The 144,179-nt window shown below is 39.5% G+C and overlaps 8 protein-coding genes and 1 long non-coding RNA gene across 16 annotated transcripts; 3 read left to right on the forward strand and 6 right to left on the reverse strand.

The window, feature by feature from the left end:
- Positions 1–7,119: 7,119 nt before the first annotated feature.
- On the forward strand, positions 7,120–8,259 carry LOC122019091 (glutathione S-transferase T3-like). The gene has a single exon (XM_042576601.1). It carries the CDS (start codon positions 7,120–7,122, stop codon positions 8,257–8,259), a length of 1,140 nt encoding a protein of 379 aa, XP_042432535.1.
- Positions 8,260–13,856: 5,597 nt separating this feature from the next.
- On the forward strand, positions 13,857–32,038 carry LOC122021614 (serine/threonine-protein kinase VPS15-like). Its single transcript, XM_042579749.1, has 12 exons — positions 13,857–14,381; positions 14,462–14,536; positions 14,945–15,067; positions 15,261–15,306; positions 15,399–15,559; positions 23,907–23,986; positions 25,704–25,809; positions 26,050–26,226; positions 26,308–29,457; positions 30,601–30,848; positions 30,949–31,048; positions 31,733–32,038. The coding sequence occupies exons 1-12, from the start codon at positions 14,184–14,186 to the stop codon at positions 31,907–31,909; spliced, it is 4,641 nt and encodes a 1,546-aa protein (XP_042435683.1). The 5' UTR covers positions 13,857–14,183; the 3' UTR covers positions 31,910–32,038.
- A 4,835-nt stretch (positions 32,039–36,873) lies between these two features.
- Positions 36,874–39,072, reverse strand: LOC122020174 (probable CCR4-associated factor 1 homolog 7). 3 transcript variants are annotated; one of them, XM_042577968.1, is made up of 3 exons: positions 38,207–39,071; positions 38,040–38,088; positions 36,874–37,798 (listed from the first exon to the last, which is right to left on the reverse strand). In XM_042577968.1, exons 1-2 carry the CDS (start codon positions 39,037–39,039, stop codon positions 38,073–38,075), a joined length of 849 nt encoding a protein of 282 aa, XP_042433902.1. In that variant the 5' UTR covers positions 39,040–39,071; the 3' UTR covers positions 36,874–37,798; positions 38,040–38,072. The 3 variants fall into 3 exon arrangements, with proteins under 3 accessions (XP_042433902.1, XP_042433901.1, XP_042433900.1); XM_042577967.1 differs by having other exon boundaries at positions 36,874–38,088; XM_042577966.1 differs by having other exon boundaries at positions 36,874–39,072.
- Positions 39,073–45,241: 6,169 nt separating this feature from the next.
- On the forward strand, positions 45,242–52,886 carry LOC122021379 (protein STICHEL-like 3). The gene is made up of 5 exons (XM_042579504.1): positions 45,242–45,389; positions 45,641–47,806; positions 48,563–48,782; positions 49,014–49,538; positions 50,935–52,886. Exons 2-5 carry the CDS (start codon positions 45,872–45,874, stop codon positions 51,564–51,566), a joined length of 3,312 nt encoding a protein of 1,103 aa, XP_042435438.1. The 5' UTR covers positions 45,242–45,389; positions 45,641–45,871; the 3' UTR covers positions 51,567–52,886.
- LOC122021381 lies at positions 52,719–55,304 on the reverse strand. 2 transcript variants are annotated; one of them, XR_006122540.1, is made up of 3 exons: positions 54,758–55,302; positions 54,602–54,687; positions 52,719–54,266 (listed from the first exon to the last, which is right to left on the reverse strand). It is a non-coding gene; the product is annotated as an uncharacterized LOC122021381 (long non-coding RNA). The 2 variants fall into 2 exon arrangements; XR_006122539.1 differs by lacking the exon at positions 52,719–54,266 and having other exon boundaries at positions 54,448–54,687; positions 54,758–55,304.
- Positions 55,305–58,407: 3,103 nt separating this feature from the next.
- On the reverse strand, positions 58,408–62,092 carry LOC122021380 (nifU-like protein 2, chloroplastic). Of its 5 annotated transcripts, none has more exons than XR_006122536.1 (6): positions 61,866–62,092; positions 61,683–61,779; positions 60,721–61,031; positions 60,253–60,444; positions 59,830–59,978; positions 58,408–58,811 (listed from the first exon to the last, which is right to left on the reverse strand). XR_006122536.1 is itself a non-coding variant. In XM_042579505.1 (4 exons), exons 1-4 carry the CDS (start codon positions 61,971–61,973, stop codon positions 60,253–60,255), a joined length of 708 nt encoding a protein of 235 aa, XP_042435439.1. In that variant the 5' UTR covers positions 61,974–62,092; the 3' UTR covers positions 60,173–60,252. The 5 variants fall into 5 exon arrangements, 1 of the variants encoding a protein (XP_042435439.1); XR_006122535.1 differs by having other exon boundaries at positions 59,830–59,985; XR_006122538.1 differs by having other exon boundaries at positions 58,408–59,001; positions 59,830–59,985.
- A 2,376-nt stretch (positions 62,093–64,468) lies between these two features.
- LOC122019092 (early nodulin-20-like) lies at positions 64,469–65,071 on the reverse strand. Its single transcript, XM_042576602.1, has one exon. It carries the CDS (start codon positions 65,069–65,071, stop codon positions 64,469–64,471), a length of 603 nt encoding a protein of 200 aa, XP_042432536.1.
- A 2,194-nt stretch (positions 65,072–67,265) lies between these two features.
- Positions 67,266–71,754, reverse strand: LOC122020434 (ubiquitin-fold modifier 1). Its single transcript, XM_042578359.1, has 4 exons — positions 71,560–71,754; positions 71,350–71,447; positions 70,961–70,993; positions 67,266–67,551 (listed from the first exon to the last, which is right to left on the reverse strand). The coding sequence occupies exons 1-4, from the start codon at positions 71,637–71,639 to the stop codon at positions 67,481–67,483; spliced, it is 282 nt and encodes a 93-aa protein (XP_042434293.1). The 5' UTR covers positions 71,640–71,754; the 3' UTR covers positions 67,266–67,480.
- Positions 71,755–71,896: 142 nt separating this feature from the next.
- LOC122020433 lies at positions 71,897–73,306 on the reverse strand. The gene is made up of 3 exons (XM_042578358.1): positions 72,692–73,306; positions 72,422–72,607; positions 71,897–72,338 (listed from the first exon to the last, which is right to left on the reverse strand). The coding sequence occupies exons 1-3, from the start codon at positions 73,220–73,222 to the stop codon at positions 72,057–72,059; spliced, it is 999 nt and encodes a 332-aa protein (XP_042434292.1). The 5' UTR covers positions 73,223–73,306; the 3' UTR covers positions 71,897–72,056.
- Positions 73,307–144,179: the final 70,873 nt, after the last annotated feature.

A 144,179-nucleotide genomic window follows, 5' to 3' on the forward strand; every position in this document is an offset into this window, starting at 1 on the left:
TTATATAGCAAGGACAAATACACGTTAATTAAGTAAAAAGAAAAACATAAATTAAAAGAAGAGATACAACGAATTTACTTGGTTTGCAACTGGTGAGATTGCTAATTTAAGACAATAGAAGTTCAACTAGAAGATCTTCTTTATGAAGGTGAAGTAGTCTTTTACAGACGTTAAAGCATAACGAAATTAAAACAGAAATACGAAATGAAATACAAGTGTATTAGTCTAAACTTTGAGGACCTGAACTCTATTTATAGTCCACTAGTTGAAGTTTGCCATTGGTTGATGTGGTAGCTCCCGGGCTCCTGGACGTGGTCACCTAAATCCACTCCGCAACGGCTATTTGACAATGACTTATCGATTCCCAAGTACTTGGACCTAATCAGGGCATTTGGAGTTGACTGACGTTCGCTCCAATGCTGATCCTCACTATAATGGCTCGAACTCGCTAACTTGGTCGGGACTGCTCCAAGCGCCTAGACCTAGCCCAAGCGCTTGGACAATGTCAACTCAGTGTTGACTTTTCAACCTTTAGAACTGATTTATAGGGCTCCGCCAAAGTGACTTTTAGATCTGATTATCTCGGGTTGGACCCTAAAGTAAAGTTATAAATATTGAAATTATCTAACTTTTAATAAGTTGCACGACCTGTGTGTTCAATCTAATTGAAAGTTATGGTCATTTTACTTTTGACCAACAGTGTTGAAAATTCTAGAATTCAACATGGTCATGCCTAAAAGGCACAACCGGTCCATGAAAAACATGGGAAAGGCTTTGAAATTCATATGGCCATGCTTTTTAACATGGTCTGGCTGTGTTGGATGCTTTTGGCTCAATTTTAACATCATTTGGGGTCCAATTTCGTCCGTAGATGAGGCACGACCATGCCCAAAAGTCACAACCATGATGTGAAAGCCACTAGATGGAAGGTACGACTGTGCCTTTTGGCATGACTTGCCCTTGGAAACTTGTAGAAGGAAAGCATGGTCGTGTCCAATGACATAGCCTTGGTGTGGAACTTATTGTTGAGATGAAGGCATGACCATGCCTTTTGGGCATGACCTGCTCATGGAAGGCTACAATAGGAGACATAGTTATGCCTTTTGGCACGACCGAGCTATGGGATGTTTTCGAAATGAGGCATGACCATGCCGCTGGGGTACATCTTGCTCGTGGGAAGCTATGGAAATGAGACACGACTATGTCAAAAGACATAGCTTTGGTATTGGCCCTACTAGAGCGAGACACAACCATGCCTTTGGGCACATCGTGCAGTGTATGCTTCTATAAATACTATGGGGATGGCTCCTGGTTGACATGACCATGTCTCATGAGACACGGCCATGTCAACTAGAAGAACATGGTCGTGCCAAGGGGGTGTGACCATGTTTGCTATTTTTTCTCCAAGGTTGCTCCAATGTTCATTTTTGCATCATTATCGCTCCAAAATGCGTCCTGTCGATGAAAATAAGAATAAACCATATCTCCAAATAAAAGAGTAATTATGTTGATATAATGATGAAATAGGATGCAATAATATAAATTATGCTCAAGAAATAAAAGTAAATATCTGTCAAACAATGCATAAAAACATAATTTATGCACATCAATATGTCTAGTGGCTCTAGTATCGATCCACCATTATCGTGGATTTGAATTAACTAGATTTAGTTCAAAGACCATAATGTAGAGGTCGTCCATTTTTGGCCCCTCATTCAAGTTGGTCTTCTGCTTCTTCTTCGACTTTCTACACTCCGAAGATTTGTGATACTCGGTCATAGTTGAAGCACTTTTTAAAGAACTTCTAGCTTATGCCTCTTCTAGTCCCATCTTAGAAGACTTATGATTCTTCCGTTTTGAGTTTTGACCATGCTCGACTATGTTGACTTTTACAGTAGCCTCAGAGAACAACTTTCTCTCTAAACTCTTATTGTCTTTCTCAATTCGAAGTCCAACATGAGTTCTTTTACATTCATCTTCTTCCTCTTGTGCTTCAGATAGTTCTTGAAATCCTTTCAGTTGGGAGGTAGCTTCTCAATGATTGCTTCTATCTGGAAGATTTTACTCAAAATCATACCTTACGAGTGGATTCCGTGTAGGATCACCTGAAACTCATAGACTTGGTTGATTAATGTCTTAGAGTCAACCATCTTGTAGTCTAGAAATCGGTCCACGATGAAGTTCTTTGCCCCCATATCCTCCATCTTGTACTTCTTGTCCAAGACTCCCACAGCACCTTGACCGCTCTCTTTGAATTGTACACAACATATAGTGAGTCGACAAGATAGTTGAGGATGTAGTTTCAGTATAGGAATTCAGAATGAGTCCATGCTTCCATTACATTTATAGTTTGAACATCAGAGTTCTCAACATGCTTGGGAGGGTCATTATAAATTTACAAAATCTAAAGACTTATCTATTGAGAGGTTTGAGTGGATGATCTCAAGCTGCCAACGAGGCTGATTTTTATGAAGTGTTGCTGAGTCACGGCGGCCAACTCCGAGTGCCTAGCTGGTTGACTGCCCGAGTTGGGAAGAAGTTGTAGTATCACCCGAGTTAATTTCAAGTGCAACTGAATCAGGAATAAAGTGCTCCTGAGTGGAGAATGAGTCTCCCAAGTGGACGCCGAGTCGGGATGCAAGTCGCCCGATTGCTTGAAAACTAAGACATTGAGGCTCGCATTCAACGTAGTTTCCTTGAACATATTCGCCCCACTTCTCACTATACTTCGAGGTTCTCTAGAGTCGTCTGTTTCCCAGGATACAACGGTACACCGTGATACTGTAGACCATGATCGCCACCAAATACTGGTGGATCACGACAAACTAAGAAGGCAATGCACCTACTATAGGAGGTAAAGTGTTCTTTATATAGGAGTGCCTCCCCATTGGAGGTGTTAAATGACCGATTAAATCTGTATCCCCTTTGGATGGGTTAATCCGCTTGGGCAAATTTTATCTCAACCGGTCTAGCATTTGATGCTCATAGGTCGTGCTCACACATGAGTTAACTTGGTTCAATACAATTCAGACCCTAGATTTGTACCCCCTATGCACCCACACATGAAATAGAGCATCTCTCCATGCATTTGTTCACATCATACGCGCATGTACAATAATATAAATCAACCAGCTAACCTTTGAACTACCAATGCGAAACTAAAGCTCCATATACAATGAAATCCTCTCCCTCCACCTCTGGATTTCCATTCAAATTTTCAACATTAGATTCATCTTGTATTTTTTATATGTGTGTTAAGTGTGCACATTGTATAAGTTGAATGAAAGTTCAAGAGGTTAAGGATGACCAAGAGTTTGGCAGGAGGTTAAAGGCCCAAGAGGTCAAGGTTAACTAATCTAGGTAGAATGATTGAAATCCCAAATGTCAAGATCCACTAGGAGCTTTGCAAAACTCACATGATCAAGTGAATTATTGATTTTTACTGGTCTAGATGTTCAAAATTAGGTGAACTTGAAGGCAAGGTGAAGGATGATCTTAAGCAAATTTGGAGAGTTTAATGCATATGAGACATTAAAGATCTAACAAGATGGACTCATTGGTGAGAAACATCAATGAAGGCGAAGGCTTGAAGATGTATAAGTTGAAAAATTGTAAGTGACTATAATCTTGGTGGAGAGTCTACATACACTGATGTATTATCAAAAAATAAATGTTCAAGGTTATTGTCATCATTTCACCTTAATCTCAAGTTGAGTTAGGATCCTTGACCAAATTCAGCCAATTGAGGGCAATTTTAAGTTGACTTAAGTATTGAACTATAAGTATTCAACTTATGAACAAAAAGCTATGTTTTATCTTAAATTGACTGAAAGTAGGTATAATCGACTGAGAGTTGCCAAGCCAACTAGCTAGTAGATTTCTCAAGATAGGATGCTTTCTATTGGGAATGAGTAGACTAGATAGTTGTTCCTTATTGCCAAATCAAACTCAGTTTACTCTATAAGGACATCCGTAATACTTGTTTTTACTAGGTTTTTTCTTTTTAAAACCTATGTCAAAAACTTGGCCACCATTGTGGTTAGATTTTTATTTTTGTAAAAAAAACCTACGTTTAATTTATCGAACCTAGGATTTTGACTTTTGGTGGGCCCTAGTAAAATTAATTATTAATTTTTTAAGATAATTTAATTATGTTTTCAATTTTTTTACCTTGATTTTCAAACGTTCATTTGTTTTTCTTGCAAACGTTCGTTTTTTTTAACGTTCTTTTTTTTCAACGTTCATTGTTTTTTTAACGTTGATATTTTCAAACATTCTTTCTTTTTTTTTCAACATTCATTGTTTTTTGAACATTGATTACATTTTTTTTTCTAACGATCACCAATTTTAGATTATACATATCTATCCTCTCTTATAACATTTTCTCATTCTTCCTACACCTACTCTTATTTTTTATAATCCATTTCATCCTTTATTCTTTTGAAATGAATCCAAATTATAGTGGAGGTTTTAGAATTTTTTTTTCAATTCTGAAAATGCAACTTCGTAAATTTCATATAATCATTCTGATATTTAATATTCTCAATTTTTCACTTCCACACACTATCCTCAAAAATTTTAAATGTTCTTTACATTCCATAATTTTCTCTAAATTTTTAAAGTTCTTAAAACTTGTTGACTCCTTTAAGTAATGTCTCTCAACCTCCATTTTATATGCATCCTCTCGAATATTGGCAGTCTAGGGCAAGCCAATTCGTAATGTCACCCCCTTCTTATGGAATTTCTTCTCCATAATACTCATTCATGCTCTTAGATGAATCAAGAAGGGCTAGAATAGAAGTAGCAAGGACCGACAAAGAATCAGTAATACCATCTGAGGTTCCAGAGTTAAGCAATGAAGGGAGTTTGGGTGTGTGTAACATCAAATGTGCAAAGTGGTCAATGGACGAAGAGATACACCTTGCAAAGGCATGGATCAATATTAACACCGATCCAATCATCGATAATGATCAAAAGGAACAAACTTTCTGGAAATGAATCGCGGATTACTACAAAAGTATCAACCTGATGGATTTGTGGAGCGATGTCACGCTCCAGGTAGTCCCTGCCAAAAGAAATTTCGACAATATCTCCCCTGTACGGGTGACAATATGAAACTATACTACATGCCCTCAGGGCCACATATACCTCGGTCAACACGGTCGAAACAATATAAATATAAAATACAACAATTCACACAGTTATATAGGTCGAGTACAACCTCCGGTTGACTACAATTCACAACCACGCAATTTATTTGAAAACAGCCTACTCCACTACTACGACGGAAAACACATAACACAATAGAGAAATCAACGTAATAGAAAAATAAGTGTAGTAGACCAAAACTCGATAAAAATCCTCGAGTACAATCACAAGTATATAGATCAACAAGTAGATCATCACAAAAAACAAGGAACCAAGTCCGTAAGTAGAAAATCGTCACGACAAGTGGTGGGGGACTAGCGATTGGAACCTCCTGACAGCATCAATCTGAAATATATCAACGGGGGTGAGTACAACACTCAGCGGATACCAAGTTAACATGCATAACAAACTATAACTAATAGTAATAAATATGTGTACAGTCTCTTGAAATAATGCACAATGCAAAACTAAAAGAAAAAGGGAGAAGATGTACTCACCAGGACCCCTCATATCAGGATAATAAGGTTGTCAGACCGAAAATAATATGCCCCTGTATGCATGTCAATCATATGCATCCAACCAATATGCAGCAAATAAAGTGCAGCAAACACAAACAATAAATGCAATCATGCATATGATGCCAATGACATGTCCTGGTCACCCCTGACGTTAGTCAGCCATCTCACATATGTTGATGAGACCGAGTAGGTAGGGCTATGATAACTGTGCACTCTGCCATCACTGCTCCTGATGAGTGACCGAGCGGACATGATATTGTTGGAGTACACGTATCCTCCTACCCCAAATTATAAGTGGGGGAGCTCAATGCTCTCATCTCCCTGAGCCAGTCCAAAGGAGGGATCCCTGTCCTGTTACCACGCTGCAGTCACACTATCCATGAGCAGACCAGCGGAGCACTGACAGAACAACCTGCTGCAACACACCCTGCATGAATAAAAACCACTAACCCATGAGTGGTTGCGTGTGCAAATCCATGTAACTGACGATGAGCTCAATAATAATGGAGTTGTCAATCGCTAAGCATGCAATCATGCGAGATGGTGCATGACACTAAGCATGAAAATCCTGACCATATCTACCTCTATATAACATGTATCAAAAATAAATGGATTAAATACGAAGATCTAGGTACACATGTCAGATATGGTAAATGTCTAGTCCGGTGTATTGTAAGACATGGTATGTCACTACCTTTATGAGCATAAATAGTCATGACAATAAACAAGATGGTATAAAACATAAATGCAGAATAGATAAAAGCATGCAACAAGTATCATGTAGTGACATACCAAAGTAAAGATAACCATAGTTATTACTAAGAGAAACCACAACGCGACGTTAAACGTCGCGTTATAATTGTACTGTGCATTAATGCTGCATTGTGAGTGTCTGACATGGCGTTCAAACTCTTGAACACGTTCAATCTCTTGAACGCGTTCAAGTGTTCATGGGGTGGGCCCGCCCTGGCCCACCCCATGTGCAAACTTTTATTTTTACTTTTTTTTTTTATTTTTTTTAAAGCCAGATAACGTTTTTTTAGTTTTTAAATTTTTTTAAAACGTAACACTTTTTAAAATCTTTATTTTTACACAACGGTTCTTTTAAATAACAAATTTTGTAAATATAAAATTTTAAATTAAAAATTAAATAACGGCTAGTTATTTAACGGTTACTTTTTAACGGCTAGTTTGAAATTTCATCTATAAATAACCATCAATATGCACACATATTTTCATTCCAACTCACTACTCTTTCAATTCTACTCTCTAAATTCTCTTCCCATCTATTTTTTTCAAGTTCCTACCATCTTATTTTCTATCCGAAATGGATGAAAATAATAGGGTATTTTTTACAAATTTCTTGAATTCTACAAACAACTCGCAAGAATATTCATCTTCCCAAACTCCACAAATTCCACCAAATTATCTATACCCACATCCATTTCCCAATATGTCATTTCCTCCACAAAATCTTCAAAATTTCCAAGGTTTTGGAAATTCTATGAATCATCTGAATTATGCCCCTCGAGGTCCATATCAACCGCTTCCAGCCGAATATTGGCAAAACATGAGTCATCCGTATTTCACGCCGTCGGCTGTTCATGGATATGGTACCCCGCACACAACTGGTATGTCTTTCACTCCTTCGATGTCGAATGAACCTGCAACTCCGACTTTTGTCCCGGAGACTCAACTTTCTGATCGTGAATCCCCAATTGAGGTGGTTAATTTAGAAAAGACAGTTTCAAATGCTGAGGGTACAAGAAAGCGTTCAAGTTGGACAAAGGTTGAAGACGAGGTCTTAGCGAGAAGTTTTGTCACTATCAGTGATGATCCAATAATCGGTAATGATCAAAAGGCGGATGCTTTTTGGGGACGAGTTGCAAGCTACTACAATGAGAATCTTCCCCTAGGTTCAAACACCAGAAGTGCAAATGTTATACGGTCACATTGGCACAATACAATCCAAAAGAAGGTATATCGATTCAACGCAAATTACAATAGTATTTATAGTTCATATCAAAGTGGTCACAGTGATGAAGATATATTGAGGTTTGCGTACGAAAAATATCTATCCGAAAACAATGGTGTTGCATTCAATCTCGAACATGTGTGGAGAATTGTCAAAGACCATCCAATGTTTACTCCACAGTCCGCTGATCACGTTGTGGCGACAAAGAAGACGAGGACCTCAGAGTCAGGAGCAAGCAACACCTCCTCCAACCAAGATGTGAGTATAGACCTGGATTATGAAGATACTCGTCCAATGAGGCAGAAGGCAGCAAAAAGAAAGGGAAAAGACAAAGTAAAATCGACCATGGAGGATCTGACAGTAAACTACAACAATATTATCACAAAGTTCACTGAGTACACAAGCGTGAAGAAGTCCGAAGTCGATTTGAAACAAAAACAACTCGAAGTAGAGGAGATTAAGGCAAAAGCTGCATTGTCCAAATCTGAAGCTAAGAATCGTCGCTTGAAGTTGAAAGAGTATGAAATATTGAACAAAGATACCTCGCAGATGACAAAGGAGCAGCTTATCATACATGAATGCCTATGCAAGGATATTAGGTCGAGATGGAATATCTAAATTGTTTAAAATAAATTTTGTTTTCCCAACTTTATAATTTTAGCCGCTCAGTTGTAATTTCATTTTCCCAACTTTATAATTTTAGGTGTTCAGTTGTAATTTCATTTTCTCAACTTTATAATTTTAGGTGTTCAGTTGTAATTTCATTTTTCCAACTTTATAATTTCATTTTCCTAACATTGTAATTTCGTTTTCTCACAAACATCTATTTTATTTAATAAATATATTTAAAAATTTAATATTATTTTTGAAAAATAATAAAATTATATTTTTAAACGTAAAATTATTATTAAAAAAAATAATAATTTAAATATTTTAAAACATATTTATTTAATATGGAACAATGTTAAAATGAGTGAGTGGACGGTGTGACCCATGAATAATGAGTATCAACGTTAAAAGGGATGTGGGTGAAAGAAAGATGTTGTTATAACGAGTATGTGGCAGTGGACCCTATACTTTTTGGTGATGTGGTGGGTGTTATAACACTAGAGCATTGTGGATGCTCTAAAGGCTATAACCTACTACGCATATCAACATGATATATCAAAAGAGATAAGTCAAGGTACCTGCCTCCAATAAGATGCGTGCCAAAGGTAATCCCACGCAAGACGACTTGTCACAAATCAGAGTCATGTAACAACACATTTAATTTAGCTACTCCCACAATTATCAAATAGCTAAATCAAATTCTTATTCACCTGGAACCCTAATTTATTCATTAAATCTCGATTAACTAAATAAATCATATCTAACCCGAAGCTTAGATTAGATCCAACATTTTAACCCTAATTAAGTATAACTCCAAGTTCAATTAGGGTTAGTTTCCCTAACCTTAATTATCATATCCATCTAATATCAATTTCTTGATTGAATTAGGTTCAATCTAGCATTATAATTCCCTTAATTAATCCACACTCCCTTCATAGCTCGGATTAAAGCTTATCATGAAAACTCACCTTAGCAACCTCTTCCTTGATGTTCTCAGCCGAAGCAATATTGCCACAACAAATTCCAAAAGCCCTGAATCGGAAATCATCACATCCGCATCAAAGCATTCAATCCAAGGACTCAATCCAAATACTCACCCAAATTAGTAATCCAACATCCAATGTACCAAAAATCAGTGGCTACAGTTGGTGCTTACCTCTAATATGGCAGCAAGGCAGCAAAGCACTCCCTTGTGATCCGTGGAGAGGGAGTTCACTGTTACTCCATCATCTTCAAATCAACACCCTAAATCACAATCAGTTAATGAACCCACTTAACACCAACATCCACTAACGCCAACATTCACAATTAGCCAAAACATCACTGAAATGCACACTGATCCACAAACTCAGCTTACCTTAATTTGATGGCTCACAAGAAACAGCGGAAAGAATGAGATGTCAGTATTGGCTGCTCACGGCAAGAGGGTAGCGTCGGCTGTAAGGAGAGATCGGGTGACGGCCGACGACGATCAATTGCTAGCTCTGTAGATCCTCCAATCGCAATGAACCTAGACACGCGAAGGGGAACCGTCGGTGCTAGCCATATTGGGGTTGTGCGCAAGATCGGGGTTGGATCGATCGCAAGAGGAGATCGATGCTAGGGCACAACTCTTAGCCCTTGGTCGAGGGTGATGCATCTATGCCGACCTTCGACACGTTGCCAGCCACGATTAGCGCCGGCGATCGGTGTGGGTGATCAACGTCAACATTTGGGTTTTTCGGGTGAAGATCAGGGAAGATGAAGGCTCGGCGCCGACTCTAGGGCACACCCACAATCTTGGCTTGGCTGGACGAAAGGATGTGGCGACAACGTGGGGCAGAGGCAAGAGGACGAGGGAAGGTGATGCTAGAGCTTCGGGCTTTCCTTTGGTCGGGGGTTATGAACGCGAGGGAGGGGAGAAGAGGAGGCGTTAGCGGTGACGGTTTGGGGAAGAAGGCGGCGCCGGGTTTGCTTAGGGCGCGGTAAGGAAACAGAAGAAAAGAAAAGGAAATAAATAAAAAAAAAATAAACATTTCCTCGTTAAAATGGATAATCTAAATAGACTTCCCTTAGCCCCAATATTTATCTCGGTAATCTACATCATACGATTTTCGAAAAATTTTCAAAAAATTTCTAAAAATTTTGAAAAGTTCCGTTAAAGTTGTTCCTCTATTTAACCTTATTATTTAATTAATATTTATTGTCGTATTTTACAAACGGACTTGGGTGAAGGTAAAATCACATTTCTATAGGCTCCATCCAATGGTGAATGAATTTACAGCAATAACTTTTATACATATCATGAAAGCGAGTGGAGTGATGAGGATGTGCTCATGAAAGCATAAAAAATGTGACAAAAAAATCATTGCAACAAGTCCTTCAACTATGAATATGTTTGGCGAGTTCTCAGAGATTGTGAGAAATATGCTCCGTAGAGAGTTGCTCATCGTGCTAACAAACAATCCAAGATCTCATAATCAAGAGGGCACACATTCTCATCAATCCAGATGCTCCTATCGACGTAGATGATTGTGAAGTTCATACTCGTCCAATGAGACAAAAGGCAGCGAAAAGAAAGGGTAAATCCAAAACTAGAGATATTGATGACGTGAAATTTGATAATAAATGACAAAAATGAGAAGAATTACAAAGAGAACGAATTGAGATGCAAAAACATGAGATGATAATGAAGGAGTATGAAATCTTTATAAAGGATACTAGTGGAATGACAGAAGATCAGCTTAAGTTACATTCTAAATTTTATGAAAATATTAAAAAGAAATATAGTATGTAGTGGATGTTTTTAAGATTATCTTTATAAAATTTGTTAATTTTATTTCATCCCTGTAATTCATTTTTATCTATATTAATGTTATTTATATTGAAATGAGTTTCTTAAAACTTGGAGAAATAATTGACTTCTATAACTAAAGAGTCAGTTTAAAATAGTCGTTAACAAACTACAGATAGATAAAATTGATCGTTATTAAAGTAGTCATTATAAAACTAGTCGGTTTAAAAATATACGTTACAAATTAGTCGTTATAAAAATAACCAACAAACTAGCTGTTATAAAACTAACCATTACAAATACCTTTATATGTTCATGTATAGAACTTAGAATCTTTTATTCTACTAACATTGTCTTCTCAAACCATATTGATAGTATTCATTTATTTCAAATGTCTCACGATTCCAATTGCTCTAGGCGTTCTATTCTCCGTGATCAGTGGAGAAATTTTTTGGCAGATTCAGATGATGACATGAATCAAATGATGCTACTAAAACATGAAGAAAAAAAAGTTCTAGTAGCTCAAAGTTCTTTTGGCAAAACTCATAGAAGATATTTAAATTGAGATCGTGAAGTCAGACATGATCACCTCTTGAATGATTATTTCTCTGATCAACCAGTATATCCTAATGAAGTATTCCAACGATGATTTCAGATGCGAAGAGAGTTATTCCTTAGCATATTTAATGCCTTGCGACATCATTAAGAATATTTTAAATGGAGGGTTGATGCACCGGAAAGACATGGTTTGTCACCCCTTCGGAAATGCATGGCCGATATCTGTCAATTAGCGACATTTGTGATAAATACCTACATATAGGTGAAACAATTGCTCTAGATTGCTTGGTCAACTTTTGTCAGTGTGTGATTGAAGTATTTGGGCCATAATACTTAAGAAGACCTAATGTTTCTGACATCTAACGCTTGCTTGAAATGCATGAATAGAGACATGATTTCCCTAGTATGTTGGGTAGCCTTAACTGTATGCATTGGGAATAGAAAAATTGCCCCGTTGCTTGAAAAAACCAGTTTACTTGAGGTGATCATGGGGTCCCAACAATTGTGCTTAAAGCAGATGCAATCTATAGACTTATGGATATGACATATTTTTTTTGGAATCGCAGGGTCACGTAATGATATCAATGTGCTTAACGAATTACCTTTATTCAATGAAGTTCTACAAGGTAATTCACGAGAGATTAATTTTATAATAAATGACACACAATATACAAAGAGTACTATTTAACTGATGGGATTTACCCATAATGAGTTACTTTCGTTAAGAGCTTTTCGTGCTTCCAAGATTCTAAGAGAAAAATGTTCAAACAAATACAAGAAGCTACAAGAAAGGACGTTGAGCGAGCATTTGGAATGTTCCAATCTCGTTGGGCAATGATTAGAGGTCCAGGACGATTTTTGTATAAGAATAACTTGAAGGATATCATGTATACGTGTATTATATTGCACAATATGATTATTGAGGATGAGAGGGGATGCAGTAAGCAATTGGTCGAATGATGAAGAAGATTTTCCGACACAGATATTTCAAGGTCCTATCCAAGAGTTTGAAGAATATCTTCGAAGAAATTGTGAGCTACGTGATAATCAAGTACATCATCAGCTTCGAGTCGACTTTGTTGAGCATATTTCGATATGCTACGAGCACAATCAGTAAAAGATTATTTTTATAAATTAAATGTAATAAATTATTATTTAATATTGTATTTCTTATTTATAAATTTATAATATTATTTTTTAACAAATTAAGTGATATAAGAGTTATCCATTAATAAATAATTGAGGTATTTTAAAGATATGTAAATTATTGAGTGCGAGACTCATACAAAAATTATAGAGAGATTTTTTTTTTATAGTGGAGAGAAGAGTAAGATCTTTTACTTTTTGATGTGATAATAATGTGACATCTTGAAAATAGAAAAACCTCATTTTTGAGGATTTTCATTGAAGATGCCCTAAGTGCACGACATAGTTTGTGATGAATTTCATTAAGAAGGTTTCAGGCAAAAAGATTAGCAATTTCGACCGCAAGAGATTGAATTATAGCATCCCATTATCCGAGTTAAACCCATTTCGATAGCTCGAAGCTCGACATCAGACACAAATGCAACCCTTGTCTTATGGATGAATCCTTCAATCACATATCTGTCAACACTAATTCTGGTGCCCCCAAGTTCCTCGCTGCCAAATCCCTGACTAAAGACTGCATAAGCGCAATTGCAAATTCAGAAGTTGTACAAAACCATCGCTGAGTTCCAATGATTTCCAGCAAAGTTAACGAATCCAAGACCCTCTACTGTCTATAATAATCTTGTGGAACAAGAACATCCCACACATAAAATTGCTTGCGGCTTGACTAGGCAAACTAGGCACTCTTGTGACATTAACTCTCTATAAGTTTAAGTTCGCCAAAAGTTCTTCGTGGAAAGCTTTCCAAAGGATCGTATGAACCTATTTGAAAACATAACCTCTCTAAATTTTAATTATTTTTTATTAGTTAAAGATGATGTATACTATTATTATTATTTTGTGTTTTGCTTTTTTTTTTTTAATTCATTGGTGTTTGTTGGGATCTTCCAACCTTAAAAAAAAAATATTTTTCTAAAAGTAATTTTCGTAGGAAATAAAATAGTAAAAATCCGAGGGGTGATCCGATAATCCAATAAACTTTGTGCCGTGAAGAGAGATCGGAGTCGAATTTCCCCACAAACACACACGAACGATGTTCCATCCAACTACCCGTTATGCTTGCGTAATGCCACCCGATCCGCCTTCATATATATGAATAGATATAAAGCGAGAGCTTATTAAGTTAACTTGTTCCCGTTCCTTCGATTCATTATCCATCTAGAGAGAGAGAGAGAAGAGAGAGAGAGGAGCGCCGGAGCAACTGCGACGCCACCGACGACCCTTACGCCGACGTGGTGGATAGGAGAGGAGCACCGACTCCCTACAAATTGCACTCCGCGCGTTGATTGTAATTAAGAACCAAGGAGTCATGGGAGAACCCTAATACAACTCCATTCTCGCATTGTCTGCGATCCACGCCGCTCGATCTCGATCAGATAAGAACAACTAGGAGAAGGAGGGGAGAGGGGCGGAAGAGAGGATCCGAGCTACTTTTTCAGGGAACGGCGGAGCCATGGGGAATAAGATCGCAAGAACGACCCAGGTGTCCGCGTCGGAGTACTACCTCCACGACCTCCCTTCCAGTTATAATTTGGTGCTTGTGGAGCTCCTCGGACGCGGACGTTTCTTCAAATCCATACTCTGCAAGCATGACGAAGGCCTAGTCCTCGTCAAGGTTTATTTCAAGCGCGGCGAACCCCTCGACCTTAGGGTTACTTTCCCTCACTTTGGCTCCTTGATTTATCGAGCTTGTTGTTTAAAGCGAGCTACCTGATGTGACTGCTTTTGTAGGAGTATGAGAGGAGGTTGGCTCAGATTAGGGATATCTTCCAGTCCGTACAGCATCCCCATGTTTGGCCGTTCCAAGTGAGCATTGTTTTAATTGACCAACATGCTTTTGATGGTTAACAGCTGAATTTCTTGGAACTTATGTGCTAACTTTCTGGTATCTATCTCTGTAGCATAGTATAACGTCAGGCAGTTGAAAGTCTTGATTTTCAGTCACTTTTATTTTGGAACCTGACCTAGAACTCATTCATTATTTATTTATTTATTTATTGCATTTGTCTAACACCTGTATAAGGGGATTAATTCTTATATTGGTGAACAAATGAAGAAATTTTCATTTCTAGTGGAGAAAATAGTTGCTTGTGTAGTTAAGCCATTTAAATGATGGTCTGCATCTCATGCTTCTTTTTCTTTCTTTTTTTTCTTTATGTTTTGTTTTTGGTTCTGTTTAAGCATTGTTTCTAACCTCTCGTGGTTGGCATATAGTTCTGGCTGGAAACCGATAAGGCTGCCTATCTTTTGAGGCAATACTTCTTCAGCAACCTTCATGATCGGCTGAGCACCAGACCATTCCTCAGCCTTATTGAGAAAAAATGGTTGGCATTTCAGGTATTTCTTTCATTACTATGAAATGATTAATCATCTTTTAGCAATACAATTGTTTTGAAATAATGTTTCTCCTCCCACTTGAAAATCTGTAGATTTATGAAATTGTATCCACGTGTTTTAATCCATTTTTACCTTCAGTGTGTCCTGTTCCTTTCTAAATATTGGCCTGAACTTAGCTGATTTGCACGTGCAGTTACTTTGTGCAGTGGAGCAGAGCCACAATAAAGGAGTTTGCCATGGTGAGAACAATTTTCTTTGCAGGAAGGAAATGTTTTGCTCTTAAAACCCTATGTTGAAGATATTCACAATTGGGGTGTTTTGCTAACTCTAGGTGATATCAAGTGTGAGAATGTCCTAGTTACCTCTTGGAATTGGTTATATCTTGCTGACTTTGCATCTTTCAAGCCAACATATATACCAGATGACGATCCTTCTGATTTTTCATTCTTCTTTGACACTGGCGGGAGAAGACGATGTTATCTTGCACCTGAGGTGAGTTTGTGCTATGTTGTTCTCTTAGCATCTTCAACCTTTGTCTTCAAATTTGCATCAAATAGTATTAGAAGACTTGGATTTAAATTTAGAAAAGGAGCGATGTAATGGAGGTTTTAATTTAAGAAAAAAAAAGTGAGTAGTACTATTTTGATTATTGTTTTAAATGCTCAATTCACACCATCAAAGAAAAATGAGCACTTAATTACTTTCAATAGTAGCAGTAATTATATTAAGTTATAATTGTCTTTTACAGGATAGGTAGATAAAACTATGAATAAAATTGTAGCCGCACCCTATAAATGCTTAATTAATCAACCTCGCCTATGACTCTAGATATGGTTTTGGGGAATTGATAGTTGAAATTGTTTGTTCCTATTAGTAACAAAACTAGAAAGCTGATACTAAGATGTTAAAGACAATAGAAGTAGAGCTTATTAAATAGGATGAAGGAAGAAAAGTGTCTGGGAAAAACATCGATAATGCTTTAAACTTTGGATTTTGATGAAAAATAAGGTTGGAAAGTGATAAATAATCTCAAATCTTGAATAGTCAAGAAGCAAATCCAAGTAATAACCAGTAATGACACCATAAAGTACAAAACTACTACATACTGAAAATTCTTTAATGATTTCCACAGTTTTAGAAGGAAAAAAATGAATATATATGTTGTTTTTCTTATTTAAACTTACGTAAAGTATGCAACAGGGGTGTGAGTCCAAGTTTTTGACCCGACCATATACTAAAACTTTTACATATGATCAATAGGGATGTCAAGTGACGACTTAAAGTGCGAGAGTAAATATTCGACAATAATGTAGACATTTAAGTGTTGTCTATTTCGATTTTAAATACTTTTGCATGTAAGCAATAGAGGCGGTAGCTTTCTATTCGGTGTGTCATAGGTATTAGATGATAAGAAATTGCTAAATATAAAAATTTGTTACAAGTTTAATAAAGTTTCAAGCCTGGGAATGTTTGCATAACAAGCTAGAAATTGAGTATAAGATGAAGGAAATTTACATATTTCTAAAAATAGCAAAAGCAAATATAGAGATTAAGGTGATATTAAATAAAATCTATCATGATTTGAAATCTTATCTTTGTTTGGCAACATGGTTGAAACATGTCGTTCAGGTAGATTATCAAAGTTTGATACTAATCGATTTGGAGAATTTCTTGAATGCCATCCATGCCAATTGTGCATATGAATATTTTACCGTGTTAATATTCAACATGCTTTGACGCATGACAAGATGAATCCTTTGTCAATTTTTGGTCTCTTGTTTTTTTTTTAAAATTCTAATTCACTTTGTCTAATTTTTATAGTCCTATTTTTAAAACTAAAAGATTATAGGAGTATAATTCATACTAATTTATTTCAACAAGCATTGAGTAAGTAATTAAGTAAAATTTATTTTTAGTTCAGCTGTCTATTGGAGTACAATTAGAAACTACGATTTCTTAGTGTAGCTCCTCTGTTGACTTTCTTTTATGTATATGTGAGTTTAGACACAAATGATGATCTCCTAGTGACTCTTAGAAGCATAATATCGAAACTACAAATAAATAGAGAATTAGATACTGAGGCTATTAATGATAGTCAAATATTTTGAGAGGTATATGATTCTTTTAGTGATCTTTTTGAATGTCATATGGATACAAATTGGATGTTGGTAAATATAAAATAATTTATTATTAGTCATTATCAACACATACATATAGAACAGTATTTTAATTTTGTTCACTTATTTGTCTTACAACCCCCTAATCGAAAAAAGATTACAGTATAGATTTTCGCGCAAATGGCATCTTAAGTGGTTGCTAAAGGAATTTGCTGGTTTCTTCCTCATTTATAGGAAAGTATAAAATTGTCTCGCATCTCGATTAGAGAAATGATTTACATTTATTATAATATGTGCCTTCAGAAGGGTGCCTTGACGCCACGGTAAAGTTGTTGCTGTGTGACCTTGTGGTTATTGGTTCGAGTCGCGGAAACAATCTCTTGCAATGCAAGAGAAGGGTATGTATAATAGATCCAATGTGGTATGACCCTTTCCGGGACTCGACATTGGCAGAAGTTTCATGCTTCAACTGTCCTTTATAATATGTGCCTTCAATTAAGTGCTATAGCAAAAGAGAAGGAAAAAAACAAAGTCAATAATGTACACCTATATGATATTGCATTCGTTTAGTTTGTGATGATCTAATGATAAATTGGTGGAATATATTACTTGACAAAGCAAGAAATCCACCATAACCATTTCAATTCGTCATCCAACAAATTAAAAAGTTGCAACAGAGAGTAAATGCGTGTGAGTAAGATGATGATGAAGCTTTTGACTAAGGATTTCTATTGTTGGGATCTTGACTTTGACATTCTTAAACATCTCAACTCTAAAATTCCAACCACAACAAAGAAAAGAATGATGAATATGATGAGAGTGATGAACATGGAGGAGAGAAAGAGAAATCTTTTTAAATTATTCTATAGAAACTAGCTCATAAAGGAAAGAGTGATGAGAATAGTGAGAGTGATGAACATCATCGCCTTCTAACCCTACAATCCGATGAGAATTTTAAAATGTTGATAGTTAGTTTGATAACAGTGCAATTGCAGTTGTTGATTGATGCAATGGTAGTGGAGATGCACTGAGTGGTGTTAAAACTTATATTCCTTCGACTTCAATACCTGACCCTTGGATACGTGAGCAAGGTTACATATGCAACCTAGGATGATGATGATAGTGTCAAAGCTATTAAGAGTCGATATTAATGTCGATATAAGGGTGGCAGATGAAACTCAAGATATGTGGGAGAATTTACCTAAGATTGATTTTGATTAAGTTTCATTGTACTCTTAGCTTTTTTTATTATACTCTTATGCATCATACAATTATCCATCATACTAGAACTCAGTGACACGTGGGTATTATTATGTTGTGCTTAACAATTCTAATTCCAGTGTCCAAGTTTAACTCCAATAGTGAATCAAAACATGTTGATGGACATGTGAAGAAATCAATATGGATAATTATTTAATTTGGATGTTGGAAACTATGGAGTTGATCTTACAAGGATGATACAAGAAACGATCGTCCCATCCAATAACACTCTGTTTTGATATTAGCAACTAAATTCATTTTAATTAGTAGTGTTTTGCATTATTTTTTTTTTTTTAGGAAGAGAAATATATGTGTTTGTTTTTATCTAACAATAACAAGGTATCCAATGTTTGAAAACTTACATAAAGTCATTATAAAATCAAGTATAATAGGCAACAATTTTTTTTAAATAGAAAAATATAAACATATAGAGTGAACACTCATTCACCCAATAATTATGATATATATATAGGTATGTAGACAATGCGTTAATAAGCCAAAGCCACCATACCCTCACTACACAAGGAATTTGATTTTATGTGCATTCTTAAACCAAAATTTATTGACACTTCTGAATATTATCAAAATGCAAAACCCACATTAAATTTCATGAATAATTTGAAGTTGATTAGATCCAAATAATACCAAGCTTTAGGAATTCCAATAGTAACTTTAGCATATTGACGAATATATGTAAAACATAAAATAAGCAATTCCAGTAATTATCAAAATTTCAAACTTGTGACAATTTTAATTCACTATATGTCTAAACATACTGAAGCTGGGAACTAATCTCCATGATCATTATGGATGCAAGTTGTTGGATTTGAAATAGTAGTAGAATAGTCCGAGGAAGAAATTGAGTCATGACCTCTACAATCAAACTTTAAGCGTTTAAGAGTTGAAGTTTATTCGCTTTTATTATTTATACAATAATAACAAGAGTATAGGTTAAATTTATACCTTAACTTACTGGTTATTGTAGAAAAATTCAATAAGCACTAAACATTTTACGAGATAGTGCTCATATAGGTTGAGTTGAACATGTATCCTCATTTTGGATTTGGATTGAAGGGATCTCACAGTTCATATCAAAGTTGCATTCTATAAAAATATTATTCCAAGAGTGCTTAAACCAACTTTACTCAACTAAGTGGTTAGATAAGAATGCTTCTTCATCGTAACATTCAAAAGATGTTCAACATCTACCTATATCATTTGAAACTTGTCAACATCTATTGTTCTCAAATATTAATAAAATAATGTTTTATAATTAATATACACTTATATAATTAGTATACTTTTATATTTGAAAGGAAATAAAGAATATGGTAGGAAAAATGTATCATTCTGAAACTCTGACACTACTTGAAAATTTAAGTGGTCAAAATGGAGGCTACTTTTTTGTCATATGTTCCTCAGACTAAAAGAAAAAATGTTAAGAGATTGATGTGGCTAGCTAGGCTCTTATAGATTATTGAATTGTAAAAGATTATTAAATTATTTTATTTATGAAAGAGCATTGTTTTATTATACGTTAGAAATATAAGATGCAAACATAACACCCAATATCTAAATAAACCATTTTGGACTAATCATAGATTATATAATTTATTATATATAATTATTAACTCCTACACGACTAATTGTTGACTGCATATCTGTTAACTCCATAACTCTTAACACTTTCCCAATCATTTATGCCCACTTTATTTCACTAAGTAAAAAAGTCCACAAAAGTAAAAAAGAAAAGAGAAAAGAGAAAAGAGAAGATACTTGATTTGGATCATGAAGATGCAATGCTATTGCAATGTCTTTGAAACTGTAATCATGCAACACTTGGATTGAAATTGATAATCTTTATGGGAGTTTATCTTCAAAAGTCAAAATTGGTGAGAATCTGCAAAATGCTTGATATGGTTTTCTTTCTTTGCTCCTCTCATATTGATGATATTACATGCTTTGAAGTTTTTGAAAATCAAGTGAATTTGTGAAAAGTCAAAGGAAAGAGAGAGAGAGGATTCTAGTATATACTTATAGAGAACAAGATATTACTCCGAGAGATGAGAAGATGTCAAAGAGGTAATTGATAACATTTTTACATACACTCAGAAAAGTGAAAGGAAAATATTGAAAATGAAGGACCGGTCAATCTTTTAAATTTTTTAATCAATGGAATGAATGAAAAAAGTTATTGCATCCACAACGAGAAGAGTTTCAATGTAGACCCTGAGATAGGAGGATATGAGTTAGTGATATTCTTTTTTTTTTGGTGGACTTAAAGAGAAGTGAGATGTTAGAGGAACAAACAGTACCTAATCTCATCCTAAATCATACACATGATACCAAAAGATAAAAAAAAGGATGGAAAGTGTTGGTGAAATAAGAATTGAGCAGTGTGTCATTTGAGACAAAGAGGAATATTTGAGATAAGATGAACAATAAATGTTTCAGTTCTAAAAATGGTTTTTGATTGTTGACATCCTTCTTTTTTTTGGAATTGTACCTTTGTTTTTCACCATTACACCATTGTTTCATAAAGAAATTTAATACTCCTTGTTTTACTCAAATTGGGTTCGTGCCTATGGGCTTTAGACCTTTTTTATTATTACTTTTTTATTTTTCTCTTGGAGGTTTAGCGGAGTGTCCATGTGGTCATTAATCTGGTCATGACACTTTGAAGAAATGTATGTCCTGTGCTCTTTAGGTCTTTGCTTCTCCTTGGCCCTTTTGAAGCCTTAATCTTAAGATCTCAAGATGAAGAGTGGGAAACCTCAGTCCAAGCCACCCAGAAAGGTTGATACCAAGCTTTTGGGGAAGGGATTGAGATGAACCTGAACAAGTGACTAAAAAACCATGGAACTTGAAGGGCAACATGGATCCGAATAAGCTCAAGAGGCCTCTTGGTTCTTTTAGATCTTCATGGAAGAATTGAGGAACGCTTTCTATGTAAAATAATGATTTTAATAAGTCAGTTGCAGCGGTTAGCAAAGCTAGAGGAGATAAGTGGGTCAACATTTCAGAGGTTATGAAGGCTATGGTAGCCAAGCGAAAATCAGATTATATGAAGACCATGATTTTCCAAGTCAATATGGGAGGAAGTTATGTTGTTGTAGCAGTAGAAGTTGCTAATGATTGAAACAAGTCTAAATTTGAGGTGAATGATTATGAAGAGGAATGTGATAATTTTCGAGTGAGAAGAGCACAGAGGATGAGATATTGAAAGAGAAAAGGTTGCTGGCCTAAAGATAGTTGGACCATATACCTGTTATATCAAGAAACCAGGGTTCTAAATGGTGGCCGATGCGACCGCCTAGGCGGGAGGCGAGAGGCGGGAGGCAACGACATCGCCTTTTCACCGCCTCAGGCAAAAGCGGTGCTTTAGGCGGTAACTCACCTCTTTCTGCCATGGTTGCGCGTGGAACCACCGCCTCCATTGCCGCCGTTTCAGCACCGTGACATGTTTGGACGCATCACTTCGTCCCGACAACTAGTTTGGATGCGTTGTGCGAGCTCGGATGCATCGCTTGTGCCCGACGAAGGGCCTGGAAGTGTCGCCCGGTCCCAACAACACATTTGGACGTGTCATGCGAGCTCGTACACATCGCCCGAGCCCTACGACGGGTCGCTCGAGCTCGGCAACGGGCTCGGACGCAACGCCTGGGCTGCCGATGCCAGGCTTGGTGATGCGTCGGACTAGTCGCTTGGCCAAAACAGGGTACACGATTTAATTTAACTTAGGTTAATAATTTTAATTAACTCCTAGCTATGATTGAGATAATTTAAATAGATTTAATTGAAGCTTAATAAAATTATCTCATATATATATATATATTAAAAAAATTATTTATTTTTTTTATTTTAAATATTTATATTACATTTTTATGTTAAATTGATATATTTTATTAAAGTAAATATAAGAATAGTGGCTATTTATAATATTATCTATATAAAATAATTTTAAAAAATCAACTATCTAGGCACCACCTAGGCAGTGCCTAGGCGGCCGAGACGGTAGGCGGTCACTGACCGCCTCGCTATCACCGCCGCCTACTGCCATTTACAACATTGCAAGATACTTTGAGGCTTGAGTATTAGGCATTGTCCCAATATAGCCTTAAGCGTGACAGTTTACAGGTTTCAACAAAGTATGAAACAGAAGGGGAAGGTGGCCAAATGTACTAGACTGAATTGCCCTGCACTATAACAAGGTGCTGCACAGAATACCCTGTATTTTTCATATATTAATTTTAAATCTTTTGGTAATTGATATTATTCATGAAGACATACTTGAAAAACTGTATAAATATGCCTGCATAAGCAAATCAGAAAGAGAGGATGGTCTTAGGATGACCCTTTTGGTAATTGATATTAACCTCACAGTCTTTGAAGGAGAGAACCAACCCTTTGTCAATAGGTGCTCCTGTTGAGCATTGTAATATTCTATGTGCCATTAGTGCAATCATATGCGAGAGGCATATTGGAAGTTTCTACAAGGATGAAAGAGAAGTGAAAGGTGCAATGTACTAAACTAATTGTTGTGCACTATAACAAGGTGCTATGATGAATATCATGTGGTCCCATAAATTTGTGTAAAGTTTTTTATTGTTGATGGATATTGATGATGAAAGTATCCTTGAATAAATGGACAAATATCTTTTGCCTAAGAGCAAATGAGAAGCTCAAGATGACTATATTATACAATTTTCCATTGCACTCATAGGCTTTGGAGGAATCCCAACCACGTATGATGCAACAGCTTCATGGATAATTAAAGCATTATATATACCATCAGTCCATTCCTTTGTGGGAACTACCAATATTAATGCTGCAAAAGGTGATATTGTTCACTCCAAACGGCCCAGTATTGCCAGTTGCCAGTTGCCAGCCCCCACAGCTAGATACAGGCAGGTAAATCAAGTAACAAGCTAGCACCCCATGTGGGAGGGCATTTTCCATGGCTTCGTCGTGATTCGACCCTTGCCTCATGCTGCAAATCTGCCACATGGTTACCAACTCGGTTACGTGGGGGGGGGACTACCTATATTAATGAACCTACATAAGGACATTGTTTATCGCAAAGAGATTGATTGTTCTTAACTCTTGTTACTGGAATGAAAAGATTATAATATTCTTTTGGGAATGACACTTACATACATAAGCAGAAAAAGAAAGAACATATCAATTTAGCATCTATATTATTGCTCCAAATCTAGATGATGATACTTTTCAATTACTGAGTTTTCTGCAACTTATATGGATAGCCATATTCGCATTTGCCTTCTTCGAGACACCAAATTTCCTTAAATTTCATGATTAAATTCTCCCTAGAATCCATAAAAGTACTTGGTATGGTTTAATTTTTGGATTCATATTTATAATCTTTGACGCGTTTCTATTTAGATTTCTATAGTTGTGTTATTAGAGAAGGAAATCAATCTCTGCTGTTATTCTTCTTTCAGAGGTTTTATGATCATGGAGGTGAATCACCTGTTGCACCAGATGCACCATTAAAACCATCGATGGACATTTTCTCCATGGGGTATGTGTGTTTACAACTTAATATAGAATCTTTATTTCCTTCCAGTTAGTTTTATCATTTCAGCTGTGTTATCTAAATTAATTTCATTTGATGTTCTTTTATTAGACGTGAAAAAAAAAATCTATATTGAGATCTCAGGGGCTTCTTGGAGGGTATAAGAAACAACCTCTTGCAAAAAGCAGGGTAAGGTTGTGTACAATGGATCCTTCCCCGGGATCCCGCATGTCGGGAGCTTCATGCACCGAGCTGCCCTTTTATTAGACGTGAGAATGATATTAGCATAGCTAACTGATCTTGTGATACCAGAGTACTTATCAACTTTGAAGCGCTAATTTTGATTTGAAACTTAAAGTCATTTGTGGGATTACAGTGTTGTATTGAAGGTAGTATATTTGTTGATGCGGATTGCCTACAGTTTTGCCTATGTCGTCTCATTACAAATTTCATTTAGTTTCTAAAATGATGTGATTCGGATGTGCTGTCTTAAAAATATTGGCACTTTTTATCATTCTTTTGAATAATCCAGTTTTCAGGTTTCAGTTATATAATGGTCCTGACTGACATATTATATCATAGAGTTTGTGTTCAACATCATTTTGTCATACATATTAGATCCCACACACAATATATCAGTCATCATCCCTTTATCCTTTTACTATACAATACAAAATTTAGGCAACATTTTTATATATTCTCAAAATACAAAAATTATATTAATTAATAGTTTGAAGCTTTCAAATAAAAACATAATCAATTCTTAAAATCATCAAAATTTATCTAAAGACAGATGAAGCTTCATGACCATTATAAATGCAAGATCTCAGACTTGATGCCTCTGTAGTGAAAATTTGAAACTAAAGATCAATCTTCATCACCATCACAAAAGAAAATGCTTGAATTTTGTGCCTCCGCAATAGAATTATGATATAGACTATTTAATTATGCGCAATAATAATAAAATTGTTGATTTTAATTTTATAAATTACTAAATAATTGTTATAAAAGATTTAATAAGAATCAAACATTTCACGAGATAATTAAAATTTGAATTCAACATTCAATATCATAAATATAACTCAATAGTAAGCATCTATCATAATCCAATCCTAATTAAAATATTTTTAATTAATATATTTAATATTAAGAAAATACTGAAACCATATCGGCATAGTACAATATGATATCAAAACTGCATCATCCGATCATAAATTGAAACTCTGGCACGGTTTGAATTTTAAACCTTTGTTTAAACAGTTCATATTTCAAGGATCTATGTGCATCAAGTTCCTAGAGAAACGTAGTTCAATGCCTTTTTTTTCATACATCACTTATTCTCTGCTAATTATTAACCAGCAAAATAAGATGATGAGGAAATCAATAATTGTCTTGTTTTTGTCTTTCTTTATTTTTTTTTTAAAGTAATGTAACTATTCTAGATGAGTTCCTATAAATTGATAAGTATAGGATTGTGTATATGTTGAAGCCAAGTTCCCAATCCGATAGATGAGTTTGGTGTAAGTTTGATCGAGGATGCCTAGGTCAGAATGATTTGTGGGCATTAAATTAAATGTATTGCATGTTGATCTAGTTCAAAGTTCTAGTGTGTTTACCCCTACTGAGCTGTAATTTTTTTTTCTGGCTAAGTGGTTTAAATGGATAAACGATTTAAGTCAATCCTATAAATGGTTAATGAGATGTTACAGTCTTTTCCTTTCAGATGTGTTATTGCTGAACTTTTCTTGGAAGGACAACCATTGTTTGAGTTATCCCAGCTACTTGCATACCGGCGAGGGCAATATGACCCTAGTCAGTGCCTAGAAAAGGTATATCTTTGGACATCTATCCAATTTATGAAGATTTCGCCTTGTTTTATGTAATAACCTCAAGAACTATTTTCTTTTTCTGTTTTTTTTTTTGAGAAGGGAACTCGAGTTGATTTCTATCTTTGGCCTTTTGCTTGGAAGCATCCCTCATTATATTATCTATTTGTTGTAATATCTTGCTTATGGTTAAATAATTTAAGATTCGTTAACTAGAACTTATCTTATGTGTAACTATTGTAGATACAAGATGAAGGTGTCCGGAAAATGATTCTTCATATGATTCAGTTGGAGCCAAATGCAAGGCTATCCTGTCAAAGTTACTTGCAAAATTATGCATCTTCAATATTTCCAAGCTATTTCTCACCATCTCTTCACAAATTCTTCTCTTATTTGGTTCCTCTTGATTCGGATGCAAGGGTGAGAATGCCTCTGCTGATTATAGTTGCAAGATATTTTTAATCTCATCCTAGTAAAATGCGCCATTTGTTTCTTACATAGGTTGCAGCAATTGAAAGAGCATTCCATAAGATTCATGCACAAATGATGAGTGTCAGGTCATCAGAGGATGTGATTATTGACTCATCTGCCTCTCCCAAACTTATAGATGAAGAAGGGTTTCATATGGAAGGTGTGACTCAAAATATGCTTTTGGCTAGGGGGAATGCAAGAAGCAGTCTAGAGAAAAGTGAAATTGCAGGCCAGGTTCAGCTTGTTGGAGCTATCACTTCGCTCCTGAGGGATGTAGAACAAATAAATTGTTGTACACACACAGATGTAACACAGAGGAATGGTATAATCTTGCCTACTAATGATTCTGGTACTGACTACACTACATTTTCTAAGCAATCAAAGATCATGAAAGATCAGTTATCAAATGATTCCCAGGGACACAAGCAGAAAGATTTACTATTTCTAAGAAACATCTTGAAAGGCGATCTGGACTCTTTGATGGATGTTTATGATAGCCAGACAGATACATACTGTATCCCATCTTTTCCCAGCACAGGGGACAAAAACAGTTGTGATGGCATGGTCCTGATTGCATCGTTAGTATGTTCTTGCATAAGAAGTGTGAAGCAGCCACAGCTGAGAAGGGCTGGTCTCATCCTCCTGAAAACTGCTTCCTTGTACACTGATGATGAAGATCGTCTGCAACATGTCCTTCCATATGTTATTGCAATGCTTTCTGACCCAGCTGCTATTGTTCGCTGTGCTGCTCTTGAAACATTGTGCGACATTTTAACTCTTGTCCAAGATTTCCCTCCTAGTGATGCAATGATTTTTCCTGAGTATATTCTCCCAATGCTTTCCATGCTCCCTGATGATCCAGAGGAAAGTGTTAGGATTTGTTATGCTAGTAATATTTCTACAATTGCCTTGACTGCTTATAGATTTTTGGTTCGGGCTGAGAGCATAGCTGATGGAGGACCTCTTGACAAATCGACTCTAGGCCCCAAACAACAATCTCATGTTGCAGAGTCGCCAGGAAAACAACAGGGCCAAAAAGTTGATAGTCAGCTTATGCAATTAAGGAAATTGATAGCTGAAATTGTGCAAGAATTGGTGATGGGTCCTAAGCAAACCCCAAATGTCCGTCGAGCTCTCCTGCAGGATATTGGCCATCTATGTTACTTCTCTGGTAAGAAGCATAGTAATGATTTCTTATTGCCCATCCTTCCAGCATTTCTCAATGATCGGGATGAGCAGCTCCGAGCAGCTTTCTATAGACAGATAACTTTTGTTTGCTATTTTGTTGGTCAAGTGAGTGTGGAGGAATATCTTTTACCATACATTGAGCAAGCATTAAGTGATGAAATGGAGGCTGTAATTGTGAATGGTTTGGATTGTTTGTCTGTACTGTGCAAAAGTGGTTTTCTGCGAAAAAGGATGCTTCTTGGGTTGATTGAGAAAGCTTTCCCCCTGTTGTGTTATCCAATCAATTGGGTTAGAAGATCAGCTGTTACGTTCATTGCTGCTAGTAGCAAGAGTTTAGGACCAGTAGATTCGCACGTTTATCTTTCTCCAGTCTTACGACCTTTTTTAGACAGGGTCCCAGCTTCGTTATCTTCTGAAACATCTCTGCTTTCATGCCTGAAGCCTCCAGTCTCTAAAGTAGTATACCATCAAGTTCTGGAAAATGCAAGGAGCTCTGACATGTTGGAAAGACAAAGAAGGATATGGTATAGCTCATCAACATGTTCCAATCAGTGGGAAACCATTGAACACACTAGAAAGGTTTCTGGAGACATAAAATCCACCAAGATTTCTGCCAAAAGAAAATCAAATGCACAAAGTGGAAATTATGCAGCCAATATGACACTGGATGCATCTCTACCTGTTGTGGAGGATGTAGCTGTGAAAACAGGGATATCTTTCCGGACTTCTGGTTCAGTGGATACACGGGATTCTGTCTATTCTGAAAAAACTCAATTTTCTTCATTCACATCTCCACAGATCACGGCGGCTAATAATTCTCTTTGCGATGGACCTACTGATGGCATACCCTTGTATTATGTTAGTCGTGATAAACTTGCATCTGGTATTGGTCCTGAATCTTCATTTCAATGGAATCCAAAAGGGGTCGCCGCTTCATGCATGCCACGTTTGGAACCTCTCGACAAGCCATTTAGCTTATCTAATTCAGTTCCACCCAAACTTGTTTCAAGCACTTTTTTAAACATCAGCACCAACATCAAACAACTGCAAAAGCAAGCTGATGTTGAACCTAGGAACTCTGAGCAATCTGCATTTCTTACCAGTAAGTTTCAGGATATCACTGTTTATGACACTTTGAAGGGAAGCTCGTTGGATGATGCCTCACAATCTGAGTTTAGTGGATTGTCTACCTTTGCAAGAGCATCTTCAGTTCCTGATACAGGATGGAAACCACGTGGAGTTTTGGTTGCTCATCTTCAAGAGCACAGATCTTCTGTGAATGATGTAACTGTATCTAATGACCATACCTTTTTCATAAGTGCATCAGATGATTCGACTGTTAAGATATGGGATACTAGGAAGTTGGAAAAGGATATATCTTTCAGGTCTAGGTTAACATATTCTCTTGATGGTTGTCGAGCTTTATGTGCAACTATGCTTCGAGGAACTGCCCAAGTGGTTGTTGGTGCAAGTGATGGAATGATTCATTTATTTTCTGTAGATTACATAAGTAGAGGGTTCAGTAATGTAATTGAAAAGTATTCTGGTATTGCTGATATCCAGAACAGAAACATTGGTGAAGGCGCAATTCTTAGCGTGTTGAACTGCTCTAGTGCAGATAGTTGCATTAATCAGACTGTTTTATTCACCACCCAGCATTGTGGAGTTCATCTCTGGGATACGAGGGCAAATTCTGATGCCTGGACATTCAAATCTCTTCCAAATGAGGGATATGCCTCATCTCTTGTAATGGGTCAATGTGGAAACTGGTTTGTATCTGGTTCTTCTAGAGGTGTTCTGACACTCTGGGATCTTAGGTTCCTTCTGCCTGTGAATTCATGGCACTATCCCATGGTTTGCCCTGTTGAGAAGCTATGCTTACTAATTCCACCATTGAACTCAGTGGGTGCTGTGTCAAGGCCATTAGTTTATGTTGCTTCTGGAAGTAATGAAGTCTCCCTCTGGGATGCTGAGAATGGAAGCTGTCATCAGGTACTTAAGACCACTCACTTTTCCTCTACGGTGTATTAAAGTAAATAAGTAAATAAATGTTCCAGTTAGGCGATGTGAAACTATGATAAACATGCATATCAAACGAGGAAGAGAAAGACCAAAAAAGACTTGTTTAGCAACAATAAAAGAGGATAAAATTTATTTAAATATAGATGATGATATAATAGGAGATAGAGCTCAATGGCGTAAAAGGATTCATACAGCCGACCTCACCTAGTGGGAAAAGGCTTGGTTGTTATTGTTGTTGTTGTTGAAGTGATGCAATTTTATGTAAGGCTCTTGACTATAATGTATTCATTATACCATAAAGTTTATGTTACATAAAAGTTTGTGTAATTTACATGGCTTACAAAATGGTCATCATGTTTTGTTTACAAGCTATTTGTTGACTTTTTCCATCTGAAGCGCAGATTTATAACATTTGAATTTTTTTTTAATACTCGACTCAGATTATCCAGGTGTGCAACTATATTTATAAGCATTACTACATTGTATATGTATTTTCAGTAGTTTCTACTTTGTTTATGAGTCCTTGATGCACCCACCTACCTGTTTAGTGCGTGGGATATTAAGATATTGCTAGAGTATTTTTTAGACTGAGTTTACTTGAGTTGCACAAGGATTTTATCTCACCCCAAACATAATAAAATTAGTTTGTGCACCTTCTGTGGAGCCGGACCTCAGACATCCACACACCTCTTCTTTAAAGATGACAGTGAGATATGTATGATTAGTGTATGGAAGTCATGATCCTACCTTTTACTAGATGCCTAAACCATCCTATTGCCTGCACAAAATGTGCCACTCAGGTCAAACAAATTAGAGGGCTTCAGACTAAGTTGAATCTGGTCCATCTTGATAAAATGAAATAACTGTATATTTATGAGAATCTGGCAAGAGGAAAGGCTCTTCATATGAATTTTGGATGCCTTTTACATTTGGAAATACAAGATATTTTTCCAGATCTCATTCATATTCCTTGTGTAAAGATTAGCTCGTTGCTACTTGGCTTTTTCCCCCCCTGAAAATGGTACTTGTCCTTGTTTGTTGTCAAGTTGCAGTATGGTGATTTTCCTGAAGAGAATTGTTGCATTCATGAATAATATATCAAACAAACTGCAGGTGTTGAGAGTAGCAAGTGGTGAACAGGAAGGTGAAGCATCCCATTTTTCACGAGTATCAGGAAGGCCTTCTAACAAGCAAAGTCCAAAATTAGATGGGACAAGAAATATCAATAGCAAATACAGGATTGATGAGTTGAATGAACCTGCTCCTCGTCTTCAGGGTATTCGGTCATTGCTTCCATTGCCTGGGGGAGACCTGTTGACTGGAGGAACAGATTTGAAAATACGTTACTGGGATCATACAAGGTTCTCATTCAAATCCAATCTTTTTTTCTTGTTCTTATGTGAAATAGATTTTTTTTTTTTTTAAAAAAAAAGTGATTATTTTTGTTTTCATGATTTGCAGTCCTGAGCGTAGTTACTGTGTCTGCGGTCCATCAACAAAAGGTGTAGGAAATGATGGATACTATGATATTAGGTCTAGCTTTGGTGTGCAAATTGTTCAGGTAATTTTCAAGTTTATGTTATTTCTTTTTTGCTTCTTTCCTGGATATTTCATTAGTATTATTTGTACATCAAATGTACTTCTATATCATGCTCTCTGTTGTATTTAGATGCATAGTTAATTCTCATGAACGGTTCATTTAATTTTATTAAGTAAAAGTTTGAAATGCTTATCGTGTTGAAATTTGATTGTACCTAAATCTTTATTATTACTTTTGCTTCCCAGTGTGTTTATTTGGACAGACCATTTGTATGCATTTTGTCAATAAAAGTTGCTTTCAATCCTCGAAAATACAACTGAACAAGCAAGGCCATGATTGCAAAATTGCTTCCTTGTAATCTAATAGGAGAAGAATAACCATATCAAGGGGGGAAAATCTGGTTGGTACATGTGCCGATATGGTGAATTATTAAGATTGTCGATCATTGTGCTAGGGTATAAAGACATTAGTAGATGCTATGCTCGGTTATTAAATTTGTCTTATGCATTACCATGCATGAAGATAATGTCTAATGTGATTATGAAGTTTCTTAGATCTGAAAACTTAAATCTACAATAAGTGTCTTTTTTTCTTTGATGCAAAGGAACTGCCGGTGCTGATGCATGCTTTGCCTGACTGTTCAAGTAAATGAAACTACTTATTTGCTAAATCTTTTCTCAACATGCTTCCGAAAATGTCAAACAGGAGATAAACAAGCGGCCTGCTACGTCCAAGTTGACTCAGAAGATGCTCCTTTCCACGGCAGCAACCGATTCTGCTGGGTGTCACCGCGACTCGGTGCTTTCGTTAGCCTCAGTCAAGTTGAGCCAAAGGGTTTTGGTATCAAGTAGCAGAGATGGCACGATCAAGGTATGGAAATAGGAAAAAGGAAAAGAACCGACTTCTTTGTGAAGGTCACATTGTACATATTTTTGTCTTCAATAATATTTGGAAATTCAATTTGTACAGAGGGATGATTATTTAGAAAAAAAAAAATTGCAAGGTTTTCCACTTTCTTCCTTCCTATTTTTTAAGGGAAGCCGATGAACCTTAACTAGATTATATAAATTGATAGCTAATCATACTCGCTAATGAGATGCCACATTACCTAGTAATCCATTTTTGTTCATGAATAATCTCTTTCCAACCACGCCTGTAGCAGTATTTATTAAATTTTTTGGTGAAGTGCTCCAAACTTTCATCAATATAAGGTCAGTTGAACATATTTAATTAAAGATAAATGGTATGTTATTTAATTCAAAATTAAAAATAATTTTAATCTCAAACGCAATTTTTAAGATAAGTTTGATCAAAATTTTCATGTTTTATGATATGTCAATGACAATAGTAAGTGCATAGTAAATTCGCCGCAGGATAATTATTAAGGAATTAAATTTATTAAAATAGAGTTAGCATTAATAAATATTGGAATAAATATAGCTATTAATCTTTTTTTATTTGTAATATAGTTTTTAGCTCATACTTCATAACAGTTTGTGTATAAAATATGATTACAACAAGTTGGATTTGTTGCGTTGTCCGACTCTCATACTCAACTGAGTGTGCGAGGGTATTTGAAAGTGATTTGGATAATAACATTAGCGTTGTCCGACTCTCATACTCAACTGAGTGTGCGAGGGTATTTGAAAGTGATTTGGATAATAACATTACTCTATAATAAGATAGTATATGAACTAAAATAACATATTACATAGATAAACTTATAAAAATTGATATCTTCAATAACTATAAAAATAGTATTTAGATTATTTGAATTAAATAGTATTTAGATTATTTAAATAAAATATAATAAAAAATAAATAGAAAAGTGACAAATGATTACATCGAAAAATGACAAATTGAAAAGGATTTTAGAAAACCTCAATTTATTTATATCAATAATTTATATATTCAAATTGCATTGCATCCCTTTGAGTTTCTACCTTTATTTATTTTTAATTAACATCAAACATGTAACTTAGAGCATCCACACTAGTTTCCCTATCCAAAATACATAATTTAGTATAAAAAAATTATTTTATTAAATTTAGATATCTACTTTTCAAAACATCATATATCAACTTCCCTATTTCTTCTCTCTCCTCTATAATTTTTACATTAATTATCTTAAGGGTGATCGATTAAACTTCATCAAAAATTTTCATCAACGATAAGATAAATTAAAAAATACTTACAACAAATCACTCATCAACCCAGACTTCTTAGATAAGCATCCATCTAAACAAAAAAATTATGTAATCATGCTTCTGGTATATCGAGTGAAGTGATGTTACCGATCCGTGTTTAGCTTTCTCAATTGTAGATTAAATAGAGTAAGAATACACATCACTTTTAAAATATAACAAATAAGGAATGACTATTTAAACATAGATAAAGAAATAATTATTATTTTTATATATTAGGTAGAGGGCCTTCTTCCCTCCAAAAAAGGGAAAAAATAAAATTTTCTATTAATTAAGAATCACAATTTTAAGAGAATTAATAGTTCTAGCTCATTTTAATAGTTATTAGAAGCTGCACTGCACTGCGGTTGGAAGAGAAAAACTAGAACCAAGTTCCTTGTCGATTTAGTATCATTCAAAGATCAAAGTTGCAAAAAATTCCAATCAAAACCCGGTTCAACCATTGATTTGGTAAGGCCAGAAGAAATTTATATAAATTCAATCCAATTTTATCAACCTTAAAAATGATAAAATTACCTTTTCTATAAACAAACACCTAAACCTTTTAATTAATATTGTTATTAATTTTTAAGTTAACCTAGTCGTTAAAATACTTTATGTTCTTATTCTTCACCAACCGAATAGGGTGACCATGAAACGCCTACCTTAAAAGAAGCCATCCATGTCGGACACCATTAACCTCCTCAACTCCATCTCACCTCTCGCATGACCACTTCGTCTAAAAGTCACTAAGCCACTAAGCTGATCGATCCCCCAATGCTTCACATCCTCGTCCTAACCTCAAGCACACTGATGAACTCGCCCATATACAACTGTCCTCGGCGAACCATCCTTCTTTGTCAATGCTTACAATATAACCCCCACATAACAAGGGCATCAAGAAACTTGCCCCGAGTAGCAAGTATATCAAGAAACTTGTACATTAAACCCCTAAAATAGATTATCAGTGCCACAAGAGAATATTTCCGCGAAACAAATAGAACTAAGCAATCTACTACTGACATGTTATTTGTTCTTTGAACTATTCACTGAGGTTATATGACCTTCTAGAGACACTTTTCACTATGAATTGAGCAAAGAAAAGAGAGACTAAGCACATATTCCATCCAAAAGCACAAGATTCTATTCCGCTTTGGGTAGCCACACAAGAGATTGATCTATTTGGAATTAAAACATGTTCCCTTTTATAGGTTCATCTTGTTTTGTCAGCCTAGCACCTTTGGAAATTCAAGTTGAAGATATTGAATCCTTGTCTTAGTAGAGAACCATATTATCATCCATATGTCGAGCAATATGCATCCTACTTAGAATGATGTTTGTCGGACACACCTTTTAAGATATAGTTTCCTTTAACTACTGTGAAGGGAAAAAAATCAACTACATAAATCAGTGTGGGCAGGGTGGATTACCTTCTTGTGCCATTTTTGCTTGTAGAACATCATCTTCATCATCCTTTTTTTCACTTTCTGATCAATAAACTCTCCTATCGAATGCCCCACTGAATAAAAAATCTTCTCTTCTTTTGCTGCACAGCTTGGATGCTCTATAAACATGCTTCCAAGTTGGATCATGACATTATAGTAAGTAACATTCTACAGTTTAGCAAATAAAAATAGACATCATCAATCACTCTGAAAAACAAAGCCAGGCCCAATGATTCATTGCCACAGAAAAAACAGATTCTTACAGATAACGTATGACCAGTCTTTCACAGTGGAAATCATGGATTGATAAGCATTTTTTAAATAAAGAAAACACAGACAAAATGTTTGAATTGTAGTAAATACTACAATGAGCACCTCTATAAAACAAAGTAAGATGTCAGTAAATGTGCAAAGCAAATCAAGTAGATATCTACCAATTTGCGTCAACTCATTAAAAGATCAAACCATTGCTTCAGGCTTGGCCTGTGGAAGAAAGCAAACAAGTCCATAGCATGCATGTGAGAATAAACAAACAGATTTAAGAGTAACTTCAACATCAAACTCCTGCAGTTCTTACAGTAACATAAAAGAGTCCATTAAATTCATGTGGCTTACCTTTTGAAGAGCAACTTGAGTGAAAATGGCAGTGTTCCAAAAATCTCAGTGCCAGTAATATCAAACTTTGATCGTAAGTCAAAATAGGGGCTCATCTCCTTAAAACACATAGTCAATCCAGTAGGAAAGGCCTTCAAGCTCATCACACTTACCTGCTACTCTTGGCACACCACCAAATTTTTAATAGCTAAAATTATGCTGCCTTAATGTAAAGTTTGATAAAAACTAGAACTTCAGTCGATAGGATAAAAGAAAAGAACCAAATAACACAAACAGAAGGAGCCAGGTGGCCAGAGATGAAAGGGAGATACCTAACCAAAACTAAGAGTTTCATCATTAAAAGTTTTAGATTTTCTAAAACTTTATTTTGGTGGTTTTGGTGGATTGTCTTTTTTTGGAGATTAAGACTTTGAAGGAAGTCTCCAAATTAGTATCTTATTTAGGATTGTAGGGAAGCTTTGGTAGAAATATAATTTAATTTGATTCATTTTTTAATTTATAATTTTGCATATTTCTTAGTCGGTCCTTTTTAAGTATTGAATTCTTTCTTTACTTGAATATTTTTATTTTTTATTTTTTTTTCAATTTTTTCTGATTTGGAGTTTTCAAAGACACCCCAATCCCCTCATTCTAATCATCTTTGCATAATAAAATTATTCATTGTTTGTGTGAGGTTGTTCATTTCTCTATGTGAGATAATTTATCCCTCAAGTTGCATCAAGTGGTACCATTTTCTTTGTGTGAATTTCGATCTGTTTTCCTAGTACATTAATACCCTCTCTAACAATAAATGTAACTATAAATCCAACTTCCATCAAAATAGCATATAGACGTGTACAATATGTTAACTAATCAGTAAAAAGGTTCTGATAGTGTAAAGGATTCTCAACCTGACACCAATTCTGACATTGTCCTTTAGGGATCACATGATTCTTAACAAAGAATTGATTGGTGTAATCTTCTTTTTCTTTAATTCAACGACCACCGGTCTATCTCCTCACTTCTCCTTCACCATCTTTTCCCCCATCTGTTCTCATCTTTCTTATTTAGTCTCCAAATGCCTCTTTGTTCTTCACCTTCTCCACTTTTCTATTATTTCCAGCGGTTTGATCTGGCATTCCCTTCTTCCTCTTTGTTACATATTGCTCCAGTGGCATCTGTCTGGCCCGCCTTGATAATCTGTGTTCCTTGGTCCCTTCTCTTCTCCACAAGTTGTTGCAAAGCCTCTGTGGTTCTGCATCTTCTTACCTCTGATAGATAAAGAGAAACCCCAACAAAGAAGCCGAATCAAGTACCCTAGAATTTAGAGAACCACCGCAGATATGAGATCTAAGATCATTCTCTATCCACAATCTCACCCACAATAATATGAATCACATCATCTATCAATAATTGTGTTCCATGCAAAGGGCACCCTAGTAATTCAAATTGCCATAGGTTTCTTAGTAAAAGCCTATTGAAAGTAATCTAAAGAATTGAACTGAACAAGTTACTTGGCAATGTAGTTTCCTCCTCCTTGCCACTTCCTACACCTAAATGCCAAGTAGGCAAGTAGGCCTCAATTGTTTTCAATCATATCCAACATTAAATCACCAGAATGATTGATTGGTGTAATCTTCTTTTTCTTTAATTCAACGACCACCGGTCTATCTCCTCACTTCTCCTTCACCATCTTTTCCCCCATCTGTTCTCATCTTTCTTATTTAGTCTCCAAATGCCTCTTTGTTCTTCACCTTCTCCACTCTTCTATTATTTCCAGCGGTTTGATCTGGCATTCCCTTCTTCCTCTTTGTTACATATTGCTCCAGTGGCATCTGTCTGGCCCGCCTTGATAATCTGTGTTCCTTGGTCCCTTCTCTTCTCCACAAGTTGTTGCAAAGCCTCTGTGGTTCTGTATCTTCTTACCTCTCATAGATAAAGAGAAACCCCAACAAAGAAGCTGAATCAAGTACCCTAGAATTTAGAGAACCACCGCAGATATGAGATCTAAGATCATCCTCTATCCACAATCTCACCCACAATAATATGAATCACATCATCTATCAGTAATTGTGTTCCATGCAAAGGGCACCCTAGTAATTCAAATTGCCATAGGTTTCTTAGTAAAAGCCTATTGAAAGTAATCTAAAGAATTGAACTGAACAAGTTACTTGGCAATGTAGTTTCCTCCTCCTTGCCACTTCCTACACCTAAATGCCAAGTAGGCAAGTAGGCCTCAATTGTTTTCAATCATATCCAACATTAAATCACCAGAATGGACGCCTGGTGTCCAACTAACTTTTCTGTCTGTAAAATGGTTTGATATAAAGAAGAGTTGAATTGAAATTTAGATACAGATAGAAACAGCATGGTGTAATGGATTTAGACATAACAAGGGTTTAAAGACCAAGAAATAGAAGGTGATTGAACTAAGAAATAGGGGAAATAAAGAATGTTAGAGAAGCCAAATTTGTCAAAGTGCAAGTTGAACAAGACAAAAGATGCATACCTACCACCAAGCAACAGTTCTAATTTCAGAGGAGGTCCTGCTGCAGTGGAAGAGAAATACAAAGAATTAGAAGTATGACCCTGTTGCCGGTCCTCCAGAATCAACCAGTCATTCATGAATATCCTTTTGGAGACTCAATTGAAACAATTTAGGCAAATTCAAATTTGTACTGAAGCAAACATAGCACATGGCATTAAAGCTCATTGTGTTGATATTAAAAATCAAGGACCTAAATCACAATAGCTAATGTTATGTACCAAGGAGCTATGAAAATTGCTTACCAAAATCAAGCTTGGATAGTACAGGAAGAAGATCTAAGCATCACACCACCTAAAGAAAAACAAATAGTTTTTTTACTATTAATTTTTTTATTTTTATTTTTCATTCTTTTGCTCAATGAGCGGTTTGTCCATTCTCAGGACCCAGCCCATACAACACACCTGCATACCTCTCAGTAGAGCCACTAAAAAATGACTCCTTCAATTTCCTGAAAGCGCAAGAAGTTAGCAGGCTATCAGAACCGGCCTGGTGGCATATTCCAACTCTTTCTAATTCAAGCAATTCGGCAAGCTTATTTAGGCCCCCATGGAGGCTGTTGCAGAACTTCATGAGGTGTTTGACATCGTACACGGTTGGGAAGTAGATCCTGATCAAATTGAAGAAGCCCACTTGGGTGTCGGGGAGGTGCTGGCAAGTGAGCACCTTGAGAAGGTAACCGAAATCATAGCCGCTGTGGAATGTGACCCAATGAACGGAGTCATTAAGCACGATCCCGGACGACATGAGGAGCTCACCAAACCGCTGGGCGTCGATCCCTTCCTCGCTGTTCCTCTCGAAGTCGATGCCGCTCTGCCGGAGGAGTTCGATGGAGTCGGTAGAGAAGACGTCGCACTGCAAGTCGAACTCGCGGAAATTGAACTGCCAGACGCAGCCACGGCTGCTGCCGCAGGTCGGGAGGTTGCCGCGTTCGTCGGAGAAGGTGAGACCGAGCTGGATGAGCTTGAGCACGTCGACGTTGGCCTTGAGAGTGGCGTAGTTGAAGTCGGCACTGCTGCGGAAGGTGCCGAGGGGGCGGCAGACGATGCCGGGGAACTCGGTGTCCATGGCGACGTAGGGGAAGTCATCCACCACCTCGCGGATTAGGGCGAACTCTGCCTCGAGATTATCGGCCCACACCTCGCGGATCTGGACAGTCTCCGTCTTCGGAAGGATCGCCGACATCGCACCGGCGTCAATCGGAATGAAATCCCTAATCGGGGGATTGACCTCGAACCGAACCATATCGGGGGAGACCGGAGAAAAAACGTGGGCTGATTGGAGAGAGGCGGATCGAGAGGCCACTGATCCAATAACCCGAAAGGGCTCCGGAGAGAATGAGGCGCCGTGGCATGCTCTGATTGAAGAATCGAAAAGGCATATTCTTAGTTACCATGTTTTAACAATTAACTAATAGAACTTTAATATCACAATAAATTTATTATTAGTTTTTTCGATTTTTTTACCCAAATGAGCAGTAGGGTTTCTTTATTTACTTAAAAAAAACACCTTAGCTTTAAAATTATTTTATTTACTAAAAAAAAAGTACTTTAATTTTAAAACAATCAAAAACAACATGAAAAATAGTGTTATTCCTTCCTTTTCTAACCTTAGCTTTAAAATTATTTTTATTTACTAAAAAGATACTTTAATTTTAAAACTATCAAAAATAACATAAAAAATAGTATTATTCCTTCCTATTCTATCAACCTCCTAAAGTCTCCATCTCTCATCGTTTTTTAATGCATTCTCTCTCTATAAGATTAAAAAGAATATAATATATTTTCATATTAGGTTAATCATTGGATCTGATATTGGACCATATCAGGCCCAACGTAAATCTAATATTTTTCATATTAGGTCCAGCGTGGATTTGATATAGTCTAATATTCGACCAGTCTAGGTATGATATTTTCTATATCAAGCCTACACTAGACCTACTATTTTCTCATATCATATATATTGATATTGATATGGAAAATATCAGATCCACACTAGGTCTGATATTTTTCTATATCAGATCCATGCATTGAAAAATAGAGTGAGATTTAGGAGTGAGCGAGAGAGGTAGGAAGGGAATAAAATTATTATTTCTAATTATTTGAATAGGAGGTCTAAGTCTAAGAAAAAGAATCATATACATGTAATGATACTGAATTCAATTGAGAAAAAAAACATTATTAGTAATATTGATAGTTACCTTTGTTTTGAAGCCCATATTAATAGTTATATTTCAAGTAGTGGCAACAATTATGGTGAAAATTATATTTATAATTTTATTTGTACTGAAAATAAAAATAGTAATGAAAATGATCGATCTAGAATATTAGATGGGCCCAAAAGAATAATAAACAAATATATAGAAAAGTTTAACTTTTAGTTAAACTAAATTCAATCAAATAGGCTAGAATAAAAAATATATTTTTCCTTAGGGTATTTTTGTTTTAGTATTCTATTCTAAGTGTTTACTCTATAATTCTTATTCTTATTTATTAATTAGTTATCAACTTGAATTTTTAAATGTTTACTCTATATTCATATTTGTTAAATTAGTTGCCTAACTTGATTATTTTTTACATAATTTATCCAAATTTATGTACTATTTAATTTGTTTTGGATGTCTCTTAAATCACAATTTTAGAATAATTTATTTATACTTGTTTTTGCCCTCAACTCGTAGTTCAATCCAAGCTTACCACGATCCAATCGACATGGATCATAGTCTAGATGGATTGGCCATAACTCGTCTGGACCCATCTTTAAATGCGTTAATAAAATTTCAACTCAAACGGTTTAAATTATTTGATAAGATAAATTAACCCAACAATCACAATCCAAATTAACTATTATATAATTTAAATTTCATATTATCCAAATCACATATACAATTTTAGAAATACTCAAATCACCAATCCAATAACTATTTTTGCTTTATTTGCTCACTTTATCAATTGCTACAGTTGAATAAAATTCCATCACCATAAATAATAACTTTAGTCTATTGTTACACTATAAGAATCTATTAAAAAAAAATTGAAAAAATGATTAAAAATCTTTTATGATAAAAAAATTTCTATTCTTAATATGAGAGTAGATCTCTTGGTCCACAGAAAAGTGGATCAAGGATAGACCACTCTTAATTACGGTCGGATTGTAATTGTAATCCGGTCGTAATTAGTTGCGATCCATCTTTCGATTTATCGTTCTCACCATGTTATAATTTGAGTTGGAACGGGCGGTCGGAATGGGCGGCCAGAGGCTGCCCTTGCTCAGCGTATGAAAATCTTAACACTTGCACACTTCCGACGATCGGACCGGTGACCTCCGGGCCGCCTCTGGCTGCTCGTTCCAACTCAAACTATAACCTGATGGGGGCGATGAACCCAGGAAAGAATCACAACCAATTACGGTCAGATTGTGGCCAAGATCCGGCTGTAATTAGGAGTGGTCCATTCCCTGGTCCACTTTTTTATGGACTAGAAGATCTGGTCAATATGGTGTATCAAATTAATATTTGAATATATATATATATATATATATATATAATCAGGAGAACAAGATGAGCACATAGGATCTTATTCCATGTCATTCCGAGCTCTCAAGACCAATTAGTCGGTTTCAGTCAAAATCGATTGATGAACCTAGAGAGTTCGGAATGGCGTGGAATAAGATTTTATATGTTCGTTTAGTTCTCCTGATTATATCCATATTCTCAAAAATTATTTTTATATGTTATATTGAGAGTATTAATTTTTTGAATATGAATGTGTCTGGAAAATCTGATTAGTATTCAAAAATTTACTGCTTTCAATATAGTGTATCAAATTAGTATTTCAGAGCATTGATATAATCAAGAAAACTATACGAGCATTTAAGTTCTGATTCCATGTCATTTAAGCTCTCTAGGCCTATCAGCTGATTTCGACCAAAATCAATGAATGAACCTATATATCTCAGAATGATATGGAACAAGTTTTTGTGTGCTCGTCTAATTCTTATAATTATATCTATGCAAATATCAATTTGATAAAGCATACAACAACAACAATCAAGCCTTTCCCACTAGGTGAGGTCGGCTGTATGAATTCTTTTATGTCATTGAGCTCTATCTCCTATTATATCATCATCTATATTTAAATAAATTTTATCTTATTTTATTATTGCTAACCAAGTCTTTTTTGGTCTTCCTCTTTCTTGTTTGATATGAATATTTATTATAGTTTCACATCGTTTAACTGGAGCATTTATTGGCCATCTAAGTACATGTCCGTACCATCTTAAACGTGTCTCTCGGAGTTTTTTCTCAATAGATACAATTCCGACTTTCTCTCTAATACTCTCATTTCTTATTATGCTCTCATTTCTTATTTTATTCATCCTCGTATGTCTACACATCCACCTTAACATCCTCATCTCTGCAACTCTCATCTTCTGCTCATGTGCTCGAGTCATAGCCCAACTAGGGATGTAAACGAGCCGAACAGTATTAGGCTCGAGTTTGACTCGTTTAAGTTATATTCGGGCTCGAGCTCGGCTCGTTTTAGAATTATCAAACTCGTGAACAGTTCGAGCTTGGCTCGTTATTATCTTGATTATCAAAGTTAACGAGCTTAACTCGTTAAGCGAGCTCGAGCTCATTTTTGGGCTTGTTTAAAGCTCGTTTTTGGCTCGTTTTAGAACTCGTTTTTTGGCTCATTTTAAAGCTCATTTTAAGACTCGTTTTAGAGCTCATTTTTTTGGCTCGTTTTAGAGCTCATTTTTTGGCTCAGTTTAAGGCTCGTTTTAAGGCTCGTTTTTTTGGCTCGCGAGCCTATAAATGAACATGTTTGCGAGCTCACGAGCCGGATATCCTTAAGCTCGAGCTCGGCTCGATAAGATAAACGAACGAACTTGAACGAGCTTTTTACCGAATCGAGCTCTGAATAGCTCGCGAACTGTTTGGTTCATTTACATCCCTAAGCCCAACATTCAGCTCCATATAACATAGCAGGTCTAATTACGATTTTATAGAACTTACCTTTAAGTTTAAGAGGTACTTTACGGTCACATAAAACACTCGACGCTCTCCTCCATTTCACCCATCCTGCTTGTATTCTATGTTAGACATCTCTCTTAATCCCTCCATCATTTTGCAAAAATGATCCTAAATATTTAAAGCTAACTCGTCCCTTTCTATCTTAACAATTGTCTAATATTACTAAACTTAAATTCCATATATTATGTCTTTACTCTTTACTTCTAGTGTTTTCTTTCAAGATTCTAGTTTAGCATTTACTCCTTCACGTGTTTCATCTACCAAAATAATATCATCTCAAGAAACACTATAATTTTATATTAAATTATATGAAATCAAAAAGATAAGGACTTTCAAGTTCTCTTAAATTGCCCATAAGATTCTAATTTAATTCTTTAGCATCGGTCGTTACATTCTTATACATATCCTTAATTAGTTCAATATATGTTATGCTAACACCTCTCTTTTCTAAAATTCTCCATATAATTTCTCTTGAAACTCTATCATAGGCTTTTTCTAAGTCAATGAATACCATGTGTAGATCTTGTTTTTGCTCCCGATATTTTTCAATTAATTGTCTAAGAAGATGTATAGCTTCTATTATCGACCTTCCAAGCATGCACCCAAATTGATTTTCTATCATTGTGATCTCCTTCCTTAATCTTTTTTCTATTATTTTTTTCCCAAAGTTTCATAGTATGACTCATTAGTTTAATACCCCTATAGTTTGTACAATTTTGTACGTCTCCCTTGTTCTTATATAAGGGAATTAAAGTACTTATCCTCCATTGATCTGATATATTTTTTGTTTTCAATATCATGTTAAATAATTTTGTAAGCCATTCAATACCTTGTTTCCCTAAGCACTTTCATACCTCTATCGGAATATCATCTGGTCCAACAACTTTTCCATTGTGCATCTCATTTAAAGTTTGTTTTACTTCTGAAGTTTGAATTCTACGATAAAAATTAAAATTTCATGCTCATTTGACCTACTTAAATTACCTAAGTTAGTTTGTTACCTAAACTTTCATTAAAAAGTTAATGAAAATACCTTTTTCGTCGTTTTTTTATTTCTCCATCGTTTACTAATACCCTATTACATTCATCTTTAATACATTTTATTTGACTAAGATCTCTTGTTTTCCTTTCTCTCACTTTAGCTATTTTATAAATGTCTATTTTCCCTTCTTTTGTATCCAATTTTTGATATAACCGTTCAAAATTTTTATTTTTTGCTTCACTCACTATTTTCTTAGCTTCTTTCTTGACTATTGTATATTTTTTTTAAGTTTTCCTCATTTTTATAAATATATAATTCCTTATAAGCTATTCGTTTTTCCTTCACTTTCTTTTGTACTTTTTCATTCTACCACCAAGATTTTTTAGTTAGTGGTGCATGTCCCTTTGACTCACCGAGTACACTCTTAGCTATTATTTTCAACTTTGATGTCATCTTATCCCATGTTGTATTAGAGTTATCGTATATTTCACCTAATGCTTGTACTTGTACTTTCTTCTTAAATATATTTCGCTTTCCATCCTTTAACTTCCACCACTTAATTCTAGGAATTGTATATATTTTCTTTCTATTGATACTATGTTTGAGACGTATATCCAACACTACTATCTTATGTTGGGTAGTTAAGCTTTCTCTAGGGATGACTTTGCAATCTTTACAAATCTTTCTATCCTTCTTCCTAACCATAAAAAAGTCAATTTATGATTTATTATTTCCACTTTTGAATGTGACTAAGTGTTCTTCTTTTTTTCTTTAATTAAGAACAATAAATTTTTAATCATAATTTTTTTAATTATATTTTTTTAAAAAAGGTTTTTAATTTTTTACTATGATGTAGTAATCGATTAAACTTTCATTGTCATCTAATTTTACCGAATTTATTGGTACATTATAGTGAGTAAGCAAATGTGAACGAGTGGACGGGGCAAAATCAGTGTCAAATAGTTGATTTAGATATTTTCAAAGTTCACTACTTTATTTGGATAGTATGAAACTTATTATACTACATGGTTAAGTAAATATAAAATTATTTTATATATAAATTTTTAATTGATTTTTTTTGTATATATTATAGTTATTATGGGGTAATAAGGGTATTTTTTAGATGAAAAATATAGTGGGTACTATTTTGAAAATATGTTAACGTCACCAATGCGGGCAGTTGGGAACCCAACCACGGAAATGGTAGAGCACCTCGATGACATGCTTTGGAATGCGAAAGCGCCACCGCCCAGAGCGACAAAGCAGTGCCGGCCACGGGCGAAGGCCACCGCCTTTGCCATCTCTCTATATCCCTGGTCTCACATGTCGGAATCCGTTGGCGCGGGCTTCATGTGATGCTTCGGCCGGGCGGAAGCCAAACGGTTGAGATCCATTCCGCTTTTTAGTCGAGGCATTCAATTCCTTCATGTGCTCCAGCTTCATTCGTCTCTTTTCCTCACCCTTTTCTGTCTCGATCTTTGCGAGCTCCAACTTGGGTGCTTCAGGTGTTTATTTCTTCCCGCGAACCGGCGGTGGCGGTCAAGGAAGAGTGGGGGCTGATATTTCCGGTTGCTTCCGGTATGTGCTCGGACTCGATGTTTGTTCTTATGGTGTGTTGGTAGGGATGTGAATGGCTCTACGTGAGTCTTCATACCAACAGTCCATTTGCTGTATGATGAAAGAGGGGGAAAAATGCAGGTTGAATTTGTTCCCATTATGGTCGAACATGTGCAAAAATTCCTTTGTTAAGAAAAAACCTCATTTTTTGTTTTCTATATAAATTTAAATTTACTAGATTTTTGAATTTTGTGGCATTTGTGATTAACTAGGAAATGTGAGATGGAGTCCTTCTTTCCTGGCGATCTCTGGATGATTGGTGTTGGATGCCCACTTTCTCTTTGCATGGCGGTTGATGAAACCTTGGTCTTAAAACATTACCCATCATAGTTAGCATTCAAGGCTTATCTAGCTTCTACAATTAAAGGTGAAGCTTTAGTGTTATTTTTAGCAGTCATCTCAAGAATGGCTACAGTCCCAGCATTGACCACCTTCAGAACCATATGCATTTGACCAACTGCATACATTTGCAGAGCCACATGCACCACGGCACCCCCTACTTTCCAGAGAGATCCCTCAAGAGGGATCTCCTTATGCTCCAGAAATCTAAGTATCTGAAAGATCCCTCCACCAGGCCTGCTTCACGCTCTCCTTATTTTGTGGCCAATTTTGCTAGGGAAGCTGCAAAAGGTGGTTCAAAGAATGGTAGGAGGAAGTCTATAGGAGCCAACCGTGTAAGAGAGGTTGGCCAATCATTCAAAATGTCACCACTTTTTGGGTGCATTGCAACCGCAAAGGTTGCTGCTGATGAAGCAGCCAACGAATATGATTTTGAGCAAAGAGATAGGATCACTAAGACAAGTAAAGAGGAAGATATGACTAGAAGTTGGGAGAGTGATATTTCCTCTGGAAATCAGGTTTCTCTGTGGGGCATGCCACACAAAGATGTAGAGTTAGTGAATAGGGAACTCAATAAGCAAACAAAAGATCAGATTCTTCACCCAAAGGTACTCCTAGAGAATTTGGAAGAAGTTTCCTATCTGGCAGGAAACTTTTGCCGGAAGCCTTCTGATTTGTTTCTGAACGGTAAACATGAGAGTGCTGTGAGAACCAATGACGAACAAGAAGGAAGAATTGGTGACAGCTATTACCATTTGGAAAGACAAAGGAAGTTTAGGCTGAAAGGTTCAAGGCAAACACGAGTATCTGCTGATTCAAGAGGTATTGGTGCTTACCATAAGCCAATAGATTTATCAGGTCCAGTAGCCAAAGAGTCTATGAATGATAAAGGTTATCTGGATGACTTAGAAGAGGATAATGTACTGGAGGTTTCAAAAGATCCGAGAACTGTCTGTCGGATTCCTTGGAATTGGTCTAGGATTCATCAAGGCAAAACATTTCTTGATAGATCTGGGAAAAGTTTATCTTGTGGGATGTCTGATTCTAGAATGAAGAGGCATAGTGGATCTGTTTCACAAATAGAAGGAAATGCTTCAAACCTGGCCACAGCATCTGATCATTTCACTTCATCATCAAGTCCAGAAATACCATTACTTTATGGTGCACAGGAATCACAAGGTAGTGGTTCTAATCATTTTGTGCCTAAAGATTATTCAGGAGAGCTAGAATTTTTTTCTAATCATTGTTCTAGAGATGATGAGGAATGTAACCTTGTATCTACAGCAAGATCCTGTCAGCAGAGATCTCGACGCTGTGGGCATGGAAGACACAGAAGTTTGTTGCAGAAATACATGCCAAAAACCTTCAGAGATTTTGTTGGACATAGTTTGGTTGTCCAAGCTCTTTCTAGTTCTATTTTGAGAGGGAAAATTGGGCCGGTTTATGTCTTTTATGGTCCTCGTGGGTCAGGGAAAACATCTTGTGCACGAGTATTTGCTAAAGCTTTGAACTGCCGCTCTCTGGAGCACCCCAAGCCTTGTGATGCCTGTAGCTCTTGTATCTCATATAACCTAGGTAAAAGCAGAGATGTGCTGGAACTTGGACCCATCAGTAACTTCAATTTCAAAAGCATAAATGAGATCTTCAAGAACCTGATGCTCTCACCAAAATTATGCTCACACAGAGTTTTTATTATTGATGATTGCTATAGATCACTGTCTAAGTTATGGAGTGTCTTATCAAAGGTCATTGATCAAGCACCACGACATGTGGTTTTTGTCCTTATCTGTTCCAATCTTCATTGCATACCTCATATTATCCTATCCAGGTGTCAGAAGTTCTTCTTTCCAAAATTGAAAGACTCTGATATCATGTCTACTTTGGAATGGATTGCAACAAGTGAAGGATTAGAAATTGATAAGGATGCTCTGAAACTTATAGCATCACAATCAAATGGTTCATTGAGAGATGCCGAGATGACTCTTGATCAACTAAGCTTGCTTGGGAAAAAAATTTCTCTTCCACTTGTTCAGGAGTTAGTAAGTTTTCCATCATTCTTCCCTCTTTCTTTTTCTTGGCATTGCAATTTAGACTTGAGAAATTTGCATTGAAGATGCACATACAGACCATATGAGATATTCAGAGATCATATGGGTAATGGTCTGCATGTGCATTTTGAATGTTTTAGAGCATCACATTTTGTGATATTTACAATAGAGAATAGAATTTCATGTGGAGCTATATGATTCTCTTGGACAAAAACAAATGTCAATACATGATATATATTTTTTGTTTATCTATAAAATTGGAAAAAATTGTGAGAGGAAAATGTACTCACAAATTTTTTCATCGTTTTTGTCAGTCATCAATCACTCAAAGAACTCTTGACTTCCAAATTTTAAGTTTTTAAAAGACTTATAATTAATGTAAAGAACACTGGTAACTCAATAGTTATTTTTTAGATTTTAATTCTTTTGTTACTAAGATAAACAACAATGCTAACTTTAGTTGTTTTTTTCATGGAGATGATTTTCTTGTCCATTTGCAAGTTACTATGTCTTTGACTTAATCTTAGTATTTCCTACATTTTAATGACCTTGTACTTTGAACATATGTTGACAAAAATCATGCAATTATTTTATTGAATCTGTATTCTTGCTTAAATTTTTATAATTCATAATGTAGGTATTGGAGAACTAAAATTTGGAGAGCTAAGCAATGTTTAGGTATTTGATTGTACTAAGTAATCCTTAAATATTGTCCTTAGTTATCATTGGCATTTATATTCTGTGCAGGTTGGTTTAGTGACTGATGATAAATTGCTGGATTTACTTGATATGGCATTATCTGCAGACACTGTGAACACTGTGAAGAGCTTAAGAGAACTTTCTGAAAGTGGGGTGGATCCTGTCATGCTAATGTCACAGCTTGCAACTATAATTACTGATATTTTGGCTGGTAGTCATGTCTTTACACAAGAAAAACTACGGGGGAATTTTTTTTGCCGGCTAACTTGTGAGTAGAAGAATTCTTTGCTCCTTGAATTATTATGTGACCTAGTATCGATAATGGGTAGCCTCAATTCATAGTTAGGCATTCAACCATATGAATGTTCATATGTGTGCTGTTTGGATGGAACACATTTCTGGTGTATTCACACTCAATTTTGCATTTCTTGCTAGTATTCATCTTTTGCCCGAGAGTATGCCAACCATGCTATCGTATGTTTACTTTCTTGATTTTTAGTGTCCAAAGAAGATATAGAGAGATTGCGCCAGGCTCTAAGGAAGCTCTCTGAAGCTGAAAAACAATTGAGAGTTTCCAATGACAAACTTACTTGGTTGACAGCAGCTCTTCTTCAAATTGCACCAGAGCAGCAATATCTTCTACCTAGTTCATCAGGTAGGAGTTCTAGCGGTGATCAAGTGATTATGAGAGACAAACCTAGGAGTTCCACCAACAAGCAGGACGAGATGCAATCTGGGCATAGGAGTTTTGCAGAAGGGGCTGTTCAGGAGCATTATAACAGTAAAGGTGTTGGTGATAGAAGTTGCAGCGTTACAGTGGCTAATGGGGCACTTCGTGGCCAACAGACTGAAAGTGATTTTATATGCTCAGATGAAGCCACTGGAAAAAGTATCATGCACTCTGGCAAGAAACATGGTGATACTGAAAAGATATGGAAGGAAGTACTAGAACATATATCATCAGATGCATTGAGACAATTTTTATATGATGAAGGGAATCTAAACTCAGTTAGCCTAGGTGCTGGTAAGTTCTTAAACACTGGCTTCACTATATATAAGTGAAGGGTTTGTTTAGATACTTTTACAATCCACCCAAAGCCTGAAAGTTTTTATTCAGTTGATTCTTGCTTTAGCTGAAGTGTGACATTGGAACCTGAGCAAATTAGAAAATACTTGTAGGATGATTGACCCTGCTTAAATTGGCGATGTCTACCTAAGTCCGATGCTGCAGCGTTTAGAGTGCAACCTCCTCCTGCTATTTGCATACTAAGTTGCATATTTCTGATAATAGATTAATATATTAGTTGTTCTTAACGTCTTAGTTATGTTGGCAACACTAGTAATGCAGTGAAAAAGAAAAGAAATATTTTGTTCTTCAAGTAAAATTCGTTTTTCTTAAAGTGTGGCTTAAAATCATTAATGAGGAGCTAATCAGTCAAAAACATAATCAAGAACTGCCATATAATGATCCTGATTTTGATGTTAGTTGTGCTTGTTTCAACATTTAGGCTGGTTTGCTACAAGGGATAGAAAGTGGGAAAGAAAGAAAGAAATGCCAAAGGTGAAAAAAGTGGATAGAGGAAAAATGATAGAGTGATTCCCTTATCTTATTTCTCTTTCTTTCCCAAGTTTCCTTGGAAGGAAAGAAAGAAGGGAAGTTTCTTTAGTTTGTTAAATTAATTTGTGAAACACTTAATTTTATTTAAAATACTTATATAAATACTAATTCCTGATTTTATTATTTTTAATACAATCAGCACTTCTGGCTGCAGTTGGATTCCAACTGATATGAGTGGAAATGAATTAAAAGAACTGTAATCAGACAAAAACGAAGTGAGAGAACCAGAGAGAATTGGTTATGGGTGGAAATGATTTAAAAGAACTGATCTGACAAAAATGAAGTGAGAACCAGAGAGAATTGACTATGGGTGGAAATGATTAAAAGAACTGTGAACTGACAAAAACGAAGTGGGAGAACCAGAGAGAATTGTTCTTCTCTGGATTTTGTTCCTGTTTTCCATTTCCCTCAAATGGAGAGAAAGTGGATTCCACCAGTCGTTTCTCTCATCCTATAGTAGGAAACAGTGTTAGAATTTACTTTTCTCAGTTCTCCTTGTCCGTGGTTTATGGAATTATGCCTCTATTTCAAACATTTGAGTTTTTTACCAATGCTTAGCCTACTGAAAGACTTTTGTAGCATACAACAGGTGTAGTAGTTGTAAATTTTGATGTCTAGTGACCATATTATAAAAGGTGTGGCAGTTGTTAATTGTCTCAAAAAAATATTCAGTATTTTAGGTAGATGTGATTCTTAAAGCATTATATGGCCTAGGTAGAAGATAGATGCTTGAATTAATTTGAAGTGCTCTATGCTAAATTAAGTAAATTAAATGTGCCATGTTGCTGCTTCCTCGTGACAGCTCCCACTGTGCAGTTGATATTCAGCTCAAGAACAAACAAATCCAGAGCTGAAAAGTTTGAAGGGTATATTTTACAAGCATTTGAATCTGTTCTTGGATCTCCAGTAACACTTGAAATGAGTAGCAAATCTAGCTTCAATGCTACCTCAAATCAGGCTGCTTGTTTCTGTAGCTTTGATAGTGCTTCTTCTAAGGCAATAAAAAAACCACATTCGATGAAGAAGCAAAATTCACTTTACTCTGTCTCTGATGATCTTAAAGGAAAATTTACAGAGGCAAATGTTCTTAGAAAAATAGGCTCCAATCGACCTAGATGGCTGGGTGCTGGTCCCCACATCATGAAAGAAGGTGAAATCATTGAAGCAGGATCTCCTGAACAAAGAAATAAATCTCTGGGAATGCAAAAAATTGTGTGCGCACGGGAAGAAGCATCAACTTCACAACATCATGCTAATTTGAGTTCTTCCTCAGAGTGGAAGGAGATTGAACAGAAACAAATAAAAAGCTTAGTCAGAGGCAAGGTCTCCCTGGCACATGTTCTTCAGCAGGCAGAAGATTGTTCCCATCAAGGTCGACGGTCAAGATGCAAAGCCATGTCAATAGCAAAAAAGCTTGAACAGGAAAACCTGTGAGTAGTTTATAGTATTTTTGCTAACCTTTTATGAATATATTCCTATTGAGAATCTTTCTAATGAAGAAGATTACCAAGAAGAATGACAGTCCTATGCAAACAACAACCTTTGACCATTCTGTAAACCCTTTCTAAATCAGTAAATGTGTACTTTTCCAAAGGGAAGTTAACTTGTAGTTTTTTGTTAAAATTATTTAATACTGAGCAAATAACGCATGAGGCAGTATGAAAGATGAATTTGTGCTGTAGGAATGCAGTCAAATCATTTCATTTGGACCTTGGTTTTGATAAACAGTAGTTATGGTGAAGTAGGTCTGGTTATTAATATTACCTACAACAAAGGATGCATGTTTGTTAAAAGTGAACAAGGAGGGTGGGTCGATTTCTGTGGAAGGTAAAGTGAGATTTTGTAATGGGACCATAAATGAGGCAATGATTGTGTAATTTGATGTGGCCTGACAACAAGGAACCAGACAAGCAGTTTCCTAGGTTTGGGTTCTAGTTTGATTTAACACGAATCCTTGATCTAAAATCGGCTAGACAATTTGAGATGAATCATAGTAATAGCTATATACCTAATTTATGCATTTGTATTCACCGTGTGTAAAATGTAGATGACAGTGACAAGAGTTGCATGGTTGCAAAGTACAATTTTGATTTATGTTTTGCAGATTTTCATTAGACATGAATAGTGTTTATTTGAACATTCTCATCTCTGATTTTAGTTTCATTCAACATCAAGTTTCTACAATTTTGTGTAGTTATCCTGGTATAAAAGCGATCAGTGAGAATGTAGATTAGTATGCATGACTAAAATTCCTTGTAAAACGTTTTTTTGTTTTAGATTGTGTACAACCCTACTCTGAATTTATCTTCTCAGCACTAGCTTCTTTAAATTTACTGAATTTTGCAGGAGATTAGAGCCTAGATCAAGAAACTTGTGTTGCTGGAGAGCTACTAGGGCAACTCAAGGAAAGGTAATTGACATTAATTTTGTGTACAAATACCTAGCCTTCTTATAAATATAGCAGTTACATGCATTGTACATGAGGAATACGAGCTGTCACACCCCGGAGGTATATTTGTCCGACGGCACGGACGATACCCTTTGTGACAATATTTGATACAACATGATACAACCCACACAACTGGAAATAAGTACATCAAAATACAGGCCACACGACTAGAATAATAAATACAGCGGAAGATAATAATAATACGTAGCCTACACGATTGGTAAAAACATAACCATGCAAGATAAACTGTCTAAACTACGTATCGGTACGACTTACCACAATAATTATATAACCAAATAAAAGGATACCACAAGTCAAAAATCCACACACAAGTTATTTATTACATAAACAAGTCTGGAAACCAATAAAGCAAGCAAAAGTAATAATGGAAGAAGATGCTCAATGCGACATGAGACTGGTGGACATGATCTCTTGACAACCCCATATATCATTTATCTGCTACATAGGGAAGAAAAACATACATAGGGTGGTGAGTCTAAATGACTCAGCGGGTAATAGACAGTGATAGTGTATGGTTAAAATAAGAACATGGAGATCAAAGGTATGCAGTCTTATCAGTAGGAGTTATGCACATAATCATAAATGACATAATGCATGCACATATCCTATCCAGACTAACTCGTAAGGTATAATGATCAGTAATTACTAGTGACCAATAGCAGATCTACTCGTAACACCTGACCAATATATAATAACATATACATGTATGATAAATGAATGTGTATGAATCATGACAACCATGTGCAATAATCATATCCCGAGCAAATGCAACATATCACAAGCACATGCAGATATATCTCCAAAATATGCACTGCGCATCATATGTATATAAACATGTATGCGTCACTCTTACTCTCCACTTCAAGCTACCACTACATCAATGTAACCGAGTGGGCAGGATTGTGACAACTACTCATGTCTCCAGTTGCCACTATATCAATATTGCCCAGACGGGCAGGCTGCAGAGTAGCTATCTAGCTACATAACAAGGGGGTCACTGTCTACACGACTCTGTCTACCACTACTCTGAATGACCGAGTGACATGATAGGATAAGCTGCATGCAACTCTAGCTACCATTACCCCTTAGTGGCCGAATGAGCAGCGAAATGGTTATCATGATATTGATATAGTAGTCATCATCAATGTAACAACTTCATTATCATAGGTACATTTAGTACATGATCTATCTTTCACTTAAGTCTATAAGTATGAATAGATCCAACAGGTGTCTACTAAACAATACATAAGGTACAAAGTCACACCTATTATACACCCTACACATGTGGTTACACTACAACGTATAGGCAGTCAAACAGTTTAACTTCTATAGTGCACCTCATACTAGTGTACACACTACAACATATGAGTAATCAACATAATAACTCTTATAGTACACACTATACACATGTGTACACTACAAAGTAAGAACATCCAAAGATAAGACTGTATAAGCAATAAATAAATCATCTCTATGATCAAACATGTAAGTATCATACTCAGTTATAATACGAGTAGAGTCAAGATAAAGTAATTCAGTCCGTCAACTAAAGACCATGCACTAAGGTCAATAAACTACTGAGATCAAGGAAAAAATATCTGCCTCAAAAAGTAGCTCGTGTCAGAATCAATCCCACGTCAAGATGCTCATCTCAAATCAGAGTCCTACATCAATATATATAATTTAGCTAGTTGCATATGCAACTAAAAGCTAAATCACATCTCAAAACTAATTATAAATCCTACTTGAAGGCGATCATTAATTAATCCAAATTAATGATTAACTTCAATTAACCCAACTCTGATTGAATTAGGTCTAACCTCCATCAACCCTAATTCTCACAAATTCATCCAATTGATTAGATTAGGTTTAATCATATCATCCACACTAAATTTCTCATCTAAAATTCATAAATTTGAAGTTAATCCATCATTAACCCTAATCTAATCCATCCACCAATTAGATTAGTCTTAGCAATAACTTCATCCTTAATACTCACCAAATTTGATGATGGTCACTGGTGGCTCATGGCTGGAAGTCACTGGCGGTGATCTACTGCCATCCACTCTTCCTTCACTTACTAACCTAACAACCCAATCAACGAATTTATTTATTAACCTTATAATCCAATTCAAGCTTAATTCAACCACCTTACCCCAAATCTGTGTCGGTAGATTCCTCTCCAGCGGAGACCAATTCCCAGCAGCCAGGCGACCAACGATAGCCCTGGGTCGGAGAAGCTGCTGGCAACCGGTGGTAGCTGCTACAGTGTCAACAATACATAGCGATGGTGGTTCCTTGCTCTTGTCCAAAGACAACCTTATGTGGGGCGGCTTGGGCGAAGAAGAGAAGGAGGTGGCGATGAAGAGGAGAGGGCGGTGGTGGTTGACGGTTAGCTCAGCACAAACGAAGGGCATCAGAGCTCTTCCTCGTGGTCAGGGAAAGGTCGACGACTACGGATTGAGGATGGTGAAATGAGGTATCGGGGAGAGGGAGGATGGCTAATTGACTCTAGTAGCCGCGATGCTGACCCTTGCTGCGATTAGCGATGCCGGTTGCGGGACTGCTCCGACGAAGGGGCGACTACATCGACGATCCGACAGTGGTGGCGAGAGATCGAGAGAGGGGTCAGCGGCGTGAATCGGGAGGAAGAGGAAGAGGAAGAAATAGAATCGGGAATGAATAGGAACTTGGGTTTTATGTCTAGGTTAATTAATCCAACTTTAGGTTAATCAAATTAATCAACTTCCACTTAAGTGATAGATTTTTTCTAAGCCTGAGAGCATCCACAGCGGTTAGGGATATTTCTTCCAAGTATTTGTGGTTCCCACTTCCACATAACTCTTCAAATATCCTAGTAATCAAATATCCCAAATCTCACAATGAAATATCCCACAAATCAAATATTTATGGGTCCCACCCATCAAATATCCATTTTCAAATATCTCCAATTTCACAATCAAATATCTCACCAACCAAATATTTATGGGTCTCACGACCATTTTATTAACTTACATTTAATTTTAAGAAAAATATAGTAGAAGACATACAAATTTAAGACAAATACTATTACATACGAATATAAATATTTTATAAATTTGAAATTGAAATACAGAAGTACCACCCATATTATATTACTAAACACATAACGATAAATCATAAAAATTACAAACTATAATTAATAAAATAAACAAGGAGCAGATAAAATAAACCATAGAAATTAACTACATGTTCAATTTTTTTTTCAACTGCTCACATATCGTTAGATGATTTTGAAGTTGTTCATTTGTCATGCCTCGTGCGTCCATTACGAGAAGTAGATGTGTTTGGATGAGTTGATCCACTTTCTTCTTATTATTATTATACCCTTCCAAATGCGCCATTGACTATTGAACAGTCTGATTCAATTCATTAATTATGCTTATTCTTTTTTTGCCTTTTCTCTTTGCTGTCTTCTGTCCCATTGGACGAGATTAAACTTTTCTATCATCTAGATCAGTAGTTGTAATAGGATTAGAAGAGTCATTATATGCACCTGATGATTCTAATGTTCTTGCTTTCTTTGTAGTCTATCGCTTTGAGGATTGATAAGCATACATCGGACTATCTTTCACGATTCTCCACACATGTTCATATTGTAAAGTAGTTTTAAAAGTACTCTTGTATTCTTCATTAGCTCGCACCATCAAATCCTCGTCACTCCATCTGTTTGGTCGATCATTATACCATTTATTGTAGATTCCATTATATCTATTCATGATCTTTTTCAACGAAGCCTAATGAGATTTTGATTTCTCCGTAGTTCTCTTTTTAGCTCCCTTATCTTAATTGGTGTTGTATTATGTCACCACCCTTTTCCAAAAAGAGTCACTATTCTGGACATTACTAATTAATGAATCGTCACTCATAATTGTGTAGACCGCGCTACAAGGAGCTTATTATTTGCAACTGTCCATACTGTTCACTTGCTATGATCTTTATCTGATTCGTTGCCCATCTTTGGTGCTTGATTGAGAATAATATCGTCAGACCTATTTCAGATAAGAATGGAGGAAATTGTGAATCAGAGACTGCATAAGGTATTTCTGTACCTCTATCATTGTCAATTGCATCAACACTAGTTCTTCTCGATTCATTTGATTAAATCTCTAGTGATTGAAGCGGATTGATTTCATGAGTTAGGGCTTGCATGAAATATTGACTATTTTGCCAATATTATGGAGGATATGTATAATACGGAGCTTGAGGGTCGCCACTTAAAGAATTTGGATAACTTTGAAAATTATGGTAATATGGTGGTGGGTATGGAAAAGGTTGAAAATTTGGTGGGTGTTGAGTGAGAAATGGAAATTGTGGATTGAGGAAATTAGGATGAACTCGAAAACTTTCTTCACTAGAATTTTCATCGATATTTGGAGAGTTGAACAAATCCCTAAAATAAAATCTGGAATTTTTATCCATTTCTTCCTAAAATTTTAGTATGCAATGAGTGTGGAATTGATGAAAATAGATGAAAGGAATGATATATATATATAGGGGAAAAACGAATGTTGTCTAACGTTCGGAAAAACCGAACGTTGATTAACGTTCGACTTTGATTTTTTTTCTAATGTTCTGTTTTAATTTTATTTTTCTAAAAAAGTGAACATTAATTAAATTTTAAAAAATATGGTAGCTCACCTTTTGGTGGATCATACAAAAGGAAAATCATCGGGCACAAGTTTGTGCCTGGTGATTTCTAATCACTCCACAAATATCCCCTTCAATTAGCCCAAATCCTTCTGACCAAACAAGGGACCATTTGTATGCATTGGTGGGGAATGCATGCAAATGACCTTCCTCAGGTCCGCAAAAAGCAGACCAGAGGATCTGCACTCCCCTCCAATGAGAAATATTTGAGAGGAGAAATATTTGGAGAAATATTCCCTCCAAATATCTCCATTGGAGATGCTCTAATAGATTCATTCTCTTACGTATATCAAACTAAATCCGTTTAAATCTTATTTTTTAAAAAAAATTTCTAGAAAATTCTGTAAGACTAATTCTCAAATAATGTTTATTATTTAATTATTATCTATACGATGAATCTTACACGAGCAGCCCAACCTGTGTAGTTTTCAGAGTGCTGCTTATGCATAAATGAAAGCTTTCAAAAAAAAAAAAAAAAAAAAAAAAAAAAAAACTAATTGTACTGAGCTTGTCAGTTAGGAAGCCTTTTCTCACTGTTCCCATAACAGGAGCATTGTTGTTATGCAGTTAAGTTATATGATAATTAAATTGTATCTCTAATGATATTTCATTTGTCTGCCTATATGAATCCTTCATTCATACGCCTATTCTTGTGTATTTTTCATTTTTAGGTGTTCAATGCATTTACAACCAATACTTACCCTTATTCTTGTGTATACTCGTATGACTAGGAATCTTCTCATTGCGAGCCAAGGAATACCGTTTCCCATCTTTATCTTTGATTTGCATGAAAGAGTCGTTAGCAAGGGAAGTATATCATCATGCATGTAAGGGTTGCTAATTTTGTTGCCGTTTTTACAGCCCTTGAGACTACGAATTAGGAGAAGGAAATCAAGTACCTTGTCGAAGCTCGTAGCATGCGGAAGATGTCTACATAAGAGACCACCAAAGTAGATTCTGTCAACATGGAGAATAAAAAGGTCGTCTATTATGTATGCCTGTTTTCCCCTATGGCATTCTCTCACATTATTAGTGTTACATCAACTTCATTTGATATTTTGACTTAGTCTCGTTTGATCATGTCGTTGTGACTTAGTCCTTTGATTAGGCATCTTGTATCGACCAAGTTGATGTATGGCTTGGAATGATTACCATATATAACCCTTGTATCATAATTTGTGTTGTATGATGTTCATATCCATGAAATACAATATAATTAATCTATTTGATATGGTATCAAAGCCTTTCTATTCCCTCTGTATTTTCCAAGATGATAAGCAAGCCTTCCAAACTGGGAGAAGATGAAGCCACCAAATCTCATCCCCCTCTCAAGATTGTCAACCTCTGCACTTGTGAAAAAAATCATCATCCTCACCTGCTCCTTCGTTTCATGTAGGCATATGCAACCGTAGCCCGCCTTGCCATGGTCATTGCTGCCCTCTTTGAGGACTCCTTCCATGTCACCTCTTTCTTCAATGGAGGAATCTCGCCGTCACTTGTTCCTTCTGTGCTCATGTCCTCTTGAAAATGAACAAGCAACATATTATCTTCGTCTTGTATCTCAAGCAGAGAACACCAGGTATTCAATAATTTAATTGTGTAATGCAGTCTTCCAGATTTCCAATTTCACACAATTACACATCCATCTAACAAGGACAGGCCAACCATTGTTGTAGAACAGCAAGTTGGTGTGATATTATATGTACAAATCTTCCTTCCAAACAAATAGAACAAGTTATGAGGTAATCAATCATCAATTACATTTCTACAATTTCCGCATATGCAGCTCAGTAACAATGAAATTTAATATTTAATATCTCTTTCAGTTCAAATTAAGTGGAGATATAATCGAGATAATATCTCTTAGTTCAAAATTAAGTGGAAATATATTAAGATCAGGGCATATTACTAATGGATGAGTGATTACATCCAATTATCCCTTGCTGTCCATTCCATGGTGAGGTGCAGTGTATAAATAACATGATTAACACATGATGCCCAGTTCTCATCTTTTTAGGAAATGATGTATCATGTCAACACAATAACTCACAGTGTCCAATAAATCAAGGAGTTGGCATGCCCACTAAATAATGCTGCCTAGTTATCCAAATCCTAGATCATTCCATATCAATTAGTCAATAATCAAATTATTGTGTAGATTAATCGACAGAATAGGAGTCTTCTTCAACCAAAAGCTATGTTGTTCGAGTTCTCATTTTCAACCCGATTCACCTTTTCTTCATCCAATTTTACAAAGGGTTTCAATTAATATGTCAATAGTAACAAACAAAAAAAAGAAATTTTATGAGAAGGTTCAAGGCTTCCAAGTCCCTGCAAAGAGTGAGAGGGAGCAGACAAAAGATTTACAGGGACAAGTCAAAACATTTGCAAAGCATGAAACAAACACATGGTACAGAATATGAATGCTCTTGCCTGCCTGACCTATCATAGCTACCTCCCAAGTATGTTGGCATATGAAAGCAGGATGAATCACATGAACAGATAGATTACAGAAGCATGAGATATACAATATAGTACCTGTTGCCCTTGACCCCAAACAACGCCTCTGACCAGTCGCAGTGGGCGACACCAAGGTTACCCTTTTACTCGCAGCCAAGCTCAATCAGCTCCAAGATCTTTCAGGGGCCACCAGTGTCCAAAAGACAGATATTGCTAAACTTCTACTCCTGAACGCTTCTCCCATCAACAAGTTAAATCAAGTGATGCTAATTGTGCTCTAAATATAACGATTTTAGATAAATTTAACGAGAGTAGGTAGCATTCAAGAGCCGTGCTTGGGCATAACAGCAACATTTTTGGCTCAAACTGATTAACCGCAGTTGCAGTCAGTTCAGAAATGATTACACTTGATTTTCTTCAGCAACAGAATTATTAATTTGCCAAACAAAAATTTTATTACATCTAACTATTTGTACAGATTAGAGTCTCCTTCCTGTTTACCTATGATAGAAGCTGAACAGCAGCAATGGCAGGTATCTTTTCGCGTAGCTTCTGAGTTACTGCCACACGAACAGTCATGACGCCGGCAGCTGGGCCAGTTAGTTGAATCTTAACGATGGGCTCCTCAATTTTGACAAACTCAAGCTCACCACCACCAGTTCCAGCAAGGTATGGCCTTATCTCATCAAGTACCTAAGAAGAAACACCAAAGATGTAACTAAGGTGTGCGTTCTGACATCTAATAGCTGATACCAACACATAGGAAACAGGCCACTGCAAATAGTTCAAAACAGTTCACTTCTCTCTATTAGCTAGCTAATCGGCAGCAGAAATTACCTGAAAGATCAAAGCTAAACAGGAAAATTAGCAATCCACAGAAAAAACGAAAGCATCATGATAACAAAAGATGGAGGATTCCTCTCAAATTTAAAATAAGGAGGTGATGCCATAATGCTAGTATGCTATTACCTTCTCAATGTTTTCTTCATTTAGCTGGAGCCCTGTCTCCTGATCAGTTATCGGTTCAACTGCAACAATTTCTGGAATCATTTCCATTAACCGGCGTTCAATTCCCATCTTCATAGTCATCACTGAACTTGGACAAGACCCACATGCACCTTGTAGTTTTAGCCTTACGACATTCCCATCTATCTCATGAAGTACCACATTTCCTCCATCAGCAATAAGATATGGTCGTACTTCATCCAATACTGACTCCACATTTTCAGCAGTTAGAGGCAACTCTACTAAGGGATTTGGAGTAACAACTGATTTAACCACTGTAGCAAATGATGCAAGAACAATCATCACAACATCACCAAGCCATGAATTAACTAAAAATTAAAAGATCTCATTGTATGATAATCCTGATCAGCTAAGGAACTGCTGCTACTTGTATAGGATAAAGCCACTTGCTTTACACTGAAGGCTCCAAAAAAGAAAACATATGACATTATAGTCGCGGATCTTGCATCATTAATCACTTAAAAATAGTCTTTTTTAACTTATACTAATTTGCTACATCATTAGTAGTTTTGTAGCAATCTGCAGTAGAAGGAAACTAGACAAAGAGTGTTTTGTTGACATTCAGGAGCTTAACACTTATATTGATGTGGGTAGAATTACCCACTGATCTCATACACCATTGAGTTGCCAATATGGACACACAATAAAAGGCTGATCCCAATTTGCAGCTAATCTTAAACTTGCTAGAGTTATTTCAGAATCACACTCTAAGACTTGTAGGTTGCTAGGGATGCAACTAAAATGTGAAGAAGAGGAAATTAAAGGCGTGGGTAAAGGTCAACCTTTCTCTAAACATGTACTAAAAGTAGATTTCGATGGTTTCAAGCTGATCGCATGATTTTAAGAAGACTAGGAACAAATTAGTCATCGGAGAATAGAAAAAATAAAGGCATCAAAAAGCTCACCGATGTGCCTCTTAGGTCCGCAAATCGAGCGACTGGAGGAACTCTTCCTCCGCTGAAAAGCGGCGATCTGAATCCCGGTTCCTATGACGCCAGGCTCCTGCCACCAAAACCAAGTGAATCCGAAACCACGGAAGCCCCAATTAGAACCCCCAAAACACGAAACCATATACACGAAACAAAGACCTTGAAGGAGAGAAGACGGAGCGGGGAAAAGGATGCAGCGGCGGAAGATGAGGAGGCGACTCCGTGGCAAGGACTAGCGGAGGAGTTGGCCAGAGGCGAGGGTGGCATCCTACGGAACTAGGAATTGAGAAACTGCTCTGTTCTCTCTTCGTCTTCTTCTGGCGTGGGCCGAAGGACGAGAGGTGGATTGAATGACGCCAATGAAACGAGTAATAGTCACCAATGGCATTGTTTTTGTTGTATGATATTTTGTAAGTGTCTTCGGGGCTGTCTAGTAGTAATTATCGTATGTATTATTATCTGAGGTTTGAATTTCAATAAAATTGAAGTAAATATTTATTTTAATTATGTATTAATTATTATTTTGAAGGTTAGTAGTCGTTTATAATCTATTTTTTTGTATTGATCCTGAAATAAATTAACAAAGATGTAGAAAGTGAACAGATTCATCTTTTACTACAAACTATTGTTGTATGATATTTTACCGTCCTTGTTTGTAGTTTTTTTAATAGCCGAATCATTACTCGATTTCCGCAGAATTCATTTATTTTAGGATTAAATTTCGTTGCTTGAATTAAATTTCAGCGATGGAGAATGTTCTAGTGAGCGACATCAAATTGTATTAGGATATGATTGGATTTGAATTGATCGTGACTTAAATTTAGGATTAGAATTTTTTTTAAGATTAAATTAAATTTTATTTTAAAAATTGAAATATTTTATATACATAACAACATTTAATCCGATAATCTTGAAATATTACGATAAAAATAAAAAATAATAGAAAAGATAATACAAAAAAATCTTTTTTAATCAGATTATTGGGTTCAGATTTAAATTTTTTGATTTGTGTTTAGATTTGGATCTGATCTTTGCTTCTATCTGAATTCATCAAAATTGACCCTCCTAAATAACTATGTATAGATCACACTCTGTGTAAGAATTAATGCCTTTTATCATTCAAGTAATATTAGATATTAATTTTATTTATTTATCTGAGAAATAGATCCAATAGGATTTATTCGATCAATTGGTTACCAAAACCAATTTTAAAATAGTCGTTAAGGAGGAGGAACGCTGTTGTTGGGAATGAACGTTCACTTTGATCGAACAGTAGTGATGCTCGGAATGCTGAATAATTTTATCCTGGCACTCTCTCTTCATTTTCTCCTTTTCTTACTGTTTTCCCCCCTTTCAAATTGGTTATCGAGTTCCAGATTTACTGGAACCAAGATTTCTATGTTGTGGCTCCCCGTGTAAGAGCTGTGGAGGATTTATACATTGGCCATGGTCAAGATCAACGCGAGCATAGTAGGCATGGAGATTCATGCAGGCCCTGCAAGCTGTGATCAGGCAAAAAGCATGCCTAACCTCAGCAAAAAGAGTAAGAACCATTCAAGTCATACAACGAACTGACAAGGATACTTGCCCATGCACGAGGGGAGAATGGGAAGAAAGAACTACCGTCTCATTATCAAGAGGACAAGAAAAGAGATCCAACACAAGAACCATCAGGAAAGACATCATTAACTTTGCAAGTTAGGGAATGAAGTCCTAACCGCTCAAACAAAGATCTCATTCATTAACAATGTTTATTTATTTCTGTAGTCAATGGGAAGTCAACACTAATGGATGTTGAGAATTTTACCTTCAAGGAAAAAAAATTACAAAAGTTAGGCAATTATTTGGAAAAGTTTGAAGATTGTTTTTTTTTATTGTTTTTCAAGAACCAAGATTGAGAATAAAGTATCCTCTTCTTATCCTCTCACTATCCCTGATCTGCCTGCCTTCTTTGCCGTCGAGTCCATTTAATAATATAATTAACAGAATAAATGCAGTGTTTTCAGAGGAATTTAACCAAGCAGTAATAGGAAGCAATATTTTGGGGAACAAGACAAGGTCTCATTGAGCGATTTTGAGAATGAACTGATGCATAATTCTGAGACAAGTTGGTTCAACTGAGAACTAGACACTGACAAGTAAAATTTTTCCCACCCTATTAACCTTCAAAATATATTTTTTTTAATCAAAATTCGGAATATTAAATTCTCACAAAGTTAAAGTAATCACTGGTCAAGTCCTTTTGGTAGCAAAAGTGATCATGAGATTGATGCCTCAGTTTGACCCCAACTCGGCACACCTTGCACCACTTTCCAAGCATGGCTCTATCTTCAATGCACTAAAGATATAGATGTGGCCTACCACTTTCTACTGCAATATAACAGCTAGAGGGACCTTTTTTTCTTTTCGGTTTTTCCCCTCAAAATACAAAGAAAATATATAGTTTGTCCCACCAAACACAAGCAAAGAGCTATAGAATTCATGGATCATAATTTTTTTTTTTGTTTCCTATTTTTTTTTTTCTGGCAATATAATTTAACTTCTTGTAATTAATCTTTAGCATTGACAATTCCCAGGTGTTTATTGTTCGAGCATGGTAACACGTGATTCATGGTCTAAATTACACTAAAATTTATGGTTTCGATTTGGATTAGGTGAGATGACCTGATTTCAAGCAAGTGGTTAATTGACAAGATAGTTTAACACCCAATCGAGGAATTGTTTATTTACTTATCTGGGGGCGTGTGACATTGACCGGCCGATCAGGACCGGCGGCTGAGCAAACCCAACGAACCAGACCGAGGGAGGCGGACCGTCGCATCCACCACCGCGCACGTCGCTTTGCAGGAGCCGTAGAAGTCCAAGATCCGGAAGCGATGGGTAACGGTTGCCGCCGATCGACGCGAGGAGGCGGCGGCGTCGGCCACGTCACAGAGCTCGTCGTCCACGTTGTCGTCGTTGGCGGGAAGGGCGCCCTTGGCGCAGAGGGCGAGCGCGGCGGCGAAGGGGTCGGCGGAGGCAGCCTCACCCCGGCCGGAGGCGGCGGAGCGCTTCTTGCGCGGAGTGGGGATCAGATCGGAGTGGGTGCGGACCGGGGGCGGGAGGGGGAGGAGGGGATGAGCAACGGCGGAGTCGGCGGTTGCCGGGAGGACAGCGGAGAGAGGCTTCGGGATTCCAGGGCGCTGCTCCCAGGAGAATGGTACGGCGGAGGATCGGGGCGAGGGGGAGGCGGAGCTGGAGGAGGAGTGGGATCGGGACCGGGAGCGTGTCAGGCCGCGGCGAGGGTTGCAGGACCGGCGATCCACCGGGGATCCGGCGGCAGACTCAGCAGGAGTCGTCGGAGATGGCGGCGGCGCGTCCTCCATAGGAATGCACAAGGAACCGAGAGAGCACGAGAGCGAGAGCAGAACGGTCTGTTATCGTGCTTTATCAGGGGATCGCACAGACAACTCGAGTTCGGAAACTAAAACGCAGGCCGTGCACATCAAAATCACGTGAAGGAGGGCGTTCTCACCATTTGATTCTCCTATCTTTATTTCCAGCCGTAGAATATTGCACGTCTAAGATTAACTCTCCCAAATCCAACGGCGAAAAGCCAGCCTTCATGCGCTTTTCAGCGAAGTAGCGCTGTATGTAAAGCTTGATCTGAAGTAGGTCAACGTCGCTACGTTCGCTGACATACCAATAGGAGCTAGAGAATCGGCCGGTTTGGGGGATTGGGTGGTTTGAGGATGGATAGGGGGTGTAAATAAATTAAATTATTATTTATGAGATATTTGAAATTTGATTTGATAAAAGTTTGTTTGAACTTCTTTAATAGACTTGTTAAAATAAATAAATTAAATTCAAGTTTTATAATACTTGATTTGTTAATTCGTAAATATGTTCATTAGTAAGTTGATGAATTAATTTTTAAATAAAAAATAATAATTTTAATATTAAATTTATAGATTTTTACATTCGAAAAATATAAATAAATATATTAAATTTATTTATTATAATAAAATTATAAATTTAATAAAAATATTATAATTCTCTAATTATATAATTTAATTTTTAATAAATATTTAAATTTATAATTATTAAATTTATTTAGACTCGATAAAAATTTGAATAAGTTTGTGAGTCATGAATATATTTATTAAATAAACTTGATCTCGGTTCGATTATAAATGAATCAAACTCAAATATTTAATAATTCGACTTGGCTCAACTCAATTACATCTAAGTGGATTGGGCAAAATGAAAGACACATTTCTTAAAAATAAATATATATCAGTAGTTAAATAATTTTTTAAAATAAAAATATACTAAAGCATTATTTTAATATTATTTTCACAAAGGAATAATAAGAATAAAAAGGACAATCAATAAATAATGAAAAAGATTTTATTTACCAAATATGATGGACATTGCGACACTTAATAAAATTAGTTGTGTTGATCGAGTCACAGGTGAATAATACGACGAAGAGGAAAGATTTGGGCACGTGGATCTCATTCTGGAGGTGCAGGCGTTGCCGGATTAAAAGTACGAGTGGAGGCCGGCACTGCGTCGCTTTCTTTCTTTTAAAAAACAACGGTCCAAATGAATATTCCTAAATATTTAATTTTATGGAAAAGAAAGAAAAAATTTGTCGAAAGACTTTTTGTTCTATATATTTTTACCATTAGGCGTCGCCACCATATTTTAAATGTGACTTAACGTCCCCATAATTACTCTTTTATTGGATGATTATTATGTGAGATGTTATGTCAGATTACCCACTTAGGCGGTTTATCTCACATCAATTAAATTAATTTTATCAGCTGTCACTAATTATGTGGAGTTTCCATCTCAAGCAACATACTGAATATTTCATGAAACCCAGAAAAATCTATGCCAATAGAATAAGTCAATAATTACAAACAACACAAGAAGTATTCTCTTTTATATATATATATATATATATATATATATATATATATATATATATATATAGATATTTTTTTTATTTTTTATTTTAAAAAAATGATGGCACTCATATCTCCGCTAACATGCGTGGATTTTATAATAATCCTCCATCAAAGGAGAGTAATGATGGCACACCTCAAAGCATGTTTTTGGCTTTTAGTATTTTTGTAATTTTAGGAAATCATAAAGTAGTATTTGTTTAATTTCTTTTATAAAATAAATAAACTTCAAATTAAAAAAAAAAACTTGCGTTATCAAAAAGAGCTTTCATGAATTCCGATCCTCGTGCTGAACCTTGAGAAGGGAACAACAGGTGTGACTCTATTGCCATGAAAATATGACTAGAACCCAACACATGGGACTAGTTAGAGCCAAGAAAGTGAAGTCTATGTCATGCTCGGCAAGACTTGAGTGTGCCGAGCACAACCCACAAGCTGAGTACATGGCTCTTAGGCTAGTCTACCATGATCTATCTTTGGCAGATTGTCAAGCCGGGTCACAATGCTGATACACAAGAACCCGAGATCCACTGCCACTCGTGCTACTTATAGTCGACCATGGCACAGCAGGTGCGATCAACCAGTACTATCCGGTGGTCCAAAATTCTTATCCAAATGGTTGCTGATAACCAAGTCGATGCAACCATTCCAAACTTCAAAGAGTTGGGCAAATAGGTCCATAGTTGTGCATGCTACGCTTGCACCAGATACAACACACTACAAAATGTTGCTGCACAACGTTTTCTAGCCGCTTATGAGGTTATGCCACTAGACATGAGTGCAAACACAAACCAAATGTTTTGAAATGGAGAAATGGACGCCTTATAAGCTCCCTCCAACTCGGTCACGGGGGATGAGACGCAACTCCGAACCATGTTTGAGAAATACATTACCTGCAAAAGTAACATAGCAGCAATGTAGGATGAGATGATGCCTCAAAATTGCATTTAATGTGAAAAAGGAAGTTACAATGAAGACCAGAATTTACAAGATTGGATTATTAGATTTCTCACAGGTTCAGTTTTCAAATATCTAACTGCGTCACATGCCCACAAACTATGATGAATTAATTTTTTTGCGAGTCTACTAAGACAAATATATCGTTTCAGTAGTTTCTCAATGCCCTATAGAGAAATTCCTTGATACATCACATTTATGTTTATGGCAACTTGAAGTGGTAGTTTTGTTGAATGAGCCGAGATAACATCTGTTGCATCTTTATAACCTACTGCAAATTTTAGCATTTAATGTAAATCCATCTAGTCACTACATGTCGATGAGTCTGGAAACAAATTAATCAACATTGGAGGAACAGAAAATATCAGTTAGACCATCCCAAATACTATAATAATTATTACTACATCCGATACAGGGCACGTTTCTATAAGCAGAGCTGCATTACATTTTAATTTCTCAAATGAACTAAACTACTATTCAAGTAAAAAGGCCGTCAAATATTAAAGCTTTACATGTGCGAGTTTTGCTACCTCCATCTTAAGAGAGACTTTGACGAACAAATTAGTCTAAATTATCAAATATCAACTGTACTGACTCTATTTTGTTACTCCAATCAAAAAATTGACAACCTAGGAAAATCACAACAAATAAAAAAACCGACTGCGATGATAATGTAAATCAACTATTTAAAAGGACACTAGTCAGAAATATCTACCACAAACCGATAATTTCATCTTGTCCTAAACCACAAAGACAATGTAAAAAAAATGACATAAAAATCAATGGCTTATAGTGGAACTGAGTGTGCACTAGAAAAGCATGATAAATTAAACATTTAATCTAACGGCTAACTGTTGCAAATGAGATCTAAAATGGCATGAAGGTGAATAGAGTTAATATCCAAAACCAGATTCTCGCAAGAGAATAAAGATACAGGTCATGAATGTTTGTCTTATTTTCAAAATTCCAGAGAATACAACAAGTCAAACAAATGCCAATTATTTAGTGCTAACTGCATGGATCTTTTTGTTCCCTTAAATTCTACACTAGCCTACTAGTTAATATCACTAAGGCCATTTAGATATCTTTAAATAATTTTTTAATCTCCCTCTACATTGATGTAACTAAATTTAGTTGATTCATGTTATCTATTTAATATAATCAATTGGTTGTAGCAGAAACACACACTGACCCAAAACTATGTCAATCCTGTAGTCCTGAAGGCTCTTTGTGGTTTATGTCTTAATCTGGCTTTAGAAAGAAGGGATGAATAGATAATAGCTTCAAAGTAAAAATGTTTCTTGCAACAATACAAAAAGTCAATCATTAGCTGCATAAGGTGCTCATATATGGATTCGGTTGATCGTGTCAAGTATTTACACAGTGGAAATGTAATATAAATCAAAGGAATAGAGACAATGTCAGCAGGTGGTTTTATGTGGTTCAAAGTCCCATTCTTACTCCACAACATATCAATTTGCAAAGTGAATTAGTACTGTAAATCCACTTGAATGTTCCCCTATGAGGTAGAGCAAGCTTGTACAAGTATTTTTTTCTTTTGAAATGAAAGAATCATATATGCCTAGATGAGAAAATTTACCAAGAGCTCGTGGAGAAAAATATTCACTTCGTAATCGCAAGCCCTTGGATGTTGTTCAACTTGAGCACTTATCACAATAAAATTTCATAACAATTTTGTGCACCTTACCAAGGCAAACAACCTCCGATTCATATATAGATGAGGCTCCACCAACTCTATTTTACCCACCACAAGTCGATTGGATAAAGCTCAATTCAACTGCTTGGGCAATTTTAGCTGTTGAGCAACTAATGACTCTTTAGGTAGTCGAATAAAAATTCCTTCAAGTCATCTACTCATAAATCCAATTAACTGAAGCCCGAACACAAATATTTTGTTCTCTGAACCTTGGCGTTCAATTGACTGAATTTGTTTGATACACTTGGCTTATACCTTCTTAATCTTATGTAAAGCTTGGGTTCAAGTTGACCCATTGACTAAAGCCGGAGCTAGTTCTCCCTTGGTCAAAGGTTTCCTACAAACCATTAGATAGACAAAACACTACCTAGATATACACATTATTCTGATGACGTTGACCAAAAGTGTGAACCCTAAGATAACAATCACATTGTAATCTTTAACAACTCACATAGCTGCTGGATCTTCAACATTATCGATAGTTTACATTGCCCTTGACTTCACCTTGAGTCAGCCCTTTAGTTCCTCTGATGTACCAAGTCTTCCAAGCTTGCTCCACATGCCATCATTCATTGTTCACATACAAAGTCCATCTCCTGTCGGGCTGCCCTAGAGTTCATCTCGTTAGGAAATTTTCAGTCCCTTAGATGCTCTAAGCTATCCTTCGCCAATCGCCTCTGAATCCACTTTGTTAAGGTTGCCAAACTATTAAACCAACAATCACTTCTCATCCTAGAGACCACCTCATTAGGAATGTCTGGTCCCTCAATGCTCCAAATTATACTCTACTAATCACCTCTGAGTCCACTTGGTTATGAACCTCTGAACCATTGGACACAACTAATCCAACTGGATTGCGTCAAGTCGCCCATCACAACAACTCAACCACACCGAACTTAAAACTCGTCGAGCTCTATATGCACTTTGCCAAGTCCCAGCACACTGCACACTTGATACAAGAACCACAAAATAAACTTAACTTAGAACTTTTGCCATGATGATCAAACCAACTTGGTTGAACACGACCACTTAGGAGAATCAATAGTACTACGAAGGCCATTTAGATATTTTAAATATATTTTTATCTCCCTCTATGTCAATGCATTTAATCTTAGTTGATTCATGTTATCCATTTAACATAATCAATTGATTGTATCAAAAGCTAGGGTCCCTCATACTGTCACACAACTTTGTACAAATACAATTCCAAATCTAAAAGATTGTTGTCGCAAAGTAAACTTTCCAGTTTATATTGAATCCATATTCTTCCAATTGTCTATTGAAACTCCTGTCACAATCAGAAATCACTCTACATAATCAAATTATTCTTTAAAGTAAAAGAATAGGACATTAAACCATGATAGGATTCTGCAGCTTCCTTCAAATGGTAGTCATGGCATCATCTTAACTACCAGAAAACCTATAAGAAATTCAAACCACAAACACAATCCCAGGTGGGATCTCCAAGCATAGATACTAGCATATGTACAAGATCTAGGTTTGCTGACAATAAAATCACTAAACACCTGTCTATTCATTTTCAATTTATCAAAATTCAAGATGTCATGAGATAATAACACTGACTGAAACTTTAGCAATTGACAAATAAAGGCAGACTGATGACTTACCAGCACTTTGTTGTGGGTTGATACCCACGCCATCTGCAAGGAGGAAAGAAATCAGAAGTTTCATAAAATGCTAAAATAAGATTTCAAAAACACACAGATAAGATTTCATATAACAGAAAAATAACAATCTATATTGTCCAACTGAAAGAAAAATCAATAAAGCATTTCTCCATGAACACCTTTCATTTTTTCCTTCCGATCTACATAACACTAAAATGTAGAAGAAACAGAGATCACAACCAAGACAAACTGGACAATGAATTAGAGACCAAAAACACATTCGATGGAGAAATTCCTAAATAAAAAATTTCAAACTCGATGTAAGAAATCATAAAAATCCTTCTTTTCCGCTGAAGATTAGAATCAGAAATTGCTACGCTAAGACGTACCGTTGGTGATGATGGCGCTGGTCTGAGGAGGGACCTTGAATTCCTCCGCTGCGAATTTCAGCACCGCAGTAAAAGGGGCCGCCTCCGGGACGCTGAAACTGAGATGGGATCGACAGATTAACCAAAAAAAAAAAAAAACTAAGATTGAGCAAAACCTAGCAATCTGAATTGAAAGAAAGACGATAGGAAGCGACAGAAACGACGTCTTACACTTTGAACGGAAGCTTCGGATCGGAGGTCAGGATCACCTTAAACGAGACCTTTCCGCCGCCACCGCTTCCTGCCGCCATCAGTCGCGCCTGGACGGAGAAAATCTCAACGAGCAGAGGCGAGGAGAAAGATTCCGATTTCAGAGCGGAACAGCAGGGATTGCAATTCGCGACTTAGGAATCGGATGCTCCGTGGTAACGTAATTAATCCAAGCCGTTACGATAAGCGCCGTCAAATCCGTCTAAAAGAACCGCTGCGACGTTACATTGAATATATCGCCAGCTATTTAGCAGGCGAGTATTTATTGTTTTCCTATAATTATAATCGTTCGGGCTAATTACACAAAAACAAAATTTATTTCTATTTGATATATATATATATATCCAGACGAAATAAATTACATAAATTAAAATCAAAATGTATAATAAAAAATATTTCAAGAATTATCAAAAATGATAATTCCTTTTTTTTTTAACGACTTTCAAGGGCTGTCAGTCTCAGGTGGTATGCTGGCAAGAGTTCTTGAGGGAAACGGGGGCCCCCAGCCTGGTCTGGTCCAGAACCAAAGCACACTCCACGCGGTTGTAGAACTTGGGTTGCACGAGCCGGCCCAAGACGAAGGCCCTGGACCTCACCGTGAAGTTGATCGTCAAGTTCACAGGCAGGCTACCGGGCCGACTGCTCAGCGCCGCTCCGCCGCCGTAGACCGGCAGCTCGGTGCTCACCACCGCCACCTCCAGCTCCCTCTGGCTCTTCCGTGACTGGTAGAAGTACTCCATCTGCAATCAACCCCAAAATTAAAAAAATGTCAAATCATATCCAGTTAATCTCTCTTTCTCTGTTTTTTTTTTAATTCGCTTACGCTTCCGCTGGCGATGGTTAGTTGGTAGTAATTGAGGAGCACCGGAGTCGAGGTGACATGGAAGCCGAAGAAGCCGCCGGTGTTGCGGTAGCTTAGCTTCACCGTCGAGTTCAGAGTCACCAGATTAGTCGGCACTAGGCTGGAGTCCGTGCCGGCCTGGACGTTGAATTCTCCGATCGTGATGCTCTGCCATGCCCACGATCGTGAAAACAAATTAAATTTTTAAAAAAAATCTTTATGCTTTCGCTAAAATCGATAAGTTTAGCTCACGTTCATAGTAACTAGGGGCTGTTTATCATGGCTGGCGCCCCAGAGGATGAGGGCGAAGAGGAAGAAGAGGAGGAGGAAGACTCCGACGAACCCGAGGACGTAAAACCTCGCCGGAATCCCATCTCCTTGCTCTCTCTCGCCGTGGATCAGCCTCTCCTCCTCGATCTCCTCGAGGTCTTGCCACGTCGTGTCGTAGCCGGGGTACCTTGACCTCGAGCCGCCGCCTCCGCCTGCAGGCCGAGCGAACTTATCGGCGGTCGAGGATCCCCAAGAACCGCTCCCGTGGTAGAACGGCGGGGATCGCGCCGGCGAAGAATGGTACGACGGGATCGTCCTACTGTCGCCCGCTTCCGTAGGGCTCTGGACGAAGTAAGCTTGCCGGGGCGGCGACCTCCGCGGGGAGGAGAGCGAGATGGTCGCCGTCGCTTCCGATTCCGTCTTTCCGTGCTTGCCGTTCATGCTGCGGCCGGCTTGATCGGGAAGAAGATCTGACGGCAGCGACGACCGCGAAGCTTGGTGGTTAACTTCCATGGCTTGGTTGACAATTTAATGGAGGCGTTGTGGAGGACATGGCGCCCACGCATTGACATCAAAGGGCTGGTTGACGGATTCGATCGGGCTCCTGTGACAATCAATCCAATCCGTGGGGGCGATTCGATCGGGCTCCTGCGATGGGATCTGGTGGGGTTTTCATTAAATATGTCCGCATATTTTTCGTTGACTTGACTTACCATAATTCTGCGATCTTAGCGTGTCGTAAATATATTTGAATTGAACTGAAGAATAAAAGGGGGATTGTAGAGATGTGCGTTATGATTAATTACTGATAAATAAATGTTTATTGGCATCGCAAGAAAGGTAATTTAAAGCACGACGGTTCATGTAAGAAAGTTTGATTTGTTTCGTGTTCTTTCAATAGCACGCTGAGTTCGTTCTGTAGATTTCAAGATCGATCGATTTAAATTTAAAGGAGTTTGGTGTAAATTTAGAGAATATATTGAATTTGGAAGAGCGATGGTGTTAATTTTAATCGGGTCAAAGGGCATTTTTTGGATTTACTATTTTCCTTGCTGTAAAGTGGTAAGGATGTAATGTTTGATTTTAATGATCTGACGCGGGTTTGAATCAAAAGTCGTCAAGTTAAATTAGAGGCATCTTGAGATATTTAAATAAAACAAAAATTTATCATAATGATAATTAATAAAATATGTGATATTTTTAGACGGAGAACTTGATATTTTCTTTTAGAGACTCGAGGGGTTTTTAATTATGTATACAATGTTTCCATATCGTGTTAATTTTTTTTAAAATGATTTAGAGTTTATAATTTACACTAACGGAGTTAAAATTAAACAAAAAAAAAAAATCCACATACACATATATTTTTAGAGAGAGAATTTTGATATGCTGTTCATCATATGCCACGTACCGTATGCATTTCAAATTTTTTTATTTTATTTTTTTTGTGCGTAATATTATAATCCAATAGTTAAATCTAAAAGGTAAAACCTTGAATTGGTTTAATCATAAACTAAAAAGAAAAATAAAAAATTAAAAATAAAAATTACACACCATGCAACATAACTTAGTTGTGTGTGCGCGCGCGCGTGTGCATGGACGTGCACACACACACTATTTTGATATGCTAGTCATCCTCCTTACGCATCTACGTGTGTGACTGAAAGGGTGCTGCAATGTGATGGTCAACAGTTAATGTGGTCACGCCCTCTCAGTCGTGCACACGAGTGCGTAGGGGAGGGCGAGCAGCATATCACAAGCCCATCTAAGATCACCTAATGAGCGATATTTGTTGGTGCAATAAATATCTTTGTTTAAACATAGATTTTGAAGAATGACAAATGCATTAAAATTAGATGTTATATTATTTAACCTTGTTACCAAGTGTGTAGGACTTGACGGGTCTGGAGGACTTGACACCAGACTTAAATCCAGTTAGATCTGTTGGACCTGATAGTTCGTGGGAAGCCCAAATAGATCAAGGAGTGACCCGATATCTAGCGGGAAATTTGGCTGGGTCCGCGGGACCTGACAACTAGCCGAAGTCTAGTTGGGTTTGTGGACCTAACTGTTGGAGATCTTGTGGCCGGCTAGAGGTGGGGGGTTGAATAATCAGTGCCCCCAAATTGATAACTTCCTACACTTGTTAGTTTGTGTAGCGGAATAATACAAAACAAACAAGCTAAAGACTAAGAAAGAAATGTAAACCGCTAACAAGCTTATTTATGTAGTTCGGAGATAACTTACTCCTACTCCACGACTGCCCGTAAGGTGGACAATCTCTCAATCCGTCGGTGGATTAATCCTTGGAAACTCCAACTAGCACAATCCTCTTTGTCGGTGGAGAAATCTCGCCACAACTCGACCAAGAGCACTCAGATTGCTAGGGCACTAGTTGACTACTAATTAGGGTTAATCATCACTAATTTCGTCAACCTTAACTAAACTCCAAAGCCTTGGTTATATAGGCCACGGGTTGGAAAACCCCGCCTACCAGTCGACTGGTGAAAGTGTCAGTCGACTGCCCTTTGTAGAGATTCAACCGTTACAATCCAACGACAGTCGACTGGTGAAAGTACCAATCGACTGATCCACATTGGCCGAGCGAACAGAAGTATTCTGTTCGCTCCCAATCGACTGCCCAATCAACTGAACCAGTCGACTAATATTTCCATCAATCGACTGGTACCCCTAGTATAGCCTCTCAGCATTCAGACCCTCACTCTTACAACTCACTTGAGTCTTCTTAGTTGCAACTTTGACCTCTTACCTTCAAGCCTACTTCTTTTGGCTCTCGTCTCTCAGATGCATCCAAGTCCGCGTCTCGTCCCCAATGTCATCCTTCACGTATATCTTAAAGTTGCTTGTCCTTGCTGCCTTGTCTACGGTCCCTCGGATGCTCCATCCTTCACCAGACTCGAAGCCATCAAGTTGAGTCATATGTGTATCTTGCAAACTTGCACACTCACATACACATATCAAATACAAGGGTGAACCTAACTTAAACCCTTTTCCCAAACACCAAAACACATGGTCGCATGGACCATTGGAATTGCTCCAACAATTTTCTCTCTTTTGATGTTTGGCAATATGTTTAAGTTAGGGAAAACATAATAGCAAAACAATATGCTAAAAACAATGGACTTACATCATCGAATGGACTTACTTTGCCAAGACTACATACTTGGACTTACACTGCCGAAGCAAAAATGCAAACATGCATTGGAACCTATCCCAAGGCTCCCCCTACACTTATGCTTCCTATTGAGCTAAGAATTTTACCATAGGGATATTTAAGAACCTATCACCAGGCTCCCCCTACGCAAAGACACTTAAGGTTTTCCCAACTAAATCTTACTTCTCCCCCTTTGCCTAATATAAAAAAGCTCCAACAATATCCCAATTGTCGAAAACTTGATCATCAAACTGACCTTAAATTCATGTATTTATCCCCCATGGATCTCATACATCTAAACGAGTTGACCCGGTCAAAATCCAGTGCTAAAAATAATTTTAGACTGATAGTAGTCGACTGCCAAAATAATCAGTTGACTGCCCTTATCGAAACAAACCCACAAAACCATTCTGTGTTCGATAAACACTGTTACCAGTCGACTGGTAACTGTACTAGTCGACTGTCACCCTGATTTCAACCTAAACAACATTCTGAACTCAATTTCAAAAATACATAAAAAATTTCACAAACATCCAAAAATCCCTAAATTTGTGGAGAGGTCTGTTTTACCCATGTCTACTTGAGAAAAATACATTCAAAAATATATCTATCACCAATCCCAATATTGACACAAAATCCAAAACTAGCTAAATGATTCAATTGAACCTTGACCTAAAGTCCTAGTTTTGACTTCCTCTTGATGTATTTGCCCATAATAACCCACAATACATCCCTAGCATTGGTTTATATGACATATATACATCCAAAACCAATTATCATGCTATATGACCCCAATGTCATATTTCTAAGCATGAAACACAAATCATGTGTGCAAATTCCCTAGGTTTGAGACTCAAGTCTGTCTCCAAAATCCCTTGGCACATTCCATGACCCAATCTAAAGTCCCAAGTAAATTCCACTTGAGATCCATTTACCATGGGTCTCAAATTGACTCTTTGAGCTCCCCCTAGAGCTCTTAACCTTAGCCACCTCCCTAGGTGACTCATCTACAATTGCTAGGCCACATCGATGCACCTCAGGTGACACTTGGCCTATAAACTTAACCTTTTAAACCTTGGACACCTTGTCCTTGGTTAGCTTATCCTTACCTTTAAATGGTTTTCCCTTGCCATTCATTGGTTTTTGTTGGAACCCCAAGGTGTTTTGATGTGATCAAACAAGTTAAGTTAGGTTTTGTTTGTTTTAACCCTTGTGTCTAAGTGTGCAGGAGCTTAGGAGCACAGGAAGTTGAGCGGAAGATGCAGCTAGCGAGAAGGACGACACGGGGAGAGAGCCGACGGGCTCGGTGCGTCCGAGGGACGCGGTGCCGTGGAAGAGTACACCGGTGGATGAGAAGAACGTGTGCGACGTTTGAGGAACGAGAAACCGGGGAGGAAGGCTGCTCGAGGAGAAGGCCAGAACTTGGGTTCGGGTAAGTCCTATTCCGGATGACCAAGATCACCCAAGCTAGCGCAGCCGGAGCGAAAGACCCAGACCGAGACGAGTTGAACCGGAGCAGAGGTCCCGGACCGAGAAAAGTCAACCCTATTGACTTTCCTAGTCCGGGCGCCTGGAACCATTCCGGGGGGCCCGGAATGCTTCCGGGCGCCCGTACCTGACTTTTTGACCAGATCAAGTTTTGACTCGATCTGAACGTTAGGGGATAAAGTTTATCTCTCCCAGGGTGCCCGGAATCCTTCGGAGCACCCCGAACAGTGCTATAAATAGAGCACTGATTTCCACAGTTTAGAACAACAACTTGTAATCCAGTTCTTTCATTTCTGCTTTTTCTTTTGTGCTGTCAACGTTGTAAGAGGCTACTCCGCTCAAAGGAGATCATTAGATAGTGCGCCATATTTTCCTTGGATTAGTAATCCTCTGATTGCAAACCAAGTAAATCATCTGTGTCTGATTTCATTTAATTAGTCTCTTTTTGTTTTGATTACAAGTTTTATTATTAGTTGAAAATCTGAGAAAGATTGGTTTATTTTTTCAGAGCAATTCACCCCTCCCCTCTTGCCGGCCTCAAAAGGGACCAACACGTGGTATCAGAGCAAGGACGTTTCAGGAGGACTAACCGCCGATCGAAGCAACGAGATGGTCGGACAAAGCATCGTTCCACCAAAATTAGAGGGGGACTTCACACACTGGAAGCGTCGTATGGAGGTATTTCTGAAAACTGATTTCGAAATTCGTTTAATAATAAAATACAGTTTTGTAGCTCCTACGAATCAGAATGGAGAAGAAAAAGAAGAAAGACTTTGGACGAAAAAAGAGCAGAATGATTCCGTAGCGAACAACCGAGCGGAGTACAATTGCTGAGCGTGCTGCTGCCTCAAGAAGTCAACCGCATCGGAAGCTACTCGTCGGCCAAAGAACTCTGGGAGAATTTCCTAGAACTCCACGAAGGCACATCCGAAGCCAAGCTCGCCAGAAGAGACATCCTTCGGAACAAATTGAAAACATTCGTCTGGAAAAAGGTGAGAAGGTAGCCAATCTACACGCAAAGGTAAAGGAATTAATTACCGGTCTCGAGAACCTTGGTAAAATGGTAACCAACTAGGACACCATACGCTACGCACTCAATGCGTTTCCCAGAACTCCAGAATGGACCTCAGTCATCGACGCCTACTATATTTCAAAGGATATGGAGGTAAGTACCTTAGAGGAATTATTTTCTACTCTTGAATTACATGAAACCAGATGTGCAGGGACAACAAAAGACTCAAGCTAGATTATGGCACTGAACGCAACCAAGAAGGATGAACCCGAGTCAGACTCAGAAGAAGACCAAGAAGCATATATGGTAAGGAATTTTAAAAAATTCTTTCGATCTAATACATTTAAAGAAATGCAGAATAAGAAAAATCCAAGAAATAGAAGAAGGGTTCGTTGCTACCAGTGTCAAAAGGAAGGACACTTAAAAGAAGATTACCCAGAATTAAAGAAGGACAAAGTCAAGATACCCAAGAAGCACAAGATTCTAAAAGCCACTTGGGACGACACTTCATCATTTGAATCCGAAGTACAAGAATATGCCGGACTAGCACTGATGGCAAGCAATGAAGGGCAAAGTACATCGGAAACCAGCATCAATGAAGGGGGAGCGACTTTATACAAATGCAGCGAAACAGGGAGAGAGTCAGACTTCAAGTCTGATATGGTAAGTGAGGTATGCCTCTTACCTCCTGATCAACTTTATTTTAGTATCAAGGCTATGACAAAATCCATGTATAAATTAGAAAATAAAAATACCAAATTAAAAAATGAAATTTTAGAAATAAAAAGAATTTTGGCAAAATCTTGTCTAATAGAAGACTTTGATAAAATAAAATTTAAAAATGATAAATTAAAAGAAGAAATAGAAAATTTGAAAAAGCCTACCTGTTCAAATATTTTTGCTTTTAAAAATTATAGAGGATTAAACTAGTACTATAGGTTTCACCAAAATCAAATCAGAAAAATATCAAAAGCCTATGTGCCTAGAAAATACTTGATTAACCCTGTAGGAAGGAACCTTTATTGGGTTCCAAAAACTTGTTTAATTTAAAAATTAAAATTAGACTTAGCATTTTTAGCAAGAAAATTAAACATTTAATTTCTTTATGCGGCTTTGTTTAAGAAAGTAGTTGTTGCTCCAATAACCAAGAAGGCCTAGTGTCTCGCCATTGCCTGGAAGCCAAGTATCGAAATAAGAGTTTAATTGACTAACTGAAAAAATATTAAATTATTTTTAAAAAAAAAATGCTTTAAAGGGTTACTCAATTTGTTTTGAAAAATATTAATTTTTTTTTAAAAAAATATTTCTAAGTTGCACAACAAATTTTATTGTTAATTTAAAGGTATTTTTTAAAAAATTTTAGAAACTCTTCCAAATGCTTAACAATTTCATTTAAAAAATTCAATAGTTTCTATTAAAATGTTTTTGCCTTAGAATTTTTTTTTGTACTTAGATTTTTTTTTTGCTTCAATACTTATGAAAATTTCTTCTGTTGAAAATATGTTTCTAACTTAGAAATTTAACTTAGATTTTTTTTTGAAAGTTATTTATTCCGTTGCACACAATTTATTTTTAACTTTGAAAATTAAAATTTCTTTTAACTTAGATTTTTTTTTTTTAAATTAACCTTAGACTTGTTAAGGAACCCCAATTTTTTATGTGATCAAAGGGAGAGAAGAATGTTAAGTCTAAGGGGAGGTATAAATTCATTGAAAAATCATATTTGCACTTATTTGCAAACTTAATTGTTTTTACTTTATATTTGTTTTATCCTAGCTTAATTTGAGTTGCTCACATCAAAAAGGGGGAGATTGTTGTGTGACGACCCGCCTTCTAGGGGCTAGGCTGTAAGGCCGGACCGTCACATTATGCTGTGCTAAACTATATCCATGACCATCCTTAAGTCTAGGTGCGGAAAGCTGTACCAATTTAAAACTTTGCTATACTAATACAAGTTCTTGGTACTACATGTGCTAAGGGATGCAATCTAAGGTATACATAGTATATCCTACATCCCCTATGATCAAGAAGCTGAATTACAAGGTCCCTTGGTCGAAACCCAACTTCTCAATCGATCCAGATTGAACTCAATCGATTGCAAGCTGTTGGATCGATCCATGGATCGATTCAGATCGCTACTGTGCTCGGGTAATAATCTGGATCGATCGGCTGATCGATCCAGACTGGCCAATCGATCCAGTGATCGATTCCAAAGCTCTCTGTTCGCGGGAGTGATTTTCCCGATCGATCGAACGATCGATCCCGGAACTTTTTGTTTGCGACATGATGCGACTGGATCGATCAGCTGATCGATCCAGAAGCTTACTGTTCGCGGAACCAGGCTCCCAATCGATCCGCTGATCGATTGAGGGTCCCCAATCGATCTGCTGATTGATCGGGGTTTCTGATTTCATAGTAAAACTCTGATTTTAGCACTGTTTCGTGCCAAACTCACCTACAAGAGTTCTATAATAGCTGGGAACATACTAATAACACATAACTAGGAGTATGAGCATAAGTACTAACAATCTAAACAAGTCTTTCATGATTCAAGGCATTAAAATAACTAGAAATACGGAAATAACATTATATAAAATCTAAAGTCTTAGTTTGCTAATTTCTCCAAGATCTTCATTCCAGGTTCCTTCCACACACATCTTCATCTCATTAACCTCCAGCCTCCGCTAATCCATCTTTCCTTTACCTTTATCTGCAGTATAAGGAAAGAAGTATCTGTAAGCTTTACGCTTAGTAAGAAACCATCTACCTCACAAAACATGCATACGATGCAATTTATGCTTTAAAAACATGCTATTTGAAATATATGCTGAACAGGTGAGAGCATGGCATGGTATCCCACAAACATAGAAGCCAAAACTAATCATAGAACTATCACGTGTATCGATAATGAAAACTAAGCTGAAGCATGAACTGAGCTAAAACTGAAACTAAGCTAGAATTAAATTCAAATTGTATACACAACTAATTTGTGAGTTCTTGAAAACTATTTATCATAGATAGATGAAAATAATAATCATGCTGCTGTTTGGGCCCGACAACTGTACTTGCTATGCGCGCATCCCTAACTAGACCCGGGTTTGCAAGTCCCGAATTTAGTAGGGTTTACTAGGTTATCTAAACCTAGGGACGACTGTGGGAGCCCAACCCAATGGATATCTGATTCAGTACAGTGCCACTGCTAAAAGTAAAATACTGACCATAAGCTAATAATGCTTGTCTTGCTCTTACTAGGTTGTCTAAACCTAGAACTAAGTTGTCTGAACCTAGAGGCGACTGTGGGAGCCCACCCATTGGACATCTAGTCCTGTAAAAACTGAAGCAAGACTACTATACTATCTTAAATGTTTCTGTTGCATTTAACTGAGCTGTTAAACTGTCTGAAACTATATTGGATATTTTATCGAACACTTGGTGTACGTTATCTCTCCTTTCTATTAGGGAGATCACCTCTAGGCACCCGACAATGTCCAAAACCTCCAACTAAAGGGGAAAACATGTCCGGCCCATCTAGAGATGTTCGATTAATCCCTAAATCTGTAAGGAGGGTTAAATACACCCTGTATGTCGACAAAAATCTGCATATAGCAAATCTAAAGGCACACAATCATACGAAAGCTACTTATACTGCAGGTGAGGGGTTTCTTACCTCCTGCTCGAAGTTTCTTACGATTCTAGTCGTTAGGTTTCCGGTGGAGAAGATCCCTTCGGCGATCTCCTTGCGTCTACGTGTTCCTCTCACGGAAAGGAGCGTCCTCGTATCCGAGATGTCGCCGGAAGAAGCCCTTATAACCCTAGGGATGGAACCCTAGGCTTGCTTGTGGTTAGCGCCGAGAGAATGAGGGAGAGAAGAGGGTTCGGCGGGATTAGGTTGAGGGGAGGAAAAGTCACGATCCCAAAATAACTCCTCACTTAATTATTTTCCCTATTTATATTAAGTGGTTAATTCGCCCAACTTAAGTATAAATATAATTGATTCCCTCTTCTTTCAGCACGACCCTGCTGGGTTCACTTGGTTACTAGAGTCCACCATAAGTCGTAGGACCCAATAGATCTCGGGTTCAATTCCCGCGTAGGCTATTTTACGATTCTATTTATTTTTGCTACTTCTGCTACTCTAAAAATTCTGTAAAAATATCCTAAAATTCCAGAAAAATACTAGGATATTTCTAATAATTATTTTGAGAATTTTCGAGCGTTATAATCCCCCATACCTTATAAAAAGTTCATCCTCGAACTTAGAATAACTCTGGGTACTTCTGTCTCATACTGGCTTCTGTCTCCCAAGTTACCTCTTCTGTTGTGTGATTTTGCCAAATAACTTTTACTAATGGTACTTCCTTGTTCCGCAATTTCTTAACTGCTCGGTCTATTATCTGAATAGGCCGATTGTCATAGCTGAGGTCTTCGCAGACTTGTACCGACTGGGGCTCAATCACCTGGGTGGCATCTGGGATATGCTTCTTCAGCATAGAGACATGAAATACATTATGGATAGCTGACATCTCCTGGGGTAGCTTTAGCTCATATGCTACCTTGCCAACTCTTCTGCTGATAAGGTATGGTCCCACATATCTGGGACTTAATTTTCCCTTCTTCCCAAAACGCATTACTCCCTTCATGGGAGCCACTCTGAGGAACACTGTATCCCCAACTGAAAACTCTAAAGGTCTGCGCCGTGTATCAGCATAGCTTTTCTGGCTCTATCCTCTGGCGGATCTGCTGTATAGCTGCTGTGGTATCTGCTACTAGATCTGTCTGAAGTTCTAGTTCTTTCTGCTCACCACTCTCATACCAGCAGATTGGAGATCTACACCTCCGCCCGTAGAGAGCCTCGTAAGGTGCCATGCCGATGGTGGCCTGATAGCTATTGTTGTATGCAAATTCTGCTAAACTCAGATATTTGCACCAACTTCCCTTGAAGTCTAGGGCACATGCTCGGATCATATCTTCGAGTACCTGATTTACCCTCTCCGTCTGACCATTTGTCTGAGGATGGAAAGCTGTGCTAAATTTTAACTTGGTGCCCAATGCTGACTGTACACACTCCCAGAAGTGTGATGTGAATCTACTGTCTCTGTCTGAAATAATGGTCCGTGGGACTCCATGCAGTCTGACTATCTCCTTGAGATACAACTGAGCTAGCTGCTCTATGGAGTAGGATATTCTGATAGCTAAGAAGTGGGCTGATTTAGTCAACCTGTCGACTATTACCCAGATGGCATCAAAACCATTCATGGTTCTGGGTAATCCCACTATGAAATCCATGGAAATATCTTCCCACTTCCATTCTGGGATCTGGATAGGCTGCAGAACTCCTCCTGGTCTCTGATGTTCTGCCTTGACCCTCTGACAGGTTAGACAGGTACTGACATATCTAGCAATGTCTCTCTTCATCCCAGGCCACCAAAAATGTTTCTTCAAGTCTTGGTACATCTTAGTGGAGCCAGGATGCATCGCGTAGGGAGTCCTGTGAGCTTCATCTAAAAACTTCCTTCGTAGTTCCTCCTGATCTGGAACACATAGTCTGTCACCAAAATATACTGCCCCACTATCAGCCATTCTGACCTCTCCACTTCCTGGTTCTGCTATCCCTTGCTTGATTTTCTGAATTTCAGGATCCTGTTCCTGAGCTGTCTGGATGTCATCAAGTAGGGTAGATGCTAAAGTCATAGTAGAGAGCTGTCCCACTATAAGTTCGAGACTGAAATCTGTAATCTCTTTTTGTAAGGGTGGTGACATGGCTGCTAGGGATAATAAGGTAGCATTGGACTTTCTGCTAAGTGCGTCTGCCACCTTATTTGCTTTTCCTGGGTGGTAGAGGATGTCTATGTCATAGTCCTTGACCAGCTCTAGCCATCTGCGCTGTCGCATATTCAGATCCTTCTGAGTGAAGAAATACTTCAGACTCTGATGATCTGTATACACTCTACACTGAGCTCCATACAAGTAATGTCTCCAAATTTTGAGAGCGAACACAACTGCTGCAAGCTCAAGATCATGAGTAGGATAGTTCCTCTCATAGTCCTTGAGTTGTCTGGAGGCATAGGTGATCACCTTACCTTCTTGCATCAGTACTGCTCCTAATCCCAATTTAGAGGCATCACTATAAATATCAAAGCTATCTGTGTTTTCTGGTAGAGTCAGAATAGGCGCACTGGTCAATCTCCTTTTTAACTCGCTGAAGCTGTTCTCACAGTCCTCTGTCCACTGAAATTTCCTGTTCTTTCTGGTAAGAGCTGTCAGTGGGGAGGCTATCCTGGAGAAGTCCTCTACGAATTTTCTGTAATAACCTGCTAGTCCCAAAAAGCTTCTGATCTCACTGGCGTTCTTGGGTCTTTCCCAGTTACTCACAGTTTCTATTTTACTAGGGTCTACCATGATACCATCCTTTGAGATGATGTGACCCAGGAAGGACACCTGATCTAACCAAAATTCACATTTCATGAATTTGGCGTACAGCTGGTTCTGCTGAAGAGTCTGCAATACTATTCTCAGGTGCTCTGCGTGTTCTTCCTGAGTTCCTGAATAGATAAGAATGTCATCGATAAACACAATAACAAATCTATCTAGGTAGTCCCTGAATACTCTGTTCATGAGGTCCATGAAAGTAGCTGGAGCATTTGTCACGCCAAAGGGCATGACTACGAACTCATAATGTCCGTATCTAGTCCTGAATGCTGTCTTGGGTATATCCCCTTCTTTAACTTTCACCTGATGATAACCTGATCTGAGGTCTATCTTAGAGAACACTGCTGCTCCCTTTAGCTGATCGAACATGTCATCTATTCTGGGAAGAGGATACTTATTCTTGATCGTGACTTGGTTCAGTGCTTTGTAATCTATACACAGGCGCATGCTCCCATCCTTCTTCTTCACGAACAATACAGGCGCTCCCCATGGTGAGTGACTAGGACATATGAAGCCCTTGTCAAGCAGCTCCTGTAGTTGCTCATGAAGTTCCTTCAGTTCTGCTGGGGCCATGCGGTAAGGTGCCTTGGAGATAGGATTCATGCCGGGAATGAGTTCTATCTCGAATTTAATCTCCCTGTCTGGTGCTAGGCCTGGTAACTCCTCAGGGAAGACTGCTGGGTAGTCACATACAACTCGGACCTCTTCTAGCTTTTGGTCCTTGTCCTGACTAGTATTGACTACATGTGCTAGGAATCCTGTACATCCTGAATCCATTAATTTCTGTGCTTTTAGAGCTGAGAGAAACTTCTTGGCCTTTCTCGTTGGTTCTCCGATGTACTCGAACTGTACTTCCGCTTCAGGTTGGAATACGACTTTCTGTTTACGGCACTCAATAGAGACACCGTATTTGATCAGGAAGTCCATTCCAAAGATGACATCATAATCAGTCATATCTAGCACTATCAGATCACAAAAGAGTTCTCTGTCTGCTATAATGACTGGCACTGCTCTGAGCCAGTGCGTGGATGCCATAATTTCTCCTGAAGGTAGCGTTGTCAAAAACTGACTACTGAGTGCCTCTGGAGGTATCGCTATATTTTCGGCAAACGCCCTGGATATATAAGAATGGGTTGCCCCAGTATCGAATAAGACAGTTGCACTTTGCTGTAAAATACTAATCTGACCTGAAACAACTGTCGAGGCATTCGCTACGTCCTCTCTGGTGAGTGAGTAGATCCTCGCATTGGTCGTAACTGAAGGGGCTTCTAGTCTGCCCTGGCTGATGTGTGGTCCATCTAACGCAGCCTGCATCTGATGTAACTGAGCTGGCTGGCCTCCGTACTGAATCGGCTGTGGTTGAGGAAGACTAGTCTTATTTGGGCACTGCTTAGCCATATGCCCTTCCTGTCCACACTCAAAGCATCCCCGTGTGCCCTTACGACAAACTCCAAGGTGGAATTTCCCACAAGTAGCACATTTGGGATAACTAGGCTGTTTACTAGCTGGTCCTCCTTTTGGGTAACTCCCTGGTTTGCGTCTGTTGCTGGAGTTCCCTTTCCAGTTAGAGCCGTGGGAGCTGTGCCCCTAGTGTTTCTGAGTACCTAAGCCTCCTTGACCTTTGGACTCTGAGAGGACTTGCTTCTGCTGTTTGATATTATTCTGGTAGTGCTCGGTGGTCAGAGTACTGCTGACTAGTTCTTCGGTGGTTTGCGGCCTATGAACGCCGCCAGCCACGTTCATTGCTATTTCCGGCCTCAGCATCTTGAGCATCAGCCGGACTCGTTCTTTTTCTGTGCTGACTAGTTCGGGGCATAGACGAGCCAGTCTATTGAATTTCTTCACGGCCTCCTCAACTGAAAGATTGCCCTGGCGAAATTCAGTGAACTCGTCGTAGTGATGGTTTGTGACCCGCATGTGAAAGAACTCCTCAAAGAATTCTTTCTCGAAGTCAGCCCATGTCATCTGGTTTACTGGGCGCTTCTCTCTAATTCTCTCCCACCACATACGTGCATCTCCTGTCAAGCAGAAGGAGGCGCACTTCACTTGTTCATGCTCCGGCCAGTCCAGAAGCTCCATCGTACTCTCCAGCGTTTTGAACCAGGCTTGAGCATCCCATGGTTCACTGGTGCCTGAGAAGTTCTCGGGCTTGACTCTCTGCCACTAGATCAGATAGGCTTCTCTCTTTGCCTCGCTGCTGGGGCTACTGGTGCTGTAGGCTGGACTGGTGAAATCTCTATAACTACTGGGGTTGCTATGTTTGGTTCTGGGGTGACAGTGGGAGTATTCTGTTGATTAGCCTTTAAGGTGACTATCTCCTGTTGCTGTTCTGCTAGCTGCTTTTGTAACTGAGCCACTACTACTGTAAGGTCTGGGGAAGGCACTAAACCGCCTGCCTCATGCTGGGGTTCAGTAGCTGGTGCCCTTCTAGCTGGGCGTCCTCGTGCCATTTCTAAAGACAGAGAGGACATACATAACTAAGACAATCATATTTGCATAACTATGGTTATCATGTTAGATACTATCATGAATAAACATACTTTAGTTACCTCTAAACATGAAAACAAGAAACATAAATAAAGTGAGAGATGTTCTTACTTGGAAGCTGCAGGTTCAATGCTGATGTGTGTGTAGGAAGTATGGAACTTTTGCTCTGATACCACTCTGTGACGACCCGCCTTCTACGGGCTAGGCTGTAAGGCCGGACCGTCACATTATGCTGTGCTAAACTATATCCATGACCATCCTTAAGTCTAGGTGCGGAAAGCTGTACCAATTTAAAACTTTGCTATACTAATACAAGTTCTTGGTACTACATGTGCTAAGGGATGCAATTGTTGGGTTTTTCGGGCCGCGAAAACCACTTTTCGCGTCGCGAAAACCCCGAATTACCCTAGCCAACGGATCTCGTGCGAAGAAAACTTTCGAAAAACATACGAGTACGAGTTACAAAAACTTCTAGATCTACATGATGAAGATCTTTACCCTTGATGCGCGCCCTACGCGAATCCCGCTCGTCCAAAATGCCGAATCTCTAGACCGTCAAGCGTACGGTCCTCTAGAAGTATCCACACGGACAACTTAGGTGGAGAAGACCTAAACAAAGGTGTGCTAGCACCTTGATAGGTCACGGCAAGAAGAGGAGAGGGAGAGAGCAAGAAGAACTCAAGGAGGAAGAAGAAGGAATCAATGAGAGAATTATTTTCAAAATGAAAGTTATTCTTCTCATTCAAGTGGTCGGCCACCATCATGTGTGTAACTCTCCACATTAATGCATTAAGTGTCATTAATGTGAAGCCATTAAGAGAATGGCTTTGTAACTTCCATGAGGTGGCACCCAATGATGATGTGGAGTAACATCATTAGTCCACATCAATGTCAACTCACCAATGAGGTGGCATAAAGTCAAGTCTAACTTGACTTTTTCATCTTCCTCTCAAGTCAAGTCAAACTTGACCAAATATCTTCCATGGTTGATCGAATCCAACCATTTGATTCAAGCCAACTTAATATAATGAATCTAATTCATTTAATTAAATTGATTCAATGAGTCATAATCTAAATTAGACTCATTGAACACATGAATCAACTTGAGTCGAACTCAAGTTAGCCCAATTAGGATTACTCTTAATCCAATTTGATTCATCAAATGAATCTAATCCTCTTGGTTCATCATATGAACCTAATCTCCATCTAATTGTCCTAAGTGTGTGACCCTATAGGTTCTTGTAACGTTGGCAATGCCCTAAACCCATTTAGGAGCATAAGTAATGAGCGGTATCTAGCAACACATCATTACTACCCAACGTTACAAGAATGTCGAGATCCGACATCACCTTGTGACTACTAATTGTGACTCCTCACAAAATATGACAAGTGTCCTTCTATCCTAGACATCTAGATTGGCCAATGTGAGGCATAGACTGTGTCATCCTCTAACCAATCTAAATCTTGAACTCCAAGTAAACTCACTAAATCAAATGAGCTCAATATCCTATATTGACTCATTTGGGCATGACCATGCACTTCGTGGTCTCACTCTATCAAGAATACCGATGTCTCTCCCGTCATATAGGAGGGATAGATCCCATCTATATCACTCACATCCCTCTGCATAATTTGTTATATACCCAGTAATCGCCTTTATAGTCCACCCAGTTACGGGTGACGTTTGACGAAATCAAAGTACATAACTCCTTATGTAGGGATCTATGGTGACTTCAGATCTAAGGACTAGTAGTCATACTAATAGCCACATGAGAAAGTATATGACACTCATATAACGATCCATGTTACTTTCTCATGGCGGGTCATTCAGTATACATTCTCTAATGTATACCCATGTGTCAACTTGATATCTCTATATCCATGACTTGTGAGATCAAGTCATCGAGTTGACCTACATGCTAGTCTTATTGCATTTACATTGTCCCTGAATGTTAATACTCGACTAGGAATGATTAAGAGTAGTGTTCCCTATATCATCTCACTATCGGTTCAGCTAACCGATTGATATAGGTGAGAACCGTCTACTCAAGGACATTATTATACTTAGTTTATTTGGCACCAATACAAGTAAGTATAATAACCAAAATCCAAATGCCTTTATTTATATAGAATATGATACAATAAGTCCAAAATACAATCATCAAATGATTGGCTCTAGGGCTCTAGCTAACAGCAATCTAAGGTATACATGGTATATCCTATATCCCCTATGGTCAAGAAGCTGAATTACAAGGTCCCTTGGTCGAAACCCAACTTCTCAATCGATCCAGATTGAACTCAATCGATTGCAAGCTGTTGGATCGATCCATGGATCGATTCAGATCGCTACTGTGCTCGGGGTAATAATCTGGATCGATCGGCTGATCGATCCAGACTAGCCAATCGATCCAGTGATCGATTCCAGAGCTCTCTATTCGCGGGAGCGATTTTCCCGATCGATCGAACGATCGATCCCGGAACTTTCTGTTTGCGACAGGATGCGACTGGATCGATCGGCTGATCGATCCAGAAGCTTACTGTTCGCGGAACCAGGCTCCCAATCGATCCGTTGATCGATTGAGGGCCCCCAATCGATCCGCTGATTGATCGGGGTTTCTGATTTCACAGTAAAACTCTGATTTCAACACTGTTTCATGCCAAACTCACCTACAAGAGTTCTATAATAGCTGGGAACATACTAATAACACATAACTAGGAGTATGAGCATAAGTACTAACAATCTAAACAAGTCTTTCATGATTCAAGGCATTAAAATAACTAGAAATGCGGAAATAACATTATATAAAATCTAAAGTCTTAGTTTGCTAATTTCTCCAAGATCTTCATTCCAGGTTCCTTCCACATACATCTTCATCGCATTAACCTCCAGCCTCCGCTAATCCATCTTTCCTTTACCTTTATCTGCAGTATAAGGAAAGAAGTATATGTAAGCTTTACGCTTAGTAAGAAACCATCTACCTTACAAAACATGCATACGATGCAATTTATGCTTTAAAAACATGCTATTTGAAATATATGCTGAACAGGTGAGAGCATGGCATGGTATCCCACAAACATAGAAGCCAAAACTAAGCATAGAACTATCACGTGTATCGATAATGAAAACTAAGCTGAAGCATGAACTGAGCTAAAACTGAAACTAAGCTAGAATTAAATTCAAACTGTATACACAACTAATTTGTGAGTTCTTGAAAACTATTTATCATAGATAGATGAAAATAATAATCATGCTGCTGTTTGGGCCTGGCAACTGTACTTGCTATGCGCGCATCCCTAACTAGACCCGGGTTTGCAAGTCCCGAATTTAGTAGGGTTTACTAGGTTATCTAAACCTAGGGACGACTGTGGGAGCCCAACCCAATGGATATCTGATTCAGTACAGTGCCACTGCTAAAAGTAAAATACTGAACATAAGCTAATAATGCTTGTCTTGCTCTTACTAGGTTGTTTAAACCTAGAACTAAGTTGTCTGTGTTGGTGCAACCTTAGGTCAAGGTTGACCTGGTTGACCCGACTCGAGGTGACTTGACTCGAGTTGTATTTTGATGTTTGACTTGGGAAGATTGTCGGTGCAACCTCAGGTCAAGGTTGACCTAGTTGAGTTGCATGTTGATGTTTGACACTCGTGAGAGAGTTCTATTCTTGATATGGGTTGACCTAGTTGAGTTGCATGTTGATGTTTGACACTCGTGAGAGAGTTCTATTCTTGATATGGGACAAGAATAGATGTTTGGGAGATTATTGATGCAACCGTAAGTCAAGGTTGACTTGGTTGACCTGATTCGGGAAAAAGTCCAAGTATGGAGACTTGGCACTGGAGAAGTCCAAGCAGGGAGCTTGGCACGAGGGAAAGTCCTAACTGGGATGTTAGGCAGTTGGAAAGTCCTGGTGTGTGAAGCCAGGCAGTGGAAAGTCCTAACTGGGATGTTAGGCAGTTGGAAAGTCCTGGTGAGTAAAGCCAGGCAGGGGAAAGTCCTAACTGGGATGTTAGGCAGTTGGAAAGTCCTGGTGAGTGAAACCAGGCAGTGGGAAAGTCCTAACTAGGATGTTAGGCAGTTGGAAAGTCCTGGTGAGTGAAGCCAGGCAGTGGGAAAGTCCTAACTGGGATGTTAGTCAGTGTGGAAAGTCCTGGTGAGTGAAGCCGGGCAAGGCAAAAATCCAGATGGATCAAGGGTGATCGGACATCTGGTGGGAAAAGTCTAAGTGGGTCAAAAGGATTGACCGGACACTTAGCGGGGAGTGCTAGCAGGTCAAGGGAGTGACCAGATGCTAGGGATGATGTACCAACAGGTCAAGGTTGACCGGATGTTGGTGTGGAAGCCTTAGGTTTAGGGCTGAGAAGTTTGGATCGGGCCGCACCGATCCAATGATCATGGCTCATCCGATCGGCCGGTGACCGATCGGTGACGATCGATATCGATGGTTATCGATCGATGCGGAGACCGATCGAAGAAGATCGATGGCAAACTAGCAAGCTGATCGGTCTACGGACCGATCGGAAGATTTCTGATCGGTCCGTGGACCGATCAGGAGTTTCTGATCGGTCCATGGACCGATCGGGGACGGAACTGTTTCCTGATCGGTCTGCAGACCGATCAGGATGTTGCCTGATCGGTCCACAGACCGATCAGGGTTCTAGCCGTTGCGACGCAACGGCTAGTTTCTTCGCTATCTTCTTCGCAGGTATAAAGGGGTTGAGGGCTTCTGCAGCTACTTTTTCTTCCTCCTGGAAGTTCTCTCCTGCCTGAAGCTTCTGCTTCTTCTTCCTGCTGAGCTTTGTTGAGCTCGTTGGGTGCTAAAGCTTCGTGTGAGCTTCTTCCTGTTGCTGGTTTTCTAGCTAGGCTTGGATCCGAGAAGCTGCTGCTTCACCAGGGTTCCTGCTGACTTCAAGAAGGCAAGCAAGTGTTGTTTACATTTCTGTTCTTGTTTTCTTGTTCCTTTTTGTACTCCTATTGCTGTTGCAAAGATTGTGGTGAGGTTTCTCCACCCACAAGGAGTATCTATTAGCCGGGTTTCCGGGGACTCATCCACCGACGGATTGGTAGGCTTCGTCCACCTTACGGACACGCCGAGGAGTAGGAGTTCATCTCCGAACCTCGTTATATGGTTTGTCTTTCTTCTCCTGTTTTCTTTCTACGTTGTATTTCCGCTGCACTAACCTAATCGTAGGAAGAAACGCGAAAGATTGGGGTCGGCTATTCACACCCCCCTCTCTAGCCGTACGAAGGATCCTAACAGTCTGAACCTAGAGGCGACTGTGGGAGCCCACCCATTGGACATCTAGTCCTGTAAAAACTGAAGCAAGACTACTATACTATCTTAAATGTTTCTGTTGCATTTAACTGAGCTGTTAAACTGTCTGAAACTATACTGGTTATTTTATCGAACACTTGGTGTACGTTATCTCTCCTCTCTATTAGGGAGATCACCTCTAGGCACCCGACAACGTCCAAAACCTCTAACTAAAGGGGAAAACATGTCCGGCCCATCTAGAGATGTTCGACTAATCCCTAAATCTGTGAGGAGGGTTAAATACACCCTGTATGTCGACAAAAATCTGCATATAGCAAATCTAAAGGCACACAATCATACAAAAGCTACTTATACTGCAGGTGAGGGGTTTCTTACCTCCTGCTCGAAGTTTCTTACGATTCTAGTCGTTAGGTTTCCGGTGGAGAAGATCCCTTCGGCGATCTTCTTGCGTCTACGTGTTCCTCTCGTGGAAAGGAGCGTCCTCGTATCCAAGATGTCGCCGGAAGAAGCCCTTATGACCCTAGGGATGGAACCCTAGGCTTGCTTGTGGTTGGCGCTGAGAGAATGAGAGAGAGAAGAGGGTTCGACGGGATTAGGTTGAGGGGAGGAAAAGTCACGATCCCAAAATAACTCCTCACTTAATTATTTTCCCTATTTATATTAAGTGGTTAATTCGCCCAACTTAAGTATAAATATAATTGATTCCCTCTTCTTTCAGCACGGCCTTGCTAGGTTCACTTGGTTACTAGAGTCCACCATAAGTCATAGGACCCAATAGATCTCGGGTTCAATTCCCGCGTAGGCTATTTTACGATTCTATTTATTTTTGCTACTTCTGCTACTCTAAAAATTCTATAAAAATATCCTAAAATTCCATAAAAATACTAGGATATTTCTAATAATTATTTTGAGAATTTTTGGGCGTTACATGTTGGAACCCCAAGGTGTTTTGATATAATCAAACAAGTTAAGTTAGATCTTGTTTGTTTTAACCCTTGTGTCTAAGTGTGCATGAGCTTAGGAGCATAGGAAGTCGAGCAGAAGACACCGCTAGCGAGAAAGACGACACGGGGAGAGAGCCGACGGGCTCGGTGCGCCCGAGGGATGCGGTGCCGCGGAAGAGTACACCGGTGGATGAGAAGAACGTGTGTGACGTTCGAAGGACGAGAAACCGGGGACGAAGGTTGCTCGAGGAGAAGGCCGGAACTTGGGTTCGGGTGAGCCCTATTCCGGATGGCCAAGATCACCCAAGCTAACGGGGCCGAAGTAAAAGACCCAGACCGAGACGAGCTGAACCGGAGCAGAGGTCCCGGACCGAGAAAAGTCAACCCTATTGACTTTCCTGGTCCGGGTGCCCGGAACCATTCTAAGCCCCCGGACCAGTCCAGGGCGCCCGGAATGCTTCCGGGCGCCCAGACCTGACTTTTTGACCAGATCGAGTTTTAACTCGATCTGAACGTTAGGAGATAAAGTTTATCTCCCCTAGGGCGCCCGGAACCCTTCGGGGCGCCCCAAACAATGCTATAAATAGAGCACTGATTTCCACAATTTAGAACAATAACTTGTAATCCAGTTCTTACATTTCTGCTTTTTTTTATTGTGATGTCAACGCTGTAAGAGGCTACTCCGTCCAAAGGAGATCATCAGATAGTGTGCCATATTTTCTTTGGATTAGCAATCCTCTGATTGCAAACCAAGTAAATCCTCTGTGTCTGATTTCATTTAATTAGTCTCTTTTTGTTTTGATTACAAGTTTTATTATTAGTTGAAAATCCGAGAAAGGTTGGTTTATTTTTTCAGGGCAATTCACCCCCCCCTCTTGCCGGCCTCAAAAGGGCCCAACAGTTTCTCCTTGCTATAGTTATATGCGATCCTAGCATAAGACTTTTCCTTAGCCTTGGAGATATTAGTGTTGGTCTCCTTGGTGGTCGGCTAAAAGGGGGGGTTAAATAACCCTACACAATCTAAAAACAAATACCCTTCTCAGACTTTTAAAAGAATACATGCATAAATTGAAATAAAGGAATAAGCTAAAAGAAAAGGCTCACAACTTTTACTTGGTTACAACCGAGGAGGTTGTTAATCCAAGGAAGTAAACACACTAAGTATCTCCTTCAGACGGAGAAACCTCTTACAGCAGTGAAAGCACAAAATGAGAAGGTAAACTAACAATGAAGAGCGCACAAGTGTTGTATTACAATTGCTTGTTGATTGAAAAGCTTCTGGACCAAGGCTGTATTTATAACCTTGGTCAGGGTGCCTGGAAGCGTTCCAGGTGCCTAGAAGGGGATAAAACTTTATCCCTTTCGCATAGATTGCGTTTGACTGTGTTCTGGATAAAATCCAGGTCTGGGCGCTCGGAAGGGTTCCGGGTGCCCCTGACTGGTCCGGGCGCCCGGACCAAGAAAGTCAACAATGTTGACCTTTTCATTTCAGGCCCTCTGCTCCGATTCAGCTTACCTTGGTCCAGGTCTTCCGCTTCGGCTCCGCTTGCTTGAGTGATTTTGGCCAACCGAAATAAGGCTCACCCGAACCCAATTTCGGCCTTCTCGAGCAACCTTCTGCTCCGGCTTCTCATCTCTCGAAAACGCCGTGCGCTTCCTTCTAGTCTGCCCGTGTACTCTTCCATACACCTCGTCCTTCGGACGCACTGAGCCCGCCGACTCTCTCCCGTGCCATCCTTCTCGCTAGCTGCATCTTTTGCTCGACTTCTTGTGTTCATAAGCTCTTGCACACTTAGACACAAGGTTGAAACACCACAGGAGCTAACCTAACTTGGTTGATCACATCAAAACAACCTTGGGGTTCTAACAATCTCCTCTTTTTTGATGTGACTAAGTTAAGCTAGGTTAATGAGACGTAAAGTTAAAATAATAAATTCTGCAATAAAGTGCAAAAATAAAAAATTTTGAATCTACCTCCCCCTAGACTAATCTTTTCCTTCTCCCCCTTTGATCACATAAAATGGGGTACCAAAAAAATATAAGGGTAGAAAATTTTTGAAATAACTTTATCAAATTTTAAAAATTTTGATAATACTGAAAAATTTATAAAAATTTCTAAGTAAAAAATTTCAAGCAAAAAAATAAATTTAGCTAACTATTAAAACAAATATTTTTTGAGAAATTTTGCTAAGTTTTTGCAAGCAAAAATTATTTCTAAGAATTTTCCAAAAAAAATTCAAGCTTTTTTAAAAAAATCTAAGTTAGACATTTTTGGAAAATATTTTTGAGACATTTCCAAGTAAGAAAAATATTTGAATTTTTTTTAAAGCATTAACTAATGTCAATTTAATGCTTTATCAATTAGTTAATTAAACATTTTATTTCAATATTTTGGCTTCCAGGCTGTGGCGAGGTACTAGGCCTTCTTGGTTATTGGATCATCAACTACTTCTAGACAAAGCCTCATACAGAAATTAAACGTTTAATTTTCTTGCCGAAAGCGCTAAATCTAAATTAAGGTTCAAGTTAAACACGACTTTGGAATCCAATATAGGTTGCAGCCAACTGGATTAATTAGGTATTTCTTAGGGACATATTTTTTTGAAGAGCTATGATATTCTTAAGGAAAAATCTCAAGGAAAATTCTTAAGGATAGACACATAAATGATGGGACCCACCATTTCACTTTTTGTGGGTCCCATCATTTATGTGTCTATCCTTAAGAGTTTTCCTTGAGATTTTTCCTTAAGAATATCATTTCTCTTCTTGAGTTATGATATCTAAAATATCAATTTAGATTATTGCATTTTCTAAAACTTGTATTAGATGAGCATGTATGAATTTTTAAGTTATTTATTTCTTTTTACAAAATTTCATTTTCTAATTTTATTTTGTCAAATTCTTCTAATGGACAAGAATTTGCTAGAATTATTTTCAAATTTCAAATTTCTTTTTCCAATTTGCAGTAATCTTTAGTTAATAGTTTAACAAATTTAAATAATTTATCGGGAGGAAGAGATCGTACCTGACTTACCTTGTCGATCTCGTTATCTGTGGCTCCCCCTGAACTGTTGCTTTCTGTTGGTGCGGTTAGCATTAACGATTTAACCTAGGTTTTGATGAATGACAAATCAGGTTAAGTTAGTTTGTTGTTGTCTGACACTTTGATCAAGTGTGTAGGAGAAGTCCAGACAGGTCGACGGGCTGACTGGATGTCTGGCACGAAGCCCAGCTAGGTCGACGGGCTTACCGGATAGCTGACGAGAAGACCAAGCGGGTCGACGGGCTGACCGGACGCTTGGCGAGAAGTCCAGACGGGTCGACGGGCTGACCAGACGTCTGGCAGGTAAGTGAGGTAAGTCACTGGAGGGGAGTGACTGCGAGGACGCGTTCCCGGGAAGGGAACATTAGGCGTCGATCCGGCTTAGATCCATTTCGGATATCTAAGTCGAGATCGTGACTAGATTCCGGTCTCGGAAAGACGGAATCTAAGTCATACTCTTTGCTATTACTTTGTTGAACTTTAATTGTGCTAACAATATGTTTTACAGGATATACATTTGCCTCGTACTAACTCTATTTTGCAGGAGAAGGAGTTCCTGGAAATAGGAGGTCCGGGCGCCCGGAAGGGATCCGAGCGCCCGGAGGTAAGTTTTATCCAAACTCGCGTATCGCCACGTGGAGCTTGCTGGTTGGACCTGCCACGTCCCACCAGGGCGCCCGGAAGGGATCCAGGGCGCCCCGAGCCTCATATAAAAGGAGGGTCAGAGGGGAGCTTCAAAACAACAACGAAAAGAAAGTCTTCTACTGCTTGCTCTACTGCTCTGCGCTCCAGCGACGCTAACAAAGATCCGACAATACGCTCCTTTCCTTTTCTTTAATTCTTGTCGGTATTTTCTTTATTTTGCTAGCATTCCTGTACTTTAAATTGTAATCATTTTCGAACTGCTAGTGATTGGCCAACGAAAGTACTCACGGATTACGGGCCTTTGAGTAGGAGTCGTCACAGGCTCCGAACGAAGTAAAAAACACCGTGTTCAGTTTGTCTAAGTTTTTTATTATTCCGCTGCGCTTAACTCTTATTAACGCTGTTTTTCGAATCGATATTCACCCCCCCCCTCTATCGACGTTTCACGATCCAACAAGTGGTATCAGAGCAGGTACCGCTCTGATTTGGTGCAACCACCAATCAGACAGGGGGTGAAAAGATTTTTTTTTTCTTTTTTTATTTACGCTTAATTCTAAGTTGATATTATTATTATTTTTCGTTGCAATTAAATCTAAATTGGTGCAACACCAACTTAGACACAGCTATTATTTTTTCCCGCACTACTAATCCAAGACCAAGTCTTGGAATATCTTTTCGTTGTTTACTTGTGTGCAGAATGTCTCAACTAGAAGGCTTCAGCACAGTACGTCCTCCCCTATTCAACGGGGATAACTTCTCCTATTGGAAGAAAAGAATGGAAGTGTACCTAAAGACGGATTACGATCAGTGGTTCAGCGTTATAAAGGTCTACCGAGTTCCAACCGACAACTTCAGAAATCCACTAGACACGGAACAGTGGACTCCGGACATGAGTAAAAAGGCGTCGACAGAAAACAAAGCAATCAATACGCTACACTGCGGCCTAACACGAGAAGAGCTGAACCGGGTCGGACCGCATTAGAATGCTAAAGAATTGTGGGACAAATTGATCGAGCTGCACGAAGGAACGAGCGACGCAAAGGTAACAAAAAGAGATTTATTTTTAAATAAAATATTTAATATAAAAATACAGGAAGGGGAAACGACAAGTCAACTGCACGCAAGAATCAAGGACATCCTCAACGGACTCCACACGATAGGCCATCAGATGGAAAACAGAGATTTAATAAGGTATGCACTAAATGCCTTTCCTCGTAATAGCTTGTGGGCATCAATCGTAGATGCCTACAAAATTTCGAAAAATCTATCTAAGTTAAAATTAGACGAGCTTTTCTGTGAGTTAGAATTACATGAACAAACTAATGCTGGAGCCGAGAAAGGTATTGCTTTATTTGCAGGACCATCCAAAGAAAAGAAGAGCAAGTCTGAATCTGAAGAGGATTCCGGTCAAGATTCAGAAGACGAAGAATACCTGGTGAACTTGGTAAGAAAAATGTTCACCAGGAGAAAAAAGAGCTTCAGCAAAAAGGACCTTCAAAAGATCAATCCTCCCGCGGAACAAAAGAATGTGACTTGCTTCGGATGCAACAAAAAGGGGCACTACAAGAGCGAATGTCCAAGACTGAAGTTCGACAAACCGAAGCCAACCAAAAAGAAGACCCTCAAAGCAACGTGGGATGACTCCTCGGACGAATCGAAGGTAGAAGAGCAGAAACACCAGAGCCACCTCGCGTTGATGGCCCGCGAAGCTGAAACGGAAGACGAGTCAGGAGATGAATCGGAAGACGGGTCGGAACCCGAATCAAGCCACGAGTCCGTACTCGTTTCCGAAGGCCCGGATGAGGTATATTTTAATTTAAACAAAAAATTCTTTAAAATTATTTCTTGCTTAAATAGTAAGTTAATTAAAATAGAAAATGAAAACAAATCACTCCTTGAGGAAAATCAAGACCTCAAGGAACAAATAAAAAATTCAAATCCAACTCAAGATCTAATACTTGAAGAGAATTCATCATTAAAATCAGAAATTAATAACTTAAAAGAAATACTAGAAAAATTCACTACAAGATCAAAAAATCTAGACTTAATCCTGAACAATCAAAAAGCATGTTATAATAAAACCGGACTTGGATACAAGTCGAACTCAAATAAAACCTTTAAGTCATTAATAACCCAATACAAATCAACTAATCAAGCTTGGGTTCCGAAAGCGTGTTTGACCACGCAAGTAGGAATGAATCAATATTACATACCTAAAGAAAAAATATATTATATAAACTTGAATAAACCAAATCAAAAACCAAAATACAAGTCAAAGAAATCAAAAACTCAACAAAATATAAATTATCACCAAGTTAATTATAATTATAAAAGAAATCGACACAAACCTAAAGTGAAAATTTAAATTAAAAGCCAATAATTCAGGGGGAGGCTCCAGAATAGCTAGCACCTCCAAAACTAACTTACCCGACAGGGTAACCTAAACAAACTAACCCGGCAGGGTAATTAGGATTAGTTAAAAAGAGACCAAGTTTAACTTGAATCATGGTACTGGTGAAGTTTTTGGATGATAGTACGTTAGGGAAGCTTGGGCATCGCATGTCTAGAAAGATATGGTTTCGATCTGGTGCATTTGGCCAAGTGGAACTGACCGAAGCTACCCTTAAATAGATCCTAACTAGTTAGACCAAGATTTAGTACTAAGCTCCGTGGATAGGACTATTAGGAAAACCTCGAAAGGTTGGTTACTTCTAATGACGTCCATGTGACTCACCAAGCTTAGAAGTTTATCCGAAGAATGCCTATTTATAGAGACCAAAGCTAAACCTGAATCTAACACAAGTTAAACCAAACTCCATAATTGAAATCTAATTCATCTCATAAAATTATAAGATTCCCTGATTGATAATCTAGATCGGGTGAGATAAATAAGGATTAAATTAATTAATTTTCAAACAAAATTAAAATTAATTAAAATTAAATTTTAAATTTCAAATTAAAATTAAATTTCGAATATCAAATTAAATTAAAATTAAACATTGAATTTCAAATTAAAATTAAATTTCGAACTTCAAATTAAATTTCGAATTTCAAATCAAATTAAAATTAATTTAAATTTAATTTAAATTAAATTAAATTAAATTAAATTAAAATTAAATTTTTTAAAAATCTATTTTAAAAATTAAACTTAATGTTTTTTTAACTTAAAAATTTATTATTTTAACTTAAAAATTTATTTTAACCTAAAAAGTATTTTAAATTAAAAATTTATTTTAACCTAAAAATTATTTCAACTTAATTTTTTTTTAAAAAAAACCTTTTAAAAAAAAAATTCTTTAAAAACTATTTAAAAAAAAAATTCTTTAAAATCTATTTTAAATTCTTTAAAAACTATTTCAAAAAAAATTCTTTAAAAACTATTTTAAACATTCTTTAAAAACTATTTAAAAAAAATCTTTAAAAACTATTTTAAAATTCTTTAAAAACTATTTTAAACATTCTTTAAAAACTATTTAAAAAAATCTTTAAAAACTATTTTAAAATTCTTTTAAAACTATTTAAAAAAAATTCTTTAAAAACTCTTTTAAAAATTCTTTAAAAACTATTTTAAAAATTCTTTAAAACTATTCTAAAAATTCTTTAAAAACTATTCTAAAAATTCTAGAAAAACTATTTTAAAAATTCTTGAAAAACTATTCTAAAAATTCTTTAAAAACTATTTTAAAAATTCTTTAAAAACTATTTTAAAAAAATTCTTTAAAAAACTATTTTATAATTCTTTATAAAAAATCATTTAAAAAATTATTTAAAAACTCTTTTAAAAAATTATTTTAAAAATCTTTTAAAAATTATTTTAAAAACTCATTTAAAAATTATTTTAAAAATTCATTTAAAAACTCTTTTAAAAATTATTTTAAATATAATTTAACATAAAAATTATTTTAACTTAAAAATTATTTTTTTAACTTAAAAAATAGTTTTAAAATCATTTTAACTTAAAAATTATTTTAATATAAAAATTATTTTAACTTAAAATTATTTTAATTATTTTAATTAAATTAAAAATTATTTTTAAAATTATTTTAAACTTAAAAATTATTTTAAACTTAAAAATTATTTAAAAAATTATTTTAAAAACTTTTAAAAATCATTTAAAAAAAAAGTATTTTAAAAAATGTTTTAAAACTATTTTAAAAATTATGTATCATTTTGAAAAATTCTTCTTATTTTTTTTTTCACTATAATAAAATTCTGTTAACTTAAAAAAAAATAGTAATAATAATAAATTATTTCTATAGATTATTTTCACTTTAAAAATTATTATTTTGACTTTAAACTCATTTTTAATTTTAGACATCATTTTAACCTTAAAATTATGTGTTAATTTAACTTAACTGAAAATTAAATCTTAAATTAAAACTTAATTTTGAAATTACAATTAAAATTAAAAATTTTAACTTAAACTTAAATTAACCACTAATATTAATTTAAATTTAAAATCAAAACTGAATCAAATCGTATGTTAATTGACATAAAACATATTATAAAAATCATTTTAAATTCCTTTTAAAGGCTGTTTTAGAAATCCCTTTAAAAAAATTAAATAAATAAATAAAAATTATAATTATAATTATAACTAATACTTTCATTGACTAACTCAATCAGGTAATATGAAATTTAAATTATTTCACTAAGTATTAAATTATTAAATCAAGTAAAAACTAATCAATAAATTATTGATAATGCTTAACTATTATTGAATTAATTAAATCTTATCTTATTTAACCTTAAACTAAAGTTAAGCGCCTGAATCTAAAATTAATTAATAATTGATTAATCAAATTCAAATAAACAGTTATACCAAGGATACAGAGATAATAATATAAGTGTTACTAAATTAGACAAATGTGTTAGGACTTTTGAAATTTAACACAATCAAACCTTAGTATTAACTTAAGGGGGAGATATTAAATTAAGGGGAGTAACCAATTCAGGGGGAGGTTCAATTTTGTCTTTTTAAATCCCCTAGAAAAATTAATAAATTAAAGGAGAGTAATAAATTAAAGGAGTATGAAATTCAGGGGGAGAAATAAAACTACTTCAGTATTTCAAATTGAATTGTTAAACTTATCTTTGAAAATCAAAGTCTAAACTCAACTTGCTTAAAAATGTGCAATTTTTTTATTTTTGAAAATTTGATTCTGTAAAAAGAATTTTACAAAATTATTTTGAAAACTCCTTTGTTTAAAAAAAAAAATTTGCTTTGAATATTTTTAGCAAATACTTTCAAAGATTTTTTACAAACTAAGCTTCTCAAAATCATTTTCCTTAATTTTGAAAATTGAATCTTTTACAAACTTAGTGTTGAAAAATAAATTTCAATCAGTTTTGAAAAATAGATTTTTTTAAACTTAGTTTTGGAATTTTGATTTTGAAAACTTATGTTTGAAACCTTGAATTTTTAACTTTGACCTTAAAAACTATACTTAAAAAAAATTAGCTATCTTTCAAGACTTGTTTTTTTTTCAAAGATTTAAGAAATAAAAGCAAAATAATCTATATTTTAAACTCCCCCAGATTAACTTGACATTATTTCTTACTTTGTCCGAGGTCTATGTTTATGCTTGTTGGAGCAATCCCAATGGTTCGTGGGACCATGTGTTTTGGTGTTTGGGCAAAGGGTTTAAGTTAGGTTTACCCTTGTTATTTGATATGTGTACTTGAGTTGTGCAGGACTGCAGGTGACACATATGACTCAGGTTGACGGCTTCAGGTCCGGTGAAGGATGGAGCATCCGAGGGACCGTGGACAAGGCAGCAAGGACAAGGGCCGAGGGAAGCGACTTCGAGGCATACGCGAAGGATGGCATTGGAGACAAGCTGCGGGCTTGGATGCATCCGAGGGACGAGAGCCAAAGGAAGTAGGCTTGAAGGCAAGAGGTCAAGGCTGCAAAAGAAGAGTCAAATGAGTCGTGAGGGTACGAGTGCATGAGAGATTGTACTCGGAGTAAAATCCTAGTTTTAGGGTTTTACTGTAGCAGTTACTGTAGCGTACTGTAGCAGTCGACTGGTGTATGGACCAGTCGACTGATGCACTGTAGCAGAGCCGTTGAGATAGCCGTTGGGCTGGCACCAGTCGACTGGTGCCGATACCAGTCGACTGGTAACGGGCAAATCAGGTTCTGATTTGTTCCAAGCTCTATAAGAAGGAGCTTGGTATGGCCGGCCAAGGCGACGAAATTAGACTTGGTTAAGGTCTAATTAGTAGTCTACAAGTGCTCAAGTGTTTGTGGAATCCAAGAGGTCTTGGTGTGTTGTGGTGAGGTTTCTCCACCCACAAGGAGCGACTTGAGATAGCCGGAGTTTCCGGGGGCTAATCCACCGAAGGATCGGGATCGTCCACCTTACGGACAGCCGTGGAGTAGGAGCATCATCTCCGAACCACGTTAAACGAACGTGTATTGGTTTGCTAGTTCTTTTCTTTCTTTAGCTTTCGTATTCATTGCTTTAGTATTTGTATTTCCGCTTGCGCACTAACGAATACGTAGGAAGCTAACGATTTGGGGGCGCCGTCCATTCAACCCCCCTTCTAGCCGGCCACCGATCCTCCAACAAGTGGTATCAGAGCGAGGACGCTCTCCATCGGACTAACCGCCGAGAAGAGCAACACATAAGAAGATGGCCGGGTTGATTGTCCCTCCAAAGTTTGAAGGAGGAAGCCTTGGGGACATCACCTATTGGATGAAGAAGATGGAGATCTTCTTCAACACGGATTGGGACATCATGATGGTGGTAAATGAACCGTTCAAAGTCCCAAAGGACAAGAAAGGAAAGAAGCTCCGAACACGACATTGGACGGAGGAGCAAACCTCACGATCGGAGGCAAACTCAAAGGTAATAGCAATTTTAATTGATTTATTGCCTCCTAATGTGATAAGTGGTGTAGGTGGCTATGAGAACGCCCACGATTTGTGGAGCAAGGTGAAGAAGGTTCAATGGGAAGAACTCATGCCTACACAAGAAGAAGAAGAAAAAGAAAAATCCGAAGAAACGGATGTAGAAGCTCAAGTAGAGGAAGATCAACAAGAAGTTGAGAAATGTTCAACATCCGAGGAGGAGAAGAAGGACCATTTGGGTGTGGAGACCAATTCAACATCAAAAGAGGAAGAGGAAATGAATTTGGTCACATCCAAGGAGAAAGAGGATGAAGAAGAGGTTTTGGAAGTGGCCAACATAGCAAGCACCTCCACCGAAATGAAGTCAAAGGACAACATAATTTGCTTCGGTTGCAATGAAAAAGGGCACTACAAGAGTAGGTGTCCATTGGGTAAGAAAGAGGTAACTCCTAAACCCAATCAAGTTATTTTGAATACTAATATGGGTTGTAGGAATAAAGAAGCCCAAAAGAAGGAGAAGAAATGGCACATAGTGTGCTTCACGTGTGGAGAGAAGGGACACTACCACACCAAATGCCCCAAGAAGGGGGAAATCAAGAAGCTTGCACATTTAAAGAAATGGGAGAAGAAGAGAAGCAAGAGTCAAGGGGGAGCTTCAAGGGTAAGGGAGGTATACCCTAACTTGAAGGGTAATTCAAATTTTCATTCTTATGTTCCCATGCATGCTAGGAAAAATAATGATTATCATTATGTAGCAATGCAAAATTTTGGATTTAAGTATCATGATAGGAATAGGGTTAATGTAGATCAAAACCCTAGGAGGCCAATTCATGAAAAATCTAGGAATGGTAGACCTAAGGAGGCCCAAGGCATTAATCCAAAGAAGGGGAGACACATGCCTAGAAAGGGTAGGTCTAGGAATGTCCAAGGGGGACATGTTGACGCTAGGTTTAGGAACCTAGAAAGGGAGAATCAAGCTTTGAAGGCAAAGCTTGATGGTTTAGAGAAATTCCTTAAGAGATTCACTATTGGATCTAAGGAATTAAGGATGATGTTGGGTAGCCAAAGACCCAACAATGATAGATCGGGCTTGGGATACCGATCTAGTCCCTCCAAGGCCAATGAGAGTTCATATGCTAGGGTGGCAAATGATCATGGCAAGGGAGAGTCCTCCAAAGCTAAGGGAAAGTCTTATGCTAGGGTTGCATATGACTATAGCAAGGAGAAGCCAATAAATGGCAAGGAAAAGCCATTTAATGGTAAGAAGAAATTAACCAAGGACAAGGTGTCCAAGGTTAAGAAAGTTACGTTTGTAGGCCAAGTGTCACCGGGGGTGGACCGATGTGGCCTAGCCATTGTGGATAAGTCACCTAGGGAGGTGACTAAGGCAAAGAGCTCTAGGGGGAGCTCTAAGAGTCAATTTGGGACCCATGGCCAATGGATCTCAGGTGGGTACTACTTGGGAGTCTAGAGGAGTCATGGAGTGTGCCAAAAGGTTTGGAGATGGATTTGAGTCTCAAACCTAGGGAATTGGCACAATTAGTGTGTGTTTCATGCAAGAAAATATGACATTGGGGTCATATAGCATGATAATTGGTTTTGGATGTATAGATGCCATATAAATCAATGCTAGGGATGCATTGTGGGTTGGTATGGGCAAATACATCAAGAGGAAGTCAAAACTAGGACTTTAGGTCAAGGTTCAATTGAACCATTTAGCTAGTTTTGGATTTTGTGTCAATCTTGGGATTGGTGATAGATATATTTTTTAATATATTTTTCCCAAGTAGACAAGGGTACAATAGACCTCTCCACAAAATTTGGGAATTTTTGGAGGTCTAGGGAATTTCTGGTGCATTTCTGAAGTTGGCCTGAAAATACTGATTTTTTCAGAAATAGGGTACCAGTCGACTGGTGCAGATACCAGTCGACTGGTAACAGTGTTTTTGAGCACAGGATGTCTATGTAAGCTCATTTTGTCGATACCAGTCGACTGGTACCGACACCAGTCGACTGGTAACAGTATATTTCGACCACAGAATGGTTCTGTAAGGGGGCAGTCGACTGGCACTTAGGGCAGTCGACTGATACCAGCCTGAAAGTGTTTTTCAGCGCTGATCTTGACCATGTCAACTCGTTTAGATGTATGGGATCCAAGGGGGATTAATACATGAGTTTAGGGTCAGTTTGGATGATAAGTTTTCAACAATTGGGATATTGTTGGAGAACTTTTTGGATGTTAGGCAAAGGGGGAGAATTAAGGTTTAGTTGGGAAAACCTTTAGTGCCTTTGCGTAGGGGGAGCCTTGGGATAGGTTCTTAAAAAGCCTTATGGGAAAATCCTAGCTCAATGGGGAGCTTAGGTGTAGGGGGAGCCTTGTGATAGGTTCCAATGCTTGGTGCATTGTTTCGGCGGTTGCCAAGTGTGTAGTCTTGGCAACGTAAGTCCATTCGGCGGTTGCCAAGTGTGTAGCCTTGGCAACGTAAGTCCATTCGGCGATTGCCAAGTGTGTAGCCTTGGTAATGTAAGTCCATTCGGCGGTGTAAGTCCAAGTGTGTAGCCTTGGCAACGTAAGTCCATTTGTTTTAGCATGTTTATTTGCTATTTGTTTTCCCTAACTTAAACGTATTGCCAAACATCAAAAAGGGGGAGATTGTTGGAGCAATCCCAATGGTTCGTGGGACCATGTGTTTTGGTGTTTGGGCAAAGGGTTTAAGTTAGGTTTACCCTTGTTATTTGATATGTGTACTTGAGTTGTGCAGGACTGCAGGTGACACATATGACTCAGGTTGACGGCTTCGGGTCCGGTGAAGGATGGAGCATCCGAGGGACCGTGGACAAGGCAGCAAGGACAAGGGCCGAGGGAAGCGACTTCGAGGCATACGCGAAGGATGGCATTGGAGACAAGCCGCGGGCTTGGATGCATCCGAGGGACGAGAGCCAAAGGAAGTAGGCTTGAAGGCAAGAGGTCAAGGCTGCAAAGAAGAGTCAAATGAGTCGTGAGGGTACGAGTGCATGAGAGATTGTACTCGGAGTAAAATCCTAGTTTTAGGGTTTTACTGTAGCGGCACTGTAGCAGTACTGTAGCGCACTGTAGCAGTTACTGTAGCGTACTGTAGCAGTCGACTGATGCACTGTAGCAGAGAGCCGTTGGGCTGGCACCAGTCGACTGGTGCCGATACCAGTCGACTGGTAACGGGCAAATCAGGTTCTGATTTGTTCCAAGCTCTATAAGAAGGAGCTTGGTATGGCCGGCCAAGGCGACGAAATTAGACTTGGTTAAGGTCTAATTAGTAGTCTACAAGTGCTCAAGTGTTTGTGGAATCCAAGAGGTCTTGGTGTGTTGTGGTGAGGTTTCTCCACCCACAAGGAGCGACTTGAGATAGCCGGAGTTTCCGGGGGCTAATCCACCGAAGGATCGGGATCGTCCACCTTACGGACAGCCGTGGAGTAGGAGCATCATCTCCGAACCACGTTAAACGAACGTGTATTGGTTTGCTAGTTCTTTTCTTTCTTTAGCTTTCGTATTCATTGCTTTAGTATTTGTATTTCCGCTTGCGCACTAACGAATACGTAGGAAGCTAACGATTTGGGGGCGCCGTCCATTCAACCCCCCTTCTAGCCGGCCACCGATCCTCCAACAATGCTTACTTAATCCATGCTTATTTTTGATGAATGCCAAAGGGGGAAGGTTAGGTGGTTAAGTTAGCTAAACCAATTTGAAAATACAAACTAACCTTTAAAACCACATAAATGCATGTTGTTTCTTGCATATGTTTTCACTAACTTAACCAGGTTGTCATTCCATCAAAAAGGGGGAGATTGTTGGTGCGGTTAGCATTAACGATTTAACCTAGGTTTTGATGAATGACAAATCATGTTAAGTTAGTTTGTTGTTGTCTGACACTTTTATCAAGTGTGTAGGAGAAGTCCAGACAGGTCGACGAGCTGACCGGATGTCTGGCACGAAGCCCAGCTAGGTCGACGGGCTGACCGGATAGCTGGCGAGAAGACCAAGCGGGTCGACGGGCTGACCGGACGCTTGGCGAGAAGTCCAGCTAGGTCGACGGGCTAACCGGATAGCTGGCACGAAGTCCAGACGGGTCGACGGGCTGACCGGACGTTTGGTAGGTAAGTGAGGTAAGTCATTGGAGGGGAGTGACTGCGAGGACGCGTTCCCGGGAGGGGAACATTAGGCGTCGATCCGGCTTAGATCCATTTCGGATATCTAAGTCGAGATCGTGACTAGATTCCGGTTTCGGAAAGACGGAATCTAAGTCATACTCTTTGCTATTACTTTGTTGAACTTTAATTGTGCTAACAATCTGTTTTACAGGATATACATTTGCCTCGGACTAACTCTATTTTGCAGGAGAAGGAGTTCCTAGAAATAGGAGGTCTGGGCGCCCGGAAGGGATCTGGGCGCCCGGAGGTAAGTTTTATCCAAACTCGCGCATCACCACGTGGAGCTTGCTGGTTGGACCTGCCACGTCCCACCAGGGCGCCCGGAAGGGATCCAGGGCGCCCCGAGCCTCATATAAAAGGAGGGTCAGAGGGGAGCTTCAAAACAACAACGAAAAGAAAGTCTTCTACTGCTCTGCGCTCCAGCGACGCTAACAAAGATCCGACAATACACTCCTTTCCTTTTCTTTAATTCTTGTCGGTATTTTCTTTATTTTGCTAGCATTCCTGTACTTTAAATTGTAATCATTTTCGAACTGCTAGTGATTGCCCAACGAAAGTACTCACGGAGTACGGGCCTTCGAGTAGGAGTCGTCACAGGCTCCAAACGAAGTAAAAAACACCGTGTTCAGTTTGTCTAAGTTTTTTATTATTCCGCTGCGCTTAACTCTTATTAACGCTGTTTTTCGAATCGATATTCACCCCCCCTCTATCGACGTTTCACGATCCAACACTTTCTTCCGATGTAGCTCCTCCTTCATCGATGCTCATTTCGAAAGAGCTTGAGTCATAGTCCTCATCTTGATGACTTGCCATTAATGCAAGTCCGGAGAAGGCCTCAACTTCTTATTTGGACGACGTATCGTCCCACGTCGCTTTTAGTGTCTTTAACTTGTTTGTTTGGACATGTTTCTTTCCTTTGTCCTTGTTCTTGTTCCTTAGCTTAGGGCAGTTATCTTTGGCGTGCCCTTCTTCGTTGCAGTGATAACATCTGATCGTCCTTTTCTTTCTACCCTACGGATGGTTAGACTTTCTTGATTTAAATAATTTTTTAATGTGTCTTATCATCATTATCATTTCTTCGTCGTCGAGAGAAGATTCTGATGTTAGGATCTTAGATGGCTAGAGGGGGGGGGGGTGAATAGCCTCTTAAAAACTTAAACAAAGATTTCTACAGAGAAACTTGTTAGCACAGCGGAATTAGGAAACTAAAATAAAGGAAACAAGCACACTAACACACGGATTTACGAGGTTCGGGGATAACTTGCCCCTACTCCCCGACGTGCCCGTAAGGTGGACGACTCCTTGATCTTCGGTAGATCGCACCCCGGATAAATTCCGGCTAAAGATCCTCCTTCTCGGTGGAGTAACCTCTCCACAACGTCTCAAGAAATATATATGTTAAAGCACAAGACTTACAGAGCTCGGTGGCAAAGAAGAATGAACTAATGCTTACAACCACGCGAGGATCAGTGGAAACAAGAACTCACATATCGCAGTTTTTCACACGAGAGCTCAAGAACGATCAACAGAACTTTTTCACTTTCTTGCTTGCTTCTTACTTGCTTTACTCTCGCTGTTTTCTGCTTCTTAAGCCCCTATTCTCTGCTGTCACGGATAGTGGTAAATCTGCACAAAATCATCGCTGCAGCCAATCCCTCTTCCTCCTTACCTGGTCCTCTGAACTCACACCAATGAAATCACAGTCTTCACTGGTGTCTTCTGAGCTCGAACCAATCACCAGGAGTCAAGCGGATCGCAGCCAGATCTCACCAGTATCCGTTGATGCTTCAAATGCACCACGCGAGGCGAATCACAGCAGAAAGTTCATTTGTCGTATTCCTCTTATGGACTTAATTTGAAATTATGCTTGGAATGGTGCCTGTAATCCTGCAAACTCAAAAGCTAACAGCACAGAGGGTTATATCACATGAATCAGGCAAATCAGATGCAGTGGAGGAATCGCAGAACATCGAACAAATCAGATTATGTGTGGATCGGTCACCAGACCGATCCATGGACCGATCAGGACGTTTCCTGATCGGTCCACAGCTTACCTGATCGGTCGTGGAGACCGATCAGGCCGCAGCTGGATCGGTCTCCATGACCGATCCTTCCCTTTTCTCTTCGCAATAGCATCTTCTGATCGGTCTACAGACCGATCAGATTACACTCAGTGGGCTACTAAGTGTTTCCTGATCGGTCACCAGACCGATCAGATTACACTCAGTGTGCTACTGAGTGTTTCCTGATCGGTCACCAGACCGATCAGGAAACTTAGTTTCACTGGATCGGTCTGCCGACCGATCCAATGCACCATGGAATATCCACTTAGATCCCTCTCTGACCTAATTCGGAGAACAAACTACCGAGCCCTCTCCGACTCAGTCAGGTCCAGAGAACGAGCTACCGAGCCCTCTCTGACCTAGTCCGGAGAACGAGCTACCAAGCCCTCTCCGACTACGTCAGGTCCAGAGAACGAGCTACCGAGCCCTCTCTGACCTAGTCCGGAGAACGAGCTACCTCCGACTTCGTCAGGTCCAGAGAACGAGCTACCGAGCCCTCTCTGACCTAGTCCGGAGAACGAGCTACCGAGCCCTCTCCGACTTCGTCAGGTCCAGAGAACGAGCTACCGAGCCCTCTCTGACCTAGTCCGGAGAACGAGCTACCGAGCCCTCTCCGACTTCGTCAGGTCCAGAGAATGAGCTACCGAGCCCTCTCTGACCTAGTCCGGAGAACGAGCCACCAAGCCCTCTCCGACTTCGCGTGCCAAGTTTCCAACTTGGACTTTTCCCTTCCACACGATCAACCTTGATCAGTAATCAATCCGAGTTCAAATAACATCTGATACAAACTTAAATCAGTGTCAACATCAAAACAACAGCCAGGTCAGACTGTATCAACAATCTCCCCCTTTTTGTTGTTTGACAACACGATTTAAGTTTAGATCAGAAATGTTCTTATTTTCATAATTTTAGGGGAATCAAGATCCTCCCCCTAAGATGAATATACCATGATGTAAGGAAGTCAATAACGAGAATCAAGATCCTCCCCGTTATCTTCTTCCCTAAAATCAAACCTTCATACATCTCTAAACTTAGATATTTCTCCCCCTTTGTCAAACACCGAAAAGGTGCGAATGGGGTGATAAGACTCAAAAGACTCCCCCTTAACCCATACTGTCTTTTCTTAATGCACCTAGAGTTCTCTCGAAGTGTACTATGTTATAGTAAGAAAGAGATAAGATACAATCAAGTCATGGCATAGGAACAGCATATTAATATGAACTGCAGCATAAGGAAAAACGAGAAATGGACAAATGAATAGCAAAAATATATGAGTAGCATAAGTATCCAGGTCAGACACCGATATCCAACAAATATCATCCAACACACAGACAGGCAAAATAACACATAGAATGTATCAATCAATTTCCTCAACATGAGGAACATCATCATCATCCGCGGGAGGCTCGTAACCCTGAGGCGGCATACTGGAGCTCGAAGGTGGATGGCCCGAGAAATGCTGTGGAGGTGGGTAGTTGGTCATCCAGCCCAAGAGTAGCTGCTGCGTCACCAGCTGCTGACTGCGTAGATCGTCATAGCGCTGGTCGATCCGAACGCGCAGTCCATGGAGCTCAACAGCCAGCAGCTCATCGTGCTGATCGAAGCGACTCTCTAGCTCAGCGATCTGCCAGCGCAGATCAGGATCGGCCTCATCAGCAGCAGGAGGAGGAACATCAACCTGTCGAGGAAGTGCCCGTGGTAACTCTCCTAGACCTGTCCCATCCTTCCACCGAACAGTCCCATTCTGTCCCAAGATACCGGACTTGGAAAATGCCCGTTTCCCAAGTCTGCAGTCCTGTCTGACCATCTTCACTATCCTACCCTTAGACACATCTATCTGAAGGGTCTCGAGCCAATCTGTAATTATATGCCCATAAGGCATATAAATAGTGGAGCTGCTAGGCTGAGAATAGGAGATGATCGAAGAATAGATGCTGGACATAATGTCAAAGTCGAGACGCCGACGTAACCCATAAAGCATCAAACAATGATAGGGTCGAATCTCTGCAAGAGGTTTGGATGTGATTGGAAGAATACAGTTTGTGACTATCTTAAAAAGAATATAGTCAGGGACAGATAGTCGTAGGGCAGCAAAGGTGGGAAAATCAACATCCAACTCATCCAGTCCATCTGGTCTAGGATGACCGAAGAAGTACTCATAGATGGAATCAGGTGAGACATCAAGTGGAGGAGGTAATGATTCTGGTAAATCAGGATAAATGGGAAAAAGATCTCCTGAACACATTCGGCAGCCTAGATATCCAAAGAATTCTACGATGGAGAAATCGATAGTTCTTCTAGCTACTCTGGTTTTATAAACACCATCACTGTTCTGATGAAGATTGTTATAGAATTCAGATACAAGGTCATAGTTGATGTCCCTTTCTAGGTAAACTATCGAGTCAGGTTTGTAATATGCTAAGGTTTCGGATACAGAGGGACAAAATTCATCCATGTATTTTCGATCCACAGATCGACATGGGAGTAGCTTGAATGTCCTCTGTTGAAATGACTGTTCAAACTGGCGGTTACGGAATCTTGAAGATGAGGAAGGTTGAGGTCGGGAGGGTGCCTGGGATTTGGATTTCTCGGCAGAAGACTTAGAAGTACCCTCACCGGCAGATTTCTTCCTAAATAGGTCAAAAATAGGACACGGTCGAGGCAAATGGGAGTCCACGGGAGCCACAAAGTAGAGAACCAAGACAACACACAGAAAAACACTGTGAAAAGAAACTAAAATGTCAAAAATGAACAGATTTCGGGGAGAAAGGAAGTTACCTGGGCGCCATTTGAGGTTTTCGGAGAAGATGGAGAGAAGAGTCGAGACTGAGGAGTGGTTCGGCTAGGGTTTTCGGCGTGAAATGAGAGGATGAAGGATTGGGGGAAGTTAAAAAGGGGTGAACAGATTAAAAGATCGGACGGCTGTCCGATCAGGAGAAATCCTGACCCATCAGGGAACGTCCTGATCGGTCAGGGAGTGTTCTGATCGGTCGCGGAGACGGATCAGGGAGCTTCCTGATCGGTCCCTGGACCGATCAGAGGTGGATCAGAGGTAGAGCCTCCTGATCGGTCGTGGAGACCGATCAGGGAGCCTCCTGATCGGTCATGGAGACCGATCAGGGAAGCTCCTGATCGGTCCCCGGACTGATCAGAAGTCGATCAGTAACTGCTGATACGTGCCAGAACCACTGATCGGTCTGCAGACCGATCAGATATCGAAGAACTCTCCTGATCGGTTGTAGAGACCGATCAAATATCATCCTGATCGGTCCCTGGACCGATCAGTGTCTGATAATCAGTGACTTCAGTCTCTGAAATTCGTATCGACAGCTCTGAAACTTGGTTCAACAACTTTCAAGTTCAGAACCTAGGATCTGAAGAGCTCACAGATTATATTCAGTGATACCAGTGAATATTTCCTAATGATGAGCTCTAATGATTTTGAATTATCAAGGGCTCGAAAGTTTCAGACACTTCATAACAAATGTGTTGAATCTCAAAGTTTCAAAAGAGAAGTTTGTTTTATTTGTTTGCTGAAACTATGATTTATAATGAACTAAGGTAATAAATCTGACTCAGGCTATCGGTTCACGATATATCCTTCCTATGAGTAGTTACAAGTTTGTCAAAATATGTCAAATTTCTTCACCAACTTGTCCTATTTTCAATCAAAATCAGGAAGGTATCAATCAACACATCAACCAGATTAGATGATTTCTAGACACAGAGCCAACCAAGATTCCTTGGTTGGAATATATGAGTAAGATCTAGGAGCCAAATACACATGAATTATGTAATGGCCTTCCCCATACTCAATTTATGTCTCTTCAACCTAATTATTCAATGGATGCATGATACATTTTGAATAATTTGGTTGATCCTAGCATCTCACCCCATTTCTAGCAAACAAAAATATTTTGTTAAACCTTATAGTTTGTGTGAGATGTCCCCAAGTTGCCCAAATTAATTTTCCAATTTCTCTTGTCATTTTAATGGTCCTTATTGATCATGATGTGGTCAAAATGACTTATTGAGCCAAACACATTCCCAATTCCCTCCGTAAATGACTAAATTCATTTTTCGGAAGGGGTTTGGTGAAAATATCGGCTAGGTTTGACTTTGACTCAACATATGTGAGTGCAATGTCTCCCCTAGCTACGTGATCTCTAATGAAGTGATGACGCACTTCAATGTGTTTGGTCCTTGAATGATGGACTGGATTTTTTGTTAGGTTTATTGTGCTAATGTTGTGACACAACACTTGCACTCCTTTGTATGAAAGTCCATAATCTTCTAGAGTGTGAATCATCCACAACAATTGTGATACACTCTCTCCCATGGCAATGTATTCAGCCTCGGTCGTGGAGAGAGCAACACAATGTTGCTTCCGACTTGACCAACTAATCAACGATGAACCTAAAAATTGGCAACCCCCACTAGTGCTTTTCCGATCCAATTTGCATCCAGCATAATCGGAGTCGGTATAGCCTATCAAATCAAAAGACTCCGTACGAGGGTACCACAGTCCTACTCTAATTGTGCCCTTGAGATATCTTAGAATTCTCTTAACTGCAGTTAAATGAGATTCTTTGGCACAAACTTGATATCTAGCGCACATGCCCACAGCAAAAAGTATGACCGGTCGACTAGCTGTGAGATATAGAAGACTACCGATCATGCTTCTATATTGCGTTAGATCAACTGGTTTCCCACTCTCATCATTGTCAAGACGAGTGTTTGTCGCCATTGGAGTGGATACTTCCTTAGAGTCACTCATTTTGAATTTTTTGAGCATCTCTTGAGTGTATTTCGTTTGATAGACATAAATTCCATCTCGAGTTTGTTTGATTTCAAGTCCAAGGAAGAATGTCAATTCTCCTACTAGACTCATCTCAAACTCACTTTCCATGTGAGAAATAAATTCATTCAAATAGCCCTTGTTATTTGAGCCACAAATTATGTCATCAACATACACTTGGGCTACAAAAATGTTTTCACCATCTCTACGCAGAAATAGTGTTGGGTCTATTTGGCCTCTTACAAAACCCTTTTCTAGCAAATATGTTGACAACCTTTCGTACCAAGCTCATGGTGCTTGTTTAAGCCCATAAAGTGCTTTCTTGAGTTTGTACACGTGGTTTGGAGCTTCACAAACCCAGTGGTTGTTCAACATAGACTTCTTCTTTAATAAAGCCATTTAAGAAGGCAGATTTAACATCCATTTGATAGAGCTTGAAACCTCTATGTGCAGCAAAAGCTAGCATCAAACGAATGGACTCTAATCGGGCCACGGGAGCATAAGTCTCATCATAATCGAGACCTTCGACTTGACTATAGCCCTTGGCTACAAGTCTTGCCTTGTTTCTTACAACTTCTCCCTTTTGATTTAACTTATTTTTGAAGACCCATTTAGTTCCAATAATGGTGGTCTTCTTAGGTCTAGGAACTAAGTCCCACACTTGGCTCCTTTCAAATTGACCTAACTCATCTTGCATAGCTATGATCCAATCAGGATCGCGCAATGCCTCATCAACTAATTTTGGTTCAACCTCTGAAATCAATGCGACTTCATTAGACTCATTTCTAAAGAATGACCTAGTTCTAACCCCTTGTTGGATGTCTCCCACAATTTGATCTTGGGGATGACTAGTGGCTATCCTAGATTGTCTTGGTGTTAGTGGTGCCTCATGAATGGTCTCACTAGGCACAGGCAAGGACTCAATATCAGGCAAAGGATCAGATTGAGTTCTTTGTTGCCTTCGTTCATCATCATCAGAGTCAACTTCGACTCTTTCTATGTTTCGATCATTCAAACTTAGCCTTTTAAGTTCAAGTTGAATTTCTCCTACATCCCTTGATTGATCATTTAAGTTAGGGATTTCTTCAAAAGCTACATCCGAGGACTCTTCAATCAATTTAGTCCTATTGTTGTAGACTCGATAGGCTTTACTGGTGAGCGAGTACCCGACCAGTATCCCTTCATCAGCTTTGGCCGAAAATTTTCCAAGATGGTCCTTGGTGTTCAAAATAAACACCTTACAACCAAACACCCTAAGATGTTTAATTGTACGGGGTTTTCCAAACCAAAGTTCATGGGGAGTCTTTCCTAAAAACCTATGTATCAGGATTCGGTTTTGCACATAGCAAGCTGTATTTACAGCTTCAGCCCATAAGTAACTCGGTAGTGAGTACTCATTGAGCATATTTCGTGCAGCCTCTTGTAAGACTCGGTTCTTTCTCTCCACAACCCCATTTTGTTGTGGGGTCCTTGGAGTAGAGAACTCATGCCTATATCCCTTTTCTTGACAGAATTCTAAAAACCTATGATTTTAAAATTCCCCACCATGATCACTTCTAATGGTTTTAATTGTTGTTGATTTTTCATTTTCAGTTCTTCTACAAAAGGAAATAAAAATATCTATGGTTTGATCCTTAGTTTTCAAAAAGAAGGTCCATGTATACCTAGTAAAGTCATCAATAATCACTAAACAGTATCTACTTCCATTTAATGAAATAACACTACTGCAATCAAACAAATCCATATGTAATAAGTCTAAGGCAGTAGTTGTACTTACAACGCTTTTACCTTTATGAGGCGCTTTAGTTTGCTTACCCTTCTGACATGCATCACACAATTTGGTCTTTTGGTACTTGATGCTTGGTAAGCCTCGCACTAACCCTTTGTTGACCAGCTTCCGGATATTTTTCATGTTCACATGAGCCAACCTCCTATGCCAAAGCCACGATTCTTCTTCTTTTGACATGAAACACTTATCAAGAGCATTAGTAGCACTTTTAAAAGAAACTTGATAAATGTTATCTACCCTTGTGCCTACTAGTACCGTGTCAAGTGTGTCAATGTTTTTGACTAGACATTGACTCGAATGAAACTCAATTGTGTAACCCGTATCACACAATTGACTGACACTTAGGAGATTAAAAGTCATCCCCTTGACTAGAAGGACATTCTTGATTTGGAGATATTCGGATATATGAATGTCTCCAACCCCTATAACCTTAAGACTACCATTATTACCAAAAGACACATTACCTCTATTTTTATTTTGAATGGTAGAAAATAGTGACTTGTCCCCGGTCATGTGCTTGGAGCATCCACTATCAACAAACCAAGTTGATAGACGCTCCCCCTTTACCAATGCCTACAAGACACGAAAGATAGATGTTTTAGGTATCCAAATCTTGGGACCTAATGCATCTACAATGAAGGACTTAGGCACCCATGCCTTTGTTACCTTCTTCCTAGTCTCATGAACCCTAGAAACATGCGATCTATGAAATTGGGTTCTTGATACTAAAGAAATAAAGCTAGACTCCTTAGGTTGGTATCCTAATGCAGCCTTGTTGTAGACCGCCCTTTGGGCATTTAGAATCATGTCTAGGGTCTTAGAGCTAGTTGAGAATTTCTCAAGCATTTTCTTGAGTTTCTCAACCTCACCCTTCAAGGCCTTGTTCTCATCTTCAAGGAGCTCTAGATGTAGGTCATCAACCTCATCTTCCTTAAGAGCTCTCAAGTTCTCTACTTCTTCTTTTAATGATTTATTTTCTGTTTTTGATTTTTTAAGCAAGGTAGACAAATGTGTAATAGTCTTATAACATTTTTCTAAGTGAGAAGAGGTTACCTCTTCATCATCCGAAGATGATGAAGCCACGGCTGAAGTGCTTGAGTCATCACTCTCGGACTCGGACTCCTCCCTTGCCATGAGTGCCAATTGCCGAGTACTCTTCTCCTTCTTCTCTTCCTCCTCCGATGAGCTTGAGGAAGATTCATCCCAAGTGGCCTTGAGAGCTTTCTTCTTCTTGGCTCTTTCCTCCTTCTTTTTGGCCCGTTCCTCCTTCTTGAGTTTTGGACACTCACTCCGGTAGTGGCCTTTCTTGCTACACTCATAGCAAGTAACGTTAGACTTATCAATATTTTGATCTACAGTCTTACCTTTGTATCTCCTGTTTCTTCTCATGATCCTCCTCACAAAATTTGCCATCTCGCTTGATGATGATCCACCTTCATCATCGGACTCGGAGGAGGATGAAGATGAAAGAATCTCTTTCTCCTTCTTCTTTCCTTTCTTTCTTCTCTCATCCTTGCTCTTTTCTCCTGCAACCAAAGCTATACCTTTCTCCTTTTGACCTTTGTTAGCAAGTTCATGAAGTTCCATTTCACAAAAGAATTCATCTAGCTTTACAATGGAAAGATCCTTGGAAACCTTGTAGGCATCTACCATAGATGACCACAAGGCATTCCTTGGAAAGGATTTAAGAGCGTACCTTACTAGATCGCGATTCTCCACGCGTTCATCCACGGAATGTAGACCATTGATGATTTCCTTGAACCTCCCATGTAGTTCACTTACCGTTTCGTTTTCCTTCATGGTGAGATTTTGTAGTTGATTCAAGAATAGGTCCCTCTTGGCTATCCGAGAATCACGAGTTCCTTCTTGGAGCTCGATAAGCTTGTTCCATAAATCTTTTGCACTCGAGAATGGACCTACCTTGACGAGTTGGTCCTTGGCAATCCCACATTGTAAGGTGACTACAGCCTTGGCATCGGCTTGCCCTTTACGAGTTTGTTCAGTAGACCACCTTGATGAATCGAGTTCCTTACCTTCTTCGTCCTTCGGTGGTGTGAATCCTTCCTTGACCGAGAACCACATGGAGATATCAGTCTTGAGGTAATACTCCATGCGGCTCTTCCAGTACTGGAAATCTGCTCCATCGAAGAAGGGTGGTCTGTTTGTGCTGAATCCATCCTTCATGGCCATCTTCTTGCCCCTTTGGATGTTAGTCCAGATGAAGAGCACCAGGCTCTGATACCACTTGTTAGGATCTTAGATGGCTAGAGGGGGGGTGAATAGCCTCTTAAAAACTTAAACAAAGATTTCTACAGAGAAACTTGTTAGCACAGCGGAATTAGGAAACTAAAACAAAGGAAACAAGCACACTAACACACGGATTTACGAGGTTCGGGGATAACTTGCCCCTACTCCTCGGCGTGTCCGTAAGGTGGATGACTCCTTGATCTTCGGTAGATCGCACCCCGGATAAATTTCGGCTAAAGATCCTCCTTCTCGGTGGAGTAACCTCTCCACAACGTCTCAAGAAATATATATGTTAAAGCACAAGACTTATAGAGCTCGGTGGCAAAGAAGAATGAACTAATGCTTACAACCACGCGAGGATCAGTGGAAACAAGAACTCACAGATCGTAGTTTTTCACACGAGAACTCAAGAACGATCAACAGAACTTTTTCACTTTCTTGCTTGCTTCTTACTTGCTTTACTCTCGCTGTTTTCTGCTTCTTAAGCCCCTATTCTCTGCTGTCACAGATAGTGGTAAATCTGCACAAAATCATCGCTGCAGCCAATCCATCTTCCTCCTTACCTGGTCCTCTGAACTCACACCAATGAAATCACAGTCTTCACTGGTGTCTTCTGAGCTCGAACCAATCACCAGGAGTCAAGCGGATCGCAGCCAGATCTCACCAGTATCCGTTGATGCTTCAAATGCACCACGCGTCACGAATCACAGCAGAAAGTTCATTTGTCGTATTCCTCTTATGGACTTAATTTGAAATTATGCTTGGAATGGTGCCTGTAATCCTGCAAACTCAAAAGCTAACAGCACAGAGGGTTATGTTGGACCCCGTGGTAGTTTTGATGTGATCAACCAAGTTGGTTAGGTCCTGCTGTGTTTTGATCCCTGTGTCTGAGTGTGCAGGAGCTTAGGAACACAGGAAGTCGAGCGGAAGACGCAGCTAGCGAGAAGGACGGCACGGGAAGGGAGCCGACGGGCTCGGTGCGTCCGAAGGACGAGAGAGCTGCGGAAGAGTACTCCGGTGGGCGTGAAGAGCGTGCGCGGCGTTCGAGGGACGTTAAGCCGGGACGGAAGGCTGCTCGAGGAGAAGGCCGGGAATTGGGTTCGGGTGAGCCCTATTCCGGTTGGTCGCAATCACCCAAAAGAACGGAGCTTCGGAAGCTAAAGAGGAGAAGAAAAGAAGACAAAAGAGGCTGAAATTACTGTAGCAGAAATTACTGTAGCAGTAACCTTGAAGGCGCCTTGAACACATTGAAGGTGCCTTGAACACATTGAAGGCGCCTTGAATGATTGTTTAAGGCGCCTTGAGCAGTCCAGTTTGACCGTTTGCATTGCGGATAAAGTTTTATCCGCAGATCGAGTTGGAGGCGCCTTAAACCTTGTTGGAGGCGCTTTGGACCCTCGAGATAGACTTTCCAGGAGCTATAAAAAGGCCCCTGGAGCTAGGAATTCAACAACAACTCAAGTAATCATTGTGTAGCCATTCCTAGCAATAGTTCTAAGCTTCCAAAGTGTAAAAGGCTTCTCCGCCTTCAGCAAAGGAGATTTTTCTACTAAGCTTTTTCTTACTGCCCTGGATTAACAACCTCCTTGGTTGTAACCAGGTTAAATCCTGTTTTCTACTTAATTTCTATTTCCTTGCTTAGTTTAATTTTATTTCTGCCTTTACTTATTTACTATTGCATTAATTGAGTTGGAATCCGAGGAGGGTATTTTTATTTTGTGTTTTCAGCAATTCACCCCCCTCTTGCCGGCCTCCGCTGCACCAACAGGTTATATCACATGAATCAGGCAAATCAGATGCAGTGGAGGAATCGCAGAACATCGAACAAATCAGATTATGTGTGGATCGGTCACCAGACCGATCCATGGACCGATCAGGACGTTTCTTGATCGGTCCACAGCTTACCTGATCGGTCGTGGAGACCGATCAGGCCGCAGCTGGATCGGTCTCCATGACCGATCCTTCCCTTTTCTCTTCGCAATAGCATCTTCTGATCGGTCTACAGACCGATCAGATTACACTCAGTGGGCTACTAAGTGTTTCCTGATCGGTCACCAGACCGATCAGCAAACATAGTTTCACCAGATCGGTCAGTGCACATCAGGAAACTTAGTTTCACTGGATCGGTCTGCCGACCGATCCACTGTTTCATGTACCACTGGATCGGTCTGCCGACCGATCCAATGCACCATGGAATATCCACTTAGATCCCTCTCTGACCTAATTCGGAGAACAAACTACCGAGCCCTCTCCGACTCAGTCAGGTCCAGAGAACGAGCTACCGAGCCCTCTCTGACCTAGTCCGGAGAACGAGCTACCAAGCCCTCTCCGACTACGTCAGGTCCAGAGAACGAGCTACTGAGCCCTCTCTGACCTAGTCCGGAGAACGAGCTTTCGAGCCCTCTCCGTCTTCGTCAGGTCCAGAGAACGAGCTACCGAGCCCTCTCTGACCTAGTCCGGAGAACGAGCTACAGAGCCCTCTCCGACTTCGTTAGGTCCAGAGAACGAGCTACCGAGCCCTCTCTGACCTAGTCAGGAGAACGAGCCACCAAGCCCTCTCCGACTTCGCGTGCCAAGTTTCCAACTTGGAACTTTCCCTTCCACACGATCAACCTTGATCAGTAATCAATCCGAGTTCAAATAACATCTGATACAAACTTAAATCAGTCTCAACGTCAAAACAACAGCCAGGTCAGACTGTATCAACATCTGACTCATGTTCATCTCTCGATGCCTTGAGGGCGATGTTGTGCTTTGGCTCCTTCGTACCTACACATCTCGATTCATGCACTTCAAATGTTGAAAATAATTCTTCTAAGGTAATAGATTCTAAGTCCTTAGAGAATGCATTGAGTGCGTACCTTCAAGAAGACATCTACTAGTGATGTCCATCTTGTATTTCTAGGGAATGCATTGAGTGCGTACCTTAGCGAATCTCAGTTACTTACATTTTCTCCAAGATTCGAAAGTCCGATGATGAACTCCTTGATCCTCGAATGAAGGTGTGCAATCGTTTCGTCTTCTTCAAATCGCAGGTTGGTGAGCTGGTTGCGAAGTAAGTCCCGTCTCGCGAGCTTGGCTTTGGACGCCCCTTTTGTAGCTCAAGGAACTTCTCCCAAAGCTCCTTTGCTGAGTCATAGTTGTCGATCCGATTGAATTGTTGTGGCAGAAGGACGCTTAGCAGATGGAACTCTACTTTACCGTTTGCCACGTAGTCGGCCTGCTCCTTTTTCGTCTACTGGTATTTTTCTTTACCTTCTGGTGCTATAAAATCGAATTCCATTATTAAAAGTAAATCGAAATCAGTTTTAAAAAAATACCTACATTCGCTTTTTCTAGCTAGCAAACTCCCCCTCGAACTTCAGCGGGTATATGCTTGGTCCGGCCATCGTCTTTGCTTTGATCGACGGTTAGTCCTCCTGAAGCGTCCTGCCTCTAATACCACTTGTTGATCCCCTTGGTGGATGACACAATCAAAAAACAAATACCCTTCTCAGACTTTTAAAAAAATACTTGCATAAATTGAAATAAAGGAATAAGCTAAAAGAAGAGGCTCACAACTTTTATTTGGTTACAACCGGGGTGGTTGTTAATCCAAGGAAGTAAACACACTAAGTATCTCTTTCAGACGGAGAAGCCTCTTACGGCAGTGAAAACACAAAATGAGAAGATAACTAACAATGAAGAGCGCACAAGTGTTGTATTACAATTGTTTGTTGATTGAAAAGCTTTTGGACCAAGACTGTATTTATAGCATTGGTCTGGGCACCTGGAAGCATTCTAGGCGCCTAGAAGGGGATAAAACTTTATCCCTTTCACATAAATTGCGTTTGACTATGTTCTAGATAAAATCCAGGTCCGGGCACCCGAACCAAGAAAGTTAACAATGTTGACTTTTTCGGTCCGGGCCCTCTGCTCTGGTTTAGCTCACCTCGGTCTGGTCTTCCGCTCCGGCTCTGCTTGCTTGGGTGATTTTGGTTAACCGAAATAAGGCTCACCCGAACCCAATTTCGGCCTTCTCAAACAACTTTCTGCTCTGACTTCTCATCTCTCGAAAATACCGTGCGCTTCCTTCTCGTCCGCCTGCGTACTCTTCCGTAGCATCTCGTCCCTCGGAGGCACCGAGCCCGTCGACTCTCTCCCGTGCCGTTCTTCTCGCTAGCTGCGTCTTTTGTTCAACTTCTTGTGTTCCTAAGTTCCTACACACTTAGACACAAGGTTAAAACACCACAGGACCTAACCTAACTTGGTTGATCACATTAAAACAACCTTGGGGTTCCAACAATTAGATCGGTATCCAAAACCCAATCTACTATTGTTGGGTCTTTGTGTTGGACCCCGTGGTTGTTTTGATATGATCAACCAAGTTTAGGTTAGGTCTTATTTGTCTGATCCCTGTTGTTGGTGCGGTTAGCACTAACGGTCTAACCCAGGTTTTGATAATGACAAATTAGGTTAAGTTAGTTTTGTCGTTGTCTAACACTTTGATCGAGTGTGCAGGCGAAGTCCATATAGGTCGACGGGCTGACCGGATGTCTGGCACGAAGTCCAAGCGGGTCGACGGGCTGTCCGGACGCTTGGCACGAAGTCCAATTAGGTCGACGGGCTGACCGGATAGCTGGCAAGAAATCCAGCTAGGTCGACGGGCTGACCAGATAGCTGGCGAGAAGTCTAGACGGGTCGAAGGGCTGACCGGACGTCTGGCGGGTAAGTAAAGGTAAGTCACTGGAGGGGAATGACTGTGAGGACGCGTTCCCAGGAAGGGAACATTAGGCGTTGATCCGGCTTAGATCCATTTCGAATATCTAAGTCGAGATCGTGACTAGATTCCGGTCTCAGAAAGACAGAATCTAAGTCATACTCTTTATGTTGAACTTATAAATTGTGCTAACACTTTGTTTTACAGGATATACATTATCTATTTGTCTCGGACTAACCTTGTCTTGTAGGAGAAGATGTTCTCTGGAGAAAGGTGGTCCGAGCGCCCGGAGGCAACTTCTATCCAGTTCGCGATGTAGACACGTGGAGCTCGCTGGTTGGGCTTGCCATGTCACACCAGGGTGCCCGGAAGGGATCCGGGGCTCCCCGAGCCTCCTATATAAGGAGGGTCAAAGGCGGAACTCAAAATAACAACTCTGAATTGACGATCTGCTCTCCTGTGCTCCTGCGACGCTGCGACCTCCGACAAGTTCTTTCTTACTGTCTCATTTATGCTTATTGTCGGCTTTTATTTTACTATATAATTCTTGTACTGCATTTGTAAACACCCTTTTCAAATTATTAGTATTTACCCATCGAAAGCACCCTTGTATGCGGGCCTTGGAGTAGGAGAAGCCAAAGGCTCCGAAGCAAGTAAATCCTTGTGTTCTCTTTGGCTTATTCTTTCTTTTCCGCTGCATTTACTCGACGAATTTTCGTAATCGATATTCACCCCCTCTATCGAACGATCACGGTCCAACACCTGTGTCTAAGTGTGCAGGAACTTAGGAGCGCAGGAAGTCGAGTGGAAGACGCAGCTAGCGAGAAGGACGACACGGGAAGGGAGCTGACGGGCTTGGTGCGTCCAAAGGACGAGAGAGCTGTGGAAGAGTACACCGGTGGGCGTGAAGAACGTGCGCGGCGTTCGAGGGACGTAAAGCCGGGATGGAAGACTGCTCGAGGAGAAGGCCGGGAACTGGGTTCGGGTGAGCCCTATTCCGGATGGCCGAAATCACCCAAGCAAGCCGAACCAGAGCAGGTCAACCGGGAAGTTGACTTGACAAGTGTTCGGTCGACCGAACCCTCTGATCGGTCGATCAAACCCCTTTTCATCAGAAGCAACTGTTGGAGACACATCAGCATCCATGTCAATAACCAATGGCTGATCGGTCGACCGAACCCTCTGATCGGTCGACCAAACCGAAGATAATCAGAGACTTGGTCAAAGCGATTTGATCAGGTCAGATCGAGCAGAGACCGTTGGCTGATCGGTCGACCGAACCTAAGCTCAATCCACGGAGCCTGCATCCAGATGGGAAGCTGGGAAAGTACACAGATTTGGTCGACCGAACCTGGGGATCGATCTACTGATCCCCCTCTCGAAGTCAAACCCTGATCCCGAAGATCAGGGGCTCTGGATGAGTCTTGGAACTCCTATATAAAGGGGTCTCGAACAGAACAACGAAAATAATCAACTCTGTAATTCTTTTCTAAGCATCCTCTGTGCTCTTAAAGTGTAAAAGGCTTCTCTGCCTTCAAAGAAGGAGACTCTTTTAGTGCGTCTTTCCACCACCTTGGATTAACAACCGTCTCGGTTATAACCAAGTCAAATAGCTGAGTCATCTCTCTTTTCTTTTCTGTCAATTACTTTAATTATTAGTGTTTCTTTATTTTAGAGTTGAAAGTTTGAGGAGGGTATAATTTCTGATTGCAGGTAATTCACCCCCTCTTGCCGGTCCCTGCTGCACCAACAAGTGGTATCAGAGCCCAACAGCCTCAGAAGGACTAACCATCGTCTGAAGCACAAAGATCAGGACAATGGTCGGCGCGAACATTCATCCCCCGAAGTTCGACGGAGATTTCGCTACATCGAAGCGAAAAATGGAGGTTTTCTTTAAAACGGATTTTGACATTCTTATTACAATGAAATATGATTTTGCAGCGCCAAAAGACAAAGAAGAAAACCAATGGACGTAAAAGGAGCAGGCTGATTTCGTGGCTAACGGAAAAGCTGAGTTCCACTTGCTCAGCATTCTTCCGCCCCAGGAGGTAAGTCGGATCGGAAGCTACGACTCCGCAAAAGACCTCTGGGAGAAATTCCTAGAGCTCCACGAAGGCACCTCGGAAGCAAAGCTAGCGAGGTGCGACATCCTTCGGACGCAACTAACGAACCTCCAGATGAACAATGGCGAGAAGGTAGCGCAACTCCAAGCAAGGATTAAGGAACTAATAAATCAACTAAGCAACCTTGGAGAAGAAGTAACGAACCGGGATTCCATCCGATATGCGCTCAACGCCTTCCCTAGAACTCCAGATTGGGCGTCCTTAGTAGATGCATACTACATCTCTAAGGACTTCGAGGTAAGTAGTTTAGAAAACTTATTTTCTACCTTCGAACTTCACGAGTCTCGACTTGCAGAGAAACCAGTAGAGAAGTCGAACCTCAACATTTCCCTACAAGTCGAAAAGGACGATCTCGACTCCGAAGCATCAATCGATGAAAACGAAGCAGCTTTATTGGTAAGAAAGCTAAATAAATTTGTTAAAACTAATAAATTTAAATCGCAGTCGAGGAAGCATCAACGCAACAGAAGGACGGTCTGATGCTATAACTGCAGCGAGGAAGGGCACATCAATGATGACTGTCCCAAACTGAAGAAAAAGAACAAAGAGAAGCCTCAAAAATCGACGTCCTCTACACGCAAGAGCCTGAAGGCTACATGGGATGATTCTTCATCCTCCGAGTCAGAAGCCGAAGCCTTCTCGGGACTAGCACTGGTGGCTAACCATCTCTTCGAAGATGACTCGGACTCAGAGATGAGCATTGATCAAGGGGGAGAATCATAAGAAGAGAGCTACGATGAAGGGGGAGCATCACCAAGTGAGGTAAGTAAGGTACGTGATCTCACTCCCTCTCAGTCTTTTAAGTTTATCAAAGCACTTACTAAAGACTTAGTCAAATCAGAAAAAGAAATTGTCAATTTAAAAACAGTGTTAGAAAATTTAAATTTAGAAAATGAGAAATTAGATTTGGAAATTGAAAAACTGAAAACTAAAAATGCATGTTTAAAAACTAATGCTTTTCAAAAATAAAAAATTAATGTTTATGAAAAATTAAACTGGTATATAAGAAAATATCAGGGTCAACTTAGAAGAATACCTAAAGGATATGTACCCCCTAAGTTTTTGACCAACCCTGTAGGAAGGAACCTTTACTGGGTTCCAAAATCTTTGCTACTTTAAAACTTTCTTTTAGTTAAAAGCTTACAGTGAGAAAATTAAACAATGAGTTTTCTTTATGGAAGCTTTGTCTAAGGAAGTAGTTGTTGCTCCAATAACCAAGAAGGCCTAGTGCCTCGCCACGACCTGGAAGCCGAAATATCGAAATAAAATGTTTAATTAACTTTATGATAAAAGAATTAAAATTAGAATTAAATAATTCTTTGAAAAGTTTTTAAACATCTACTTAGAAATCCTTCAAAAATTATTTTTTGTGTCTTGAAATCTTTTAGTTAGAAAAATTCTCATTTTTTTAATTAAAGATCTTTTCTGAAATTAGATTTGTTAAAATTATCTAAGCGAAGTTTTTTATAAATAATATTAAATTTTTACTTAGCAAATTATTCAAAATGACTTAGAAAATTATTTTTACCTCGTTTTTGCTGTGATCAAAGGGGGAGAGTTTAGTAACAAGTTTAGGAGGAGTTAAGAAAAATTAAATATTTCTTTCCCATCTAACTTATGTTGTAAATTTTATTATTTTTGTGCTTAAAATGTTAGTTTAGTGATTTTCTTAAAATTACTATTTGTTTGTTTTTACCCTAACTTAAACTTGGATTGATGCACATCAAAAAGGGGGAGATTGTTGGATCCCGTGGTTGTTTTGATGTGATCAACCAAGTTTAGGTTAGGTCATGTTTGTCTGATCCCTGTGTCTAAGTGTGCAGGAACTTAGGAGTGTAGAAAGTCGAGCGGAAGACGTAGCTAGCGAGAAGGACGACACGGGAAGGGAGCCGACGGGCTCGGTGCGTCCGAAGGACGAGAGAGCTGCGAAAGAGTATACCGGTGGGCATGAAGAACGTACGGGACGTTCGAGGGACGTAAAGCTTGGACGGAAGACTGCTCGAGGAGAAGGCCGGGAACTGGGTTCGGATGAGCCCTATTCCGGATGGCCGAAATCACCCAAGCAAGCCGAACCAGAGCAAGTCAACCGGGAAGTTGACTTGACAAGTGTTCGGTCGACTGAACCCTTTGATCGGTCGACCGAACCCCTTTTCATCAGAAGCTAGCCGTTGGAGACACGTTAGCATCCACGTCAGCAACCAATGGTTGATCGGTCGACCTCACCCTCTGATCGGTCGACCGAACCGAAGATAATCAGAGACTTGGTCGAAGTGATTTGATCGGGTTAGATCGAGCAGAGACCGTTGGCTGATCGGTCGATCGAACCTAAGCTCGATCCACAAAGCCTGCATCCAGATGGGAAGCTAGGAAAGTACACAGGTTCGGTCGACCGAACCTGGGGATCGGTCGATCGATCCCCCTCTCGAAGTCAAACCCTGATCCCGAAGATCAGGGGCTCTGGATGAGTCTTGGAACTCCTATATAAAGGGGTCTCGAACAAAACAACGAAAATAATCAACTCTGTAATTCTTTTCTAAGCAACCTCTGTGCTCTAAAAGTGTAAAAGGTTTCTCCGCCTTCAAAGAAGGAGACCTTTTTAGTGCGCATTTCCACCGTCTTGGATTAACAATCGTCTCGGTTGTAACCAAGTCAAATAGCTGAGTCATCTCTCTTTTCTTTTCTGTCAATTACTTTAATTATTAGTGTTGCTTTATTTTAGAATTGAAAGTTTGAGGAGGGTATAATTTCTTATTGCAGGCAATTCACCCCCTCTTGCTGGTCCCCGCTGCACCAACACTTTGACTACCCAACACCATATCTAACCTCTTAGATCCAACATTGGATCTCTCTAGGGGTTTCTTCAAATGATCAAGTTTTTCCTTCAAAGCTTGATTTTTCCTTTCTAGATTCTTAAACCTAGAATCAACATGTCCACCTTGGACATTCCTAGACCTACCCATTTTAGGCATGTGCCTCCCCTTCTTGGGATTAATGCTTTGGTTTACCTTAGGTTTACCGTTTCTAGGTTTATCATGCATAGATCTCCTAGGGTTATGATCTACTTTGACCCTATTTCTATCATGATATTTAAAGCCAAAATTTTGCATGGATAAATAATGAAAATTATTTCTAGTATGCATGGGAGCATAAGAATTTAAATTTGAATTACACTTCAAATTAGGGTATAGGTCCCTTACCCTTGAAGCTCCCCCTTGACTTGGTCTTTTCCTCTTCTCCCATTTCTTCAAATGTGTTAGCTTCTCGATCTCCCTCTTCTTAGGGCATTTAGTGTGGTAGTGACCTTTCTCCCCACATGTGAAGCATACAATGCACATCCTCCTTCCTTGGGTTTCTTTATTCCTACAACCCTTGTTAGTATTTAAATTAACTTGAATGAGTTTAGGAGTTACCTTCTTCTTACCTAACGGATACCTACTCTTGTAGTGTCCCTTTTCATTGCACCCGAAACAAATGACGTGATCCTTTGACTTCACTTCGGTGGAGATGCTCAACACTTATTCTTCTTCACTTGTCTTGGATTATTCTTCAACCTTTGAGGTTGTTTCCTCATCCACACTTGTGGATGACATTTCTTCATCCTTCTCCTCCTCGGAAGTTGAACATACGACATCTTTCGGCCGCTCCTCCTTTATTTCAGCCACTTCATGCTCTTCTTTGGATTCTTCTTCTTCTTCTTCTTCTTGTGTAGGCATAGGTTCTTCCCAAGGAACATTCTTTATCTTGCTCCACAAATTGTGGACATTCTCATATTCACCTACATGACTCATCATATCATTAGGTAAAATATCAATTAAAATAGATATTACCTTATCATTTGTCTTTGATCGTGAGGTTTTCTCCTCCGTCCAATGATGTGGTCAGAGTCTCTTCCCTTTTTTGTCTCTTGGGACTTCGAATGACTCCTTGACCACCATCATGGTGTTCCAATCCGTATTGAAGAAGACCTCCATCTTCATCATCTAATACGTGATGTCTCATAATCCTTCTCCTTCAAACTTTGGAGGTTCTATCAAGTCGGCCATCTTCTTGCTTCCTCGGCGATTAGTCTGAAGGAGAGCGTCCTCGCTCTGATACCACTTGTTGGAGATCTTGTGGCCGGCTAGAAGGGGGGTTGAATAGTCGGTGCCCCCAAATCGATTGCTTCCTACACTTGTTAGTTTGCATAGTGGAATAATACAAAACAAACAAGCTAAAGACTAAGAAAGAAATACAAACCGCTAACAAACTCATTTACGTGGTTCAGAGATAACTTGCTCCTACTCCACGGTTGCCCGTAAGGTGGATGATCCCTCAATCCATCGATGGATTAATTCTCGAAAATTCCAGCTAGCGCAATCCTCTTTGTCGGTGGAGAAACCTCACCACAACTCGACCAAGAGCACTCGGATTGCTAGGGCACTAGTTGACTACTAATTAGGGTTAACCACCACTAATTTTGTCAACCTTAACCAAGCTCCAAAGCCTTGGTTATATAGACCATGGATTGGAAAACACCGCCTACTAGTCGACTAGTGAAAGTGTCAATCAACTGCCCTCTATGGAGATTCGACCGTTATGACCCAATGACTCGATACCAGTCGACTGGTGAAAATACCAGTCGACTGGTCCACACTGGCTGAGCGAATAAAAGTATTATGTTCGCTCCCAGTCGACTGAACAAGTTGGCTGATATTTCCATCAGTCGACTGGTACCCCGAGTACAGTCTCTCAGCACTTATACTCTCACCCTTATGACTTACTTAACTCTTCTTCATTGTAGCTTTGACCTCTTGCCTTCAAGCCTACTTCCTTTAACTCTTGTCCCTCGGATGCATCCAAGTCCATGGCTCGTCCCCAATGTCATCCTTCACGTATGATTCAAAGTCTCTTCCCTCAGCCCTTGTCCTTATTGCATTGTCCACGGTCCCTTGGATGCTCCATCCTTCACCATACCCGAAGCCATCAAGCTGAGTCATATATGTATCCTGCAAACCTGCACATTCACATACACATATCAAATATAAGGGTAAACCTAACTTAAACTCTTTGCCCAAACACCAAAATATATGGTCGCACGGACCATTGGGATTGCTCCAACACTGACAACTGACGGGAAGACCTAGTGGGTTAAAGGATAGTCAAACAATTCTGCATGATAAGTGAGGTAAGTCACTGGAGAAGAGTGATCTAGTGAGGATGAGTCTCGATGGGACTATAGGCGCTGGTCTAATTTAGGTACATTTTGGAAGTTTGAACTGAGACCATGACTAGATCTTGATCTTGGAAAGATAGGATCTAATTAATAATACTATTTTATATTGTGCTAATTTTATTTTACAAGTTGCACTTTATTTTTGGATTAACTCATTTTGCAAGGTTAAAGTAGGAAAAATTAACCTTGGATGAATAATGTCTGAGGCGTCTCAGAAGTGCTCGGAGGTGCCTCGGATTAGTCTTGGAGGTACCTTGGATCAGTCAGGGGCGCCATTGAAGAGATAAGGGTTATGGATAAGGCTTCGTGGCGCGGAGGCGCCCTTGAGACATTGGAGGTGCCTCAGAGAGATTGGAGTTTCCCTTGCGCGGATAGAAGTCGAATGTATCGGAGGCTATCGAGTCCGATTCTTTTAAGATGAGTTTTTAGCTTGGAGGCGCCTCAGAGGAGGATTGGAGGTGCCTTCAACAACCAATAAAAGAGGGGTTCGACCAGCATTGAAAATACACCTTCCTGAGCTACTACGAATCTTCTACTACTCTGAACACTCAGTACTACTACTACTCTGAGACATCCGACTGCTATTGGTAGACCGACACTGACACACGAACCTGTTCAGACTCTACACTTCTAAGTGTTGGTAACACTTTAATATTGTTGTAGAACTTTCATACTTACAAAAGGAAAGTGTAAGCGGTTACACTTTTCTATTTTTCGTACTTGTATTTGATTCCCTCTTTTGCCAGTTTCGAAAGAAGTTTATAGTGGATATTGTCCATCGATATGGTCCGATGGATCGTGAGTCTTGGAGTAGGAGTCACGGAAGACTTCAAACCAAGTAACCAATTGGGTAATATTTTCTTTTTGCATTTTGTTTTTCTTTATTGAATTATTTTTATTTTTCTGTTGCACACTCGCATTTCAAAAAGAAAAGTTTGTCTAAAACACATAATTGACCCTCTCTCTAACGTGCATTGATCCTACAATGTTATGTCGCACACATTATGCCACATACTCCATGAACACATAATGATTTTTTTTTTGAATTTCTTTAGCTTAAATACTATATCCTAAATTCTAAGCTCTAAAAAAATTACACTAGGACTAGGTGTTTGACATAAGGTGTGTAGCATAATAAAATTGTATATAGAGAGAGAAAGGGAGAAAGAAATGATATCCTACATGCCTTACCCTACACACGCAGTGGGCACCTAATTTTTTTTTTATTTGATTTTTTTTTATGATTAATATTATAACCCAACTCCTAAAGACAAAATCTTATTAGTATAACGGGGAGTTTAAAAAAATAAACAAAAAAATTGGTGTCTTATACGCTGCGTGTGTTGTCCATCGCTGCCGCCTAGGGTATATATATAGCCCAACATATTTTTAGATTTTTTTCTTTTTATTTATTTATATAGTTTTGAACTTACCAGTTATACCAATCATATTTTACTTTTAAGGTTTTGGGGTTGTGTTATAATATTAAGTACAAAAAAAATTTCAAAACGAAAACAAAGTTTAGGTGCTTGCGGGGTGTACGACATAAGGGATGTGACATACATATATATACGGTGCTCACCATGAGTGACCTCAGTGGGCGCCCCTCCCAAGTCAGAGTGCCCAGATCACTTTCAGATGCCCAAACCATTTTTCATGTGACGGGTGCTTGCTGGTGCGGGAAGCATCTGACGATCGAACCTGAGTTTTAATAATGATAAAGGGTCCAAAGTTAAGGTTGTTTGTGGTCTAACGTCTTTGAATGAGTTTGCAAGAAAGTCCTAAGTGTACTTAGGCAAAAGTCCTAACTACGGTTAGGCAAGTGGAAAACTCTAGGGGGCGGTAACCCTAGGTCCTAGGGGGTGGTAACTCTAGATGGAAAGTCTTGGCGGATTGAGGGCTTCGGGCAAAAATCCTAGAGTCGGGGGCTCTAGGTGGAAAGTCATGGTGGTCGCGGACAAGGTGAAAATACTGGACGGGTCGTAGAGCGAACGTCCAGCAGAAAGTCCTGGAGACTCGGGCGCTGAGCAAAAGTCTAGTCAATTTGGAGGACCGGACTGACAACAGGTAAACTCTCCTGAGTGGAGTAGGTGAGGACACACTCCCCGATGAAGGAATAGTAGGAGTCAGTTCAACCTAGGGTTTCCGGAGGAAATCTGAAGTCAGAACCGGACAGTTCGAAGGTTGTCAACTTATTTGATATTATTTGCTAGCTGTCTAACTCTATTTTGTAGGAACTAACAATTCTGTAGGGTCAGACTTAGCCTTGATCGGTCGACCAAACCCCAGTACAACAAGATTAGATTTCTAGATTGCAGATCGGGTTCGATCGAGGGATCGATCGATCGAACCGAGGATAAGAGTTGACCTGATTGAAGCCGAGGTGATCGGATCAGATGAGGATAAGATCATCTGATCGGTCAACCGAACATGGGGATCGGTTAACCGATCTACTTCGGGTCAAACCTGATCCCGAGTTTCGAGGATCAGGATCAGATCTAAAGAGGCTATAAAAGAAGCCTCGGGCAGCACTTCGAAGAAAACTTGAAACAGAACAACTTGTGCTCCTGTGCGCTGCTCTGAATGCTTCAACTACACTCTGTTGTTCCGACAATTGACGACTACTTCCATCATCTTTGTATTTGTCGGTATAATCTTTTAAAGTTCAATACTTGTATTTACTTGTTTGTAAAGATTCTCGAGCTTATAGTGATTGCCCATTGAAAGCACTCTCACGTGCGGGCCTTGGAGTAGGAGTCGACACAGGCTCCGAACCAAGTAAAAGAAACTGTGTTAGCGTTTGTTTCTCTTTATTATTCTGTTGTATATTCTGTGTGTTTTACAAAATGAATGTAAAAGCCACGAGCACTATTCACCCCCCTCTAGCGCTTTCGATCCTATAATTGGTATCAGAGCAGGGTCGCTTCGAATTGGTGAAACCACCATTCAAGCAATTTTTTTCTCTCGTGGTAATTTTTAATTTTTCAGAGTCAATCAGAATCGATAAAATTACCGTCTTCCGATCTGGTTTTATCGCAATCGAGTTTTTCCTCGAAGTTAGTGCAACACCACTCGAATTCACTTTTTAATTTTTTAATCCCGCACTACTAACCCAAGACCAAGTCTTGGAACAAAGTTTCTTATTTTTGTTTGTGTGAGATTTTACTTCTACAATGGCCCACCAAGAAGTCTACAACACAGGCCGCCCGCCTCTCTTCTCTGGCGAGGACTTCAACTACTAGAAGGGTCGAATGGAGTCCTACCTCCAAACCCAATTCGAGATGTGGATGATCATCAGAACCAGCATCTCACTCCCACTCGACGACACGGGAAAACTAGTATCATGCGAGAATTGGGATGCAAGTATAATAAAGAAGGTCGAGACCAACACCAAAACTTAATTAATTAATCAAAATTAATATTATTAATATTACTAAATCTTAATTAATCTAACTCAACACAAACTTAAACTTAAATCTGATTAACTCAATTAAACACAAAACCATTTCACAATCACCCATAGAAATACCATGTTTGATAATCTAGACTGGGTGAGATGGAATATTAAGGGGTTAATTTCAATCAAACTATCTTTTGATCCATCAAATTGAACGAAATCAAATACTTTATGTGTAGGAAAATAAAGATTTGGATAAATGGATGTTAGATAGTGGATACTCCAGACACATGACTGGAGACAGATTGAAATTTACTAAGCTGAAATTCAAGAACCTAGGGTCAGTTACATTTGACAACGATAGAACGCTTAAGGTAATCGAAACAGGTAATATCCAATTAAATTTCTATTTCTATATTCAAAAAGTTTTATTGGTTGATCAACTGAATTTTAACTTATTTAGTATTAGTCAATTATGTGACTCAGGGTACTCAGTCACATTTTCAAAAACTGATTGCTTAATTAAAAATGTTGAAAATCCTAAAATTACACTTAAGGGAATTAGGAAAAAGAACATTTATATAATTGACCTACCAACCTCCTCACTAAAGTGTTTATTGACACAACAAGATGAAACTAAGTTGTGGCACAGGAGACTGGGTCACACTCATACCAAACTCATTTCGAAAATGAGCCAAAATAGATTAGTTAGAGGTTTATCCAAATTAAAATTTATAGAAAATATAATTTGCAATGCTTGCCAACAGGGTAAACAAACCAAATCAACCTACAAATTAACCAACTTAAATAGAATTAACTCAATACTTGAGCTCCTACACTTAGACCTGTTTGATTCACATGGAGCCAAGTCACTAAACAAGAACCAATATTGTTTAGTTATAATTGATGATTACTCAAGATTTACTTGGGTAAAATTTCTAAAAACTAAAGATGAAACGTACAAAATCTTTAAAACCTTTTGCAACTTAGTAGAAAATGAAAAAGATACAAACATGAGTACTCATGCCCTAGAACCCCTCAACAAAATGGACTAGTAGAACGGAAAAATAGAACCCTACAAGAAGCCGCTAGAACCATGTTAAATGAATATAACTTAAATAATCAATTTTGGGCTGAGGCAATTAATACAGTCTGTTACATTCAAAATAGAATTTTAATTAATAAATCTCAGAATAAAACTCCTTATAAAATATATTATGGTAAAATTCCCAACTTAAAAAGTATTTTTCTCTTATTTTGAGTGTGAATTTTTCTTCTTCCTCCTTTCTTTCTCTTGCATTGGTCGAAATTCACCTTCTTGGTTGCTAGCACAACCTTAGATAGTTTTTCCTTCTCAACTTTTTGAGTTTGTGAGACAAATAGAGACACTTGTTCGTGTGGATACCAAAAGAGGCATGAACGCTTGATCGTGCTAAGATTCGAGCTATCAAGAGATCGTGTGCACGCATCAAAGGTATAACCTTTTTATGATATAAAACTTAGTATATGTTATTATTTTCTTTCCCTTCACATGGATCTTTTGGAGGAACTAGATATTTTTCGTCGCGCTTTAGCATTTTTAGTACCCTAGTTCCTTACAATATGATCGGATAGGCCTGGAACTACTGACTAGGCTAGGTTAGTTGAGCAGGCCTAACATCACCGGTTGGACATGAAGAGTCGACCGAACCTTTCGAGCGGTTGTCCTTTGCAACTTACAGACGAGGTTGGAAACTAAGTACTGATTTATCAAGTCCACCACCCTAGTCGATCAGACTTAAGGGCCGATCAGATATATTGCGCCTCCTCGATAAAATGAAGGGTCGAGTGAAGAACAAGTTGTTGACTTCATTCCGTGAGGCTAAGCTGGTGATCCCTTGGCCGAGTGGTCACCGAGGAGCCCATAGCAAGACTGGTACATCTGTCATATTGTATTCTTTTAAAAGTTTGTGCTATAAATGACAAACAATATCCCACAGGCAAACCGTACTTTAGAAGCTTCCAGCCTGTCAAATTAAAAATTATTTACGCACTTGTTTATGGAAAGATATCAGAAGTACTTGATGGTCTGTCCTTTCGTAGGAATGCTTTATAAAACGTGCCAATACTTTGAGATGCGTGCATAACACAACAGTGACACTATAAAAGGGGTCTCCATTTGTAGGCAGAGGTATGTGATGCGCTATATTTTCACACGCTCATTGCTACAGTGTTCTTCCACCATTTTCTCCTTCCAAATTGTGTACTGACTTGAGCATCAGAGGGTCAACGTTGGGACCCCTTCCCTGGCCCGGTACTAACTCTCTCTGTGTTGTAGGACCACGCGAATCCTTCGTCTAGTCAACAACATAGCTACATTCGTAGCCATCCATCTTCACCGCTTTCAGATAGGATTAATAATAATAATAATAATGAAGTTTGATATTTTTTATTTATTAAATCTTAGATTAGTAATGCCATTATACCTGTATTGTTTAATAATATAAGTATTTATATGTCATCCTATTTATCTATTAATACTTTGTTATGAATGGTGTTTAAAATTAAAAATATTTTTGGTATGGACAATGGACAATGGACATTTAAAGTGAGGATGAAGATGTAGATATAGATTTAATCCATGTGGGTTGGAGTCGGGAATAAGAATTCTACGATAAAATAAAATCGGAGATGAGGATAGGATGAGGATGGAGATATAATTCATGAGCGAAGAAGTGGATGTCAAATCCATTGCCATCCTTATTGGAATAGATAGGAAACCTTGTTCAAATACTTAAGTAGACTCAGTCCTACCTATAATGTAGGTAAGAAACTAGGGAAAATAAAATTTTTTTAGGTATTCGGTCATTCAAATTAATAATTTTAAAGATGATCGATTTATAAAAATTTTCTATCTGATCCCGTTCGAAGGCTGAGTCGGACGGAGGCTGGCCGCAGTGGCCTGGTTGTTGACGGAAAGTCGTAGGTGATCCGGCTCCCACGGGTGGCTGACGCTGCTGTAGGACCCTGTGCACACTCAGACAATCTCCCCCTCCCACGTTAGAGACCATAACCCAGGGAAAAAGTCCCCGGATCAGGCCCTCCGACGCTCAAGTCAGGTCCTTTTTCCCCAGAAGAAAACAGAGAGCTCCCGAAATGAAAAGTTGTGAAAGGAAAAAATGACGAGAGTGCGCGTACCCGCGTACGAGGAATCTCCTCCTTTTTATGCACCCGCCTTGCTTCCAGAACCTGCCATCCTGTCAGAAAATGTTAGACGCTGGGCTTTGTCGTATATCCCCGACACCTGTCGCGCTGCTATTGGTCATGGAGGCATCTTCTTGTTTAGGAACCTCCGCCTTTACACAGGGGTTTTGTCTTGTAGTGAAGGACATCTGTCAGGCTGTCATTGGTTATGAGGGCATCTTTTCGCTTAGGAACCTCCGCCTTCGCACATCTCCCTGGTGTGTAATGATTACCCTTAACAGACAATTGTGATGCTTCAACTCCTGCACAGCTTGGCTCATCCTATTTATCGCGGTCTGCATCTACCTCGCACCCTCGACCAGATCTCGCCTCTAAGCGTTACCTGCCAGTCGGGCTGACTCTGACAAGCTCTGCTGCTTCCGACCTGTGAGTCGTGACTTGCACTTCCGGACCTTCGAATCGCAGGCCTGTAAGTCGGGCTACCACTACCCAGCTCTGCCGCTCCTGACCCATGAGTACTTGCTGGCCCTCGCCCGTGAGCCCGTAGATCGGGCTGTCTTTGCACAGCTCTGACGCTGCCGATCTATGATTTGTGACTTGCGCTTCCGTGCCTTCGAACCGCAGGCCTGCAAAAACCGAGCCGTCTCTGCGCAGCTCTGACACTTTCGACCTCTGAGTTGTGGCCTGTCTCTCGACCATAGGCCTGCCGATCAGGCTGCCCCTGCCCCACTTGACCGATCCCGACCTGCCTCTGCCCAGTTCTGCCTGCCACTTTCAACGGCTTCGCCTGCTTGAACAACAAGTTTGTCCGACCTCTGCTTATTCCATATGCTAGCCTTTTGACTGCTGAGTCAGCTTGACTATTGACCGTCACGTCTTCCTGACTTTTGACCGCCATATGGCCTTGACCCTTCTCACCCTTTGCTCTTGGGCCCCTCCATTACCAACCGTATCACAAGCCTCCCCCGCAAGTCTAGTCGAAGGAGGACGACAGTCTGACTGACTAGACCTCAGCACATCTCTAAGATCTCAGCATATCTTTGTGACCTCAGCCTATCTCTGTGTCTCTACTTCAGCATATCTCTGCGCGCTCTGATTCCTGCCTCACGCATCAATCTTTGTGTCGCGTCGCCTGGGATACCATGCCTCCTTAATTGCTTTGCCAGTCGCTTGGGATACCGTGTCCGCGTAGTTGCTTTGACTTGGCCACCGATCCTCTTTATAAAGAGCCTCACGGTCACTCCTTTACTCTATCCTTCTTCATTCCTGCTCTCCTACTTTCTTCTGCTAACCCTCGTTCTGCCAGCTTCCTTCCCCTGAGATGCATTCTCCTTCCTCTGACGAAGTTGATCAACCACCCTCCCAAATGCTGATAAATCAACTCACCTCGCTGCTTGCAGCAAGAGAACGCGAACTGGAGCGTGTGTCCCAGGATTGCGCTCGCCAGACGGCTGCCCTGCGCTCCATGGAAGCCCAGTATCGTGTTGCGAAGTCTTGCATGCATTCTGAAAAGGCGAGGAAAGAGGAATGCCAGGCTAGCCTGCAGCGCCAAATCAGCCTCCAAGAACGTTTGCAGCGAGAGCATGAGACGGAGCTGTCTCTCCTCTGTGCATATCTCGACGACAAGCAAGACACGATCGCCCGGCAGCAAACAGTCATCGACTCCCTCCACGCGCAACTGGCTCGAGCCTTGAATGCCCCAGGGGCTCCTGAGTCCCCGGACATTTCTTCACGCGGCAGTGCTCATTCTCCATGACCAATCCTTTCCCCGAGTTAAAATTAGCTCAGGCCATAGTTGTCTCGGTGGCTCCTTTGCCGCAAGGCGTTCCCTCTTGTGGCCTTGGCTGTATCACCTGCTTACTGAACTGTGTTGCTGTACTCGTATACCTGTCCTTTTCCGGCATAGTCTTTCCTGCTCAATTTTCATCTAACAAGCATTTTTAGAAACTGGTCCATATGTAAGAGCTAAGAGTTGCCTCATGATTCCTTTTCATGTATGAATTTTGGATAATAAAACCAACATAGTGCTTGAAAATTAAAATTACAATAAACGTGCAAAACCTGATTCCGCAGTTAGCATTGATGTTTCAGGGGTAGGGTGGATGGCCTTCCGCATCCCTTGCCTTGCGTATTTGCTGCATATTTGCGATTTGCGTAAAATAAAGCCAGATGTAGCTGATCTGATTATTGAAAACGCTCCGCTCGATGTGAGGCATATCCCTCAGAAAGGTAGTCAGGTGTGGGCGTCGAGCTCACTTATGATTTTCGCAAGAGGGTTGATTTTTGATTCCGCATGGGGTCCGACCTAAAAGGTCGTTGGGCGTGAGGGCAGAGCTCACTTTTGACTCTCGCTTGGGAGCCGACCTGAAAGGTCGTTGGGCGTGAGAACAGAGCTCACTTATAACTCGCACTGAGGCAAGAGTCTGGGACTACCGACCTAAAAGGTCGTTGGGCGTGAGCACAAGGCTCACTTTTAATTCTCGCATGGGAGCCGACCTGAAAGGTCGTTGGGCGTGAGAACAGAGCTCACTTATAACTCGCACTGAGGCGAGAGTCTGGGACTACCGACCTAAAAGGTCGTTGGGCGTGAGCACAAGGCTCACTTTTAATTCTCGCATGGGAGCCGACCTGAAAGGTCGTTGGGCGTGAGAACAGAGCTCACTTATAACTCGCTGAGGCGAGAGTCTGCAGGCACCACACCTAAAGGTGGGTTGGGCGTGAGCACAAGGCTCACTTTTAATTCTCGCATGGGAGCCGACTGAAAGGTCGTGAGAATAGAGCTCACTTATAACTCGCCGAGGTCTGGGACTACCGACCTGAAAGGTCGTTGGGCGTGAGCACAAGGCTCACTTTTAATTCTCGCATGGGAGCCCTGAAAGGTCGTTGGGCGTGAGAACAGAGCTCACTTATAACTCGCCCTGGAGAGTGCGGGACTACCGACCTAAAAGGTGGTTGGGCGTGAGCACAAGGCTCACTTTTAATTCTCGCATGGGAGCCGACCTGAAAGGTCGTTGGGCATGAGAGCAGAGCTCACTTATAACTCGCACTGAGGCGAGAGTCTGGGACTACCGACCTGAAAGGTCGTTGGGCGTGAGCACAAGGCTCACTTTTAATTCTCGCATGGGAGCCGACCTGAAAGGTCGTTGGGCGTGAGAGCAGAGCTCACTTATAACTCGCACTGAGGCGAGAGTCTGGGACTACCGACCTGAAAGGTCGTTGGGCGTGAGCACAAGGCTCACTTATAATTCTCGCATGGGAGCCGACCTGAAAGGTCGTTGGACGTGAGAGCAGAGCTCACTTATAACTCGCACTGAGGCGAGAGTCTGGGACTACCGACCTAAAAGGTCGTTGGGCGTGAGCACAAGGCTCACTTTTAATTCTCGCATGGGAGCCGACCTGAAAGGTCGTTGGGCGTGAGAACAGAGCTCACTTATAACTCGCACTGAGGCGAGAGTCTGGGACTACCGACCTAAAAGGTCGTTGGGCGTGAGCACAAGGCTCACTTTTAATTCTCGCATGGGAGCCGACCTGAAATGTCATTGGGCGTGAGAACAGAGCTCACTTATAACTCGCACTGAGGCGAGAGTCTGGGGATACTCCGGTCCGAGACCGGTGGCGATGGTGCTGGTCTAAGACCAGTAATGATACTCCGGTCCGAGACCGGTGGCGATGGCGCTGGTCTGAGACCAGTAATGATACTCCGGTCCGAGACCGGTGGCGATGGCGCTGGTCCGAGACCAGTATGAACCCCAAACGGCAAAGGCACAGATGCATTGCTCTCCTTCGCCCTCATTCGTTTCGCCTGTGCCGACCTGATTGTTTTAGTTGATCTGGTCGTTATTGCTAGCTTTGGGCTTACTCATTTGCGTCGCGCTTCTTCCTGCAATTGCATCACATACGGTATAGAATTAAGAATAGAGGAGGGAGCATGAAAACCTTACTCAACCCCTGGGCCACAGTGCCCTTGCAGCTTATGATGACCCCGCAGTTCCCGCGATGCGCCTGGTTAATTACTCAGATCCGGGGCTGTCTGGGCAGAGTCACTTGCCCAGCCGATCCGAGCGAGGGACACCCCCACATGCCTGCTCGCTACTTGTCTGACCTGGCAATCACTCCCGCTGGCCTACCCTGTCTTATTTGCAACCTTTTTGAATCGCCTGGATTCTGGGGCTTCATGAAACTTCCAGCCTAGTCCTTGAGCCTTTTACGAAGAATACTTCTTTTTTGAAGCCACGCCCCTTCATGATTACTTTGCCTTGTCGATCTTTAATGCGTTTCTTCTCGCGATGACACCTGTCCGACGCCTTTACTGCGCACGCCTCCTGACGCCAGCCTCTGACCCTTTTTTGCACCCTTCAGCGCTTATTTCCCATCAGACGGCGCTGGGGCGCGTTACCCCAAAAGATACTCGGCTCGACTCTCGATGCTTCCTAGGAATGAACGGGCTTTATAAACCCTAAAGGCAGTCCGCTTTCCTTACTTCGACGTTTCGCTATCCTCCTCTCCCTTCGTTCGCGGCCGTTTCTGGCAGTGCAACTCCTCGTTCTCCTGCTTGCGCCCGACCTGTGACCTCTCTTGTCTTCATCCCCCTTGCCTGCTTGCTCCTCGTAGTCATGGATGGTAAGGAACTCTTCTGGTATTCGCATTACATCTCTGATTTAGACCATCACGACTTGTTTGCACTGCAATCCAACTTGGGACTAGGCGCCGCATATGAGTTTCATCTTCCCTCGCCAAATGAGCATCATTCTTCTCCTCCCGAGGGGTTTATCACCGTTTTTAGGGACCAAATCTTAGGTGGTCTTCGCTTTCCTTTGCATCCTTTTTTCTCCGAGTTGAGTCAGTATTGCGGTATTGGTATCTCTCAGTTCGGCCCTAATGCATTCCGAGCGATCTGCGGAACCATCATCTTGTGCCGCATTTATCAAATCCCCTTGACCGCTAGACTATTCCATCACTTCTATTCCTTCCGGCGAGCTGAGGCGGGGATATTCAACGTTGAGGCCAAGCCGGGCCATAAGTTTTTTGATGACCTTCCTTCTTCCAATAAAGGCTGGAGATCTCGATTTTTCTTCCTCAAACCCCCCGTCCCCTTAGCCGTGCCTTCCCAATGGCATCCTATCCTTGCTTCAGACTTCCCTTCGCATGTCCATGAACCTGCCTGCTCCGCAGCTGCGGACAAGCTGAAAGGTGTTGTTGTTCGCCTGTCTGTGCTGATGCTAGAAGGCATTCTGCTCGATTTTGGTCTTAGCCCTGTTTCCACGGGAATCGGAGCTCCTTTTGGTAAGTTGTTATTTATTGTATACTGCTCTTCGCTAACTGAGGTGTTTTTTCTTCTTATTTTTGTAGTGGCTGCCATCCTCTGTTCCTTTGCCAGTCAGGAGACACCCTCGGTGGCCGTTCTGCAAGCTCTGAATGATGAGCTAACACCGAGTCTACCTTCTGATCCCGCCGTCGCCGCCGGTCCGCAGCTTTCGGAACCCCGGACTTCTGATGCGGAGGACGCCCCGATGCTCGCAGAGCTACCAGCCCCCAGCCCTGCAGACTCAGCCCTACCTCGCACCTCTGATCAACCTGCAGCTGAGCCATCGCCCGCAGGACCAGTGCCTTCTCTCCCTCCAACTATGAAGCTGCACCTTACGCGCAAGGGCAAGAGAACGGCCCCGGTCACCGCAACTTCTCCTCCACCTCCTCGCCGTCAACGCGTAGTGATCGTTTCCTCTCCCACCAGGTCCTCGGACATGGGCTCGACCCAAGAGACAAGCTTGGCCCGGGTGAAGGCCTCTGATCTGGAGGTGGCAGACCCGCCATCGGACCTGACCGCTCCGCTGCCAATCCAGAGTGTATCACCTGCCCCGCCTTCGTCCTCTGGCGATCAGCCCCCGAACTCACTGGTTCCCTCTGCCTCTCCTCTTCTTGCGCCTCCGAGCTCGTCCCTGCCGACTCTGGAGCTGCCATCCGCAGACCTGGCCTTTGAGGCTTCTTGGAGGCTTCCCTCAGAGACCGACCCGGCCTACGCATCCGCTGCCGACCCATCTCCTATCTTTGGTAGGGTTGATTTCTATGGGGACTTGGCTACCTCCTGCAATCAGCCAATCGGCGGTTCTGGGAGAGCAATTCCCCTTTGGAGGAGCTTGATCAAATTGCTCGCTCCCTGGTAGCGGTAAGCTCTTCCTCTCCTTCTTCCTGGTATCCGTGTGTTTCTGTAACCCCCTTTCTCTTCTTCCGGCCACTTACAGACCTGCTCCGCGAGTCTGAGCACCGTGCAATTAGCGGCCGAGCTTCAGCGAGAGAACGCGGCGCTCAAGGCGCGGCTTCGGGAACTGGAGCACCCTGCGGCTTCGGGAACTGGAGCACCCTACGGCTTCCTCAGCTCCTCATGAGCCTTCTCTAGGAAGCTTAGATGCTTATCTGCGTGCCG

Source organism: Zingiber officinale, chromosome 9A, assembly GCF_018446385.1.
Source record: "Zingiber officinale cultivar Zhangliang chromosome 9A, Zo_v1.1, whole genome shotgun sequence".
Classification (NCBI taxonomy): domain Eukaryota; kingdom Viridiplantae; phylum Streptophyta; class Magnoliopsida; order Zingiberales; family Zingiberaceae; genus Zingiber; species Zingiber officinale.

Excerpts from the sequence above, each read along its gene's own strand:
- LOC122019091 (XM_042576601.1), top strand. The coding sequence starts at position 7,120 with ATGTCATTTCCTCCACAAAATCTTCAAAATTTCCAAGGTTTTGGAAAT.
- LOC122021614 (XM_042579749.1), top strand. The coding sequence starts at position 14,184 with ATGGGGAATAAGATCGCAAGAACGACCCAGGTGTCCGCGTCGGAGTAC. Across the intron at positions 14,382-14,461 it reads GCGAACCCCTCGACCTTAGG|GAGTATGAGAGGAGGTTGGC; the intron begins GTTACTTTCCCT and ends CTGCTTTTGTAG. Across the intron at positions 30,849-30,948 it reads CGTTACTGGGATCATACAAG|TCCTGAGCGTAGTTACTGTG; the intron begins GTTCTCATTCAA and ends CATGATTTGCAG.
- LOC122020174 (XM_042577966.1), bottom strand. The coding sequence starts at position 39,039 with ATGGTTCGGTTCGAGGTCAATCCCCCGATTAGGGATTTCATTCCGATT.
- LOC122021379 (XM_042579504.1), top strand. The coding sequence starts at position 45,872 with ATGCATTTGACCAACTGCATACATTTGCAGAGCCACATGCACCACGGC. Across the intron at positions 47,807-48,562 it reads TTCCACTTGTTCAGGAGTTA|GTTGGTTTAGTGACTGATGA; the intron begins GTAAGTTTTCCA and ends TATTCTGTGCAG. Across the intron at positions 49,539-50,934 it reads CTCAGTTAGCCTAGGTGCTG|CTCCCACTGTGCAGTTGATA; the intron begins GTAAGTTCTTAA and ends TCCTCGTGACAG.
- LOC122021380 (XM_042579505.1), bottom strand. The coding sequence starts at position 61,973 with ATGCCACCCTCGCCTCTGGCCAACTCCTCCGCTAGTCCTTGCCACGGA. Across the intron at positions 61,780-61,865 it reads TCCGTCTTCTCTCCTTCAAG|GAGCCTGGCGTCATAGGAAC; the intron begins GTCTTTGTTTCG and ends TTTTGGTGGCAG. Across the intron at positions 60,445-60,720 it reads ATGAAGAAAACATTGAGAAG|GTACTTGATGAGATAAGGCC; the intron begins GTAATAGCATAC and ends GTTTCTTCTTAG.
- LOC122019092 (XM_042576602.1), bottom strand. The coding sequence starts at position 65,071 with ATGGAGGACGCGCCGCCGCCATCTCCGACGACTCCTGCTGAGTCTGCC.
- LOC122020434 (XM_042578359.1), bottom strand. The coding sequence starts at position 71,639 with ATGGCGGCAGGAAGCGGTGGCGGCGGAAAGGTCTCGTTTAAGGTGATC. Across the intron at positions 70,994-71,349 it reads CAGCGCCATCATCACCAACG|ATGGCGTGGGTATCAACCCA; the intron begins GTACGTCTTAGC and ends TCCTCCTTGCAG. Across the intron at positions 67,552-70,960 it reads CAACCCACAACAAAGTGCTG|GTAATGTATTTCTCAAACAT; the intron begins GTAAGTCATCAG and ends TTACTTTTGCAG.
- LOC122020433 (XM_042578358.1), bottom strand. The coding sequence starts at position 73,222 with ATGGAAGTTAACCACCAAGCTTCGCGGTCGTCGCTGCCGTCAGATCTT. Across the intron at positions 72,608-72,691 it reads AGCCCCTAGTTACTATGAAC|AGCATCACGATCGGAGAATT; the intron begins GTGAGCTAAACT and ends TGGGCATGGCAG. Across the intron at positions 72,339-72,421 it reads TAACCATCGCCAGCGGAAGC|ATGGAGTACTTCTACCAGTC; the intron begins GTAAGCGAATTA and ends GGTTGATTGCAG.